This window comes from Mytilus californianus, unplaced genomic scaffold (assembly GCF_021869535.1).
Source record: "Mytilus californianus isolate M0D057914Y unplaced genomic scaffold, xbMytCali1.0.p SCAF_14, whole genome shotgun sequence".
NCBI classification, from domain to species: Eukaryota; Metazoa; Mollusca; class Bivalvia; order Mytilida; family Mytilidae; genus Mytilus; species Mytilus californianus.
The window spans coordinates 4984116-5106011 of NW_026262626.1; the positions used below are offsets into that span (position 1 = coordinate 4984116).

Below are 121896 nucleotides of genomic sequence, written 5' to 3' on the forward strand. Positions count from 1 at the left end.
AACACTTTTTTCTAGTTTGACCTTGTCTTGCTTTACATGTTCTGTTTCGCCATGATTAATTCTGTTCTAGACCTAGTATCGGTTCTGTAAACTATAAGCAGTAGTGCCATTGACCCAGTCGTTGTAAATAAACTCATCATAGACACCAATATTGAAATTTTGTACGCAAGACGAGCGTTTTGTCTAAGAATGACTCACCAGTGACGCTCAGATCAAAAAGGTTAAAAACGCAAAACAAAGTACGAAGTTGAAGAGCATTAAGGACCCAAAATTCCTCACAGTTTTGCCAAATGCAGCTACGGTAATCTATTCTTGGGGTAGAAATCTTTAGAATTCGAAAAATTCAAAAGTTTTGAAACACTTTATTTATAATTATGACCGTATAAATGATTATTCGTGTCAAAACAAAAGTGCTGACTACTGGGCTGGTGTTACCCTCTAGGATTAAAAAAAAAAAAAACACCAGCAGTGGCATTGACCAAGTGGTACGTACTTTTTAATGATTTACTATATATTATCACAGTGCCGACCCCTCTGTTAAATTGCGAATATTGTTTAACACTTTTTTCTAGTTTGATCTTGTTTGGCTTTACATGTTCTGTTTCGCCATGATTAATTCTGTTCTAGACCTAGTATCGGTTCTGTAAACTATAAGCAGTAGTGGTATCGACCCAGTTGTTGTAAATAAACTCATCATAGACACCAAGATTGAAATTTTGTACGCAAGACGAGCGTTTTGTCTAAGAAAGACTCACCAGTGACGCTCGGATCAAAAAGGTAAAAACGCCAATCAAAGTACGAAGTTGAAAAGCATTGAGGACCCAAAATTCCTCACAGTTTTGCCAAATACAGCTACAGTAATCTATTCCTGGGGTAGAAATCTTTAGTATTTCGAAAAATTCAAAAGTTTTGAAACAGTAAATTTATAATTATGACCGTATAAATGATTTTTCATGTCAAAACAAAAGTGCTGACTACTGGGCTTGTGATACCCTCTGGGAGAAAAAACTCCACAAGTAGTGGCATTGACCAAGTGGTTGTAAATAACCTCAACCACGTAGTGAGCTATAAAGGATACAAAAGGGATATTCAAACTCATAAGTCGAAAATAAACTGACAATGCCATGGCTAAAAAAAAAACAAAACAACAACAGACAAACAACAGTACACAATACACAACATAGAAAACTAAAGACTGAGTAACACGAACCCCACCAAAAACTCGGGGTGATCTCAGGTGCTCCAGAAGGGTAAGCAGATCCTGCGCCACATATGGCACCCGTCGTATTGCTTATGTTAGTACAAACCCGGTGATAAGTATAATCCGGTAGGTCACATTCGGGGAAAGGGGATGCGATTGTTGTTAAGACAATTAGAACATATCCGTTGTCATCTGTCAAACGGATATTCCATAAAGGTCAACCAAGTCGTGATGGCATTCATAAAATTTACGAAGGGATGATTTCAACTTAACCAATTGGAACTCTTGATTTGATAGCTTCTTTGTGAGCAACAAACCTCTATCAAGGAAATCATGCTAGGAAATACCAGCCCTGGAATATCGTATCAACTGGGAGATATATACTCCGTATGCAGGCGCTGCTATAATGTTGCTACATAAAAATTGAAAGTTCACAATTAGGAGGCTGAAATCATCTCTTTTGTCTTAAAGTTTTATTTTCAACCGTCCCTCGTTGTCAATTTCTAAATGCAAGTCAAGATATGAAACAGACTTAACTGTATACGTTGTATCCTTTATCTCAAGTCCGATGGGACAGATGCGTTTAACAAAGTCATCAAATTTTGAATTATTTAATGAGAGAACATCATCTATATAGCGGAAAGTGAAGTTAAAGGATACTACCAACTTCTTTTCTTTCTCCATAAAAAGTTCCTGTATGAAGTCAGCCTCATATGAACAAAGGAAAAAGTCGACAAGAAGAGGGGCACAGTTGGTTCTCATTGGTGCCAATTGTTTGTTGAAAAACACGTCCTCCAAACATAACAAATATTTTTTCAATCAAGAAATCAAGCATCTTGATAATGTCAGTTTCACAGAATTTTTTCGTTGAATCAGAGTGATTTTTTACCAAATACGATTTATCCCTCCCTAAGACAAGATACTTGTATCTACGTTACATCTATAAAATGCGAAACAGTTCAAAAGAGAAAACAAATTGAATTGCATACATACATACACTTACACTCGTTAGTTTTGCCTTAGTTGGTCATCTGCGTTTTTCTCCTTTATTTTGAATGATATTGATACAATTATTTGTCAGTTTTATATAGTCTGGTGTTGTCATGTATAATGCCAAAGTGGCGTATAAGTAAATAATAACTCGAAGCAAAATAGAAAACACAAAGACTAAAAGATACGACAAAAAGATATACAGCAGTACTCAAAACACTGCCTATCGGAAAATACATTTGAAGTGAAAAAGAAAAAAAAGTGTTTTGAGTACAATTCACCTTGAGCTTATTTCAGTGCAAAAATTGATTTGGTTTCTGGAAAGTTGAAACAGTATTTTCAAAAGCTCCCCATTAAGTCTTATGTAATTCAATGCCCTGAATTCAGAAGTGTTATTATATTCACTGTGAATATAAAAAAGATTAGTAAAAACCTCTTCCTGCTATCTACATGTATTATAATTATAAGCATATATAAATCATCTGAAGTTGTTGTTGCATGGAAAGCTAATGTTAACGCCTAGAAACTTATAAGTTTCCCACATGAATCATTTCAACGTAGCAGAGTAAAGGTAATGCAATCAATTTTTCTACTGACAGATTCATGTCTAGTTGCTTTTTATAATTATTTTACATTATTAATAATGATGTATTGTTTTATACAAGTTTTATTAAAAAAAAAAATTTTTATTGTGATGTTTTGAAATTTTGCATATTATTTGGCAATGCAAAATTAAAAAATATAAAAATATTGATAAATCTATCGATTAATAAATAGATAAATGATCGTAAAAACAAACGAAAAGCACATTTTGAATGTTCTGTCTGAATTCTTTAGCGTGCGTCTTTCCAACGATTTTTCTTTTAATATTGGAATCATTTCACAAATTTATGTTAAACGTAATAAGTATTTAAGTCGCAGTTTATTTCACTAAGTGCAAAAAGAAAAAGAAAGAAAGAAAGTACTGTTTTTATTCGAATCGTTTTTATTATGTTATCTTTACATCTAAAAAAAACATTTTGATAAAAAAAAAAGTAAAACAAAACAAAACAACACTTTTCAAATTTCATGCGTCCGAAATTTATCTTTACCAAACACTAAAAGCCGAATATCTAAAAGTCAAGGCTGAATAAGAACTGAAACAGTCGCTTTTTGACCAACAAAAGAAAAAAAAATTATAGCCAAATCCGTCTAAGCTTCACTTTTATGAAGAAAAAAAAATTTAAGCCCGTTTATTTCTTGTTTTTCAACAAAGTGAAAATATATGGCCATTATCTTATTACTGGATTGCAATAAAGTGCTTTTAATCGATAATCAGAAATACATAGCAATATATTGCCTTCATATTATTCCTGGATTACTATGAAAAAAAAAGTAAAATCGATTTTTAGAAATACTTAGCAATTTTGTATGCAAATACTAATATTTCGACGAGTAGGAGAAGTGTCCCTGTGACAGTATCCGAACCATAGAATAAAAATAAAATATACAAAAGTCGCCATACAGTACTTGCAGTCTTTCAATTAAATATTGAATTCGATCATAAAAACATAAAACCTCCGTAAGAAAAGAAATTTGTTAAATCATCTCTCTTCTTTTATCTTTTTTTCTGAGCAACTAGATAATTGTATACTTCTACACTCGTCTTGTCTCTTTCCAAATATTTTTTACTCGTAGACTAGAAAAGGATCTTTAACCCTACAATGTTGCTTGCTATTTTTAACTTTTCCTTTTTTGTTAAAAAAAAATCAATACATCCAGGACAATATCATGCTTGTAAATTAAAATTGTTTATCAATGTTGGAAACTCGTATATCCCTTTTAAATAAACAAAATCCTGACAAAATAACATGAGAATCAAACAGAGCAAGGTTAAACTTTTCCTTCTATACACACCTCTATTGCCTTTCGAATCCAGGCTCATACACATCGTATCAGTCATCAAATTCGCAACAAAACGGATATGTATAAGTACTGGAAATAAAAAACAAAATATGTTTTACATTACACTACCTCGAACCGTAAACATCAGAAAACCCTTCTCAGAAGCTGATAAACAAACTTATGTCTAAATTTCAACATCAAACTTATCTCTTAAGGTAGCACCCCAGTCTGATAATAAAACCATGAACGGTTGATAATCAAGTAAATTCTCTGTCCTTAAATTATTATTTACAAACTAAGGTTCAAACACTCTGAGGGAAAATTGACCTTTTAATTTGACTATTTCTAAGGTCACTTTTGGTCATATAACTGTTCACGTGTAAGGTCACGTGTAAGGTCTTATACGTCCGGCTGTCAAATGTTTGGGTTTGAAAGTTCCTGATGCAGGTAAATCCAGAAAAGCGCTTTGGACGCACGGAATTAATTAAGAGTTATTTTTGATGATTGACTAGCACTGGGTTAATACCACTGCTTTGTAACTGACATAATTTTTAGCAAACTTTTTTAAAATTCTACGTTGATAATCCAAGAACTTATTTACAAACTAAAAGAGATGCAAAAGATACCAAAGAGACATTCAAACTCATAAGTCGAAAATAAACTGACAACACCATGGCAAAAACAAAAGAAAAAGACCAAAAACACAGTATACAAAACACAGCCAAGAAAACTAAAGACCGATCAAAACGAACCCCACCAAAAACCGGGGCTGATCGCAGGTGCTCCGGAAGGGTAATCAGTTCCTGCTCAACATGTGGCACCCGTCGTTCTAACTAAGGTTGATCATATAGCACTTTACATGTTTAGGTCTTATACATCCGGGGCTTTCCAATGTTAAGGTTTGAGTGTTCCTGATGAAGATAAATCCAGATAAGGACATTCTTAATACGCTTATAATTTGATGACCTGTCTTCAAAAGTACACATAATTAATTGGCTATGATACTAAGTGAATTTAAGTGAAGGTTGAATGTTTTTTTTAATTGGCTCAGGCCTTGCGGTCATAAAAATTTCGAGCACGATAATTGTACTCAGACTCAGAAATACACCAATCAAAATACTGGATTTGATGTTTCGAGCACATAATTTGTACTCAGAATACTGAGTAACGTTTTATGATCGAGGGCCCTGGTGTGAATCAAATTCAAGGGAAATGGGCTCTACTTCGTGGAATACTTATTATATGCCACCTTTTCGGTCTGGTTATTACGACCACTAAAATGACATCTAGCTGATGAATTTTACCGACCGACTTACAAAATCAAATGTAGTTTTGTGTGATTATTTTAAAATGATTTTTAGAATAATTTATCTTTCATTAATAATGGAGTGGAAAGTGCGTAAAAACTTCAAAAGATGTCATATTTACTTTAAAATAAAAAAAAAAATATTCCAAATGTCTGGCATTTCAAACAGAAAACGAATGGAAACAATCTTAGTTAAAGACCCTAATGTACAAAAAAAAAACCGATCACTTGGACAGTAAATTCAATTGATTATCTATCAACAGATAATTATAATTGTAATCTTTTGGTTAAAGATTAACATTAGAGTAGTTTTGTCAAGGATATTGAAAATAATATCAATTTAAAATAGTATTTTGTTTTATTTTAAAATATAATCGTTAGTGAAGTTAATTAAAAAAATTTTAATGAAATGACTTTCAGACAATTTTGGTAAGTCCATCATTTATTTTTCATTATGAAAATTAAATTGAAAAGTTTTTGAAATATCTTCATAGATTTTGCGAAACCAAAAAATTAATCGCAAATATCGTGTTCTAATGATAAAAAAACCCACTGAAAATATATATTACAAAAAAATAACAGACAGATCTCCAAAGCCTTACCGCTCAAACTTAACGTAAAACATACCTTTCTGTTGCCTCCAATGATTATTTCTAAATATTTATATATTGACCATAAATCTTCAGATCAAAAATATTAGATTTGCAAAAGACGCAGGAATAAATTGGAATGTCCGTGTGTATTACAAAATAAGATCTACAAAACAAAACCAGTAAAAACAGCGAATGTTAACTTTGACTGAGAGAAGTTGCGATCTTAGTTAAAAAAAAATAAGTTTCATCACATGGAAATTTATCAAAATATTCGTATTAAACCTAGGTCTGAGACGAATCTTTAACTTCTGGGTATATAAAGTAGTAGTAAGTACACAGAAGAAGTATATCAAAGTAAAGAAATTAAATAATAAATATGTATTTAAAAATTCGAACATAAAGTTTATGTTTTTATTGCAGGTATTTTCGTAGAATTAACAGTATGAACATATTGAGCATTTCGTGACATGAAGAATAACGTATGGGGGTGTTTCTTAACAGGTAAATATAGGAAATAAAACAATATACTGAAGAGACAAACATTAAGAATATAAATGTGCTAATTACATGTGTTTATAAATTAGGCGTCTAGTACTTGCACCGAGAATGGAAAAATTACACAGATGTATTTCACTAAACAGTCTCAATTAGACCGGACGTGTCTGTGTAATTTTTCATCACGCATAACCAAAGGTATAACCATTAACAAGAGTTTTATGGGCCTTTCAACATTTAGCTAGCAAGGCAAGTACACACACAGTCAAGTATTTGCTCCACAAACAAAAAGCGTACTTACAAAATTAACACAAAATTTAAAAAAAACTTATGTAATTATAAATGTTACATTTTCACCATAATATATGTATTAAGCTCTAAATTTAACATAGAAAAGCTTTATTAGTCATTGATTATAAAACGGAAAACATTTAACATATCAACTTGTACAAAAATATGATAACGACTCACATTTATAGAAGCTTTAAAAACAAGACAAAATTTGAAGTTATCACGAATCAAGGTTACATCTTTAACCCCTTACACTAAAATCAACAAAATGTCCATTCAGTTACAAAATAACGACAATATATAATCTGTAAGTTCCAACAAGCTTAGCTGTCCAACAGGCTTACTCAAGATATTTCCTAAACAGTTATTGTATGGTTTGTTTAATATGCATTTACAAACTTATTCTCTGCCATTCCTTTACGACGTTAGAGTATATTTATAATTCCAGCGTAGTCAAATGGACACAATCTCAGTGCGTCCAAACCGCACTGTCGGATGAAAGAAGATCTCAGATCTATTTCTTTACCTCATATACCTTTGGGACAAGAACTTCGAAAAATCTTTATCCGATGGGTTAGCTGGGGTAAAGAAATATAGTCTTTTGGTCTTCCCATCCGGCAGTAAAATCATGCTATAGAAAGGCGTCTGTAAGGTTGTGCGGGATGTATAAATACACATCGGGTCCACATTTGGTAGGATTGTCAACGTAAATTCCGATGCCTCATGCAGAGAAATGCCACGCTCCCTGCACGTTAAAGAACCTTTGAAAGGACTCTTTTAGGGGTCCATAGGCAGCGTGTTATAAGTACAAACTCTTGCCCCTGCCCATAATAGCTTATTTTTAGTGGCTGTCTTTTCCCCCCGGTCTACTCCTTTTGCAGAACCTATATATCATATGTATTGTCAATTTGTTTTCGTCTTGAATATGAATGAAATATTTTCAACTGCATGTAAAGCTAACAACAACAAATAAATTTGGCCCTGCCCATAATAGCTCTTTTTTCGGTGGCGTTCTAATTTTCCTAGATTACCCCTTTGCAGAACTTGTGTACTAGTATCATATTTATTTTCAATATGTTTTCGTCTTGATTATGAATGATATATTTTCAACTACACTTAAAGCTAAAAACAACAAATAAATAAGTGGTAAATTTAGAAAATAAAGAAATACAAATTTCGTAGTAAAATGATTATATAAGTACACGTACCTCTTTCCTGTATTTACATTGTATAAAGAGTAACTAATGGTTTAAATTGCATATGTTTTGCCTTTACGTATTAATTCTTCATTTATTGTGGGTTTTTTTTAATGTAGTTTCAGTATTATCTAGTTTTGTTTTCGCATCAACATCAACTACCAACGATGTCACCACAGCCGAAACACCTACCACCGTGGGAACAACAAGTCCAACCAACGGACAGACCACCACCGCGCAAGAAACAACAAATTTTAGTACAACAGGTATACTTTACTACTATATAACACGAAACATACCAAGGAAAACTTGTATTTGAAAAATTAGTTGTCGGTATAAAAATGTGCTGATGAAAAAATGAACGATAAATTTGATTCAATTATTTTGGATAAAACGGCTTTAAGAAGCCATTACGTCAATGACATCATACAGTTTACATGTTAATATTGAATTTTCATTCAAAATGTTATACATATTTACTTTCTTTTCAGCATCATTAACATCCTTTTTATCATCAACACAATCAACTATTTCGACAACAGTCTATACAGCAGGGGAGACAACCACTGCAAAGGAGACTTCTAATATGACGACTACAGGTCAGTATAAAATAAGGAACAGTGGTATGAATGCGAATTAGGCAGCTATCCAACAGAGTCCAAATAACGTGGATTTAAGCAATTATAGGTCATCATACGTCGTCCAAAAATGAGCAAAACCCATACCGTATAGACAGCTACAAATGGCTCCATATGTCAAAATGTGAATCAATATAAAACAAAAAAACCAACTGCTTGATTATGTTTCGGATTAACACATGATTTTGTTTCGGATAAACACATGCCCATTCGTTTACTATTGAAGGTTAACTATCATTACAACTTTATGTTGTTTGGCATTTGAGATAAACCGAAAGTGACCAACATATTCATCACGTTGTCAGGTCAACAGAGAAGCTCTCCAGCACTAGTTTAATGAATAATTATTTAAGTAACCAATTCATTGGTGACATAAGTATACTTATAGAATATACGTTTTTGCTCAACTGGTATCTCCTTACTTTTTGTTTTCGTTTTGTACATATGGTAGGTAAATATACATCCGTTTCCGTATTGCTTATGTAAATTTCTTGTTTGTTTCCAGATCCATCAACAGTTCTGTTGACAACAGCAACGACAAACACAACAGAGGGACCAACAACTGGTAATTATCTTCTATTTTAAATGGAATTATGTCAATAAATATATGAGTGCCATATATCAAATAAATTTGATCATGTCATCCCAAAAACTAAATTATTTATAGCAGGTACATATACATGTTGACAAATATTACGGAAAATCCCATAGAATGGGAAGTCGACAGTCCAAAACGAAGAGAAATATTTCGTATAATAATTTTTTTTGAAATACTACATCTTATAGTATCCAAATCAAATGTTCTAACATTTAAAGTGGAGAGTTTTAAGAATAATATGTTGAAAGTAAAATGACGAGGTTTCACACAGAGTATTGAGACTGACTGATATTCACCCATTCTTCTTCTCATATACTTTATGATGGTATGATACTAAACCCCTAACGGGAGGTATACTGCTTGATTTTCATATGATGAAGACATAATATTTCAATCAGTTTAATTGATGTGGAGCTGGCAGGTCAGTAACTGCTAGTAGTCCTTTGTTAATTTATGTATCATTGTCATTTTGCTTAGTTTCTTCTGTTATCTATTCTGACATCGGACTCGGACTACAAACTGAATACAATTTATCTTTTCTCGTTCTTTTCCTTATTTTGTATTCTCTCTATTCACAATAATCGTTTCTGATGATATAAAATGATCGACATGTTATTTTATTTTGTGTTTTTATGTTAGCCATGGCGTTGTTAATTTATTTTCGACTTATGTGTTTGAAAGTCCCTTTGGTATCCTTCGCCTCTCTTTTTATGTCTCCATTTCACTTACCGTTATATATCTATAATACAATATTTAAAATATATCATAGATATAATTTTAATTTTTAAGCGTTGATGCTGGGCAACTCAGCATTTATATAGATTAAAGTATGTTAAATATTAACAATGACAACAGTTTTTAATTGTCATATCAGTTTGGGGGTACTCGCTGGTCCAGTGGTCTAAGTAGTTTATCTACTAAAGAGAGAGAAAAAAAGTAGTTCCTCTACTGTATCACTAGCCTTGTGACTGAGGTTGTGAGTTCGAACCCCGCACGTGGCATGTGAATTCGACTTCAATTGACTAGGATTGTACTTTTTTAAAAACTGACCGTCACGTTATAGCCAATAGTGGTGAAAGTGGCGTTAAACACTAATATTTACATATTAGTTTGACCAAGCTTGAATTTCTGAATATGGATCTGTACGGAATAATCCAGCTATAAGTTAGTGGAATATAAAATTTCATCTGATTATTCTTTTACTATTTTTAAAAACTGCCTCTAAAACGGGCTCTTTTCAAATCAAACTATAGTTTCATCGGCACTAAACACATTTATTTAAAAAACCAGTTGTTGGCATGACACGGGTTATGTTCTTCTCATATATGTTATGATGGTATGATACTAAACCCCTAACGGGAAGGATTGTGCCTGATATTCATATGATGAAGACATACTCTTTCAATCAGTTTAAATGAAGTCTGGAGCTGGCATGTCAGTTAACTGCTAGTAGTCTGTTGTTATTTATGTATTATTGTCATTTTGTTTATTTTCTTTGGTTACATCTTCTGACATCAGACTCGGACTTCTCTTGAACTGAATTTTAATGTGCGTATTGTTATGCGTTTACTTTTCTACATTGGCTAGAGGTATAGGGGAGGGTTGAGATCTCATAAACATGTTTAACCCCGCCGCATTTTTGCGCCTGTCCCAAGTCAGGAGCCTCTGGCCTTTGTTAGTATTGTATTATTTTTAATTTAGTTTCTTGTGTACAATTTGGAGTTTAGTATGGCGTTCATTATCACTGAACTAGTATATATATTTGTTTAGGGGCCAGCTGAAGGACGCCTCCGGGTGCGGGAATTTCTCGCTGCATTGAAGACCTGTTGGTGACCTTCTGCTGTTGTCTGTTCTATGGTCGGGTTGTTGTCTCTTTGACACATTCCCCATTTCCATTCTCAATTTTATTTGATGACAATACACTTCATAAATTTCGTGCGCCCGAAGCGTTTTTTGGAGTTACCTTTGTCAGCAAAGCTCAAACCAAAACATCTAATTGCCATGGACGTATAAATACGTAGAAACATTGGGACCGATATGACCAAAAAGGGACCTAAATAACTAAAATCCGATTGAATGTCGCTCCCACGTGAGACTTCGTTGCAGACGTTATAATCAACAGCTATGATAAATTATATGATATACTGATTTTCACTTTTCATTGAGCTGGACAGTTAATTCGGACTCCCAGAAAAACGTAAAAACACAACAGCGAATTAAATAATGTCAATGAAATGAGCTCCATACTTATGTGTATCCGGTTAAAAAGTTTATATACAATCCACTCAAGTTGATAGATTAATATAATCTGTGACTTTTTTTTTACTAATGTTATATTTCTATTGAACATTTTAAATAATTGCTCCGGCGTTTAACGCTGCTTTCAGCACTGTTGGCTATTTTGAGGCGACAATGTTTTATATGTGGAGTAAGCTGGAGTTCCCGGAGAGAACCACAGACCTCCGATAAGAAAACTGACAATCTAAGTCAATTAAGATTGGAGTAGAACTCACAACCTCAGTGTAGACAGGCTAGTGATACAATAGTTAAACTACTTAATCCACTCGGCCACCAAGGCCCCCTTCCATTTAGAACAAAATGAAATGTTAATGTTTCATGCAATTATGCAATAATTTAAAATTCAAATTGAACTTCCAAAAAGACCAAGAACCTTGAAAGTATAATTGTTTTAATACATGTATATCTATTGAAAATTAAATGTTGGTTTCCCCTAACAAAAGAAAATCCCAAAGGTCGGCATCGAGAATTATTTTTTTGTTGTTACGAAAAATCAAACGAGGCACATGCATTTTCGCTCTACAATGATTTTTTTTTAAACCACTGATATGAAATTCTTGAAAAAAAACTTGTTTGACATTATATCATGATCTATAATAGTGTGATATAAGCCAAGGATTCCTATAGTAAGAAATAAGCTATTTCTGACTTTAAAATGATAATGAAAGTTAACATTTTTAAAGAAATTATTACACAATCAAACCATCATTGGTAATTGTCTTAAAAAAGAGTCTTGCTCTGTTTTTTCATCTGTTAAAAAAAAAAGAATTGACCCGGAGGCTAAAAACAGACCCTTCAGAGTTAGGGAAAACCTACAACCTTTTTTGCATGATCTTATGATTTTTTTCTTCATTTATTCACGTTTATATAATTATCATACAATACATATATATTAATTATCAAAAATTGCTGTTTATAGGTTCAACGACGACATCTGACAATTCAACCACAGGTAGGGTCTTATTTCTTTTAAAAGTCGGCATATATAACTGCACCATTCTCTTTAAAACAGGACACCTTTTAAAAATTGAAATGATCAGTTTGAGATTAATTAATTGTTCATCCAAGTTAGAATTGAAATTGAACTTCAAAAAAGACAGAGCACCTTGAAATTAATATTCTTAAATGTCTTTTGCCTTTCAAATGTTTTCTGCATAGTCACATTTATATAAGGATGCATGCATGTCTTAACTAACAAAACTGCTGTTTATTGGTTCAACGACTTCAACTAACAGAACAATCACAGGTATGGTCTTTTTTCTTTTATGTGTAGATCGTAAACATTATTATATAGGACCAAAATGTTAAAACTTTTATCCGAGTGTAGTATTGTACAAATCTGTACGAAATTCTTGCTGACAAGTCATTCTAATCGTCAAACAGACGGTCAGTTTTGGTCGAATATTTGTAAATTGCAAATCTGTACGAAATTCTTGCTGACAAATCATTCTAATCGTCGAACAGACGGTCAGTTTTGGTCGAATATTTGTAAATTGCATGATTACTGTGAAGAAAAAAAAAACCTGTAAATTATAAATAAATTCTAGTTACCTGGATAATTATATTAACTATATTTATCATTTAATCGCAGCGAAAAGGACGAGGATGAGATAGGGGTATCACATATATTTTGAAGGTAGCGGATATGATTATGTGGAATGACCAGAATATTCCAGCAACCACAATGTTTCTCTGAAGATGAATTCGTAAAAGAAATTCATTAAGTAATCATCTATACTCATTGGTAATATCAATAGAATCAGTGTAGACTTAATCTGAAACTGAAAATTATCAGGTCATTATCAAGGTTGACTTCAAATTTGCATTCTTTGAGATCACGTGTTTTGTCTTCATGCACTTCTTTGTACTTTCCTTCCTAAAACCAAACGAGACATTGTGTTTGCTAAACCATTCTTGTAAGTGCGCACAATTATATGTTGGTATTTATAAATCACATTCTTGTCATTTTGTAGCGATTGGATGATAATCAAATGGCTCTAATCATATCGCTGGTTTATATCTTACAACACTAAACACAATAATCATGACATATACTAGTTTTCAACCTACTGTCGGTTTGACAATTAAAATGAGATTTCAGCAAGAATTTAGTGCAGATTTGCATGAAAATTCACCATAAACACATTCTAGCGAAAACAACTGAGCAACATACAACAAATTGGCTATAGCATGCGAAAGAAAACAAGGAAAAGTGGAATGGCATTCTTAAGCCGACCATGCGAGGGCTGTATAGCCAGTCAAGGTCGTTAAAAACTCCCATCATCATCAGGCATTCTTAAATCTAAAAAAAAGCAAAATTATTAACGATATCATACATTGGAAATTTCCATCATTCAGCTCCTCCTTATAATATCAGGAAGTAGCTTTTTTATTTTTTAACGCGTTTGTTTTCATCATTAGGGTAAGATTAAGTTGGACTGTTATAACATATAAATTATAATGCGTATATATGATGTTTTAAGCGATTTAAAAAAAGTAATGGCTTTGTCTATAGGCAGCATTATTTAAGTGAGAGCATTTACATATACACTATTTGTAAATCATTTTGCTATGAGATGGTTCATTATAATATCTTATATCCTGGAAGTTTCAAGCAGCCTGCCTTTCGGATTAAAAAACGATAAGCATGATTCTAATACTGCACAAGGATGCCTTTGATGTTAAAATTTAGTTTTGCACGCAAAAATCTGATTAACATTGACTTACACTGCAAAAAAGCTATGCATTAATAATTAAGTTCCATACCCTTTTTTAATAGTATATATCATCTATCACCTCCAGTCAAAAGATAATGCAAACAATTTTTGTAAAACAAACCAAAAATGTTGAGTAAAATGATTTATATTTTCATGGAAAATCAGATTCATTTGTTTACATTTTGCATCATAAAAAATAACATCTACCAATTGTGTGACAATTATTTCAATAAACAATTAATGTTCAATTATGTGCATCGAATTCTGGAGGTTTTTTTCTCGTTTCTTATTGTTTTTTTGTTTTGTTTCATTACTTGTGTGTTTTATTTGTTTTGTATTTAACCATCTAAAATAGTTGTTTTCAAAAAAGATACTGTTGTTAAAATGATAATAGAGTTTTTCAATACAAGTAAGGCTGAAGGAATGCGATAATATATAGTAAAAAAAAAAAAGAAACTTCTTTTGAATAACTTTTTATTATTATTTGTTTAAAAGAAATAAAATTTACCAACCAATATGAAAAAAAACCCCAGCGAATCCTTCAATTTACTAGATCAAACGTTTGAATTCAACAAAAATATTTTTCTGGTCAAAGATAACAAATTACAAATTTAACAAAAACCTTAAAATGTAATAAAACGACCAGTGGTGATTATGGTTCGCAAACAACATTAAAGATATTTCCGAGTTCTTAACAACATCCTTAAAACAAAATCTAATCTTTAAACAATTAAATTATTGTTACTGACGAATAAAGACTGTCTTGTCTCATATATTTGTCTAAACTCAACACTTTAAGTATGAACAGTGACAATGGATACAACGGAACTGACATTTCATTGATCGTAAATTTAATCATATATATTTACCCTGTATCTATGCTATAAACACATTCATAAATATACCTCCATATACCTGAAAAACTTAAAAACTGTAAAAAAAAAAAAGGAACACAACATTTTTAATTTTCGTACTACAGCTCAGATGTCTACTAATATTTATAACACAACGCCCTCTCAAAAGACGACACCAGAAGGTACAACGGCCTCTCACACAACCGGCACTACAGCTGAAATCACTACTGTCACGGCCGCCACAACCTCAACAGTGACTAGCACCGAAGATACAACTGTCTCACAGACTACTGGAACAACAGCTGAGAAAACGACGGGCATAATCGCAACAACAACCTCGCCAGTGACCAGCACCGAAGGAACAACCGTTTCTCAGACTACTGACACAACAGTATCAAGCACTCAAGGTACAACTGTCTCACTGACTACAGGAACAACAGCTGAGACAACGACAGGCACAATCACAACTTCCACCTCGCCAGTGACCAGCACCGAAGGTACAACCGTATCTCAGACTACCGGCACAACAGTATCAAGCACCGAAAGTACGACTGTCTCACAGACTACTGGAACAACAGCTGAGACAACCACTGGCACAGTCGCAACTACCACCTCGCCAGTGACCAGCACCGACGGTTCTACCGTCTCTCAGAGTACAGTCACAACAGTGCCAAGCATCGAAGGTACAACTGTTTCTCAAACTACTGGCACAACAGCTGAGACAACAACAGGCACAGTTGCAACTACCACCCCGACAGTGCCCAGCACCGAAGGTACAACTGTCCCTCAAACGACTAGCACAACAGGATCAAGCACCGATGGTACAACTGTGTCTCAAACTCCTGGAACAACAGATGAGACAACGACTGGCACAATTGTAACAGCAACCTTGCCAGTGACTAGCACCAAAGCTTCAACCGTATCGCAAACTACTGGTACAACAGTGTCAATCACCGATGGTACAACTGTGTCTCAAACCACCGGTACTACCGCTGAAAGAACAACTGTCACTGTCGCCAAAACTTCACCCGTGACAACAACCGATGGAACAACCGTCTCCCAAACAACCGGCACAACAAATGGGACAACTGTCACAGACGGCACCACTTCACCAGTGAGAAGCACCGAAGGAACAACCGTTTCTCAGACTTCTGACACAACAGTATCAAGCACTCAAGGTACAACTGTCTCACTGACTACAGGAACAACAGCTGAGACAACGACAGGCACAATCACAACTTCCACCTCGCCAGTGACCAGCACCGAAGGTACAACCGTATCTCAGACTACCGGCACAACAGTATCAAGCACCGAAAGTACGACTGTCTCACAGTCTACTGGAACAACAGCTGAGACAACCACTGGCACAGTCGCAACTACCACCTCGCCAGTGACCAGCACCGACGGTTCTACCGTCTCTCAGAGTACAGTCACAATAGTGCCAAGCACCGAAGGTACAACTGTTTCTCAAACTACTGGCAAAACAGCTGAGACAACAACAGGCACAGTTGCAACTACCACCCCGACAGTGCCCAGCACCGAAGGTACAACTGTCCCTCAAACGACTAGCACAACAGGATCAAGCACCGATGGTACAACTGTGTCTCAAACTCCTGGAACAACAGATGAGACAACGACTGGCACAATTGTAACAGCAACCTCGCCAGTGACTAGCACCAAAGCTTCAACCGTATCGCAAACTACTGGTACAACAGTGTCAATCACCGATGGTACAACTGTGTCTCAAACCACCGGTACTACCGCTGAAAGAACAACTGTCACTGTCGCCAAAACTTCACCCGTGACAACAACCGATGGAACAACCGTCTCCCAAACAACCGGCACAACAAATGGGACAACTGTCACAGACGGCACCACTTCACCAGTGAGAAGCACCGACGGAACAACCGTTTCTCAGACTTCTGACACAACAGTATCAAGCACTCAAGGTACAACTGTCTCACTGACTACAGGAACAACAGCTGAGACAACGACAGGCACAATCACAACTTCCACCTCGCCAGTGACCAGCACCGAAGGTACAACCGTATCTCAGACTACCGGCACAACAGTATCAAGCACCGAAAGTACGACTGTCTCACAGACTACTGGAACAACAGCTGAGACAACCACTGGCACAGTCGCAACTACCACCTCGCCAGTGACCAGCACCGACGGTTCTACCGTCTCTCAGAGTACAGTCACAATAGTGCCAAGCACCGAAGGTACAACTGTTTCTCAAACTACTGGCAAAACAGCTGAGACAACAACAGGCACAGTTGCAACTACCACCCCGACAGTGCCCAGCACCGAAGGTACAACTGTCCCTCAAACGACTAGCACAACAGGATCAAGCACCGATGGTACAACTGTGTCTCAAACTCCTGGAACAACAGATGAGACAACGACTGGCACAATTGTAACAGCAACCTCGCCAGTGACTAGCACCAAAGCTTCAACCGTATCGCAAACTACTGGTACAACAGTGTCAATCACCGATGGTACAACTGTGTCTCAAACCACCGGTACTACCGCTGAAAGAACAACTGTCACTGTCGCCAAAACTTCACCCGTGACAACAACCGATGGAACAACCGTCTCCCAAACAACCGGCACAACAAATGGGACAACTGTCACAGACGGCACCACTTCACCAGTGAGAAGCACCGAAGGTACAACCGTCTCTCAAACTACCGGCGCTACCGCTGAGACAACGACTGTCTCTGCCACCACCATTTCACCAGTGACTAGCACCGATGGTACAACCGTCTCTCGAACTACCGACACTACCGCTGAAACAACCACTGTCACTGCCGCCACCATTTCACCAGTGACTAGCACCGAAGGTACAACTGTCTCACAGACTACTGGTACTACAGCTGAGACAACGACTGGCACAATCGCAACTACCACATTACCAGTGACAAGCACCGAAGGTACAACTGTCTCTCAGACTATTGGCACAACAGTATCAAGCACCGAAGATACAACTGTTTTTCAATCTACTGGCACTACAGCTGAGACAACAACAGGCACAGTTGCAACTGCCACCTCGACAGTGCCCAGCACCGAAAGTACAAGTGTCTCTCAAACGACTAGCACAACAGAATCAAGCACCGACAGTACAACTGTGTCTCAACCTACTGGACCAACAGATGAGACAACGACTGGCACAATTGCATCAGCAACCTCACCAGTGACTAGCACCGAAGGTACAACCGTATCGAAAACTTCTGGTACAACAGTGTCAAGTACCGATGGTACAACTGTGTCTCAAACAACCGACACTACCGCTGAAAGAACAACTGTCACTGTCGCCAAAACTTCACCCGTAACAACAACCGGGGGTACAACCGTCTCTCAAACAACCGGCACAACAAATGAGACAACTGTCACGGACGGCACCACTTCACCAGTGAGAAGCACCGAAGGTACAACCGTCTCTCAAACTACCGGCGCTACCGCTGAGACAACGACTGTCTCTGCCGCCACCATTTCACCAGTGACTAGCACCGATCATATAACCGTCTCTCGAACTACCGACCCTACCGCTGAAACAACCACTGTCACTGCCGCCACCACTTCACCAGTGACTAGCACCGAAGATACAACTGTCTCACAGACTACTGGTACTACAGCTGAGACAACGACTGGCACAATCGCAACTACCACATTAACAGTGACAACCACCGACAGTACAACTGTGTCTCAAACTACTGGACCAACAGATGAGACAACGACTGGCACAGTTGCATCAGCAACCTCACCAGTGACTAGCACCGAAGGTACAACCGTATCGAAAACTTCTGGTACAACAGTGTCAAGTACCGATGGTACAACTGTGTCTCGAACAACCGACACTACCGCTGAAAGAACAACTGTCACTGTCGCTAAAACTTCACCCGTAACAACAACCGGGGGTACAAACGTCTCTCAAACAACCGGCACAACAAATGAGACAACTGTCACGGACGGCACCACTTCACCAGTGAGAAGCACCGAAGGTACAACCGTCTCTCAAACTACCGGCGCTACCGCTGAGACAACGACTATCTCTGCCACCATAATTTCACCAGTGACTAGCATCGAAGGTACAATCGTCTCTCGAACTACCGACACTACCGCTGAAACAACCACTGTCACTGCCGCCACCACTTCACCAGTGACTAGCACCGAAGGTACAACTGTCTCACAGACTACTGGTACTACAGCTGAGACAACGACTGGCACAATCGCAACTACCACATTAACAGTGACAAACACCGAAGGTACAACTGTCTCTCAGACTATTGGCACAACAGTATCAAGCACCGAAGGTACAACTGTTTCTCAATCTACTGGCACTACAGCTGAGACAACAACAGGCACAGTTGCAACTACCACCTCGACAGTGCCCAGCACCGTAGGTACAACTGTCTCTCAAACGACTAGCACAACAGAATCAAGCACCGACAGTACAACTGTGTCTAAAACTACTGGAACAACAGATGAGACAACGACTGGCACAATTACAACAGCAACCTCGCCAGTGACTAGCACCGAAGCTTCAACCGTATCGAAAACTTCTGGTACAACAGTGTCAAGCACCGATGGTACAACTGTGTCTCAAACAACCGACACTACCGCTGAAAGAACAACTTTCACTGTCGCCAAAACTTCACCCGTGACAACAACCGGGGGTACAACCGTCTCTCAAACAACCGGCACAACAAATGAGACAACTGTCACGGACGGCACCACTTCACTAGTGAGAAGCACCGAAGGTACAACCGTCTCTCAAACTACCGGCGCTACCGCTGAGACAACGACTGTCTCTGTCGCCACCATTTCGCCAGTGACCAGCACCGATGATACAACCGTCTCTCGAACTACCGACACTAACACTGAAACAACCACTGTCACTGACGCCACCTCTTCACCAGTGACTAGCACCGAAGGTACAACCGTCCCTCAAACTGCTGGCACTACCATTGAGACAACATCTGTCACGGAAGTAACAGCTTTGCCAGTGACTAGCACCAAAAGTACAACTGTCTCTGAGTCAACAGGCAATACCTCTGAAACAACGACTTCCACTGCCGCCACCACTTCATCAGTAGTCTCTCAAACAACCGGCACAACAAATGAGACAACTGTCACGGACGGCACCACTTCACCAGTGATAAGCACCGAAGGTACAACCGTCTCTCAAACTACCGGCGCTACCGCTGAGACAACGACTGTCCCTGCCACCACCATTTCACCAGTGACTAGCACCGATGGTACAACCGTCTCTCGAACTACCGACACTACCGCTGAAACAACCACTGTCACTGCCGCCACCACTTCACCAGTGACTAGCACCGAAGGTACAACTGTCTCACAGACTACTGGTACTACAGCTGAGACAACGAATGGCACAACCGCAACTACCACATTACCAGTGACAAGCACCGAAGGTACAACTGTCTCTCAGACTATTGGCACAACAGTATCAAGCACCGAAGGTACAACTGTTTTTCAATCTACTGGCACTACAGCTGAGACAACAACAGGCACAGTTGCAACTGCCACCTCGACAGTGCCCAGCACCGAAAGTACAAGTGTCTCTCAAACGACTAGCACAACAGAATCAAGCACCGACAGTACAACTGTGTCTCAAACTACTGGACCAACAGATGAGACAACGACTGGCACAGTTGCATCAGCAACCTCACCAGTGACTAGCACCGAAGGTACAACCGTATCGAAAACTTCTGGTACAACAGTGTCAAGTACCGATGGTACAACTGTGTCTCAAACAACCGACACTACCGCTGAAAGAACAACTGTCACTGTCGCTAAAACTTCACCCGTAACAACAACCGGGGGTACAACCGTCTCTCAAACAACCGGCACAACAAATGAGACAACTGTCACGGACGGCACCACTTCACCAGTGAGAAGCACCGAAGGTACAACCGTCTCTCAAACTACCGGCGCTACCGCTGAGACAACGACTATCTCTGCCACCATAATTTCACCAGTGACTAGCACCGATCATACAACCGTCTCTCGAACTACCGACCCTACCGCTGAAACAACCACTGTCACTGACGCCAACACTTCACCAGTGACTAGCACCGAAGGTACAACCGTCCCTCAAACTGCTGGCACTACCATTGAGACATCATCTGTCACGGAAGTAACAGCTTTGCCAGTGACTAGCACCGAAAGTACAACTGTCTCTGAGTCAACAGGCAGTACCTCTGAAACAACGACTGCCACTGCCACCACCACTTCACCAGTGACTAGCACCGAAGGTACTACTGTCTCACAGACAACTGTCACTACAGCTGAGACAACGCCTGGCACAATCGCAACTACCACATTGTCAGTGACAAGCACCGAAGGTACAACTGTCTCTCAGACTATTGGCAAAACAGTATCAAGCACCGGAGGTACAACTGTTTCTCAATCTACTAGCACTACAGCTGAGACAACAACAGGCACAGTTGCAACTACCACCTCGACAGTGCCCAGCACCAAAGGTACAGCTGTCTCTCAAACGACTAGCACAACAGGATCAAGCACCGACGGTACAACTGTGTCTCAAACAACTGGAACAACAGATGAGACGACGACTGGCAAAATTGCAACAGCAACCTTGCCAGTGACTAGCACCGAAGCTTCAACCGTATCGCAAACTACTGGTACAACAGTGTCAAGTACCGATGGTACAACTGTGTCTCAAACAACCGACACTACCGCTGAAAGAACAACTGTTACTGTCGCCAAAACTTCACCCGTAACAACAACCGGGGGTACAACCGTCTCTCAAACAACCGGCACAACAAATGAGACAACTGTCACGGACGGCACCACTTCACCAGTGAGAAGCACCGAAGGTACAACCGTCTCTCAAACTACCGGCGCTACCGCTGAGACAACGATTGTCTCTGCCGCCACCATTTCACCAGTGACTAGCACCGATCATACAACCGTCTCTCGAACTACCGACCCTACCGCTGAAACAACCACTGTCACTGACGCCAACACTTCACCAGTGACTAGCACCGAAGGTACAACCGTCCCTCAAACTGCTGGCACTACCATTGAGACATCATCTGTCACGGAAGTAACAGCTTTGCCAGTGACTAGCACCGAAAGTACAACTGTCTCTGAGTCAACAGGCAGTACCTCTGAAACAACGACTGCCACTGCCACCACCACTTCACCAGTGACTAGCACCGAAGGTACTACTGTCTCACAGACTACTGGTACTACAGCTGAGACAACGACTGGCACAACCGCAACTACCACATTACCAGTGACAAGCACCGAAGGTACAACTGTCTCTCAGACTATTGGCAAAACAGTATCAAGCACCGGAGGTACAACTGTTTCTCAATCTACTAGCACTACAGCTGAGACAACAACAGGCACAGTTGCAACTACCACCTCGACAGTGCCCAGCACCAAAGGTACAGCTGTCTCTCAAACGACTAGCACAACAGGATCAAGCACCGACGGTACAACTGTGTCTCAAACAACTGGAACAACAGATGAGACGACGACTGGCACAATTGCAACAGCAACCTTGCCATTGACTAGGACCGAAGGTACAACCGTATCGAAAACTTCTGGTACAACAGTGTCAAGTACCGATGGTACAACTGTGTCTCAAACAACCGACACTACCGCTGAAAGAACAACTGTCACTGTCGCCAAAACTTCACCCGTAACAACAACCGGGGGTACAACCGTCTCTCAAACAACCGGCACAACAAATGAGACAACTGTCACGGACGGCACCACTTCACCAGTGAGAAGCACCGAAGGTACAACCGTCTCTCAAACTACCGGCGCTACCGCTGAGACAACGACTGTCTCTGCCGCCACCATTTCACCAGTGACTAGCACCGATCATACAACCGTCTCTCGAACTACCGACCCTACCGCTGAAACAACCACTGTCACTGACGCCAACACTTCACCAGTGACTAGCACCGAAGGTACAACCGTCCCTCAAACTGCTGGCACTACCATTGAGACATCATCTGTCACGGAAGTAACAGCTTTGCCAGTGACTAGCACCGAAAGTACAACTGTCTCTGAGTCAACAGGCAGTACCTCTGAAACAACGACTGCCACTGCCACCACCACTTCACCAGTGACTAGCACCGAAGGTACTACTGTCTCACAGACAACTGTCACTACAGCTGAGACAACGCCTGGCACAATCGCAACTACCACATTGTCAGTGACAAGCACCGAAGGTACAACTGTCTCTCAGACTATTGGCAAAACAGTATCAAGCACCGGAGGTACAACTGTTTCTCAATCTACTAGCACTACAGCTGAGACAACAACAGGCACAGTTGCAACTACCACCTCGACAGTGCCCAGCACCAAAGGTACAGCTGTCTCTCAAACGACTAGCACAACAGGATCAAGCACCGACGGTACAACTGTGTCTCAAACAACTGGAACAACAGATGAGACGACGACTGGCACAATTGCAACAGCAACCTTGCCAGTGACTAGCACCGAAGCTTCAACCGTATCGCAAACTACTGGTACAACAGTGTCAAGCACCGATGGTACAACTGTGTCTCAAACAACTGGCACTACCGCTGAAAGAACAACTGTCACTGTCGCCAAAACTTCACCCTTGACAACAACCGATGGTACAACCGTCTCCCAAACAACCGGCACAACAAATGGGACAACTGTCACGGACGGCACCACTACACCAGTCAGAAGCACCGAAGGTACAACCGTCTCTCAAACTACCGGCGCTACCGCTGAGACAACGACTGTCTCTGCCACCACAATTTCACCAGTGACTAGCACCGATGGTACAACCGTCTCTCGAACTACCGACACTACCGCTGAAACAACCACTGTCACTACCGCCACCACTTCACCAGTGACTAGCACCGAAGGTACAACTGTCTCACAGACTACTGGTACTACAGCTGAGACAACGACTGGCACAATCGCAACTACCACATTACCAGTGACAAACACCGAAGGTACAACTGTCTCTCAGACTATTGGCACAACAGTATCAAGCACCGAAGGTACAACTGTTTCTCAATCTACTGGCACTAAAGCTGACACAACCACAGGCACAGTTGCAACTACCACCTCGACAGTGCCCAGCACCGTAGGTACAATTGTCTCTCAAACGACTAGCACAACAGAATCAAGCACCGACAGAACAACTGAGTCTCAAACTACTGGAACAACAGATGAGACAACGACTGGCACAATTGCAACAGCAACCTCGCCAGTGACTAGCACCGAAGCTTCAACCGTATCGAAAACTACTGGTACAACAGTGTCAAGCACCGATGGTACAACTGTGTCTCAAACAACCGACACTACCGCTGAAAGAACAACTTCCACTGTCGCCAAAACTTCACCCGTGACAACAACCGGGGGAACAACCGTCTCTCAAACAACCGGCACAAGAAATGAGACAACTGTCACGGACAGCACCACTTCACCAGTGAGAAGCACCGAAGGTACAACCGTCTCTCAAACTACCGGCGCTACCGCTGAGACAACGACTGTCTCTGTCGCCACCATTTCGCCAGTGACCAGCACCGATGATACAACCGTCTCTCGAACTACCGACACTACCGCTGAAACAACCACTGTCACTGACACCACCTCTTCACCAGTGACTAACACCGAAGGTACAACCGTCCCTCAAACTGCTGGCACTACCATTGAGACAACATCTGTCACGGAAGTAACAGCTTTGCTAGTGACTAGCACCAAAAGTACAACTGTCTCTGAGTCAACAGGCAATACCTCTGAAACAACGACTTCCACTGCCGTCACCACTTCATCAGTAGTCTATCAAACAACCGGCACAACAAATGAGACAACTGTCACGGACGGCACCACTTCACCAGTGATAAGCACTGAAGGTACAACCGTCTCTCAAACTACCGGCGCTACCGCTGAGACAACGACTGTCTCTGCCACCACCATTTCACCAGTGACTAGCACCGATGGTACAACCGTCTCTCGAACTACCGACACTACCGCTGAAACAACCACTGTCACTGGCGCCACCACTTCACCAGTGACTAGCACCGAAGGTACAACTGTCTCACAGACTACTGGTACTACAGCTGAGACAACGACTGGCACAATCGCAACTACCACATTACCAGTGACAAGCACCGAAGGTACAACTGTCTCTCAGACTATTGGCACAACAGTATCAAGCACCGAAGGTACAACTGTTTCTCAATCTACTGGCACTACAGCTGAGACAACAACAGGCACAGTTGCAACTGCCACCTCGACAGTGCCCAGCACCGAAAGTACAAGTGTCTCTCAAACGACTAGCACAACAGAATCAAGCACCGACAGTACAACTGTGTCTCAAACTACTGGACCAACAGATGAGACAACGACTGGCACAATTGCATCAGCAACCTCACCAGTGACTAGCACCGAAGCTTCAACCGTATCGAAAACTTCTGGTACAACAGTGTCAAGTACCGATGGTACAACTGTGTCTCAAACAACCGACACTACCGCTGAAAGAACAACTGTCACTGTCGCCAAAACTTCACCCTTGACAACAACCGATGGTACAACCGTCTCCCAAACAACCGGCACAACAAATAGGACAACTGTCACGGACGGCACCACTTCACCAGTGAGAAGCACCGAAGGTACAACCGTCTCTCAAACTACCGGCGCTACCGCTGAGACAACGACTGTCTCTGCCACCACAATTTCAGCAGTGACTAGCACCGATGGTACAACCGTCTCTCGAACTACCGACACTACCACTGAAACAACCACTGTCACTGCCGCCACCACTTCACCAGTGACTAGCACCGAAGGTACAACTGTCTCACAGACTACTGGTACTACAGCTGAGACAACGACTGGCACAATCGCAACTACCACATTACCAGTGACAAACACCGAAGGTACAACTGTCTCTCAGACTATTGGCACAACAGTATCAAGCACCGAAGGTACAACTGTTTCTCAATCTACTGGCACTACAGCTGAGACAACAACAGGCACAGTTGCAACTACCTTCTCGACAGTGCCCAGTACCGTAGGTACAACTGTCTCTCAAACGACTAGCACAACAGGATCAAGCACCGACAGAACAACTGTGTCTCAAACTACTGGAACAACAGATGAGACAACGACTGGCACAATTGCAACAGCAACCTCGCCAGTGACTAGCACCGAAGGTCCAACCGTATCGAAAACTACTGGTACAACAGTGTCAAGCACCGATGGTACAACTGTGTCTCAAACAACCGACACTACCGCTGAAAGAACAACTTTCACTGTCGCCAAAACTTCACCCGTGACAACAACCGGGGGAACAACCGTCTCTCAAACAACCGGCAGAACAAATGAGACAACTGTCACGGACGGCACCACTTCACCAGTGAGAAGCACCGAAGGTACAACCTTCTCTCAAACTACCGGCGCTACCGCTGAGACAACGACTTTCTCTGTCGCCACCATTTCGCCAGTGACCAGCACCGATGATACAACCGTCTCTCGAACTACCGACACTACCGCTGAAACAACCACTGTCACTGACGCCACCTCTTCACCAGTGACTAGCACCGAAGGTACAACCGTCCCTCAAACTGCTGGCACTACCATTGAGACAACATCTGTCACGGAAGTAACAGCTTTGCCAGTGACTAGCACCAAAAGTACAACTGTCTCTGAGTCAACAGGCAATACCTCTGAAACAACGACTTCCACTGCCGTCACCACTTCATCAGTAGTCTATCAAACAACCGGCACAACAAATGAGACAACTGTCACGGACGGCACCACTTCACCAGTGATAAGCACTGAAGGTACAACCGTCTCTCAAACTACCGGCGTTACCGCTGAGACAACGACTGTCTCTGCCACCACCATTTCACCAGTGACTAGCACCGATGGTACAACCGTCTCTCGAACTACCGACACTACCGCTGAAAGAACCACTGTCACTGGCGCCACCACTTCACCAGTGAATAGCACCGAAGGTACAACTGTCTCACAGACTACTGGTACTACAGCTGAGACAACGACTGGCACAATCGCAACTACCACATTACCAGTGACAAGCACCGAAGGTACAACTGTCTCTCAGACTATTGGCACAACAGTATCAAGCACCGAAGGTACAACTGTTTCTCAATCTACTGGCACTACAGCTGAGACAACAACAGGCACAGTTGCAACTACCTTCTCGACAGTGCCCAGTACCGTAGGTACAACTGTCTCTCAAACGACTAGCACAACAGGATCAAGCACCGACAGAACAACTGTGTCTCAAACTACTGGAACAACAGATGAGACAACGACTGGCACAATTGCAACAGCAACCTCGCCAGTGACTAGCACCGAAGGTCCAACCGTATCGAAAACTACTGGTACAACAGTGTCAAGCACCGATGGTACAACTGTGTCTCAAACAACCGACACTACCGCTGAAAGAACAACTTTCACTGTCGCCAAAACTTCACCCGTGACAACAACCGGGGGAACAACCGTCTCTCAAACAACCGGCAGAACAAATGAGACAACTGTCACGGACGGCACCACTTCACCAGTGAGAAGCACCGAAGGTACAACCGTCTCTCAAACTACCGGCGCTACCGCTGAGACAACGACTTTCTCTGTCGCCACCATTTCGCCAGTGACCAGCACCGATGATACAACCGTCTCTCGAACTACCGACACTACCGCTGAAACAACCACTGTCACTGACGCCACCTCTTCACCAGTGACTAGCACCGAAGGTACAACCGTCCCTCAAACTGCTGGCACTACCATTGAGACAACATCTGTCACGGAAGTAACAGCTTTGCCAGTGACTAGCACCAAAAGTACAACTGTCTCTGAGTCAACAGGCAATACCTCTGAAACAACGACTTCCACTGCCGTCACCACTTCATCAGTAGTCTATCAAACAACCGGCACAACAAATGAGACAACTGTCACGGACGGCACCACTTCACCAGTGATAAGCACTGAAGGTACAACCGTCTCTCAAACTACCGGCGTTACCGCTGAGACAACGACTGTCTCTGCCACCACCATTTCACCAGTGACTAGCACCGATGGTACATCCGTCTCTCGAACTACCGACACTACCGCTGAAAGAACCACTGTCACTGGCGCCACCACTTCACCAGTGACTAGCACCGAAGGTACAACTGTCTCACAGACTACTGGTACTACAGCTGAGACAACGACTGGCACAATCGCAACTACCACATTACCAGTGACAAGCACCGAAGGTACAACTGTCTCTCAGACTATTGGCACAACAGTATCAAGCACCGAAGGTACAACTGTTTCTCAATCTACTGGCACTACAGCTGAGACAACAACAGGCACAGTTGCAACTGCCACCTCGACAGTGCCCAGCACCGAAAGTACAAGTGTCTCTCAAACGACTAGCACAACAGAATCAAGCACCGACAGCACAACTGTGTCTCAAACTACTGGACCAACAGATGAGACAACGACTGGCACAATTGCATCAGCAACCTCACCAGTGACTAGCACCGAAGCTTCAATCGTATCGAAAACTTCTGGTACAACAGTGTCAAGTACCGATGGTACAACTGTGTCTCAAACAACTGGCACTACCGCTGAAAGAACAACTGTCACTGCCGCCACCACTTCACCAGTGACTAGCACCGGAGGTACAACTGTCTCACAGACTACTGGTACTACAGCTAAGACAACGACTGGCACAATCGCAACTACTACATTACCAGTGACAAGCACCGAAGGTACAACTGTCTCTCAGACTATTGGCACAACAGTATCAAGCACCGAAGGTACAACTGTTTCTCAATCTACTGGCACTACAGCTGAAACAACCACTGTCACTGCCGCCACCACTTCACCAATGATTAGTACCGAAGGTACAACCGTCCCTCAAACTGCCAGCACTACCATTGAGACAACATCTGTCACGGAAGTAACAACTTTGCCAGTGACTAGCACCAAAAGTACAACTGTCTCTGAGTCAACAGGCAATACCTCTGAAACAACGACTGCCATTGCCGCCACCACTTCATCAGTGACTAGCACCGAAGGTACAACTGTCTCACAGACTACTGGCACTAAAGCTGAGACAACGACTGGCACAATCGCAACTACCACATTGCCAGTGACAAGCACCGAAGGTACAACTGTCTCTCAGACTATTGGCACAACAGTATCAAGCACCGAAGGTACAACTGTCTCTCAAACGACTAGCACAACAGGATCAAGCACCGACGGTACAGCTGTCTCTCAAACGACCAGCACAGCAGGATCAAGCACCGATGGTACAAATGTGTCTCAAACTACTGGAACAACAGATGAAACAACGAGTCGCACAATTGCAACAGCAACCTCGCCAGTGACTAGCACCGAAGCTTCAACCGTATCGCAAACTACTGGTACAACAGTGTCAAGCACCGATGGTACAACTGTGTCTCAAACAACTGACACTACAGCTGAGACAACAACAGGCATAGTCGTAACTACCGCATCACCAATGACTAGCACAGTAGATAAAACCGTTTCTCAGACTACTGGCACAACAGTATTAGGCACCGAAGGTACAACTGCCTCACAGACTACTGGAACTAAGGCTGAGACAACAACAGGCACAGTCGGAACAACCGTCTCGTCAGTGACCAGCACCGAAGGTACAACCGTGTCTCAGACTGCTGGCACGACGGTATCAAGCACCGAAGATACAATTGACTCACAGACTACTGGCACTACAGCTGAGACAACAACTGGCACAATGGGAACTACCACCTCGCCAGTGACAATCACCGAAGGTACAACTATCTCTCAGACTACTGTCACAACAGTATCAAGCACCAAAGGTAGAACTGTCTCTCAGACTACTGGAACAACAGCTGAGACAATCACCGGCACAATCGCAACTACCACCTCGCCAGTGACTAGCACAGAAGGTTCAGCCGTGTCTCAGCCTACTGGCATAACCATGTCAAGCACCGAAGGTACAACTGTTTCTCAAACTACTGGCACGCCAGTTGAGACAACGACAGGTACAGTTGCAACTACCACCTCGCCAATGACCAGCACAGAAGATTCAACTGGTACTACTGCTGACAAAACAACTGTCACATCCACCACAACTTTACCAGTGACCGACACAACTGTCATTCCGACAAACGGTACCACGGCTGAAACAACGACTATCGCAACCGTCGCATCTTCTAGCACTAAAGGTACAACCGTCTGTCGTACTAAATGATAGATAAATATGGATACTCATATTTGTTTAATTGCCAAAACAGAATTGAAATTTGTCAAGCTTAGTTGTTCGCTATTTTATATGTTAGACTTAAGTATTGCAATGACTCAAATACTATATATTGTCGTTGATTTAGTAATTCTGATAAAGGCTAAAGGTCATCTCCCTCAGACAACGTTGATTTTAAATGGTTGTTTTCATTAGTCCCTTTTGATTTTGATGCTGTCCAGTGGTTTATATTTTTAGCAGCTCTAAACTTTTTGTCTCAAGCGTACATAATGAAGGTTATTCCAGAGTCACGTGTTGTGTGAACAATAACCATCGTATGCTGTGTTAACTATATCACAGGGTCGGTACCGTTGCTGTTGGACTATCTATACAATACACTCAAAAGATACTGTTTCGGTTTTGGATAATTCAAAGAGAGATACTAGTATATTGTCAGTGAATCTCATGTTTGTTAAACTATTATCGGTGTGCTAACTACCTCAGGCATCTATTTACAGCTTTTTATTTTTAAATTCTCCAATTTTCACTTTCTTTTCGTTTGTTTTTTTTTTTTTTTTGCTTGGTTTGGTTGTTCTGTTTAAAGCTTTTGATTTTTAAACTTTCCAGTGATCCCTGCTTTTTCTTTTCCTATTTTGGATGTTAGATATTAAGACCAAAGGCGTGAAAGACGGATTTGTAATTTGAAACATCTTCTCGTTCGTGAATGATGTTATTGTAGAAGTGGGATGTCCAAATTGGCTGTGAATTCCAAGTTCTTTGTTAGGCAATCTAAATAATGGTTTTTTGCATTTAAATCAATATTGTAATAAGCGTTCGCTACATCGGGCTTCTTCAAAGATTGTTTTTTCTGTCTATGTTATTTCATCTTTAGGTATTGACTTTAGTAAAAAGTGATATGGTATAAGGCGAAAGATACCAAAGGAATATTCTAACTCATAAGTCGAAAACAGCTGACAATGTCATTGCAAAAAATGAAAAACGACGAAAAGACAAACAACAGTACACAAAACACAACAAAGAAAAAAAAAAAGACTGAACTTGTTAGTTGAAAGTTGATAAACTAATATAATTTGTGAAATTTGTACAAACGTAATATTTCCGGTGAACAGTTTGAAAAAAAACCTGATCCGATATATATGTCTGTTTGCTCTCCTGTGAGTTTAAAATCCGAATTGCAATGCTCTCCATATGTTTTTTCAAATTTATCTTTAAGATAGTGATATGTAATTTATTTTTCATGCAAATGTGTAACAGTTGAGAGATTAAATTGAACTAGTAATACAAAGAAAGAGAACTTTGAAGGCACTGGCTACGATTACCCGCAAAAAGTAACAAGAAATAATTATTGTTTTTTCCGAGACTAATTGTTAAAATGTGATTCTGGACAGGAACCCGATGGTAGGGTTATTCTTATACACCATTTGCCGTATACGTATTTTTTACGAATTTGCACTTCAATATGGATTCATGCTTGTTTAAACTAACACGAAAAACTGATTTTTATAGGTTCAACGACGATAGCTGACGGAACAACAGGTAAGGTCTTTTTTGTGTCGATTTTTTAATAACATCAAAATAATTCGCAAAGAATATACACATGAGCATGCATGTACGCACATACTAGAAAGCTTACATTTCCCGATATAACAGAAGTGCAATATCGCTCGAAAATGAAAGGGTCAATTGTATAAGTATAGGTATCAAACTGAGTTAGAATTGGATATCGATTTATATCAACCCGAGTTATTCTATTTCAATTTAATAATAAATTATTAGTCTATTTAAATTAAACTACGAGAGTTGATATCAAGCCATATTCAATTCTCACGGGTTTTTAAACATATTGCTCGTATGGTCAACACTCTCATGTGTTCAATAAAAGAATCCGCAAATCTTTGGCTAGTCTTTTGCGCATACCAGTATAACGTCATATATCCTGTTCCGGCGTCAAAATTAAACATCAGACATTTAAATCTTTTTGTACACTTCAGAATGTAATAAAAATTAACAAAAAGAAGATTTTCAGATGAAATGTGTGAGTGGTTTGTATGTTAATAAAGAATTCACAAATGTCCGTTGTCATGGACGAAATATTCATCATCTTAACCTTTTAAAGGCATCAAAGACCAAACAAATAGCAAATGGAAATGTCGTAATATAGTCTAATGATGCTGGATAAGCCAATCAAATTAATGCATTTTTCGTATCACAATCCGTGCAGTGTGATACTAGTTATATATCTTCATGCAAGAATTATGTTATTTCCACGATTTCAAGGCATACAATTTTCGCGCGGGATAAACCTTGCGCATCGAAACAAAATTAATAAAAACAAATATGTATATATAATGAAATGAAATCAACATACATTAAGAATATATATTTTCATAATGACAATTAAGATTCAGGAACAAGCAACTAAAGCTATTCTTAAATAATCATAATTTCGTCCCTCATTTCAATATTGATGCTTCTTACAAGGTATTCGCGCGCTGGATATATTTTCGGCATTTTACGCATGACAAAAATATAGAAAATAACTCCCTCTAAAAAATATATCCACGTTTACAGTATAAAGTCCACTGGCTTATGTTTGTTATCGTTTTTCAACCGCCCATATTGCTTTGACAGTATTTTGGCCACCTTTTGATGTCATTTTACGATCAATAAAAGGTACTATGGATGGAATTTTATCAAGGAACACAGCCAAAAATACTTCCTTATAAAACTTCTCAATTTTAGACAGGGCATTGTTTAGGCAAACCTTTATTTTCAGAGGGCATTTAACTGTTCAAAACCAGTTAAAACAATAATGAAGCATGCAATTGATGTCTTTTAGAGTCTGAGTCCTTTAATTAAAATTCTGATTACTTTCAATGTTATTGGTTACATTACAATTACTTTGTCAATGTACAATTAAATTAAATTAAAGATTACACAATTTCACAAAGTAACTAATTAAATTAATGATTACATTGGAAAGTAACTCTGATTACATTTGATTACAAAGAATTTCAAAATAATCCATTTGAATGATGTTAATGAATGAAGGTTAAACAAGAATGTGTCCATAGTACACGGATCATTATCGCACTATCATTGTCTATGTTCAGTGGACCGTGAAATTGGGGTAAAAACTCTAATTTTGCATTAGAATTAGAAAGATCATATCATAGGAAACATGTGTACTAAGTTTCAAGTTGATTGGACTTAAACTTCATCAAAAACTACTTTGACCAAAAACCTTTACCTGAAGCGGGACAGACTAGCGGACGAACGAACGGACGCACAGACCGAAAAACACAATGAATCTCTACTATCGTAGGTGGGGCAAAAAATATTAAAAGAACATTTTGTTGGTATCAAACTACATTTATATCCATATTTCGTAATATCTCAACATGCTTAAAGTAAACAAAACTGTTTTAACAAGTTATATATTTATAACATATGAAGAATAAAAATGTTCTTTTAAGACACGTTATATTGACCATAAACACAATTTGAGATTTTTTTTAATTTCAATCAGAACGTATCAGGATTACAAGGTACTTTGAAAGTAATTGATTAGATTAAATAACATGTCATCAGATTTTAGTCTGATTAATGATTACTATGATTACTTGAAAAATTGTAACGTATAACGGCTGATTAATGAGTACATTTACATTACCCCAAGCCTGAACACCACTGATAAGTCTTATGTAGGCGCAACTCTGGAGTCCTGAACATAGAGGTATCTTTGACTCGGCTTGACTTTTTTCCATATACTTTTCTAAACTTAAAACATTCAGCTTCAGTAGTGGTAATCAATATTCAGAAATGATCATTTAATCAATGTCACATTTAATTATGAATATAGCTGAGACAACAACTGTCACCGAAGGTACAACCGTCTCTCAAAATACAAGCACCCCAGCTGAAACTGTCAATGACGCCACAACATCGCCAGTGACTAGCAACAAAGATACAACTGTCTCTGAGTGGACAGGCACTACCACTAAAACAGCAATTGTCACTACCGCAACAACTTCTCAGACGACTAGCAGCGTGGGCACAACTATACCGCAGACAACCAAAACTACCCCTGACACAACATCTGTCACAGCTGCCACAACCTCGTCTGTGACTTATACCGAAGGTACACCCAACACTTCCGCTGAAACAACAACTGTCACTGCCGCCAACAATTCACCGGTGACTAGCAACAAAGGTATAACCGTCTCTCAAACTATCGACACTACCGCTGAAACAACGACTGTCACTACCGCCACAACTTCACCAGTGACTAGCAGCGAAGGCACAAATATTACGCAGACAACTGGAACAACTGCTGACAGAACATCTGTCACAGCTGCCTCAACCTCGCCTGTGACAAATACAGAAAGTACAACCGTCTCTCAGACACCCGACACTACCGCTAAAACAACAACTGTAACTGCCGCCACCACTTCACCAGTGACTAACACCGAAGGTACAATCGTCTCTCAAACTACCAGCACTGCCGCTGAAAAAACGACTGTCATTGTCGCCACAACTTCGCCAGAGACTATCACCAAAAGTACAACTGTCTCTGAGACAACCGGCCCTACCTCTGAAACAACAAATGTCACTGCCGCCACAACTTCACCAGGGAGTAGCAGCGAAGGCACAACTATCTCTCAAACAACCGGTACTACCGCTGACACAACGACTGTCCCTGTCGCCACCACTTCACCAGTGACTAGCACCGAAGGAACAACCGTCTCTCAAACAACCGGAACTACCGCTGAAACAACAACTGTCACTGCTGCCACCATTTCACCAGTGACCAGAACCGAAGGTACAACCGTTTCGCAAACTACCGGCAATACCGCTGTAACAACGACTGTCACTGTCGCCTCAACTTTACCAGTGACTAGCACTGAAGGTACAATCGTCTCTCAAACTACCGGATCTAACACTGAAACAACAACGGTCACTGCCGCCACCACTTCACCAGTGACTAACACCGAAGGTACAATCGTTTCTCAAACTACCAGTACTGCCGCTTCAACAACGACTGTCATTCTCGCCACAACTTCGCCAGAGACTAGTACCAAAGGTACAAATGTCTCTGAGACAACCGGCTCTACTTCTGAAACAACAAATATCACTGCCGCCACAACTTCACCAGAGACTAGTACTAAAGATAAAAATGTCTCTGAGACAACCGGATCTATCTCTGAAACAACGAATATCACTGCCGCCACAAATTCACCAGGGAGTAGCAGCAAAGGCACATCTGTTTCTCAAACAACCGTTACTACCGCTGACACAACGACTGTCCCTGTCGCCACCAATTCTCCAGTGACTAGCACCGAAGGAACAACCGTCTCTCAAACAACCGGCACTACCACTGAAACAACAACTGTCACTGCCGCCACCAATTCACCAGTGACTAGCATCAAAGGTACAACGGTCTCTCAAATTACTGGTACTACCGATGAAACAACGACTGTCACTGTCGCCAAAACGTCACCAGTGACTACCACTGATGGTACAACCATCGCTCAAACAACCGGCTCAACAACTTTGACAACAACTGTCACGGACAACACAACTTCACCAGTGACAAGTACCGAAGGTACAACCGTCTCTCAAACTACCGGCACTTCTGCTGAAACAACGAATGTCACTGCTGCCACCACTTCACCAGTGACCAGCACCGATGGTACAACCGTCTCTAAAACTGCCGACAATACCGCTGTAACAACGACTGTCACTGCCACCACAACTTCACCAGTGACTAGTACTGAAGGTACACTCGTCTCTCAAACTACCGGCATTAACGCTGAAACAACAACTGTCACTGCCGCCACCTCTTCACCAGTGACTAGCACCGAAGGTACAACTGTTTCACAGACAACTGGCACATCAGCTCAGACAACAACAGGCACAGTCGAAGCTACCACCTCGCCAGTGACCAGCACTGACGGTTCAACCGTGTCTCAGAATACAGGCACAACAGTATCAGGCACCGAAGGTACAACTGTCTCACAGACTACTGGCACTATAACTGAGACAACTACTGGCACAGTCGCAACTACCACCTCGCCAGTGACGACCACCAATGATACAACTGTCTCTCAAACTACTGTCAATACAGCTGAGACAACGACTGGCACAGTCGCAACAACCACCTCGCCAGTGGCAAGCACCGACGGTACAACTGTCACTGCCGCCACCTCTTCACCAGTGACTAGGACCGAAGGTACAACTGTCTCACAGACTAGTAGAAAAACACCTGAGACAACGACTGGCACAATCGCAACTATTACATCGCCATTGACCAGCACCGAAGGTTCAACCGTCTCTCAGATTACTAGAACAACAGTGTCAAGCACCGAAGGTACAACTGTTTTACAGACTACTGGCATTTCAGCTCAGACAACAACAGGCACAGTCGAAGCTACCACCTCGCCAGTGACCAGCACCGACGGTTCAACCGTATCTCAGAGTACAGGCACAACAGTATCGGGCACCGAAGGTACAACTGTTTCACAGACTACTGGCACTATAACTGAGACAACTACTGGCACAGTCGCAACTACCACCTCGCCAGTGACAAGCACCAATGGTACAACTGTCTCTCAGACTACTGTCAATACAGCTGAGACAACGACTGGCACAGTCGCAACTACCACCTTGCCAGTGACGAGCATCGAAGGTACAACTGTCTCTCAGACTACTGGCACTACAGCTGAGACAACGACTGGCACAATCACAACTACTACATCACCATTGACCAGCACCGAAGGTTCAACCGTCTCTCAGACTACTAGAACAACAGTGTCAAGCACCGAAGGTACAACTGTTTCACAGACAACTGGTACTTCAGCTCAGACAACAACAGGCACAGTCGAAGCTACCACCTCGCCAGTGACCAGCACCGACGGTTCAATCTTGTCTCAAACTACAGGCACAACAGTATCAGGCACCGAAGGTACAACTGTCTCACAGACTACTGGCACTATAACTGAGACAAGTACTGGCACTATAACTGAGATAACTACTGGCACAGTCGCAACTACCACCTCGCCAGTGACGAGCACCAATGATACAACTGCCTCTCAGACTACTGTCTATACAGCTGAGACAACGACTGGCACAGTCGCAACAACCACCTCGCCAGTGGCAAGCACCGACGGTACAACTGTCACTGCCGCCACCTCTTCACCAGTGACTAGGACCGACGGTACAACTGTCTCACAGACTAGTAGAAAAACACCTGAGACAACGACTGGCACAATCGCAACTATTACATTACCAGTGAGAAGCACCGAAGGTACAACTGTCTCTCAGACTATTGGCACAACAGTATCAAGCACCGAAGGTACAACTGTTTCTCAATCTAGGGGTACTACAGCTGAGACATCAACAGGCACACTTGGAACTACCTCCTCGCAAGTGCCCAGCACCGAAAGTACAACTGTCTCTCAAACGACTAGCACAACAGGATCAAGCACCGACGGTACAACTGTGTCTCAAACTACTGGAACAACAGATGAGACAACGACTGGCACAACTGCAACAGCAACCTCGCCAGTGACTAGCACCGAAACTTCAACCGTATCGCAAACTACTGGTACAAAAGTGTCAAGCACCGATGGTACAACTGTGTCTCAAACAACCGGCACTACCGCGGAAAGAACAACTGTCACTGTCGCCAAAACTTCACCCGTGACAACAACCGATGGTACAACCGTCTCTCAAACAACCGGCACTACAAATGAGACAACTGTCGCGGACGGCACCACTTCACCAGTGAGAAGCACCGAAGGTACAACAGTCTCTCAAACTACCGGCGTTACCGCTGAGTCAACGACTGTCACTGCCGCCACCATTTCACCAGTGACTAGCACCGATGGTACAACCGTCTCTCGAACTACCGACACTACCGCTGAAACAACCACTGTCACTGCCGCCATAACTTCACCAGTGATTAGCACCGAAGGTACAACCGTCCCTCAAACTGCTGGCACTACCATGGAGACAACATCTGTCACCGAAGTAACAACTTTGCCAGTGACTAGCACCAAACGTACAACTGTCTCTGAGCCAACAGGCAATACCTCTGAAACGACTGCCACTGCCGCCACCACTTCATCAGTGACTAGCACCGACGGTACAACTGTCTCACAGACTACTGGCACTACAGCTGAGACAACGACTGGCACAATCGCAACTACCAAATTGCCAGTGACAAGCAACGAAGGTACAACTGTCTCTCAGACTATTGGCACAACAGTATCAAGCACCGAAGGTACAACTGTTTCTCAATCTACGGGCACTACAGCTGAGACATCAACAGGCACACTTGCAACTACCACCTTGCAAGTGACCAGCACCGAAAGAACAAGTGTCTCTCAAACGACTAGCACAACAGGATCAAGCACCGAAGGTACAACTGTGTCTCAAACTACTGGAAGAACAGATGAGACAACGACTGGCACAACTGCAACAGCAACCTCGCCAGTGACTAGCACCCAAGCTTCAACCGTATCGCAAACTACTGGTACAACAGTGTCAGGCACCGATGGTACAACTGTGTCTCAAACAACCGGCACTACCGCTGAAAGTACAACTGTCACTGTCGCCAAAACTTCACCCGTGACAACAACCGATGGTACAACCGTCTCTCAAACAACCAGCACAACAAATGAGACAACTGTCCCGGACGGCACCACTTCGCCAGTGAGAAGCACCGAAGGTACAACCGTCTCTCAAACTACCGGCTCTACCGCTGAGTCAACGACTGTCACTGCCGCCACCATTTCACCAGTGACTAGCACCGATGGTACAACCGTCTCTCGAACTACCGACATTACCGCTGAAACAACCACTGTCACTGCCGCCACAACTTCATCAGTGACTAGCACCGAAGGTACAACCGTCCCTCAAACTGCTGGCACTACCATGGAGACAACATCTATCACCGAAGTAACAACTTTGCCAGTGACTAGCACCAAAAGTACAACTGTCTCTGAGCCAACAGGCAATACCTCTGAAACAACGACTGCCACTGCCGCCACCACTTCATCAGTGACTAGCACCGACGGTACAACTGTCTCACAGACTACTGGCACTACAGCTGAGACAACGACTGGCACAATCGCAACTACCAAATTGCCAGTGACAAGCAACGAAGGTACAACTGTCTCTCAGACTATTGGCACAACAGTATCAAGCACCGAAGGTACAACTGTTTCTCAATCTACGGGCACTACAGCTGAGACATCAACAGGCACACTTGCAACTACCACCTCGCAAGTGCCCAGCACCGAGAGTACAAGTGTCTCTCAAACGACTAGCACAACAGGATCAAGCACCGACGGTACAACTGTGTCTCAAACTACTGGAACAACAGATGAGACAACGACTGGCACAACTGCAACAGCAACCTCGCCAGTGACTAGCACCCAAGCTTCAACCGTATCGCAAACTACTGGTACAACAGTGTCAAACACCGATGGTACAACTGTGTCTCAAACAACCGGCACTACCGCTAAAAGAACAACTGCCACTGTCGCCAAAACTTCACCCGAGACAACAACCGATGGTACAACCGTCTCTCAAACAACCGGCACAACAAATGAGACAACTGTCACGGACGGCATCACTTCACCAGTGAGAAGCACCGATGGTACAATCGTCTCTCGAACTACCGACACTACCGCTGAAACAACCACTGTCACTGCCGCCACCATTTCACCAGTGACTAGCACCGATGGTACAACCGTCTCTCGAACTACTGACACTACCGCTGAAACAACCACTGTCACTGACGCCACCACTTCAACAGTGACTAGCACCGAAGGTACAACCGTCCCTCAAACTGCTCGCATTACCATTGAGACAACATCTGTCACGGAAGTAACAACTTTGCCAGTGACTAGCACCAAAAGTACAACTGTCTCTGAGTCAACAGGCAATACCTCTGAAACAACGACTGCCACTGCCGCCACCACTTCATCAGTGACTAGCACCGAAGGTACAACTGTCTCACAGACTACTGGCACTACAGCTGAGACAACAACTGGCACAATCGCAACTACCACATTGCAAGTGACAAGCACCGAAGGTACAACTGTCTCTCAAACTATTGGCACAACAGTATCAATCACCGACGGTACAGGTGTCTCTCAAACGACTAGTACAACAGGATCAAGCACCGATGGTTCAACTGTGTCTCAAACTACTGGAACAAGAGATGAAACAACGAGTCGCACAATTGCAACAGCAACCTCGCCAGTGACTAACACCGAAGCTTCAACCGTATCGCAAACTACTCTTACAACAGTGTCAAGCACCGATGGTACAACTGTGTCTCAAACAACTGACACTACAGCTGAGACAACAACAGGCATAGTCGTAACTACCGCATCACCAATGACCAGCACAGTAGATAAAACCGTTTCTCAGACTACTGGCACAACAGTATTAGGCACCGAAGGTACAACTGCCTCACAGACTACTGGAACTAAGGCTGAGACAACAACAGGCACAGTCGGAACAACCGTCTCGTCAGTGACCAGCACCGAAGGTACAACCGTGTCTCAGACTACTGGCACAACGGTATCAAGCACCGAAGATACAATTGACTCACAAACTACTGGCACTACAGCTGAGACAACAACTGGCACAATGGGAACTACCACCTCGCCAGTGACAATCACGGAAGGTACAACTATCTCTCAGACTACTGTCACAACAGTATCAAGCACCGAAGGTAGAACTGTCTCTCAGACTACTGGAACAACAGCTGAGACAATCACAGGCACAATCGCAACTAACACCTCGCCAGTGACTAGCACAGAAGGTTCAGCCGTATCTCAGCCTACTGGCATAACCATGTCAAGCACCGAAGGTACAACTGTTTCTCAAACTACTGGCACGCCAGCTGAGACAACGACAGGTACCGTTGCAACTTCCACCTCGCCAATGACCAGCACAGAAGGTTCAACTGGTACTACTGCTGACAAAAGAACTGTCACATCCACCACAACTTTACCAGTGACCGGCACCACAGGTACAACTGTCATTCCGACAAACGGTACCACGGCTGAGACAACGACTATCGCAACCGTCGCATCTTCTAGCACCAAAGGTACAACCGTCTGTCGTACTAAATGATAGATAAATATGGATACTCATATTTGTTTAATTGCCAAAACAGAATTGAAATTTGTCAAGCTTAGTTGTTCGCTATTTTATATGTTAGACTTAAGTATTGCAATGACTCAAATACTATATATTGTCGTTGATAGAGTAATTCTGATAAAGGCTAAAGGTCATCTCCCTCAGACAACGTTGATTTTAAATGGTTGTTTTCATTAGTCCCTTTTGATTTTGATGCTGTCCAGTGGTTTATATTTTTAGCAGCTCTAAACTTTTTGTCTCAAGCGTACATGATGAAGGTTATTCCAGAGTCACGTGTTGTGTGAACAATAATCATCGTATGCTGTGTTAACTATATCACAGGGTCGGTACCGTTGCTGTTGGACTATCTATACAATACACTCAAAAGATACTGTTTCGGTTTTGGATAATTCAAAGAGAGATACTAGTATATTGTCAGTGAATCTCATGTTTGTTAAACTATGTCGGTGTGCTAACTACCTCAGGCATCTATTTACAGCTTTTGATTTTTAAACTTTCCAGTGTTCCCTGCTTTTTCTTTTCCTATTTTGGATGTTAGATATTAAGACCAAAGGCGTGAAACACGGATTTGTAATTTGAAACATCTTCTCGTTCGTGAATGATGTTATTGTAGAAGTGGGATGTCCAAATTGGCTGTGAATTCCAAGTTCTTTGTTAGGCAATCTAAATAATGTTTTTTTTGCATTTAAATCAATATTGTTATAAGCGTTCTCTACATCGGGCTTATTCAAAGATTGGGGTTTTCTGTCTATGTTATTTCATCTTTAGGTATTGACTTTAGTAAAAAGTGATATGGTATAAGGCGAAAGATACCAAAGGAATATTCTGACTCATAAGTCGAAAACAGCTGACAATGTCATTGTAAAAAATGAAAAACGACGAAAAGACAAACAACAGTACACAAAACACAACATAGAAAACTAAAGACTGAACTTGTTAGTTGAAAGTTGATAAACTAATATAATTTGTGAAATTTGTACAAACGTAATATTTCCGGTGAACAATTTGAAAAAAAACCTGATCCGATATATATGTCTGTTTGCTCTCCTGTGAGTTTAAAATCCGAATTGCAATGCTCTCCATATCTTTTTTCAAATTTATCTTTAAGATAGTGATATGTAATTTATTTTTCATGCAAATGTGTAACAGTTAAAAGATTAAATTGAACTAATAATACAAAGAAAGAGAACTTTGAAGGCACTGGCTACGATTACCCGCAAAAAGTAACAAGAAATAATTATTGTTTCTTCCGAGACTTATTGTCAAAATGTGATTCCGGACAGGAACCCGATGGAAGGGTTATTCTTACACACCATTTGCCGTATACGTATTTTTTACAAATTCGCACTTCAATATGGATTCATGCTTGTTTAAACTAACACAAAAAAACTTATTTTATAGGTTCAACGACGATAGCTGACGGAACAACAGGTAAGGTCTTTTTTGTGGCGATTTTTTAATAGCATCAAAATAATTCGCAAAGAATGTACACATGAGTATGCATGTACGCACATATTAGAAAGCTTACATTTCCCGATATAGCAGAAGTGCAATATCGCTCGAAAATGAAAGGTTCCATTGTATAAGTATAGGTATGAAACTGAGTTAGAATTGGACATCGCTTTATATCAACCCGAGTTATTCTATTTCAATTTAATAATAAATTATTAGTCTTATTTAAATTAAATTATGAGAGTTGATATCAAGCCATATTCAATTCTCACGGGTTTTTAAACATATTGCTCGTATGGTCAACACTCTCATGTGTTCAATAAAAAATTCCGCAAATCTTTTGCTAGTCTTTTGCGCATACCAGTATAACGTGATATATCCTGTTCCGGCGTCAAAATTAAAGATCAGACATTTTAAAACTTTTTGTACGCTTCAGAATGTAATAAAAATTAACAAAAAGAAGATTTTCAGATGAAATGTTTGAGTGGTTTGTATGTTAATAAAGAATTCACAAATGTCCGTTGTCATGGACGAAATATTCATCATCTTAACCTTTTAAAGGCATCAATGACCAAACAAATAGCAAATGGAAATGTCGTAATATAGTCTAATGATGCTGGATAAGCCAATCAAATTAATGCATTTTTCGTATCACAATCCGTGCAGTGTGATACGAGTAATATATCTTCATGCACGAAATATGTTATTTCCACGATTTCAAGGCATACACTTTTCGCGCGGGATAAACCTTGCGCATCGAAACAAAATTAATAAAAACAAATATGTATATATAATGAAATGAAATCAACATACATTAGGAAAATATATTTTCATAATGACAATTAAGATTCAGGAACAAGCAACTAAAGCTATTCTTAAATAATCATAATTTCGTCCCTCATTTCAATATTGATGCTTCTTACAAGGTATTCGCGCGCTGGATATATTTTCGGCATTTTACGCATGACAAAAATATAGAAAATAACTCCCTCTAAAAATATATCCACGTTTACAGTATAAAGTCCACTGGCTTATGTTTGTTATCGTTTTTCAACCGCCCATTTTGCTTTGACAGTATTTTGGCCACCTTTTGATGTCATTTTACGATCAATAAAAGGTACTATGGATGGAATTTTATCAAGGAACACAGCCAAAAATACTTCCTTATAAAACTTCTCAATTTTAGACAGGGCATTGTTTAGGCAAACCTTTATTTTCAGAGGGCATTTAACTGTTCAAAACCAGTTAAAACAATAATGAAGCATGCAATTGATGTCTTTTAGAGTCTGAGTCCTTTAATTAAAATTCTGATTACTTTCAATGTTATTGGTTACATTACAATTACTTTGTCAATGTACAATTAAATTAAATTAAAGATTACACAATTTCACAAAGTAACTAATTAAATTAATGATTACATTGGAAAGTAATTCTGATTACATTTGATTACAAAGAATTTCAAAATAATCCATTTGAATGATGTTAATGAATGAAGGTTAAACAAGAATGTGTCCATAGTACACGGATGCCCGACTCGCACTATCATTGTCTATGTTCAGTGGACCGTGAAATTGGGGTAAAAACTCTAATTTTGCATTAGAATTAGAAAGATCATATCATAGGAAACATGTGTACTAAGTTTCAAGTTGATTGGACTTCAACTTCATCAAAAACTACTTTGACCAAAAACTTTAACCTGAAGAGGGACAGACTAGCGGACGAACGAACGGACGTACAGACCGAAAAACACAATGAATCTCTACTATCGTAGGTGGGGCAAAAAATATTAAAAGAACATTTTGTTGGTATCAAACTACATTTATATCCATATTTCGTAATATCTCAACATGCTTAAAGTAAACAAAACTGTTTTAACAAGTTATATATTTATTACATATGAAGAATAAAAATGTTCTTTTAAGACACGTTATATTGACCATAAACACAATTTGAGATTTTTTTTAATTTCAATCAGAACGTATCAGGATTACAAGGTACTTTGAAAGTAATTGATTAGATTAAATAACATGTCATCAGATTTTAGTCTGATTAATGATTACTATGATTACTTGAAAAATTGTAACGTATAACGGCTGATTAATGAGTACATTTACATTACCCCAAGCCTGAACACCACTGATAAGTCTTATGTAGGCGCAACTCTGGAGTCCTGAACATAGAGGTATCTTTGACTCGGCTTGACTTTTTTCCATATACTTTTCTAAACTTAAAACATTCAGCTTCAGTAGTGGTAATCAATATTCAGAAATGATCATTTAATCAATGTCACATTTAATTATGAATATAGCTGAGACAACAACTGTCACCGAAGGTACAACCGTCTCTCAAAATACAAGCACCCCAGCTGAAACTGTCAATGACGCCACAACATCGCCAGTGACTAGCAACAAAGATACAACTGTCTCTGAGTGGACAGGCACTACCACTAAAACAGCAATTGTCACTACCGCAACAACCTCTCAGACGACTAGCAGCGTGGGCACAACTATACCGCAGACAACCAAAACTACCTCTGACACAACATCTGTCACAGCTGCCACAACCTCGTCTGTGACTTATACCGAAGGTACACCCAACACTTCCGCTGAAACAACAACTGTCACTGCCGCCAACAATTCACCGGTGACTAGCAACAAAGGTATAACCGTCTCTCAAACTATCGACACTACCGCTGAAACAACGACTGTCACTACCGCCACAACTTCACCAGTGACTAACAGCGAAGGCACAAATATTACGCAGACAACCGGATCAACTGCTGACACAACATCTGTCACAGCTGCCTCAACCTCGCCTGTGACAAATACAGAAAGTACAACCGTCTCTCAGACACCCGACACTACCGCTAAAACAACAACTGTAACTGCCGCCACCACTTCACCAGTGACAAACACCGAAGGTACAATCGTCTCTCAAACTACCAGCACTGCCGCTGAAAAAACGACTGTCATTGTCGCCACAACTTCGCCAGAGACTATCACCAAAAGTACAACTGTCTCTGAGACAACCGGCCCTACCTCTGAAACAACAAATGTCACTGCCGCCACAACTTCACCAGGGAGTAGCAGCGAAGGCACAACTATCTCTCAAACAACCGGTACTACCGCTGACACAACGACTGTCCCTGTCGCCACCACTTCACCAGTGACTAGCACCGAAGGAACAACCGTCTCTCAAACAACCGGAACTACCGCTGAAACAACAACTGTCACTGCTGCCACCATTTCACCAGTGACCAGAACCGAAGGTACAACCGTTTCGCAAACTACCGACAATACCGCTGTAACAACGACTGTCACTGCCACCACAACTTCACCAGTGACTAGTACTGAAGGTACACTCGTCTCTCAAACTACCGGCATTAACGCTGAAACAACAACTGTCACTGCCGCCACCTCTTCACCAGTAACTAGGACCGAAGGTACAACTGTCTCACAGACTTCTAGAACAACACCTGTTTTACAGACTACTGGCATTTCAGCTCAGACAACGACTGGCACAATCGCAACTACTACATCGCCATTGACCAGCACCGAAGGTTCAACCGTCTCTCAGACTACTAGAACAACAGTGTCAAGCACCGAAGGTAAAACTGTCTCACAGACTACTGGCATTTCAGCTCATACAACAACAGGCACAGTCGAAGCTACCACCTCGCCAGTGACCAGCACCGACGGTTCAACCGTGTCTCAGACTACAGGCACAACAGTATCAGGCACCGAAGGTACAACTGTCTCACAGACTACTGGCACTATAACTGAGACAAATACTGGCACAGTCGCAACTACCACCTCGCCAGTGACGAGCACCAATGGTACAACTGTCTCTCAGACTACTGTCAATACAGCTGAGACAACGACTGGCACAGTCGCAACTACCACCTCGCCAGTGACGAGCACCGAAGTTACAACTGTCTCTCAGACTACTGGCACTACAGCTGAGACAACGACTGACACAGTCGCAACAACCACCTCGCCAGGGACAAGCACCGACGGTACAACTGTCACTGCCGCCACCACTTCACCAGTGACTAGCACCAAAGGTACAACGGTCTTTCAAACTACTGGTACTACCGATGAAACAACGACTGTCACTGTCGCCAAAACGTCACCAGTGACTACCACTGATGGTACAACCATCTCTCAAACAACCAGCTCAACAATTTTGACAACAACTGTCACGGACAACACAACTTCACAAGTGACAAGTACCGAAGGTACAACCGTCTCACAAACTACCGGCACTTCTGCTGAAACAAGGACTGTCACTGCTGCCAGCACTTCACCAGTGACAAGCACCGATGGTACAACCGTCTCTAAAACTACCGACAATACCGCTGTAACAACGACTGTCACTGCCACCACAACTTCACCAGTGACTAGTACTGAAAGTTCACTCGTCTCTCAAAGTACCGACATTAACGCTGAAACAACAACTGTCACTGCCGCCACCTCTTCACCAGTGACTAGGACCGAAGGTACAACTGTCTCACAGACTACTAGAACAACACCTGAGACAACGACTCGCACAATCACAACTCCTACATCGCCATTGACCAGCACCGAAGGTTCAACCGTCTCTCAGACTACTAGAACAACAGTGTCAAGCACCGAAGGTACAACTGTTTCACAGACAACTGGCATTTCAGCTCAGACAACAACAGGCACAGTCGAAGCTACCAACTCGCCAGTGACCAGAACCGACGGTTCAACCGTGTCTCAGACTACAGGCACAACAGTATCAGGCACCGAAGGTACAACTGTCTCACAGACCACTGGCACTATAACTGAGACAACTACTGGCACAGTCGAAACTACCACCTCGCCAGTGACGAGTACCAATGATACAACTGTCCCTCAGACTACTGTCAATACAGCTGAGACAACGACTGGCACAGTCGCAACAACCACCTCGCCAGTGGCAAGCACCGACGGTACAACTGTCACTGCCGCCACCTCTTCACCAGTGACTAGGACCGAAGGTACAACTGTCTCACAGACTAGTAGAAAAACACCTGAGACAACGACTGGCACAATCGCAACTATTACATCGCCATTGACCAGCACCGAAGGTTCAACCGTCTCTCAGACTACTAGAACAACAGTGTCAAGCACCGAAGGTACAACTGTTTTACAGACTACTGGCATTTCAGCTCAGACAACAACAGGCACAGTCGAAGCTACCACCTCGCCAGTGACCAGCACCGACGGTTCAACCGTGTCTCAGACTACAGGCACAACAGTATCGGGCACCGAAGGTACAACTGTCTCACAGACTACTGGCACGATAACTGAGACAACTACTGGCACAGTCGCAACTACCACCTCGCCAGTGACGAGTACCAATGATACAACTGTCCCTCAGACTACTGTCAATACAGCTGAGACAACGACTGGCACAGTCGCAACAACCACCTCGCCAGTGGCAAGCACCGACGGTACAACTGTCACTGCCGCCACCTCTTCACCAGTGACTAGGACCGAAGGTACAACTGTCTCACAGACTAGTAGAAAAACACCTGAGACAAAGACTGGCACAATCGCAACTACTACATCGCCATTGACCAGCACCGAAGGTTCAACCGTCTCTCAGACTACTAGAACAACAGTGTCAAGCACCGAAGGTACAACTGTTTCACAGACTACTGGCATTTCAGCTCAAGCAACAACAGGCACAGTCGAAGCAACCACCTCGCCAGTGACCAGCACCGACGGTTCAACCGTGTCTCAGACTACAGGCACAACAGTATCGGGCACCGAAGGTACAACTGTCTCACAGGCTACTGGCACTATAACTGAGACAACTACTGGCACAGTCGCAACTACCACCTCGCCAGTGAGAAGCACCAATGGTACAACTGTCTCTCAGACTACTGTCAATACAGCTGAGACAACGACTGGCACAGTCGCAACTACCACCTTGCCAGTGACGAGCACCGAAGGTACAACTGTCTCTCAGACTACTGGCACTACAGCTGAGACAACGACTGGCACAGTCGCAACTACCACCTCGCCATTGACCAGCACCGAAGGTTCAACCGTCTCTCAGACTACTAGAACAACAGTGTCAAGCACCGAAGGTACAACTATCTCACAGACTACTGGCATTTCAGCTCAGACAACAACAGGCACAGTCGAAGCTACCACCTCGCCAGTGACCAGCACCGACGGTTCAACCGTGTCTCAGACTACAGGCACAACAGTATCAGGCACCGAAGGTACAACTGTCTCACAGACTCCTGGCACTATAACTGAGACAACTACTGGCACAGTCGCAACTACCACCTCGCCAGTGACGAGCACCAATGGTACAACTGTCTCTCAGACTACTGTCAATACAGCTGAGACAACGACTGGCACAGTCGCAACTACCACCTCGCCAGTGACGAGCACCGAAGGTACAACTGTTTCACAGACTACTAGAACAACACCTGAGACAACGACTGGCACAATCACAACTACTACATCGCCATTGACCAGCACCGAAGATTCAACCGTCTCTCAGACTACTAGAACAACAGTGTCAAGCACCGAAGGTACAACTGTTCCACAGACAACTGGCATTTCAGCTCAGACAACAACAGGCACAGTCGAAGCTACCACCTCGCCAGTGACCAGCACCGACGGTTCAACCGTGTCTCAGACTACAGGCACAACAGTATCAGGCACCGAAGGTACAACTGTCTCTCAGACTACTGTCAATACAGCTGAGACAACGACTGGCACAGTTGCAACAACCACCTCGCCAGTGGCAAGCACCGACGGTACAAGTTTCACTGCCGCCACCTCTTCACCAGTGACTAGGACCGAAGGTACAACTGTCTCACAGACTAGTAGAAAAACACCTGAGACAAAGACTGGCACAATCGCAACTACTACATTGCCATTGACCAGCACCGAAGGTTCAACCGTCTCTCAGACTACTAGAACAACAGTGTCAAGCACCGAAGGTACAACTGTTTCACAGACTACTGGCATTTCAGCTCAAGCAACAACAGGCACAGTCGAAGCTACCACCTCGCCAGTGACCAGCACCGACGGTTCAACCGTGTCTCAGACTGCAGGCACAACAGTATCGGGAACCGAAGGTACAACTGTCTCACAGGCTACTGGCACTATAACTGAGAAAACTACTGGCACAGTCGCAACTACCACCTCGCCAGTAACAAGCACCAACGGTACAACTGTCTTTCAGACTACTGTCAATACAGCTGAGACAACGACTGGCACAGTCGCAACTACCACCTTGCCAGTGACGAGCACCGAAGGTACAACTGTCTCTCAGACTACTGACATTACAGCTGAGACAACGACTGGCACAGTCGCAACTACCATCTCGCCATTGACCAGCACCGAAGGTTCAACCGTCTCTCAGACTACTAGAACAACAGTGTCAAGCACCGAAGGTACAACTGTCTCACAGACTACTGGCATTTCAGCTCAGACAACAACAGGCACAGTCGAAGCTACCACCTCGCCAGTGACCAGCACCGACGGTTCAACCGTGTCTCAGACTACAGGCACAACAGTATCAGGCACCGAAGGTACAACTGTCTCACAGACTACTGGCACTATAACTGAGACAACTACTGGCACAGTCGCAACTACCACCTCGCCAGTGACGAGCACCAATGATACAACTGTCTCTCAGACTACTGTCAATACAGCTGAGACAACGACTGGCACAGTCGCAACAACCACCTCGCCAGTGGCAAGCACCGACGGTACAACTGTCACTGCCGCCACCTCTTCACCAGTGACTAGGACCGAAGGTACAACTGTCTCACAGACTAGTAGAAAAACACCTGAGACAACGACTGGCACAATCGCAACTATTACATCGCCATTGACCAGCACCGAAGGTTCAACCGTCTCTCAGACTACTACAACAACAGTGTCAAGCACCGAAGGTACAACTGTTTTACAGACTACTGGCATTTCAGCTCAGACAACAACAGGCACAGTCGAAGCTACCACCTCGCCAGTGACCAGCACCGACGGTTCAACCGTGTCTCAGACTACAGGCACAACAGTATCGGGCACCGAAGGTACAACTGTCTCACAGACTACTGGCACTATAACTGAGACAACTACTGGCACAGTCGCAACTACCACCTCGCCAGTGACAAGCACCAATGGTACAACTGTCTCTCAGACTACTGTCAATACAGCTGAGACAACGACTGGCACAGTCGCAACTACCACCTTGCCAGTGACGAGCACCGAAGGTACAACTGTCTCTCAGACTACTGGCACTACAGCTGAGACAACGACTGGCACAGTCGCAACTACCACCTCGCCATTGACCAGCACCGAAGGTTCAACCGTCTCTCAGACTACTAGAACAACAGTGTCAAGCACCAAAGGTACAACTGTCTCACAGACTACTGGCATTTCAGCTCAGACAACAACAGGCACAGTCGAAGCTACCACCTCGCCAGTGACCAGCACCGACGGTTCAACCGTGTCTCAGACTACAGGCACAACAGTATCGGGCACCGAAGGTACAACTGTCTCACAGACTACTGGCACTATAACTGAGACAACTACTGGCACAGTCGCAACTACCACCTCGCCAGTGACGAGCACCAATGATACAACTGTCTCTCAGACTACTGTCAATACAGCTGAGACAACGACTGGCACAATCGCAACTACTACATCGCCATTGACCAGCACCGAAGGTACAACTGTTTCACAGACTACTGACATTTCAGCTCAAGCAACAACAGGCACAGTCGAAGCTACCACCTCGCCAGTGACCAGCACCGACGGTTCAACCGTGTCTCAGACTACAGGCACAACAGTATCGGGCACCGAAGGTACAACTGTCTCACAGACTACTGGCACTATAACTGAGACAACTACTGGCACAGTCGCAACTACCACCTCGCCAGTGACGAGCACCAATGATACAACTGTCTCTCAGACTACTGTCAATACAGCTGAGACAACGACTGGCACAGTCGCAACAACCACCTCGCCAGTGGCAAGCACCGACGGTACAACTGTCACTGCCGCCACCTCTTCACCAGTGACTAGGACCGAAGGTACAACCGTCTCTCAGACTACTAGAACAACAGTGTCAAGCACCGAAGGTACAACTGTTTTACAGACTACTGGCATTTCAGCTCAGACAACGACTGGCACAATCGCAACTATTACATCGCCATTGACCAGCACCGAAGGTTCAACCGTCTCTCAGACTACTAGAACAACAGTGTCAAGCACCGAAGGTACAACTGTTTTACAGACTACTGGCATTTCAGCTCAGACAACAACAGGCACAGTCGAAGCTACCACCTCGCCAGTGACCAGCACCGACGGTTCAACCGTGTCTCAGACTACAGGCACAACAGTATCGGGCACCGAAGGTACAACTGTCTCACAGACTACTAGCACTATAACTGAGACAACTACTGGCACAGTCGCAACTACCACCTCGCCAGTGACAAGCAAAAATGGTACAACTGTCTCTCAGACAACTGTCAATACAGTTGAGATAACGACTGGCACAGTCGCAACTACCACCTTGCCAGTGACGAGCACCGAAGGTACAACTGTCTCTCAGACTACTGGCACTACAGCTGAGACAACGACTGGCACAATCGCAACTACTACATCGCCATTGACCAGCACCGAAGGTTCAACCGTCTCTCAGACTACTAGAACAACAGTGTCAAGCACCGAAGGTACAACTGTTTCACAGACTACTGACATTTCAGCTCAAGCAACAACAGGCACAGTCGAAGCTACCACCTCGCCAGTGACCAGCACCGACGGTTCAACCGTGTCTCAGACTACAGGCACAACAGTATCGGGCACCGAAGGAACAACTGTCTCACAGACTACTGGCACTATAACTGAGACAACTCCTGGCACAGTCGCAACTACCACCTCGCCAGTGACAAGCACCAATGGTACAACTGTCTCTCAGACTACTGTCAATACAGCTGAGACAACGACTGGCACAGTCGCAACTACCACCTCGCCAGTGACGAGCACCGAAGGTACAACTGTCTCACAGACTACTAGAACAACACCTGAGACAACGACTGGCACAATCACAACTACTACATCGCCATTGACCAGCACCGAAGGTTCAACCGTCTCTCAGACTACTAGAACAACAGTGTCAAGCACCGAAGTTACAACTGTTTCACAGACTACTGGCATTTCAGCTCAGACAACAACAGGCACAGTCGAAGCTACCACCTCGCCAGTGACCAGCACCGACGGTTCAACCGTGTCTCAGAATACAGGCACAACAGTATCAGGCACCGAAGGTACAACTGTCTCACAGACTACTGGCACTTTAACTCAGACAACTACTGGCACAGTCGCAACTACCACCTCGCCAGTGACGAGCACTAATGATACAACTGTCTCTCAGACTACTGGCAATACAGCTGAGGCAACGACTGGAACAGTCGCAACAACCACCTCGCCAGTGGCAAGCACCGACGGTACAACTGTCACTGCCGCCACCTCTTCACCAGTGACTAGGACCGAAGGTACAACTGTCTCACAGACTAGTAGAAAAACACCTGAGACAACGACTGGCACAATCGCAACTACTACATCGCCATTGACCAGCACCGAAGGTACAACTGTTTCACAGACTACTGACATTTCAGCTCAAGCAACAACAGGCACAGTCGAAGCTACCACCTCGCCAGTGACCAGCACCGACGGTTCAACCGTGTCTCAGACTACAGGCACAACAGTATCGGGCACCGAAGGTACAACTGTCTCACAGACTACTGGCACTATAACTGAGACAACTACTGGCATAGTCGCAACTACCACCTCGCCAGTGACAAGCACCAATGGTACAACTGTCTCTAAGACAACTGTCAATACAGCTGAGATAACGACTGGCACAGTCGCAACTACCACCTTGCCAGTGACGAGCACCGAAGGTACAACTGTCTCTCAGACTACTGGCACTACAGCTGAGACAACGACTGGCACAATCGCAACTACTACATCGCCATTGACCAGCACCGAAGGTTCAACCGTCTCTCAGACTACTAGAACAACAGTGTCAAGCACCGAAGGTACAACTGTTTCACAGACTACTGACATTTCAGCTCAAGCAACAACAGGCACAGTCGAAGCTACCACCTCGCCTGTGACCAGCACCGACGGTTCAACCGTGTCTCAGACTACTGGCACAACAGTATCGGGAACCGAAGGTACAACTGTCTCACAGACTACTGGCACTATAACTGAGACAACTACTGGCACAGTCGCAACTACCACCTCGCCAGTGACGAGCACCAATGATACAACTGTCTCTCAGACTACTGTCAATACAGCTGAGACAACGACTGGCACAGTCGCAACAACCACCTCGCCAGTGGCAAGCACCGACGGTACAACTGTCACTGCCGCCACCTCTTCACCAGTGACTAGGACCGAAGGTACAACTGTCTCACAGACTAGTAGAAAAACACCTGAGAGAACGACTGGCACAATCGCAACTATTACATCGCCATTGACCAGCACCGAAGGTTCAACCGTCTCTCAGACTACTAGAACAACAGTGTCAAGCACCGAAGGTACAACTGTTTTACAGACTACTGGCATTTCAGCTCAGACAACAACAGTCACAGTCGAAGCTACCACCTCGCCAGTGACCAGCACCGACGGTTCAACCGTGTCTCAGACTACAGTCACAACAGTATCGGGCACCGAAGGTACAACTGTCTCACAGACTACTGGCACTATAACTGAGACAACTACTGGCACAGTCGCAACTACCACCTCGCCAGTGACAAGCACCAATGGTACAACTGTCTCTCAGACTACTGTCAATACAGCTGAGACAACGACTGGCACAGTCGCAACTACCACCTTGCCAGTGGCAAGCACCGACGGTACAACTGTCACTGCCGCCACCTCTTCACCAGTGACTAGGACCGAAGGTACAACTGTCTCACAGACTAGTAGAAAAACACCTGAGACAACGACTGGCACAATCGCAACTATTACATCGCCATTGACCAGCACCGAAGGTTCAACCGTCTCTCAGACTACTAGAACAACAGTGTCAAGCACCGAAGGTACAACTGTTTTACAGACGACTGGCATTTCAGCTCAGACAACAACAGGCACAGTCGAAGCTACCACCTCGCCAGTGACCAGCACCGACGGTTCAACCGTGTCTCAGACTACAGGCACAACAGTATCGGGCACCGAAGGTACAACTGTCTCACAGACTACTAGCACTATAACTGAGACAACTACTGGCACAGTCGCAACTACCACCTCGCCAGTGACAAGCACCAATGGTACAACTGTCTCTCAGACAACTGTCAATACAGTTGAGATAACGACTGGCACAGTCGCAACTACCACCTTGCCAGTGACGAGCACCGAAGGTACAACTGTCTCTCAGACTACTGGCACTACAGCTGAGACAACGACTGGCACAATCGCAACTACTACATCGCCATTGACCAGCACCGAAGGTTCAACCGTCTCTCAGACTACTAGAACAACAGTGTCAAGCACCGAAGGTACAACTGTTTCACAGACTACTGACATTTCAGCTCAAGCAACAACAGGCACAGTCGAAGCTACCACCTCGCCAGTGACCAGCACCGACGGTTCAACCGTGTCTCAGACTACAGGCACAACAGTATCGGGAACCGAAGGTACAACTGTCTCACAGACTACTGGCACTATAACTGAGACAACTACTGGCACAGTCGCAACTACCACCTCGCCAGTGACGAGCACCAATGATACAACTGTCTCTCAGACTACTGTCAAAAGAGCTGAGACAACGACTGGCACAGTCGCAACAACCACCTCGCCAGTGGCAAGCACCGACGGTACAACTGTCACTGCCGCCACCTCTTCACCAGTGACTAGGACTGAAGGTACAACTGTCTCACAGACTAGTAGAAAAACACCTGAGACAACGACTGGCACAATCGCAACTATTACATCGCCATTGACCAGCACCGAAGGTTCAACCGTCTCTCAGACTACTAGAACAACAGTGTCAAGCACCGAAGGTACAACTGTTTTACAGACTACTGGCATTTCAGCTCAGACAACAACAGGCACAGTCGAAGCTACCACCTCGCCAGTGACCAGCACCGACGGTTCAACCGTGTCTCAGACTACAGGCACAACAGTATCGGGCACCGAAGGTACAACTGTCTCACAGACTACTGGCACTATAACTGAGACAACTACTGGCACAGTCGCAACTACCACCTCGCCAGTGACAAGCACCAATGGTACAACTGTCTCTCAGACTACTGTCAATACAGCTGAGACAACGACTGGCACAGTCGCAACTACCACCTTGCCAGTGACGAGCACCGAAGGTACAACTGTCTCTCAGACTACTGGCACTACAGCTGAGACAACGACAGGCACAGTCGCAACTACCACCTCGCCATTGACCAGCACCGAAGGTTCAACCGTCTCTCAGACTACTAGAACAACAGTGTCAAGCACCGAAGGTACAACTGTCTCACAGACTACTGGCATTTCATCTCAGACAACAACAGGCACAGTCGAAGCTACCACCTCGCCAGTGACCAGCACCGACGGTTCAACCGTGTCTCAGACTACAGACACAACAGTATCGGGCACCGAAGGTACAACTGTTTCACATTCTACTGGCACTATAACTGAGACAACTACTGGCACAGTTGCAACTACCACCTCGCCAGTGACGAGCACCAATGATACAACTGTCTCTCAGACTACTGTCAATACAGCTGAGACAACGACTGGCACAGTCGCAACAACCACCTCGCCAGTGGCAAGCACCGACGGTACAACTGTCACTGCCGGCACCTCTTCACCAGTGACTAGGACCGAAGGTACAACTGTCTCACAGACTAGTAGAAAAACACCTGAGACAACGACTGGCACAATCGCAACTATTACATCGCCATTGACCAGCACCGAAGGTTCAACCGTCTCTCAGACTACTAGAACAACAGTGTCAAGCACCGAAGGTACAACTGTTTTACAGACTACTGGCATTTCAGCTCAGACAACAACAGGCACAGTCGAAGCTACCACCTCGCCAGTGACCAGCACCGACGGTTCAACCGTGTCTCAGACTACAGGCACAACAGTATCGGGCACCGAAGGTACAACTGTCTCACAGACTACTGGCACTATAACTGAGACAAATACTGGCACAGCCGCAACTACCACCTCGCCAGTGACGAGAACCAATGGTACAATTGTCTCTCAGACTACTGTCAATACAGCTGAGACAACGACTGGCACAGTCGCAACAACTTCGCCAGTGACGAGCACCGAAGGTACAACTGTCTCTCAGACTACTGGCACTACAGCTGAGACAACGACTGGCACAGTCGGAACAACCACCTCGCCAGTGACAAGCACCGACGGTACAACTGTCACTGCCGCCACCACTTCACCAGTGACTAGCATCAAAGGTACAACGGTCTCTCAAACTACTGGTACTACCGATGAAACAACGACTGTCACTGTCGCCAAAACGTCACCAGTGACTACCACTGATGGTACAACCATCTCTCAAACAACCGGCTCAACAACTTTGACAACAATTGTCACGGACAACACAACTTCACCAGTGACTAGGACCGAAGGTACAACTGTCTCACAGACTAGTAGAAAAACACCTGAGACAACGACTGGCACAATCGCAACTATTACATCGCCATTGACCAGCACCGAAGGTTCAACCGTCTCTCAGACTACTAGAACAACAGTGTCAAGCACCGAAGGTACAACTGTTTTACAGACTACTAGCATTTCAGCTCAGACAACAACAGGCACAGTCGAAGCTACCACCTCGCCAGTGACCAGCACCGACGGTTCAACCGTGTCTCAGACTACAGGCACAACAGTATCGGGCACCGAAGGTACAACTGTCTCACAGACTACTGGCACTATAACTGAGAGAACTACTGGCACAGTCGCAACTACCACCTCGCCAGTGACAAGCACCAATGGTACAACTGTCTCTCAGACTACTGTCAATACAGCTGAGACAACGACTGGCACAGTCGCAACAACTTCGCCAGTGACGAGCACCGAAGGTACAACTGTCTCTCAGACTACTGGCACTACAGCTGAGACAACGACTGGCACAGTCGCAACAACCACCTCGCCAGTGACAAGCACCGACGGTACAACTGTCACTGCCGCCACCACTTCACCAGTGACTAGCATCAAAGGTACAACGGTCTCTCAAACTACTGGTACTACCGATGAAACAACGACTGTCACTGTCGCCAAAACGTCACCAGTGACTACCACTGATGGTACAACCATCTCTCAAACAACCGGCTCAACAACTTTGACAACAATTGTCACGGACAACACAACTTCACCAGTGACTAGGACCGAAGGTACAACTGTCTCACAGACTAGTAGAAAAACACCTGAGACAACGACTGGCACAATCGCAACTATTACATCGCCATTGACCAGCACCGAAGGTTCAACCGTCTCTCAGACTACTAGAACAACAGTGTCAAGCACCGAAGGTACAACTGTTTTACAGACTACTAGCATTTCAGCTCAGACAACAACAGGCACAGTCGAAGCTACCACCTCGCCAGTGACCAGCACCGACGGTTCAACCGTGTCTCAGACTACAGGCACAACAGTATCGGGCACCGAAGGTACAACTGTCTCACAGACTACTGGCACTATAACTGAGAGAACTACTGGCACAGTCGCAACTACCACCTCGCCAGTGACAAGCACCAATGGTACAACTGTCTCTCAGACTACTGTCAATACAGCTGAGACAACGACTGGCACAGTCGCAACTACCACCTTGCCAGTGACGAGCACCGAAGGTACAACTGTCTCTCAGACTGCTGGCACTACAGCTGAGACAACGACTGGCACAGTCGCAACTACCACCTCGCCATTGACCAGCACCGAAGGTTCAACCGTCTCTCAGACTACTGGTACTACCGATGAAACAACGACTGTCACTGTCGCCAAAACGTCACCAGTGACTACCACTGATGGTACAACCATCTCTCAAACAACCGGCTCAACAACTTTGACAACAATTGTCACGGACAACACAACTTCACCAGTGACTAGGACCGAAGGTACAACTGTCTCACAGACTAGTAGAAAAACACCTGAGACAACGACTGGCACAATCGCAACTATTACATCGCCATTGACCAGCACCGAAGGTTCAACCGTCTCTCAGACTACTAGAACAACAGTGTCAAGCACCGAAGGTACAACTGTTTTACAGACTACTGGCATTTCAGCTCAGACAACAACAGGCACAGTCGAAGCTACCACCTCGCCAGTGACCAGCACCGACGGTTCAACCGTGTCTAAGACTACAGGCACAACAGTATCGGGCACCGAAGGTACAACTGTCTCACAGACTACTGGCACTATAACTGAGACAACTACTGGCACAGTCGCAACTACCACCTCGCCAGTGACAAGCACCAATGGTACAACTGTCTCTCAGACTACTGTCAAAACAGCTGAGACAACGACTGGCACAGTCGCAACAACTTCGCCAGTGACGAGCACCGAAGGTACAACTGTCTCTCAGACTACTGGCACTACAGCTGAGACAACGACTGGCACAGTCGCAACAACCACCTCGCCAGTGACAAGCACCGACGGTACAACGGTCTCTCAAACTACTGGTACTACCGATGAAACAACGACTGTCACTGTCGCCAAAACGTCACCAGTGACTACCACTGATGGTACAACCATCTCTCAAACAATCGGCTCAACAACTTTGACAACAATTGTCACGGACAACACAACTTCACCAGTGACAAGTACCGAAGGTTCAACCGTCTCTCAAACTACCGGCACTTCTGCTAAAACAACGACTGTCACTGCTGCCACTTCTTCACCAGTGACCAGCACCGATGGTACAACCGTCTCTAAAACTACCGACAATACCGCTGTAACAACGACTGTCACTGCCACCAGAACTTTACCAGTGACTAGTACTGAAGGTACACTCGTCTCTCAAACTACCGGCATTAACGCTGAAACAACAACTGTCACTGCCGCCACCTCTTCACCAGTGACTAGGACCGAAGGTACAACTGTCTCACAGACTACTAGAACAAAACCTGAGACAACGACTGGCACAATCGCTACAACTACATCGCCATTGACCAGCACCGAAGGTTCAACCGTCTCTCAGACTACTAGAACAACATTGTCAAGCACCGAAGGTACAACTGTTTTACAGACTACTGGCATTTCAGCTCCAACAACAGACACAGTCGAAGCTACCACCTCGCCAGTGACAAGCACCGACGGTTCAACCGTGTCTCAGACTACAGGCACAACAGTATCAGGCACCGAAGGTACAACTGTCTCACAGAATACTGGCACTATAACTGAGACAACTACTGGCACAATCGCAACTACCACCTCGCCTGTGACAAGCACCGAAGGTACAACTGTCTCTCAGACTACTGGCACAACAGTAACAAGCACCGATGTTACAACGGTTTCTCAAAGTACTGGAGCTACATCTGAGACAATAACAGGCCCAGTCCCAACTAACACCTCGCCGATGACCGACGATACAACCGTGTCTCAGACTACTGGCACAATAGTATCAAGCACTGAAGGTACAACTGTCTCACAGACTACTAGCATTACAGCTGAGACAAAAACAGGCACAATTGAAACTACAACCTTGCCAGTGACCAGCACCGAAGGTACAACCGTGTCTCAGACTACTGGTACAATAGTATCAAGCTCCGAAAGTACAACTGTATCACAGACTACTGACACTACAGCTGAGACAACGACTGGCACAGTTGCAACTACCATTCGGCCAGTAACCAGCACCGAAGATACAACGGTCTCGCAAACTACTGGCACAACAGTGTCAAGCACCAACGGTACAACTGTTCCTCAATCTACTAGCACTACAGCTGAGACAACAACAGGCACAGTCGCAACTACCATTTCGACATGGACCAGCACCGAAGGCACAACCGTGTCTCAGACTACTGGCACATCAGTTTCAAGCACCGAAGGTTCAACTGTCTCACAGACTACTGGCACTACAGCTGCGACAACGACTGGCACAGTTGCAACTACCACATCGCCAGTGACCAGCACCGAAGCCACAACCGTGTCTCAGACTACTGGCACAACGGTATCAAGCACTGAAGGTACAACTGCTTCACATACTATTGGCATTACAGCTGAGACAACGACTGGCACAATTGCAACTACCACCTCGCCAGTGACAAGCACCGAAGGTACAACTGTCTCTCAGACTACTGGCATAACAGTGTCAAGCACCGAAGGTACAACTATATCTCAATCTACTGACACTACAGCCGGAACAACAACAGGCACAGTTGCAACTACCACCTCGCCAGTGCCCAGCACGGATGGAACAACTGTCTCTCAAACGACAGGCACATCAGGATCTAGCACCGATGATACAACAGTGTCTGAAACTACTGGCACTACAGCTCAGACAACAACAGGCATAGTCGAAATAACAACCTCGCCAGTAGCTAGTACAGCAGGTACAACCGTGTCTCAGACTACTGGCAAAACAGTTACAAGCACCGAAGGTACAACTGTCTCACAGACTACTGGAAATATAGCTCAGACAACAACAGGCACGGCAGCAACAACTGTCTCGCCTGTGACCAGCACCGAAGGTACAATCGTGTCTGAGACTGCTGGTACAATAGTATCAAGCACCGAAGGTACAACTGTCTCACAGACTACTGGCACAACAATTTCAAGCACCGAAGGTACAACTGTCTCACAGACTACTGGCACTATAACTGAGACAACTACTGGCACAGTCGCAACTACCACCTCGCCAGTGACGAGCAACGAAGGTACAAATGTCTCTCAGATTACTGGCACCACAGCTGATACAACGACTGGCACAACAGTATCAAGCACTGAAAGTACAACTGTCTCTCAGACTAATGGCACAACAGTGTCAAGCACCGAAGGTGCAACTATATCTCAGCCTTCTGGCACTACAACCGGGACAACAACAGGCATAGTTGCAACTACCACCTTGCCAGTGCCCAGCACCGATGGTACAACTGTCTCTCAAACTACAGGAACAACAGCTGAGACAACGACTGGCACAATAACAACAACCACATCGCTAGTGACCAGCACCGAAGCTACAACCGTCTCACAAACTCCTCTGACAAGATTTTCAAGCACCGATGGTACAACTGTGTCCCAAACGACTGGCACAACAGGATCTAGCACCGATGGTACAACTGTGTCTCAAACTACTGGCACAACGGTATCAAGCACCGAAGGCACAACTGTCTCACAGACTACTGGCACTACAGCTGAGACAACGACTGGCACAATCGCAACAATCTCCTCGCCAGTGACTAGCACCGAAGGTACAACTGTCTCTCAGACTACTGGCACAACAGTGTCAAGCACCGAAGGTACAACTATATCTCAATCTACTGGCACTACAGCCGGGACAACAACAGGCACAGTTGCAACTACCACCTCGCCAGTGCCCAGCACGGAAGGTACAACTGTCTCTCAAACGACTGGCACAACAGGATCTAGCACCGATGATACAACTGTGTCTCAAACTACTGGCTCTACAGCAGAGACAACAACAGGCATAGTCGAAATAACAACTTCGCCAGTAGCCAGCACTGCAGGTACAACCGTGTCTCAGACTACTGGCAAAACAGTTACAAGCACCGAAGGTACAACTGTCTCACAGACTACTGGAAATATAGCTCAGACAACAACAGGCACGGCAGCAACAACTGTCTCGCCTGTGACCAGCACCGAAGGTACAATCGTGTCTGAGACTGCTGGTACAATAGTATCAAGCACCGAAGGTACAACTGTTTCACAGACTACTGGCACAACAATTTCAAACACCGAAGGTACATCTGTCTCACAGACTACTGGCACTATAACTGAGACAACAACAGGCACAGTTGCAACTACCACCTCACCAGTGCCCAGCACGGAAGGTACAACTGTCTCTCAAACGACCGGCACAACAGGATCTAGCACCGATGATACAACTGTGTCTCAAACTACTGGCTCTACAGCAGAGACAACAACAGGCATAGTCGAAATAACAATTTCGCCAGTAGCCAGCACCGCAGGTACAACTGTTTCACAGACTACTGACATTACAGCTGAGACAACAACTGGCACAGTTGCAACTATAACCTTCCCAGTGACCAGCAGCGAAGGTACAACTGTGTCTCAAACTACTGGTACAATAGTATCAAGCTCCGAAGGTACAACTGTCTCACAGACTACTGGCACTACAGTTGAGACAACGACTGGCACAGTTGCAACTACTTCCTCGTCAGTGACCAGCACCGAAGGTACAACGGTCTCGCAAACTACTGGCACAACAGTATCAAGCACCGAAGGTACAACTATCTCACAGACTACTGGAACAACAGCTGAGACAACCACCGGCACAATCGCAACTACTTCCTCGCTAGTGACCAGCACCGAAGGTTCAACCGTGTCTCAGCCTACTGGCACAACCGTGTCAAGCACTGAAGGTACAACTGTTTCTCATACTACTGGCACGCCATCTGAGACAACAACAGTTGCAACTATCACCTCGCCAATGACCAGAACAGAAGGTTCAACTGGTACTACTGCTGACAAAACAACTGTCACATCCACCACAACTTTACCGGTGACCAGCACCACAGGTAAAACTGTCATTCCAACAAACGGTACCACGGATGAGACAACGTTTATCGCAACCGTCGCATCTTCCAGCACCAAAGGTACAACTGTCTGTCGTACTAAATGATAGATAAATATGGATACTTATAATTGTTTAATTGCCAAAACAGAATTGAAATTTGTCAAGCTTGGTTGTTCGCTATTTTATATGTTAGACTTAAGTATTGCAATGACTCAAATACTATATATTGTCGTTGGTTGAGTTATTCTGATAAAGGTTAAAGGTCATTTCCCTCAGTCAACGTTGATTTTAAATGGTTGTTTTCATTAGTCCCTTTTGATTTGGATGCTGTCCAGTGGTTTATACTTTTTGCAGCTCTAAACTTTTTGTCTCAAGCGTACATGATGAAGATTATTCCAGAGTCACTTGTGTGAACAATAATCATCGCATGCTGTGTTAACTATATCACTGGGTCGGTACCGTTGCTGTTGGACTATCTATACAATACACTTAAAAGATACTGTTTCGGTTTTGGATACTTCAAAGAGAGATATTAGTATATTGTCAGTGAATCTCATGTTTGTTAAACTATGTCGGTGTGCTAACTACCTCAGGCATCTATTTACAGCTTTTGATTTTTACATTCTCCAATTTTCACTTTCTTTTCGTTTGTTTTTCTTTTTTGCTTGGTTTGGTTGTTCTGTTTAAAGCTTTTGATTTTTAAACTTTCCAATGTTCCCTGCTTTTTCTTTTTCTATTTTGGATGTTAGATATTAAGACCAAAGGCGTGAAAGACGGATTTGTAATTTGAAACATCTTCTCGTTCGTGAATGATGTTATTGTAAAAGTGGGATGTCCAAATTGGCTGTGAATTCCAAGTTCTTTGTTAGGCAATCTAAATAATGTTTTTTTGCATTTAAATCAATATTGTAATAAGCGTTTGCTACATCGGGCTTCTTCAAAGATTGTTTTTTTTTCTGTCTATGCTATTTCATCTTTTAGTATTGACGTTAGTCAGATGATATGTTTAAGCCATGTAAAAAGTGAAATGGTATAATCACACTCTGGCAGGTAAAATTACATTTCCTTTATTCCTAGAATGTAATTTATATAAAGCAAATAACAAACCGTATTTACGTATTTTTAGGAGCACGAGATCTATTTAAGTTAATGGATTTTTATGTTTACCTTGTGCTATTTTGTCCGTTATTTAAGACATTAAGGTGTGTTAACTCACAAGGCCTCCTTATTTGAAACGGTTAGGGGGCGTTAGTACAAATCTATCAAAAAGAGTTCATTTGGTTTTCCTTTGACACTTATCATGTTTTGCTAGCTCTGCAATAATCTCGTTTTTATCTTATTTGTTGTTTTACTCTAAAACGTGCATTAACAATTTTAAATGTCGCTAAGTACACGTAGTGAGACGTCTTTGCAGACGTTTATATGATATACTGCATCTCACAGTTCATGGTGCTAGACAGTTCAATTCCAAGAAGAAAGAAAGTTTTCAAAATAACACAGATAATTATCCAAAAAATATCTCTTATCCATAAAATGTGTCTCAAAGATACACACTCAACCCAATGTCATTGCAAAAAATGAAAAACGACGAAAAGACAAACAACAGTACACAAAACACAACACAGAAAACTAAAGACTGAACTTGTTAGTTGAAAGTTGATAAACTAATATAATTTGTGAAATGTTTACAAACGTAATATTTCCGGTGAACAATTTGAAAAAAAAACTGATCCGATATACGTGTCTGTTTGTTCTCCTGTGAGTTTAAAATCCTAATTGCAATGCTCTCCGTATCTTTTATAAAGTTTATCTTTAAGATAGTGATATGTAATCTATTTTTCATGCAAATGTGTAACAGTTGAAAGATTAAATTGAACTAATAATACAAAGAAAGAGAACTTTGAGGGCACTGGCTACGATTACCCGCAAAAAGTAACAAAAAAATAATTATTGTTTCTTCCGAGACTTATTGTCAAAATGTGATTCCGGACAGGAACCCGTTGGAAGGGTTTTTCTTATACACCATTTGCCGTATACGTATTTTTTACAAATTCGCACTTGAATATGGATTCATGCTTGTTTAAACTAACGCAAAAAACTTTTTTTATAGGTTCAACGACGATAGCTGACGGAACAACAGGTAAGGTCTTTTCTGTGTCGATTTTGTAATAGCATCAAAAGAATTCGCATGGAATGTACATATGAGCATGCATGCACGCACATGTTAGAAAGTTTACATTTCCCGATATAACAGAAGTGCAATATCGCTCGAAAATGAAAAGGTCCATTGTATAAGTATAGGTTTCAAACTGAGTGAGAATTGGATATAGCTTGATATCAACCCGAGTTATTCTATTTCAATTTAATAATGAATTATTAGTCTATTTAAATCAAATTACGAGAGTTGATATCAAACCATATTCAATTCTCACGGGTTTTTAAACATATTGCTCGTATGGTCAACACTCTCATGTGTTCAATAAAAAATTCCGCAAATCTTTGGGAAGTCTTTTCGTATACCAGTATGACGTCATATATCCTGTTCCGGCGTCAAAATTAAACATCAGACATTTTAAACTTTTTGTACGCTTCAAAATGTAATAAAAGTTAACAAAAAAAAGAAGATTTTCAGATGAAAAGTGTGATTGGTTTGTATGTTAATAAAGAATTTACATATGTCCGTTGTCATGGACGACATTTTATCGTCTTAATCTTTGAAAAGCATTAAATGACCAAACGAATAGCAAATGGGAATGTCGTAATATAGTCTAATGATGCTGGATAAGCCAATCAAATTAATGCATTTTTCGTATCACACTCCGTGCAGTGTGATACGAGTAATATATCTTCATGCAAGAAATATGTTATTTCCACGATTTCAAGGCATACACTTTCGCGCGGGATAAACCTTGTGCATCGAAATATGATTAATGAAAACAATTTATATATGATGAAATGAAAACAACACATCGTTAAAAATATATAATTACATAATGACAATTCAGATTCAGGAACAAGCAACTAAAGCTATTCTTAAATAGCCATAATTTCGTTCCTCATATCAGTATTGTTTTTGTTTACAAAGTATTCGAGCAGGGGGTATACTTTCGGCATTTTACGCATCACAAAAATATATTCATGTTTACAGTATAAAGTCCATTGGCTTATGTTGGTTTTCGGATTTCAACCGCCCATATTGCTTTGACAGTTTTTGGCCACCTTTTGATGTAATTTCACGATCAATAAAAGACACAATGGATGGAATTTTAACAAGGAACACAGCTAAAAATACTTCCTTTTAAAACTTCTTAATTTTGGACAGGGCATTGTTTAGGCAAACCTTTATTTTCAGAGTGCATTTAACAGTTCAAAACCAGTTAAAACAATAATGAAGCATGCAATTGATGTCTTTTAGAGTCTGGGTCCTTTAATTAAAATATAATTATCGTTTTGTCGAGTATCCCAATCAAACGAATGAATAAGAAGGCAACACGTGAAATGAATAAACAACTTAACTGCAGCCAATTGAAAAGAATACAACAAGGATTTACAGTACTCCTTGTACTCCGAAATGATGATCTAAACTTTATTGCATGATATCAATTTTGCGGAAGGCTACATTTGATGTAAACTTAATTTTACAGGGTAATAGCTTCGTGTAAAAATCAGAGGAAACTTGATTTAAACTAAAAAAAACGGCAATAATCTTGAATTTCAATACCATTATATTAAAAAAATGAAAACAACACGTAATAAATTTGATGCGTCCGAAGCGCTTTTCTGGATTTACCTTCATCAGGAACGCTCAAAGCCGAATATTTGAAAGTCAATTAATAATCTCTGCATTGTATCGTCTAATGACTCATGCCAAAAAAACTTGTACACATAATGTTTGAAAAAAAACCAGTTTTAATACGAACGCCACCAGAGATGGGTCTGATTACTTTCAATGTTATGATTACATTATAATTACTTTGTCAAATGTACGATTATATTAAATTAAAGATTACACCATTTCTCAAAGTAACTTATCAAATTGATGATTACATTGGCAAGTAATTCTGATTACATTTGATTACAAAAAATATCAAAATAACCCATTTTAATGATGTTAATGAATGAAGGTTAAAACAATATTAAATAACATTTTGTTGGTATCAAACTACATGTATATCCATATTTCATAATATCTTAACATGCTTAAAGTGAACAAAACTGTTTTAACAAGTTATATATTTATTACATATAAAGAATAAAAATGTTCTTTTAAGACACGAACACAATTTGAGATTTGTTTTTCATTTAAATTAGAACGTATCAGGATTACAAGGTATTTTGTAGAATAATTGATTAGATTAAATAACATGTCATCAGATTTTTGGCTGATTAATGATTACTATGATTAGTTGAAAAATTGTAACGGATTACGGCTGATTAATGAGTACATTTACATTACCCCAAGCCTGAACACCACTGATAAGTCTTATGTAGGCGCGACTCTGGAGTCTTGAACATAGAGGTATCTTTGACTCGGCTTGACTTTTTTCCATATACTTTTCTAAACTTAAAACATTCAGCTTCAGTAGTGGTAATCAATATTCAGAAATGATCATTTAATCAATGTCACATTTAATTATAAATATAGCTGAGACAACAACTGTCACCATCGCAACAACTTCGACAGAGACAAGCACCGAAGGTAGAAACGTCTCTCAAAATACAGGCACTCCAGCTGAAACGACAACTGTCAATGACGCCACAACATCGCCAGTGACTAGCATCACAGATACAACTGTCTCTGAGTGGACAGGCATTAACACTAAAACATCAATTGTCACTACCCCCACGACATCTCAGGTCACTAGCAGCGTGGGTTCAACTATCCCGCAGACAACCGGAACTACCCCTGACACAACATCTGTCACAGCTGCCACAACCTCGCCTATGACTAATAACGAAGGTACAACCGACACTACCGCTGAAACATCATTTGTCACTGCCGCCACCACTTCACCAGTGACTAGCACCGAAGGTATAACCGTCTCTCAAACTACCGACACTACCGCTAAAACAAAGACTGTCATTGTCGCCACAACTTCGCCAGAGACTAGCACCAAAGGTACAACTGTCTCTGAGACAACCGCCTCTACCTCTAATACAAAAAATGTTACTGCCAGCACAACTTCACAAGGGAGTAGCAGCGAAGGCACAACTGTCTCTCAAACAACCGACACTACCGCTGACACAACGACTGTCACTGCCGCCACCAATTCACCAATGACAATCACCGCAGGTCCAACCATCTCTCAAACTACCGCTGACACAACGACTATCACTGATGCCACAACATCACCAGTGACTAGCACCGAAGGTACAACCGTCTCTAAAACTACCAGCACTACCATTGAAAGAACGACTGCCACTGTCGCCAAAACGTCACCCGTGACTACCACCAATGATACAACCGTCTCTCAAACAAGCGGCACAACAACTGACACAAAAACTGTCACTAACAACATCACTCCACCAGTGACAAGCATCGAAGGTAGAACTGTCTCTCAAACTACCGGAACTACCGCCGAAACAACGACTGTCATTGTCACCACAACGTCGCCAGAGACTAGCACCACAGGTACAACTTTCTCTAAGACAACTGGCACTACTGCTGAAACAACAACTGTCACTGCTGCAACAACTTCGCCAGTGACTAGCACCAAAGGTACAACTGTCTCTGAGACAACCGGCTCTACCTCTGAGACAACGACTATCACTGCAACCACCACTTCGCCAGTGGCTAGCACCGAAGGTACAAACGTCTCTCAAACTACCGGCACTACCACTGAAACAACGACTGTCACTGATGCAACCACTTCACCAGTGACTAGCACCGACGGTACAACTGTCTCTCAAACTACCGACACTATTGTGGAAACAACGACTGTCACTGTCGCCACAATTTCTCCAGTGACTAGCATCGATGGTACAACCGTCTCTCAAACTAACGGCACTACCTCTGACACGACTATCACTGTCGCTTCAACTTCACCAGTGACTACCATCGATGGTACAACCGTCTCTCAAACAGCCGGCACAACAACTGAGACAACAACAGTGAAGGATGAAACAATTTCGCCAATGACTATCACCAAAGGTACAACTGTCTCAAAGACAACTGGCACTACTGCTGAAACAACGACTGTCACTGCCGCAACAACTTCGCCAGTGACTAGCACCAAAGGTACAACTGTCTCTGAGACAACCGGCTCTACTTCTGAAACAACGACTGTCACTGCCACCACCACTTCGCCAGTGGCTACCACCAAAGGTACAAACGTCTCTCAAACTACCGGCATTACCACTGAAACAACGACTGTCACTGATGCAACCACTTCACCAGTGACTAGCACCGAAGGTACAACTATCTCTCAAACTACCGGCACTACCGCCGAAACAACGACTGTTACTGTCGCCACAACTTCACCAGTGACTAGCATCGATAGTACAACCGTCTCTCAAACTAACAGCACTACCTCTGACACGACTATCACTGTCGCATCAACTTCACCAGTGACTTCCACCGATGGTACAACCGTCTCTCAAACAGCCGGCACAACAACTGAGACAACAACAGTCACGGATGAAACAACTTCGCCAATGACTATCACCAAAGGTACAACTGTCTCAAAGACAACTGGCACTACTGCTGAAACAACGACTGTCACTGCCGCAACAACTTCGCCAGTGACTAGCACCAAAGGTACAACTGTCTCTGAGACAACCGGTTCTACTTCTGAAACATCGACTGTCACTGCCACCACCACTTCGCCAGTGGCTAGCACCGAAGTTACAAACGTCTCTCAAACTACCGGCACTACCACTGAAACAACGACTGTCACTGATGCAACCACTTCACCAGTGACTAGCACCGAAGGTACAACTGCCTCTCAAACTTCCGGCACTACCGCCGAAACAACGACTGTCAATGTCGCCACAACTTCACCAGTGACTAGCATCGATAGTACAACCGTCTCTCAAACTAACAGCACTACCTCTGACAAGACTATCACTGTCGCTTCAATTTCACCAGTGACTACTACCGATGGTACAACCGTCTCTCAAACAGCCGACACAACAACTGAGACAACAACAGTGACGGATGAAACAACTTCGCCAATGACTAGCACCAATGGTACAACTGTCTCTAAGACAACTGGCACTACTGCTGAAACAACGACTGTCACTGCCGCAAAAACTTCGCCAGTGACTAGCACCAAAGGTACAACTGTCTCTGAGACAACCGGCTCTACTTCTGAAACAACGACTGTCACTGCCGCAACAACTTCGCCAGTGACTAGCACCGAAGGTATAACCGTCTCTCAAACTAACGGCACTACCACTGACACGACTATCATTGTCGTTTCAACATCACTAGTGACTACCACCGATGGTACAACCGTCTCTCAAACAGCCGACACAACAACTGAGACAACAACAGTAACGGATGAAACAACTTCGCCAATGACTAGCACCAATGGTACAACTGTCTCTAAGACAACTGGCACTACTGCTGAAACAACGACTGTCACTGCCGCAAAAACTTCGCCAGTGACTAGCACCAAAGGTACAACTGTCTCTGAGACAACCGGCTCTACTTCTGAAACAACGACTGTCACTGCCACCACCACTTCGCCAGTGGCTAGAACCGAAGTTACAAACGTCTCTCAAACTACCGGCGCTACCACTGAAACAACGACTGTCACTGATGCAACCACTTCACCAGTGACTAGCACCGAAGGTACAACTGCCTCTCAAACTTCCGGCACTACCGCCGAAACAACGACTGTCACTGTCGCCAAAACTTCGCCAGTGACTAACATCGATGGTACAACCGTCTCTCAAACTAACGGCACTACCTCTGACACGACTATCACTGTCGCTTCAACTTCACCAGTGACTACCACCGATGGAACAACCGTCTCTCAAACAGCCGGCACAACAACTGAGACAACAACGGTCACGGATGAAACAACTTCGCCAATGACTATCACCAAAGGTACAACTGTCTCAAAGACAACTGGCACTACAGCCGAAACAACGACTGTCACTGTCGCAACAACTTCGCCAGTGATTTCCAACGATGGTTCAACCGTTTCTCAAACAGCCGGCACAACAACTGAGACAACAACAGTCACGGATGAAAAAACTTCGCCAGTGACTATCACCAAAGGTACAACTGTCTCAAAGACAACTGGCACTACTGCTGAAACAACGACTGTCACTGCCGCAACAACTTCGCCAGTGACTAGCACCGAAGGTATAACCGTCTCTCAAACTAACGGCACTACCGCTGACACGACTGTCATTCTCGCTTCGACTTCACCAGTGACTACCACCGATGGTACAACCGTCTCTCAAACAGCCGACACAACAACTGAGACAACAACAGTCATGGATGAAACAACTTCGCCAATGACTAGCACCAATGGTACAACTGTCTCTAAGACAACTGGCGCCACTGCTGAAACAACGACTGTAACTGCGGCAAAAACTTCGCTAGTGACTAGCACCAAAGGTACACTTGTCTCTGAGACAACCGGCTCTACTTCTGAAACAACGACTGTCACTGCCACCACCACTTCGCCAGTGGCTAGCACCGAAGTTACAAACGTCTCTCAAACTATCGGCACTACAGCCGAAACAACGACTGTCACTGTCGCAACAATTTCGCCAGTGACTACCACCGATGGTTCAACCGTCTCTCAAACAGCCGGCACAACAACTGAGACAACAACGGTCACGGATGAAAAAACGTCGCCAGTGACTATCACCAAAGGTACAACTGTCTCAAAGACAACTGACACTACTGCTGAAACAACGACTGTCACTGCCGCAACAACTTCGCCAGTGACTAGCACCGGGGGTATAACCGTCTCTCAAACTAACGGCACTACCGCTGACACGACTGTCACTGTCGCCTCAACTTCACCAGTGACTACCACCGATGGTACAACCGTCTCTCAAACAGCCGACAATACAACTGAGACAACAACAGTCACGGATGAAACAACTTCGCCAATGACTAGCACCAATGGTACAACTGTCTCTAAGACAACTGGCACTATTGCTGAAACAACGACTGTCACTGCCGCAACAACTTCGCCAGTGACTAGCACCGGGGGTATAACCGTCTCTCAAACTAACGGCACTACCGCTGACACGACTGTCACTGTCGCCTCAACTTCACCAGTGACTACCACCGATGGTACAACCGTCTCTCAAACAGCCGACAATACAACTGAGACAACAACAGTCACGGATGAAACAACTTCGCCAATGACTAGCACCAATGGTACAACTGTCTCTAAGACAACTGGCACTACTGCTGAAACAACGACTGTCACTGCCGCAAAAACTTCGCCAGTGACTAGCACTAACGGTACAACTGTCTCTGAGACAACCGGCTCTACTTCTGAAACAACGACTGTCACTGCCACCACCACTTCGCCATTGGCTAGCACCGAAGTTACAAACGTCTCTCAAACTACCGCCACTACCACTGAAACAACGACTGTCACTGATGCAACCTTTTCACCAGTGACTAGCACCGAAGGTACAACTGCCTCTCAAACTACCGGCACTACAGCCGAAACAACGACTGTCACTGCCGCAAAAACTTCGCCAGTGTCTAGCACTAACGGTACAACTGTCTCTGAGACAACCGGCTCTACCTCTGAAACAACGACTGTCACTGCCACCACCACTTCACCAGAAGCTAGCACTGAAGGTACAAACGTCTCTCAAACTACCGGCACTAACACTGAAACAACGACTGCCACTGATGCAACCACTTCACTAGTGACTAGCACCGAAGGTACAACTGTCTCTCAAACTAACGTCACTACCACCGAAACAACGACTGTCACTGTCGGAACAACTTCACCAGTTACTGCCACCGATCGTACAACCGTCTCTCAAATTTCCGGCACTACCGCTGAACCAATGACTGTCACTGATACCACCACTTTACCAGTGACTAGCACCGAAGGTACAACCGTCTCTCTAACTACCGGCACAACAACTGAGACAACAACTTACACAGACGCCACAACTGTCTCTGAGTCAACAGGCTATACCTCTGAAACGACTGTCACTGCCGCAAAAACTTCGCCAGTGACTAGCACTAACGTTACAACTGTCTCTGAGACAACCGACTCTACCTCTGAAACAACGACTGTCACTGCCACCACCACTTCGCCAGTGGCTAGAACCGAAGTTACAAACGTCTCTCAAACTACCGGCGCTACCACTGAAACAACGACTGTCACTGATGCAACCACTTCACCAGTGACTAGCACCGAAGGTACAACTGCCTCTCAAACTTCCGGCACTACCGCCGAAACAACGACTGTCACTGTCGCCAAAACTTCGCCAGTGACTAACATCGATGGTACAACCGTCTCTCAAACTAACGGCACTACCTCTGACACGACTATCACTGTCGCTTCAACTTCACCAGTGACTACCACCGATGGTACAACCGTCTCTCAAACAGCCGGCACAACAACTGAGACAACAACGGTCACGGATGAAACAACTTCGCCAATGACTATCACCAAAGGTACAACTGTCTCAAAGACAACTGGCACTACAGCCGAAACAACGACTGTCACTGTCGCAACAACTTCGCCAGTGATTTCCAACGATGGTTCAACCGTTTCTCAAACAGCCGGCACAACAACTGAGACAACAACAGTCACGGATGAAAAAACTTCGCCAGTGACTATCACCAAAGGTACAACTGTCTCAAAGACAACTGGCACTACTGCTGAAACAACGACTGTCACTGCCGCAACAACTTCGCCAGTGACTAGCACCGAAGGTATAACCGTCTCTCAAACTAACGGCACTACCGCTGACACGACTGTCATTCTCGCTTCGACTTCACCAGTGACTACCACCGATGGTACAACCGTCTCTCAAACAGCCGACACAACAACTGAGAAAACAACAGTCATGGATGAAACAACTTCGCCAATGACTAGCACCAATGGTACAACTGTCTCTAAGACAACTGGCGCCACTGCTGAAACAACGACTGTAACTGCGGCAAAAACTTCGCTAGTGACTAGCACCAAAGGTACACTTGTCTCTGAGACAACCGGCTCTACTTCTGAAACAACGACTGTCACTGCCACCACCACTTCGCCAGTGGCTAGCACCGAAGTTACAAACGTCTCTCAAACTATCGGCACTACAGCCGAAACAACGACTGTCACTGTCGCAACAATTTCGCCAGTGACTACCACCGATGGTTCAACCGTCTCTCAAACAGCCGGCACAACAACTGAGACAACAACGGTCACGGATGAAAAAACTTCGCCAGTGACTATCACCAAAGGTACAACTGTCTCAAAGACAACTGACACTACTGCTGAAACAACGACTGTCACTGCCGCAACAACTTCGCCAGTGACTAGCACCGGGGGTATAACCGTCTCTCAAACTAACGGCACTACCGCTGACACGACTGTCACTGTCGCCTCAACTTCACCAGTGACTACCACCGATGGTACAACCGTCTCTCAAACAGCCGACAATACAACTGAGACAACAACAGTCACGGATGAAACAACTTCGCCAATGACTAGCACCAATGGTACAACTGTCTCTAAGACAACTGGCACTACTGCTGAAACAACGACTGTCACTGCCGCAACAACTTCGCCAGTGACTAGCACCGGGGGTATAACCGTCTCTCAAACTAACGGCACTACCGCTGACACGACTGTCACTGTCGCCTCAACTTCACCAGTGACTACCACCGATGGTACAACCGTCTCTCAAACAGCCGACAATACAACTGAGACAACAACAGTCACGGATGAAACAACTTCGCCAATGACTAGCACCAATGGTACAACTGTCTCTAAGACAACTGGCACTACTGCTGAAACAACGACTGTCACTGCCGCAAAAACTTCGCCAGTGACTAGCACTAACGGTACAACTGTCTCTGAGACAACCGGCTCTACTTCTGAAACAACGACTGTCACTGCCACCACCACTTCGCCATTGGCTAGCACCGAAGTTACAAACGTCTCTCAAACTACCGCCACTACCACTGATACAACGACTGTCACTGATGCAACCTTTTCACCAGTGACTAGTACCGAAGGTACAACTGCCTCTCAAACTATCGGCACTACAGCCGAAACAACGACTGTCACTGCTGCAGAAACTTCGCCAGTGTCTAGCACTAACGGTACAACTGTCTCTGAGACAACCGGCTCTACCTCTGAAACAACGACTGTCACTGCCACCACCACTTCACCAGAAGCTAGCACTGAAGGTACAAACATCTCTCAAACTACCGGTACTAACACTGAAACAACGACCGCCACTGATGCAACCACTTCACTAGTGACTAGCACCGAAGGTACAACTGTCTCTCAAACTAACGTCACTACCACCGAAACAACGACTGTCACTGTCGGAACAACTTCACCAGTTACTGCCACCGATCGTACAACCGTCTCTCAAATTTCCGGCACTACCGCTGAACCAATGACTGTCACTGATACCACCACTTTACCAGTGACTAGCACCGAAGGTACAACCGTCTCTCTAACTACCGGCACAACAACTGAGACAACAACTTACACAGACGCCACAACTGTCTCTGAGTCAACAGGCTATACCTCTGAAACGACTGTCACTGCCGCAAAAACTTCGCCAGTGACTAGCACTAACGTTACAACTGTCTCTGAGACAACCGACTCTACCTCTGAAACAACGACTGTCACTGCCACCACCACCTCACCAGTAGCTAGCACCGAAGGTACAAACGTCTCTCAAACTTCCGGCACTACCGCTGAACCAATGACTGTCACTGATGCCACCACTTCACCAGTGACCAGCACCGAAGGTACAACCGTCACTCTAACTACCGGCACAACAACTGAGACAACAACTGTCACGGACGCCACAACTGTCTCTGAGTCAACAGGCAATACCTCTAAAACAACGACTGCCTCTGCCGCCATAACTTCACTAGTGACTAGCACCGAAGGTACAACCGTTTCTCAAACTACCGGCACTACAGCCGAAACAACGACTGTCACTGTCGCAACAATTTCGCCAGTGACTACCACTGATGGTTCAACCGTCTCTCAAACAGCCGGCACAACATCTGAGACAACAACGGTCACGGATGAAAAAACTTCGCCAGTGACTATCACCAAAGGTACAACTGTCTCAAAGACAACTGACACTACTGCTGAAACAACGACTGTCACTGCCGCAACAACTTCGCCAGTGACTAGCACCGAAGGTATAACCGTCTCTCAAACTAACGGCACTACCGCTGACACGACTGTCACTGTCGCCTCAACTTCACCAGTGACTACCACCGATGGTACAACCGTCTCTCAAACAGCCGACAATACAACTGAGACAACAACAGTCACGGATGAAACAACTTCGCCAATGACTAGCACCAATGGTACAACTGTCCCTAAGACAACTGGCACTACTGCTGAAACAACGACTGTCACTGCCGCAAAAACTTCGCCAGTATCTAGCACTAACGGTACAACTGTCTCTGAGACAACCGGCTCTACTTCTGAAACAACGACCGTCACTGCCACCACCACTTTGCCAGTGGCTAGCACCGAAGTTACAAACGTCTCTCAAACTACCGGCACTACCACTGAAACAACGACTGTCACTGATGCAACCTTTTCACCAGTGACTAGCACCGAAGGTACAACTGCCTCTCAAACTACCGGCACTACAGCTGAAACAACGACTGTCACTGCCGAAAAAACTTCGCCAGTGACTAGTACTAACGGTACAACTGTCTCTGAGACAACCGGCTCTACCTCTGAAACAACAACTGTCACTGCCACCATCACCTCACCAGTAGCTAGCACCAAAGGTATAACCGTCTCTCAAACTTCCGGCACTACCGCTGAATCAATGACTGTCACTGATGCCACCACTTCACCAGTGACTAGCACCGAAGGTACAACCGTCACTCTAACTACCGGCACAACAACTGAGACAACAACTGTCACGGACGCCACAACTGTCTCTGAGTCAACAGGCAATACCTCTGAAACAACGACTGCCACTGCCGCCATAATTTCACTAGTGACTAGCACCGAAGGTACAACCGTTTCGCAAACTGCCGGTACTACCGCTGAAACAACGACAGTCATTGTCGCGACAACTTCACCCGTAACTACCACCGATGGTACAATCGTCTCTCAAGCAACCGGCACAACAACTGAGACAATAACTGTCACGGACACCACAACTGTCTCTGAGTCAGCAGGCATTACCTCTGAAACAGCATCTGTCACTGCCGCCATTACCACACCAGTGACTAGCACCGAAGGTACAACCGTCTCTCAAACTGACAGCACTACAACTGAAACAACGACTGTCACTGCCGCCACAACTTCACCAGTGACTAGCAATGTAGGCACAACTGTCTCACAGACAACCGGCACTATCGCTGACACAACATCTTTACCAGCTGCCACAACCTCACCAGTTACAAGCACAGAAGGTACAACCGTCTCTCAAACTACCGGCATTACCGCTCAAACAACGACTGTCACTGCCGCCACAACTTCACCAGTGACTATCACCAAATGGAAAACGGTCTCTGAGTCAATAGGCTCTACCTCTGAGTCAATAGGCACTGTCTCTGAAAAAACAAATGTCACTGCCACCACAAATTCACCAGTAACTAGCAGCGTAGGCACAACTGTCTCGCAGACAACCGGCACTATCGCTGACACAACTTCTGTCACAGGTACCACAACCTCATCAATGACTATCACCGAAGGTACAACCATCTCTCAAAATACTAGAGCTACAGCTGAGATATCAACAAGTACAGTCGCAACTACCACCTCGCCAGTGACCAGCAATGAAGGTACAACCGTGTCTCAGACTACTGGCACTACAGTATTAAACACCGAAGGTACAACGATCTCACAGACTAATGGCACTACAGCTGATCCAACAACAGGCACAATCAGAACTAACACCTCGCCAGTGACCATCACCGAAGGAACTGTTGTCTCTCAGACCTCTGGCACAACAGTGTCAAGCACCGATGGTTCAACTGTTTCTCAGACTACTGGCACTTCAGGTGAGACAACAACAGACACAATCGCAACTTCCACCTCGCAAATGACCAGCACCAAAGGTACAGCCGTCTGTCAGACTAAATGATATATAAATATGGATACGTATATTTGTTTAAATGCTAAAACATAATTGAAATTTATCAGGCGTAGATATCTATTTTTATATTTTAGACTGAAGTATTGTAATGATTCATTTAATGAATAATATCGTAGATTCGTTAAATTGAGTAATTCTGTTAAAGGTGTACTCCTTCAGGCATAGTTTATCTGAAATAGTTCTGGCTGTTCTCATTAGTTCCTTTTGATTTTGAAGTTGTCCAGCGGTTCTTATCTTTTTGTCTCAAGTGTACATGATGAATGTTATTCCAGAGGCACGTGTTGTGTGCACGATAATCATTGAATACTGTATATAGATATAAGAAGATGTGGTATGAATGCCAATGAGACAACTCTCCATCCAAGTCACAATATGTAAAAGTAAACCATTATAGGTCCTTCAACACGGAGCCTTGGCTCATACCGAACAGCAAGCTATAAAGGGCCCAAAAAATGACTAGAATAAAAACAATCAAACAGGAAAACCAACGGTCTAATCTATATAAAAAACGAGAAACACTTATGAACCGTGTTTCCTATATCACTGGGACGGTACCGTTGCTGTTGAACTATCTGTACAATACACTGATACTGCTTCGGTATTGAACTGATTCGAAATACTAATATTTTGTCAGTGAATCTCCAGTTTGTTAAGCTATATATATCGGTGAGTTAAGGCTTAAATGGTTACATCTACCTCAGGCATAATTGAACTCAGACGGTTTAGATGGTCTATTTATAGCTTCTGTATTTTAAGCTTCCAATTTTCTATTCTTTTTGTTTATTTTTCTTTTTATTTTGACTTTCCAAACTGTTGGATGTTAGATGTTAATACAAAAGGAGTGAAGGATGGATTTGTTATTTTAAAACATCTGCTCGTCCGTGAATAATGTTAGTGTATAATAGTGATGTCGAGATTTTTTGTGAGTTCCAAGTTCTTTGATCAGGCAATCAATTTTAATCAATATTTTTTGAGGCTCTGTTTTCCGAATCAACAGCAGCAATTTGTATGTATTAAAAATATAATGAGCATTCACAACTTCGGACTTCTTGAAAGATCAGATCATACTTTTTTACCTTTGGAATTTTGTTTTTCTGTCTATGTCATTTTATCTTTCGGTATTGACTTTTAGTCACATGTTATGTTCAAACAACATACAACGGGCATGGTATGACTACACTTTAGCAAGTAAAACCAAATTTTCTTTATTCCTGGAATGCAATTTATATAAAGCAAATAACAAACCATATGTACATGAGGTCTGTTTAAGTTAATGGATTTTTATGTTTGTTTTTTATTAGTTAGTCTGTCAGAGACGTTAATGGTGCGATAGCAAAAATCTATCAAAATGATTTCTTGAAGTCCTGCGACTCTTTTCACAAAAAATCTTACGATTAAAATTGATCGTAAGTTATACTGAAATGTGTATGACTTACGACTAATTTTACTCTTTAATGTTTTTGTGAAAAGAGCCGCAGTTTTTTTCTTTTAACACCTAATCATGTTTTGCTAACTCCACATAAATCCTGTCGAACAAATCTTTTTCAAATTTAATATTTGAATTTTTTAAACTGTCAAACGGGCTTTCACAAATTTAACTCTAGTTAAACTTAATATTGATTCCGCTATATTATATTTAATGTTGCTCCGTAGTGCGAATTCACTGCAGACGTTCATATGATATACTGCTTCTCACAGTTCATTCGTCGAACATTTTGGGGAAAAAAACCTGATCCAATACATATGTGTTTATTCTCTTCTGTGAGTTTAAAATTCGAATTTCAATACTCTCTGATCATTAAGAACAAGTTGGTATTTCTTATATAAGCATGAAATACATTTATGTTCCGTGCGACTGTCAGTATGTAACAGTTTAAAGTCTAAATTCATCTACAAAGACCAAAAACTTTGAAAGTGTGATTTTTATACATCATTTGCCGTATAAGTATTTTCTAGAAATCGCACTTATATATTGATTCATGTTTGTTTAAAATAACACACAAACCTGTTTTTTATAGGTTCAACGACAACATATGACGGAACAACAACAGGTAGGGTCTTTCTTTATAATATAAACATTGTGTCGATTTTTGAGGACCATAAAAATAAATTGCATTGAATACACATGTTCGCACATGTTAGAGAACTTACATTTCTCGGTATATCAGAATAGTAATATTGCACGAACCCGAAATTGTCAATGTACAAATATTGATGAATTAAATCTCTCGTTAATCCTCACTGTACCTTATCACATACATACTAAAATGCGCTTAACAGAGGAGATTTTTAAAATATGTTTTGCAAAAGAAAGAGCGTCCAGCATTTCATAAACGAGGGTATTTTTGTAAAATAAATTGCAAATCTTTTGAACAGAGATGTTTGATATGAAATCATAAGACGAGCCTTCGCAGTTCACACTCTTACTAGTACATCTGCTGTTAACTTGGAAACTGCGTGGGTTCTTTCCCTGATTTCAATGGAGAGAAAAAACTGTCCGTTCGGGGTAATCTTTGCGCATCAAAACATAATTAGTGTAAATGGTTTTTACGATGAAACAATACATTATAAAGAATATACATTTACATAGTGACACTTCTGATTCGTAGTTCAAAATGATGATATCAAATCGATAGCATGATTCACATATTGCGTAAGGTTAAAATCTAATTCATTAATTTGCACTGTGATGCAATAGCATAACATAGAAAACACTGTTAAAATCTGCTGGAAAGGGCTTGAATAATCAAATCGACACAGCATACAGCACAAACAAACCTAATAAAAAGACAAAAAAAACAAAAAAAAACAAAAAAACAAAAAGACGCAAAGTACCGATCTAAGAGTTCTCACAATTACCGAAAGCTAGTTCAAAGCAAATAACAACTGATAAATCATTTTTTCCAAGATTAAAATATCGATCAGTGCACTTCCAACAGATTAAGTGTGAAGACTTCATAAACAGTCTGAGAAATTCATTACCTAATGCAATGCTGAAATATAGGTATCGACAGAATGTTTATTTTAAGAAACACAACATGCGTTTTTTAGGTTCAACGAAGATAAGTACAGTTGACGGAACAACAACAGGTAGGGTGTTGTTCTTTTATGTAAAAATTGTGTACTTTTTGTATGGCATCAATATTATTCATATTAAATATACATGTGCATCCCAGTTAGAGAGCTCAACAGTAGGGCAAAGTCATTCAAAAATAGTCTCCTGGTGTTCTTGCAAATATATAGGTTTTCTCTTCGATGCAATGGTCAACGTAAACATTTGATACATGAAATCTTTGCATTTTCTTTTTTCTCTTCGTTTTCTTATTACATCACGATTTTAAATCAGTCAAACAAATATTTCTGTACAAAGATGACCAAAATATGAGCCAAAATAAAGCATAAAGGTTATTCTACCGCAAGTAATCATAGCCTCAGCCAGATTTGGGACACTCTTTTTAGAAGTTATGGTGTTCAGTGCTCTTTAATTTTAACATCGTAATTAACTTGGTTTTCTAACTTTTTGATTCTGGTAAAATTTATGAGTTTTATGTAACCGAAACACTTGTCTTGCGTACTAAATTATTGGCCTGGTATCATTGATGATTTTTGTTCACATATTTTTCTAAAGTTAACTCTATTAGTTTGTGAAGTTACATCGATTATTAAATGAATTGTCTGCCATTCAAAAGATGTTACAAATAATTATTTATCTATTTATATTATACATTTCAAATACAATATACACGCACACATCAATATCATTCTATATACACATTCACGATATATACAAAACATAAATATCATTCTGTGTATCTGGTATCCACACAAGAATATATATATACACATATATTTTTATATAAAAAAAAAATTGGACCTTTCTCGTTCTACAGCCGAAGGTATAACAGTTTCACAGACTACTGACACAACAGCTGACAAAACGACAGTCGCAGTCGCAACTACCACCTCACCAGTTACCAGCACCGCAGGTACAACAGTCTCTCAGACTACTGGCACAACTGTATCAAGCACCGAAGGTACACCTATCTCACAGACTACTGGAACTACAACTGAGAATACGACAAGCACCATTGCAACTAACACCTCGCCAGTGACCAGCACCGAAGGTACAACCGTATCTCAGACAACAGGCACAACAGTGTCAAGCACAGAAGGTACAACTGTTTCTCAAACTTCTGGCACTACAGTTGAGACAACAGGCACAGTCGCAACTACCACCTTACCAGTGACCAGAACAGAAGGTACAACCGCCTCGCAGAATACTGGCACCACTTTATCAAGTACCAAAGGAACAACTGTCTCACAGACTACTGAAACTGCAGCTGAGACAACGACAGGCACAATCGCAACAACCACTTCGCCGGTAACAAGCACAGAGGGAACAACCGTCACTCAGACACCTGGCACATTAGTGTCAAGCACCGGATATACAACTGTTTCTCAAACTTCTGGCACTACAGCTGAGAAAACAACCAGCACAGTCGCAACTACCAACTCACCAGTTACCAGCACCGCAGTTAAAACCGTCTCTCAGACTAATGGCACCACTGTATCAAGCACCGAAGGTACACCTATCTCACAGACTACTGGACTAGTGTTGCCAGCTGAGAATACGGCAAGCACCATTGCAACTAACACCTCGCCAGTGACCAGCACCGAAGGTACAACCGTCTCTCAGACTACTGGCACAACAGTGTCAAGCACAGAAGGTACAACTGTTTCTCAAACTTCTGGCACTACAGCTGAGATAACAGGCACAGTCGCAACTACCATCTCGCCAATAACCAGCACAGAAGGTACAACCGCATCGCAGAATACTGGCAACACTTTATCAAGAACCAAAGGAACAACTGTCTCACAGACTTCTGAAACTGCAGCTGAGACAACGACAGGCAAAATCGCAACAACCACTTCGCCGGTAACCAGCACAGAGGGAACAACCGTCACTCAGACTCCTGGCACGATAGTGTCAAGCACCGGAGGTACAACTGTTTCTCAAACTTCTAGCACTACAGCTGAGACAACAACAGGCACAGTCGCAACTACCACCTCGCCAGTAACCAGCAACGCAGGTACAACCGTCTCTCAGACTACTGGCACCACTGTATCAAGCACCGAAAGTACACCTGTCTCACAGACTATTGGATTTACAGCTGAGACTACGACAAGCACCATTGCAACTACCACCTCGCCAGTGACCAGCACAGAAGATACAACCGCTTCGCAGAATACTGGCACAACTTTATCAAGTACCGATGGTACAACTGTCTCACAGACTACTGGAACTACAGCTGCGATAACGACAGGCACAATCGCAACAACCACTTCGCCGGAAACCAGCATAGAAGGTACAACCATCACTCAAACACCTGGCACAACAGTGTCAAGTACCGAAGGTACAACTGTTTTTCAAACTTCTGGCACTACAGCTACAGGCACAGTCGCAACTTCCACCTCGCCAGTGACCAGCACAGAAGGTACAACAGTGTCTCAGACTACTGGCACTACTGTATCAAGCAACAAAGGTACAACTGTATTACCGACTACTGTAACTACAGCTGAGACTACAACAGGTACAATCGCAACTAGCAACTCGCCAGTGACGAGCACGGAAGTTACAACCATCTCTCAGACTACTGGCAAAACAGATGAGACATCAACAAGCACAATTGCAACTACCACCTCGCCAGTGACCAGTACAGAAGGTACAACCGTGACTCAGAGTACTGGCACCACTTTATCAAGTACTGAAGGTGCAACTGTCTCACAGACTATTGGAACTACAGCTGAGACAACAACAGGCACAATCGCAACTACCACCTCACCAGTGACCAGCACCGAAGGTACAACCGTCTCTCAGACTACTGAAATAACAGTGTCTAGCACCAAAAGTCCAACTGTTTCTCAAACTATTGGAACTACAGCTGAGACAACAACAGGCACAATCGCAACTACCACCTCACCAGTGACCAGCGCCGAAGGTGCAACCGTCTCTCAGACTACTGAAACAACAGTGTCTAGCACCGAAAGTACAACTGTTTCTCAAACTACTGGCACTAAAGATGAGACAACAACAGGCACAATTGCAACTACCATCTCGCCAGTGACCAGTACAGAAGGTAGAACTGTCCCTCAGACTATTGGCACAACAGTGTCAAGCACCAAAGGTACAACTTTCTCACAGACTACTGGAACTACAGCTGAGAAAACCACAGACACAATCGGAACTACCACCTCGCCAGTGACCAGCACCGAAGGTACAACTATATCTCAGACTACTGACACAACAGTGTTAAGCACCGAAGTTACAACTGTCTCACAGACTACTGGAACTACAGCTGAGACAACAACAGGGACAGCCGAAACTACCAACTCGACAGTGACCAGCACAGAAGGTACAACCCTGTCTCAGACTACAGGCACTACAGTATCTAGAACCGAAGGTACAACAGTTTCTGTTTCTCATAATACTGGCACTACAGCTGAGACAACAATAGGCACAGACGCATCTACCCCTTCGCCAGTGACCAGCACAGAAGGTACAACCGTGTCTCCGACTACAAACACTACAGTGTCTAGCACCGAAGATACAAGTGTTTCACAAACTACTGGCACTACAGATGGGACAACAACAGGCACAATTGCAACTACCACCTCGCCAGTGACCAGTACAGAAGGTACAATCGTGACTCAGAGTACTGGCACCACTTTATCAAGTACTGAAGGTGCAACTGTCTCACAGACTATTGGAACTACAGCTGAGACAACAACAGGCACAATCGCAACTACCACCTCACCAGTGACCAGCACCGAAAATACAACCGTCTCTCAAACGACAGACACTACAGTTTCTAGCACCGAAGGTACAACTGTTTCTCAAACTACTGGCACTAAAGATGAGACAACAACAGGCACAATTGCAACTACCACCTCGCAAGTGACCAGTACAGAAGGTACAACTGTCCCTCAGACTCCTGGCACAGCAGTGTCAAGCACCGAAGGTACAACTGTCTCACATACTACTGGAACTACAGCTAAGACAACGACAGACACAAACGCAACTACCACCTCGCCAGTGACCAGCACCGAAGGTACAACTGTCTCTCAGACTACTGACACAACAGTGTCAAGCAACGAAGTTACAACTGTCTCACAGACTACTGGAACTACAGCTGAGACAACAACAGGGACAGCCGAAACTACCACCTCGACAGTGACCAGCACAGAAGGTACAACCCTGTCTCAGACTACTGGCACTACAATATCTAGCAGCGAAGGTACAACTGTCTCACACACTACTGGCACTACAGCTGAGACAACGACAGGCACAATCGCAACTACCATCTCGGCAGTGACCAGCACCGAAGAAACAACTGTCCCCCAGACTACTGCCACAACAGTGTCAAGCACAGGTGGTACAACAGTTTCTCAAACTTCTGGAACTACAGCTGAGACAACAACAGACACAACCGAAACTTCAACCTCCCCATCGACCAACATAGAAGGTACAACCGTGTCTCAGACTACTGCCACCACTGTACCAAGCACCGAAGATACAACTGTCTCACAGACGATTGGAACTACAGCTGAGACAACAACAGGCACAATCGCAACTACCACCTCACCAGTGTCAAGCACCGAAGGTACAACTGATTCTAAAACGACTGGCGCTACAGCTGAGACAACAACAGGGACAGTTGCAACTACTACCTCGCCAGTTACCAGCACAGAAGATACAACCGCGTCTCAAAATACTAGTGCTACAATATCTAGCACCGAAGATACAACTGTCTCAGAGACTACTGGAACTACAGCTGAGACACCTACAGGGACAGTTGCAACTACTACCTCGCAAGTGACCAGCACAGAAGGTACAACCGTGTCTAAGACTACAGGCACTACAGTATCTAGCACCGAAGGTACAACTGTCTCACAGACAACTAGCACCACAGTTCAGAAAACAACAGGCACAGCCGCAACTACCACCTCGCCAGTGACCATCACAGAAGGTGAAACCGTGTCTCAGACTACTGGAACTACAACTGAGACAACGACAAGCACAATCGCAACAACCACCTCACCAGTGACCAGCACCGAAGGTTCAACTGTTTCTCAAACTACTGGCACTACAGATGAGACAGCAACAGGTACAGCCGAAACTTCCACGTCCCCATTGACCAACAAAGAAGGTACAACCGTGTCTCAGACAACTAGGACCACTTTATCAAGTACCGAAGGTGCAACTGTCTCACAAACTAATGGTACTACAGCTGAGACAACGACAGGCACAATCGTAACTACCACCTCACCAGTGTCAAGCACCGAAGGTACAACTGATTCTCAAACGACTGGCGCTACAGCTGAGACAACAAGAGGGACAGTTGCAACTACTACCTCGCCAGTTACCAGCACAGAAGATACAACCGCGTCTCAAAATATTGGCACTACAGTATCTAGCACCGAAGATACAACTGTCTCAGAGACTACTGGAACTACAGCTGATACATCGACAGGGACAGTTGTAACAACCACCTCGCCAGTGACCAGCATCGAAGATACAACCGTCTCTCAGAGTACTGTAACAACAGTGTCAAGCACCGAAGATACAACTGTTTCTCAAACTACTGGCACTACAGCTAAGACAACAGGAACAGTTGCAACTACTACCTCGCCAGTGACCAGCACAGAAGGTACAGCCGTGTCTCAGACTACAGGCACTACAGTATCTAACACCGAAGGTACAACTGTCTCAAAAACAACTGGCACTACAGCTCAGACAACAACAGGCACAACCCTAACTACCACCTCGCCAGTGACCAGCACAGAAGGTACAGCCGTGTCTCAGACTACTGGAACAACAACTGAGACAACGACAAGCACAATCGCAACTACCACCTCACCAGTAAATAGCATGGAAGGTACAACTGTCTCTCAGTATACTAGAACAACAGTGTCAAGCACCGAAGGTACATCTCTTTCTCAATCTATTGGCACTACAGCTCAGACAACAGGCACAGCCGCAACTACCAACTCGCCAGTGACCAGCACAGAAGGTACAACCGTGTCTCAGACTACAGGAACTACAATATCTAGCACCGAAAGTACAACTGTTTCTCAAACTACTGGCACTACAGATGTGACAGCATCAGGCACAATTGCAATAACCACCTCACCAGAGACCAGCACAGAAGGTACAAACGTGTCACAGACTACTGGCACTACAATATCTAGCACAGGAGGTAAAACTGTTTCTCAAACTACTGGAACTACAGCTGAGACAACCACAGACACAGCCGAAACTTCCACCTCCCCATTGACCAACACAGAAAGTACAGCCGACTCTCAGACTACTGGCACAACAGTGTCAAACACAAAAGGTAAAACTGTTTCTCAAACTACTGGAACTACAGCTGAGACAACCACAGACATAGCCGAAACTTCCACCTCCCCATTGACCAACACAGAAGGTACAACCGTGTCTCAGACTACAGGAACTACAATATCTAGTACCGAAGGTACAACTGTTTCTCAAACTACTGGCACTACAGATGAGACAGCACCAGGCACAATCGCAACTACCATCTCACCAGTGACCAGCACCGAAGGAACAACCAACTCTCAGACTACTGGCATAACAGTGTCAAGCACAGGAGGTAAAACTGTTTCTCAAACTACTGGAACTACAGCTGAGACAACCACAGACACAGCCGAAACTTCCACCTCCCCATTGACCAACACAGAAAGTACAGCCGACTCTCAGACTATTGCCACCACTGTATCAAGCATCGAAGATACAACTGTCTCAGAGACGAATGGAACTACAGCTGAGACAACAACAGACACAGTTGCAACTACCACCTCACCAGTGACCAGCACTGAAGGTACAACTGTCTCTCAGACAACTGGTATAGCAGTGTCAAGCACCGAAGGTACAACTGTTTCTCAAACGACTGGCACTACAGCTGAGACAACGACAGGGACAGTTGCAACTACTACCTCGCCAGTTACCAGCATAGAAGATACAACCGTGTCTCAGACTACTGGCACAAAAGTATCTAGCACCGAAGGTACAACTGTCTCACAGACTACTGGAACTTCAACTGAGACAACCACAAGCACAATCGCAACAACCACCTCGCCAGTGACCAGCACTGAAGGTACATCCGTTTCTCAGACTACTGGCACTACAGTTTCTACCTCCGAAGGTACAACTGTTTACCAAACTACTGGCACTAAAGATGAGAGAGCATCAGGCACAATTGCAATAACCACCTCACCAGTGACCAGCACAGAAGGTACAACCGTGTTTCAGACTACAGGCACCACTTTATCCAGTACCGAAAGTGCAACTGTCTCACAGACTATTGGAACAACAACTGAGACAACCACAAGCACAATCGCAACAACCACCTCGCCAGTGACCAGCACTGAAGGTACAACCTTCTCTCAGACTACTGGAACAACAGTATCAAGCACCGCAGACACAACTGTTTCTCAAACTACTGGCACTACAGCTGAGACAACGACGGGGACAGTTGCAACTACAACTTCGCCAGTTACCAGCACCGGAGGTACAACCGTCACTCAGACTACTGGAACAACAGTGTCAAGCACCAAAGATACAACTGTTTCTCAAACTACTGGCACTACAGCTGAGACAACAACAGGGATAGTTATAACTTCTACCTCGGCAGTGACCAGCACAGAAGGTACAACCGTGTCTCAGACTACAGGCACTACAGTTTCTAGCACCGAAGGTACAACTGTTTCTCAAAGTACTGGCACTACAGATGAGACAGGAACAGACACAATTGCAACTACCACCTCGCCAGTGACCAGCACAGAAGGTACAACCGTGTCGCAGACTACTGGCACCACTTTATCAAGTACTGAAGGTGCAACTGTCTCACAAACTATTATAACTACAGCTGAAACAACAACAGACACAATCGCAACTTCAACCTCGCCAGTGACCAGCACCGAAGGTACAACCGTCTCTCAGACTACTGGAACATTAGTGTCAAGCACCGATGATACAACTGTTTCTCAAACTACTGGCACTACTGCTGAGACAACAACAGGGACATTTGTAACTAGTACCTTGCCAGTGACAAGCACAGAAAGTACAACAGTATCACAAACTGCTGGCACTACAGCTGAAACAACGACAGGAACAGTTGCAACTACCACCTCGTCAGTGAAAAGCACCGAAGGTACAACCGACTCTCATACTACAAGTATTATAGCTCAGACAACGACTATCACATCCGCAACAAACGCGCTAGTAACCACCACTGAAGGTACAAGAAAGACAAAAGGTATCAAAGGAACATCAAAACTAAAAGTCGAAAATACTGCAAACGCCATGGCAAATAAAAAAAGAAAAAAGACATTCAAAAGTATACAAAACACTACATAAAAAACTAAAGACAGAACAACCCAAACCCTACCAAAAACCGTGAGTAGTCCTAGGTGCTCTTGAAGGGTAAGCAGATCCTGCTTCTTATCAGGCACCCATCGTGTTGCTCATGTTAGTATAAACCCGGTTAATGTACAACCGTGTTTCAGGCTCAACATGCCGTCTGGAAAATCTTTTTCATATTTGATTGGTTCTTTGTCTCTTTAAACTCTCAAACAGGTTTTCTTTCAAATTTAATTCTAGTTAAACTTAGTTTCGATTAAATGTTGCTCTGAAATTAGACGTCTTTGCAGATGTGTATGTGAGATACAACTTCTAAGCGTTCATAGTACTGGTTATTCTGACTTCAAAAAGAAAGCACGTTATCAAAGGACACATCTGCGAATTTACACAAAAACATTATTAGATAATAGTCATTAAAAAAACCTTTCAATAAAATATGTCTTGTTTTTTAATTGATAAACACTCGACCCATTTGCTTGTAAGTTGTAAGTTGACGAAATACTAGTAATATAATGCCATATGAATATTTTCATTGCACATTTTTAAAAATGCCTCTATATCTGTGTCTGTATTTGACATTTGAGTTTGAAAATCCGAATGTCAATCCTGTCTGTTCATTTAAAACAAGTTGATCTTTAAGATATTGTTATGAAGTTCATGTAAATGTAAATGCGATACAGAGACGGGGAACTTATACTCATTTGCAGTATAAGTATTTTCTACAAAGTCGGACTTATATATGGATACATGTTTGTTTTAACTTACACAAAAACTGTTTTATAGGTTCAATCACGACAGATGACGGCACAACAACAGGTAGAGTATATTTTTTATATACAAATTGTGTCAATTTTTGTATGTCATAAAAGGGGTCGCATTTAATGTACATACGAGCTCAAGTTAGAGAGCTTATATTTCTCGGTATAACAGAATAGCATTATTCATATTAAACATATCTGTGCAAATCTTTTGCATAAAAATGTTTGATATGCTATCTTATAATGGAAGTTTTAATTAGCCTTCGTGGTTCATATGGTTACTAGTACATCTGCTGTAAACGTGGATACTGTGAAAGTTATTACCACGATTTTAATGGAGAAAAAAAACTATATGGGCGGGGTAAACTTTGCGCATCGAAACATAATTAGTGTAAACGACATTTACGATGAAATGAAAATAATACATCAAAAAGAAAACTACATTTACATAGTGACATGTCTGATTCAGAAACAGGCAAAAAGTGTTTGTATTAATCTGTCTCCTTAAACATGTTAAAGAACCATAAATTCTGCAACCATCTGAGCCCTAAAAATTAGTTTAGTAAACCCCATTAACAATAATAAGACAAGGGTTTATCGTTCGCATCGTAGTTCAAAATGATATATTGCGTAAGGTTAATTTCAAACGCACTAATATGGCAAAGTGGTGAAAAAGCATAACATAAGAAAAACTGTTATAATCTGCTGGAAAAGGCTTGAATCATCAAATCGACACGACACGAAGCACAAAACAAAAGACAATTAAAAAGACAAAAAAGACAATAGACGCAAATTACCGACCTAAGAGTCCTTGCAGATATTGACAGCTAGTTGAAAGCCAACAACATCTGATAAATAAATCATGTTTTCCGAGGTTAAAACATCCATTAGAGCACATCCAACAGATTTAGTGTGAAGACTTCATAAACAGTCTGAAATATTCATTACCTAATGCTAAAATATATGTATCAGGTAGGATGTTTGTTTAAGGAAACAAAAACATGTGTTTTATAGGTAACACGAATATTACTACAGTTGACGGTACAACAGGTAGGGTCTTTTATGTAGAAATTATGTACTTTTTGAAAGGCACCAATATTATTCATATTGAATGTACGACATTCATAAGATTTAAGTAGACGAAACACTCTGCTTGCATACTAAATTATAAGCCTGGTATCATTGATCAGTTTTGTTCATATATTTTTCCTAAATTCAACACTTTTAGCTTTAGAAGCGACAACGATTTTTCAAATGAATTGTCTGTCATTTGAAATATTTTACATTTTATTATTTATATATGTATATATTAAGTTTAAACTATAATATACACACAAAATAATTATATATACACATGCGCGATATATACACATGCGCGATATATAACACATGCGCGATATATAACAAAAAAATATTATTCTTTTTATCTGGTATCCACACAAGAATATATAAATACACATATATTTCTGTATTAAAAACAGCACCTTTCTCGTTTTATAGCTAAAGGTATAACGGTTTCACAGACTACTGGCACTACATCCGAGACAATAACAGGAACAGTCGCAACTACCACCTCGCCGGTAACCATCACCAAAAGTACAACCATCTCTGAGACTACTGGCAACACTGTATCAAGCACCGAAGGTACAACTGTCTCACATACTACTAGCACTACAGCTGAGACGACGACAGGCACAATCGCAACTACCACCTCGCCAGTGACCAGCACAAAAGGTACAACCGTGTCTCAGACCGCTGGCACCACTGAATCAAGCACCGAAGGTACAACTGTCTCACAGACAACTGGCACTACAGTCGATACAACAACAGGCACAGTCGCAACTACTACATCCTCAATAACCAGCACAGAAGGTACAACCGTGTCTCAGACTACTGGCACTACAGTATCAAGCACCGAAGGTATCACTGTCTCACAGACTACTGGAACTACAGCTGAGACAACGACAGGCGCAATCGCAACTAACACCTCGCCATTCGTGACCAGCACAAAAGGTACAACCGTGTCTCAGACTACTGGCATTACAGTATCAAGCATCGAAGGAACAACTGTCTCACAAACTACTGGAATAACAGCTGAGACACCGACAGGCACAATCGCAACTGACACCTCGCCAGTGACTACTGGCAGTCCAGTATCAAGCACCAAAGGTACAACTGTTTCTCAAACTACTGGCACTACAGCTGAGACAACACCAGTCACAATCGTTACAACAACCTCGCAAGTAACAAGAACCGACGGTACAACCGTGCCTCAAACTTCTGGCACTACAGTTTCAAGCACCGAAGGTACAACTATCTCACAGACTACTGGAACTACAGCTGAGACAACTACAAGCACACTCGCAACTACCACCTTGCCAGTGACCAGAACAAAAGGTACAATCATGTCACAGACTACTGGCACTACAGTATCAAGCACCGAAATTAACACTGTCTCGCAGATAACGGGAAATACAGCTGAGACAACAACAGACACAATCGCAACTACCACCTCGCCAGTAACAAGCACCGAAGATACAACCGTGTCTCAAACTTCTGGCACTACAGTTTCAAGCACCGAAGGTACAACTGTTTCTCAAACTACTGGCACTACAGCTGAAACAACGACAGAAAAAGATGCAACTACCATCTCGTCAATGACCAGCAGAGAAAGTAAAAACGTGTCACAAACTTCTGGCACTACAGTTTCAAGCACCGAAGGTACCACTGTCTTACAGATTACTGGAACTACAGTTGATACAACAACAGGCACAATCGCAACTACAACCTCGCCAATGACAAGCACCGAAGGTACAACCGTGTCTCAAACTTCTGGCACTTCACTATCAAGCACCGTAGGTACCACTGCCTCACAGACTACTGGAACTACAGCTGAGACAACAACAGGCACAATCGCAAATACCACCTCGCCAGTGACAAACACCGAAGGTACAACCGTGTCTCAAACTTCTGGCACTTCAGTATCTAGCACCGAAGGTACCACTGGCTCTCAGACTAGTGGATCTACAGGTGAGACAACGACAGGCACAATCGCAACCACCACCTCGCCTGTGACAAGCACCGAAGGTACAACCGTGTCTCAAACTTCTGGCACTTCATTATCAAGCACCGTAGGTACCACTGTCTCACAGACTACTGGCACTACAGTCGAAACAAAAACAGGTACAATTGAAACTACAACGTCGCCTGTGACAAGCACCGAAGGTACAGCCGTGTCTCAAACTTCTGGCACTTCACTATCAAGCACCGAAGGTACAACCGTGTCTCAGACTAGTGCACCTACAGCTAAGACAACAACAGGCACAATTGAAACTACGAACTCGCCAGTAACAAGCACCGAAGGTACAACCGTGTCTCAAACTTCTCGGACTACAGTTTCAAGCACCGAAGGTAACACTGTCTCACAGACTACTGGAACTACAGCTGAGACAACAACAGGCACAATTGAAACTACAACCTCGCCAGTGACAAACACCGATGTTACAGCCGTGTTTCAAACTTCTGGCACTTCACTATCAAGCACCGAAGGTACCACTGGCTCACAGACTAGTGCACCTACAGCTGAGACAACGACAGGCACAATCTCAACTACCACCTCGCCAGTGATAAGCACCAAAGGTACAACCGTGTCTCAAACTTCTGGCACTACTGTTTCAAACATCGAAGGTACAACTGTCTCACAGACTACTGGCACTACAGTCGATACAAAAACAGGCACAATTGAAACTACAACCTCGCCAGTGACCAGCACCGAAGGTACCACTGTCTCACACACTACTGGAACTACAGCTGAGACAACAACAGGCACAATCGCAACTACCACCTCGCCAGTGATAAGCACCGAAGGTACAACCCTGTCTAAAACTTCTGGCACTACTGTTTCAAACACCGAAGGTACAACCGTTTCTCAGACTAATGGCACAACAGTGTCAAGCACCGAAGGTACAACTGTTCCTCAAACTACTGGCACTACAACTGAAACAACAAAAGGCACAATTGAAACTACGACCTCCCGAGTTACAAGCACCGAAGGTACAACCGTGTCTCAAACTTCTGGCACTACAGTATCAAGCACCGAAGGTACCACTGTCTCACAGACTACTGGAACTACAGCTGAGACAACAACAGGCACAATCGCAACTACCATCTCGCCAGTGACAAGCACTGAAGGTACAACCGTGTCTCAAACTTCTGGCACTACAGTTTCGAGCACCGAAGGTACAACCGTTTCTCAGACTACTGGTACAACAGCGTCAAGCACCGAAGGTACAACTGTTCCTCAAACTACTGGCACTACAGCTGAAACAACAAAAGGCACAATTGAAACTAACACCTCGCGAGTTACAAGCACCGAAGGTACAACCGTGTCTCAAACTTCTGGCACTACAGTATCAAGCACCGAAGGTACCACTGTCTCACAGACTACTGGAACTACAGCTGAGACAACAACAGGCACAATCGCAACTACAACCTCGCCAGTGATAAGCACCGAAGGTACAACCGTTTCTCAGACTAATGGCACAACAGTGTCAAGCACCGAAGGTACAACTGTTCCTCAAATTACTGGCACTACAGCTAAGACAACAACAGGCACAATTGAAACTACGACCTCGCCAGTTACAAGCACCGAAGGTACAACCGTGTCTCAAACTTTTGGCATAACAGTATCAAGCACCGAAGGTACCACTGTCTCACAGACTACTGGAACTACAGCTGAGACAACAACAGGCACAATCGCAACTATTACCTCGCCAGTGATAAGCAACGAAGGTACAACCGTGTCTCAAACTTCTGGAACTACTGTTTCAAACACCGAAGGTACAACCGTTTCTCAGACTACTGGCACAACAGTGTCAAGCACTGAAGGTACAACTGTTCCTCAAACTACTGGCACTACAGCTGAGACAACAACAAGAACAATTGAAACTACGACCTCGCCAGTTACAAGCACCGAAGGTACAACCGTGTCTCAAACTTCTGGCACTACAGTATTAAGCACCGAAGGTACCACTGTCTCACAGACTACTGGCACAACAGTGTCAAGCACCGAAGGTACAACTGTTCCTCAAACTACTGGCACTACAGCTGAGACACTAACAGGCACAATTGAAACTACGACCTCGCCAGTAACAAGCACCGAAGGTACGACCGTGTCTCAAACTTCTGGCACTACAGTATTAAGCACCGAAGGTACCACTGTCTCACAGACTACTGGCACAACAGTGTCAAGCACCGAAGGTACAACTGTTCCTCAAACTACTGGATCTACAGCTAAGACAACAGCAGGCACAATTGAAACAACGACCTCGCCAGTTACAATCACCGAAGGTACAACCGTGTCTCAGACTACTGGCACAACAGTGTCAAGCACCGAAGGTACAACCGTGTCTCAGACTACTGGCACAACAGTGTCAAGCACCGAAGGTACAACTGTTCCTCAAACTACTGGCACTACAGTATCAAGCACCGAAGGTACAACCGTCTCTCAGACTACTGGCACAACAGTGTCAACCACCGAAGGTACAACTGTTCCTCAAACAACTGGCACTACAGCTGAGACAACAACAGGCACAATTGAAACTACGACCTCGCCAGTTACAAGCACCGAAGGTACAACCGTGTCTCAAACTTCTGGCACTACAGTATCAAGCACCGAAGGAACCACTGTCTCACAGACTACTGGAACTACAGCTAAGACAACAACAGGCACAATTGAAACTACGACCTCGCCAGTTACAAGCACCGAAGGTACAACCGTGTCTCTAACTTCTGGCACTACAGTATCAAGCACCGAAGGTACCACTTTCTCACAGACTACTGGAACTACAGCTGAGACAACGACAGGCACAATCGCAACTACCATCTCGCCAGTGACAAGCACTGAAGGTACAACCGTGTCTCAGACTACTGGCACTAAAGTATCAAGTATCGAAGGTACCACTGTCTCAAAGACTACTGGAACTACAGCTGAGACAACGACAGGCACAATCGCAACTACCATCTCGCCAGTGACAAGCACCGAAGGTACAACCGTGTCTCAGACTACTGTCACAACAGTGTCAAGCACCGAAGGTACAACTGTTCCTCAAACTACTGGCACTACAGTATCAAGCACTGAAGGTACAACCGTCTCTCAGACTATGGGCACAACAGTGTCAAGCACCGAAGGTACAACTGTTCCTCAAACTGCTGGCACTACAGCTGAGACAACAACAGGCACAACTGAAACTACGACCTCGCCAGTTACAAGCACCGAAGGTACAACCGTGTCTCAAACTTCTGGCACTACAGTATCAAGCACCGAAGGAACCACTGTCTCACAGACTACTGGAACTACAGCCGAGACAACGACAGGCACAATCGCAACTACCATCTCGCCAGTGACAAGCACTGAAGGTACAACCGTGTCTCAAACTACTGGCACTAAAGTATCAAGTACCGAAGGTACCACTGTCTCAAAGACTACTGGAACTATAGCTGAGACAACGACAGGCACAATCGCAACTACCATCTCGCCAGTGACAAGCACCGAAGGTACAACCGTGTCTCAGACTACTGGCACAACAGTGTCAAGCACCGAAGGTACAACTGTTCCTCAAACTACTGGCACTACAGTATCAAGCACCGAAGGTACAACCGTCTCTCAGACTACGGGCACAACAGTGTCAAGCACCGAAGGTACAACTGTTCCTCAAACTGCTGGCACTACAGCTGAGACAACAACAGGCACAACTGAAACTACGACATCGCCAGTTACAAGCACCGAAGGTACAACCGTGTCTCAAACTTCTGGCACTACAGTATCAAGCACCGAAGGAACCACTGTCTCACAGACTACTGGAACTACAGCCGAGACAACGACAGGCACAATCGCAACTACCATCTCGCCAGTGACAAGCACTGACGGTACAACCGTGTCTCAGACTACTGGCACTAAAGTATCAAGTACCGTAGGTACCACTGTCTCAAAGACTACTGGAACTACAGCTGAGACAACGACAGGCACAATTGCAACTACCATCTCGCCAGTGACAAGCACCGAAGGTACAACCGTGTCTCAGACTACTGGCACAACAGTGTCAAGCACCGAAGGTACAACTGTTCCTCAAACTACTGGCACTACAGTATCAAGCACCGAAGGTACAACCGTCTCTCAGACTACTGGCACAACAGTGTCAACCACCGAAGGTACAACTGTTCCCCAAACAACTGGCACTACAGCTGAGACAACAACAGGCACAATTGAAACTACGACCTCGCCAGTTACAAGCACCGAAGGTACAACCGTGTCTCAAACTTCTGGCACTACAGTATCAAGCACCGAAGGTACCACTTTCTCACAGACTACTGGAACTACAGCTGAGACAACAACAGGCACAATTGAAACTACGACCTCGCCAGTTACAAGCACCGAAGGTACAACCGTGTCTCAAACTTCTGGCACTACAGTATCAAGCACCGAAGGTACCACTTTCTCACAGACTACTGGAACTACAGCTGAGACAACGACAGGCACAATCGCAACTACCATCTCGCCACTGACAAGCACTGAAGGTACAACCGTGTCTCAGACTACTGGCACTAAAGTATCAAGTACCGAAGGAACTAATGTCTCACAGACTACTGGAACTACAGCCCAGACAACGACAGGCACAATCGCAACTACCATCTCGCCAGTGACAAGCACTGAAGGTACAACCGTGTCTCAAACTTCTGGCACTACAGTATCAAGCACCGAAGGTACCACTGTCTCACAGACTACTGGAACTTCAGCTGACACAACGACAGGCACAACCGCTACTACCACCTCGCCAGTGATAAGCACCGAAGGTACAACCGTGTCTCAAACTTCTGGCACTACTGTTTCAAGCACCGAAGGTACAACCGTTTCTCAGACTACTGGCACAACAGTGTCAAGCACCGAAGGTACAACTGTTCCTCAAACTACTGGCACTACAGCTGAGACAACAACAGGCACAATTGAAACTACGACCTCGCCAGTTACAAGCACCGAAGGTTCAACCGTGTCTCAAACTTCTGGCACTACAGTATTAAGCACCGAAAGTACCACTGTCTCACAGACTACTGGCACAACAGTGTCAAGCACCGAAGGTACAACTGTTCCTCAAACTACTGGCACTACAGCTGAGACAACAACAGGCACAATTGAAACTACGACCTCGCCAGTTACAAGCACCGAAGGTACAACCGTGTCTCAAACTTCTGGCATAACAGTATCAAGCACCGAAGGTACCACTGTCTCACAGACTACTGGAACTACAGCTGAGACAACAACAGGCACAACCGCTACTACCACCTCGCCAGTGATAAGCACCGACGGTACAACCGTGTCTCAAACTTCTGGCACTACTGTTTCAAGCACCGAACGTACAACCGTTTCTCAGACTACTGGCACAACAGTGTCAAGCACCGAAGGTACAACTGTTCCTCAAACTACTGGAACAACAGTGTCAAGCACCGAAGGTACAACTGTTCCTCAAACTACTGGCACTACAGCTGAGACAACAACAGGCACAATTGAAACTACGACCTCGCCAGTTACAAGCACCGAAGGTACAACCGTGTCTCAAACTTCTGGCATAACAGTATCAAGCACCGAAGGTACCACTGTCTCACAGACTACTGGAACTACAGCTGAGACAACAACAGGCACAACCGCTACTACCACCTCGCCAGTGAAAAGCACCGACGGTACAACCGTGTCTCAAACTTCTGGCACTACTGTTTCAAGCACCGAAGGTACAACCGTTTCTAAGACTTCTGGCACAACAGTGTCAAGCACCGAAGGTACAACTGTTCCTCAAACTACTGGAACAACAGTGTCAAGCACCGAAGGTACAACTGTTCCTCAAACTACTGGCACTACAGCTGAGACAACAACAGGCACAATTGAAACTACCACCTCGCCAGTGATAAGCACCGAAGGTACAACCGTGTCTAAAACTTCTGGCACTACTGTTTCAAGCACCGAAGGTACAACCGTTTCTCAGACTACTGGCACAACAGTGTCAAGCACCGCAGGTACAACTGTTCCTCAAACTACTGGCACTACAGCTGAGACAACAACAGGTACAATTGAAACTACGACCTCGCCAGTTACAAGCACCGAAGGTTCAACCGTGTCTCAAACTTCTGGCACTACAGTATTAAGCACCGAAGGTACCACTGTCTCACAGACTACTGGCAGAACAGTGTCAAGCACCGAAGGTACAACTGTTCCTCAAACTACAGGCACTACAGCTGAGACACCAACAGGCACAATTGAAACTACGACCTCGCCAGTTACAAGCACCGAAGGTACAACCGTGTCTCAAACTTCTGGCATAACAGTATCAAGCACCGAAGGTACCACTGTCTCACAGACTACTGGAACTACAGCCGAGACAACGACAGGCACAATCGCAACTACCATCTCGCCAGTGACAAGCACTGACGGTACAACAGTGTCTCAGACTACTGGCACTAAAGTATCAAGTACCGTAGGTACCACTGTCTCAAAGACTACTGGAACTACAGCTGAGACAACGACAGGCACAATTGCAACTACCATCTCGCCAGTGACAAGCACCGAAGGTACAACCGTGTCTCAGACTACTGGCACAACAGTGTCAAGCACCGAAGGTACAACTGTTCCTCAAACTACTGGCACTACAGTATCAAGCACCGAAGGTACAACCGTCTCTCAGACTACTGGCACAACAGTGTCAACCACCGAAGCTACAACTGTTCCCCAAACAACTGGCACTACAGCTGAGACAACAACAGGCACAATTGAAACTACGACCTCGCCAGTTACAAGCACCGAAGGTACAACCGTGTCTCAAACTTCTGGCACTACAGTATCAAGCACCGAAGGTACCACTTTCTCACAGACTACTGGAACTACAGCTGAGACAACAACAGGCACAATTGAAACTACGACCTCGCCAGTTACAAGCACCGAAGGTACAACCGTGTCTCAAACTTCTGGCACTACAGTATCAAGCACCGAAGGTACCACTTTCTCACAGACTACTGGAACTACAGCTGAGACAACGACAGGCACAATCGCAACTACCATCTCGCCGCTGACAAGCACTGAAGGTACAACCGTGTCTCAGACTACTGGCACTAAAGTATCAAGTACCGAAGGAACTAATGTCTCACAGACTACTGGAACTACAGCCGAGACAACGACAGGCACAATCGCAACTACCATCTCGCCAGTGACAAGCACTGAAGGTACAACCGTGTCTCAAACTTCTGGCACTACAGTATCAAGCACCGAAGGTACCACTGTCTCACAGACTACTGGAACTTCAGCTGACACAACGACAGGCACAACCGCTACTACCACCTCGCCAGTGATAAGCACCGAAGGTACAACCGTGTCTCAAACTTCTGGCACTACTGTTTCAAGCACCGAAGGTACAACCGTTTCTCAGACTACTGGCACAACAGTGTCAAGCACCGAAGGTACAACTGTTCCTCAAACTACTGGCACTACAGCTGAGACAACAACAGGTACAATTGAAACTACGACCTCGCCAGTTACAAGCACCGAAGGTTCAACCGTGTCTCAAACTTCTGGCACTACAGTATTAAGCACCGAAGGTACCACTGTCTCACAGACTACTGGCAGAACAGTGTCAAGCACCGAAGGTACAACTGTTCCTCAAACTACAGGCACTACAGCTGAGACACCAACAGGCACAATTGAAACTACGACCTCGCCAGTTACAAGCACCGAAGGTACAACCGTGTCTCAAACTTCTGGCATAATAGTATCAAGCACCGAAGGTACCACTGTCTCACAGACTACTGGAACTACAGCTGAGACAAAAACAGGCACAACCGCTACTACCACCTCGCCAGTGATAAGCACCGACGGTACAACCGTGTCTCAAACTTCTGGCACTACTGTTTCAAGCACCGAAGGTACAACCGTTTCTCAGACTACTGGCACAACAGTGTCAAGCACCGAAGGTACAACTGTTCCTCAAACTACTGGCACTACAGCTGAGACACCAACAGGCACAATTGAAACTACGACCTCGCCAGTTACAAGCACCGAAGGTACAACCGTGTCTCAGACTACTGGCACAACAGTGTCAAGCACCGAAGGTACAACCGTGTCTCAGACTACTGGCACAATAGTGTCAAGCACCGAAGGTACAACTGTTCCTCAAACTACTGGCACTACAGCTGAGACAACAACAGGCACAATTGAAACTACCACCTCGCCAGTGATAAGCACCGAAGGTACAACCGTGTCTCAAACTTCTGGCACTACTGTTTCAAGCACCGAAGGTGCAACCGTTTCTCAGACTACTGGCACAACAGTGTCAAGCACCGAAGGTACAACTGTTCCTCAAACTACTGGAACTACAGCTGAGACAACAACAGGCACAACCGCTACTACCACCTCGCCAGTGATAAGCACCGACGGTACAACCGTGTCTCAAACTTCTGGCACTACTGTTTCAAGCACCAAAGGTACAACCGTTTCTCAGACAACTGGCACAACAGTGTCAAGCACCGAAGGTACAACTGTTCCTCAAACTACAGGAACAACAGTGTCAAGCGCCGAAGGTACAACTGTTCCTCAAACTACTGGCACTACAGCTGAGACAACAACAGGCACAATTGAAACTACGACCTCGCCAGTTACAAGCACCGAAGGTACAACCGTGTCTCAAACTTCTGGCATAACAGTATCAAGCACCGAAGGTACCACTGTCTCACAGACTACTGGAACTACAGCTGAGACAACAACAGGCACAACCGCTACTACCACCTCGCCAGTGATAAGCACCGACGGTACAACCGTGTCTCAAACTTCTGGCACTACTGTTTCAAGCACCGAAGGTACAACCGTTTCTCAGACTACTGGCACAACAGTGTCAAGCACCGAAGGTACAACCGTGTCTCAGACTACTGGCACAATAGTGTCAAGCACCGAAGGTACAACTGTTCCTCAAACTACTGGCACTACAGCTGAGACAACAACAGGCACAATTGAAACTACCACCTCGCCAGTGATAAGCACCGAAGGTACAACCGTGTCTCAAACTTCTGGCACTACTGTTTCAAGCACCGAAGGTGCAACCGTTTCTCAGACTACTGGCACAACAGTGTCAAGCACCGAAGGTACAACTGTTCCTCAAACTACTGGAACTACAGCTGAGACAACAACAGGCACAACCGCTACTACCACCTCGCCAGTGATAAGCACCGACGGTACAACCGTCGGTGCTAAAACTTCTGGCACTACTGTTTCAAGCACCAAAGGTACAACCGTTTCTCAGACAACTGGCACAACAGTGTCAAGCACCGAAGGTACAACTGTTCCTCAAACTACAGGAACAACAGTGTCAAGCACCGAAGGTACAACTGTTCCTCAAACTACTGGCACTACAGCTGAGACAACAACAGGCACAATTGAAACTACGACCTCGCCAGTTACAAGCACCGAAGGTACAACCGTGTCTCAAACTTCTGGCATAACAGTATCAAGCACCGAAGGTACCACTGTCTCACAGACTACTGGAACTACAGCTGAGACAACAACAGGCACAACCGCTACTACCACCTCGCCAGTGATAAGCACCGACGGTACAACCGTGTCTCAAACTTCTGGCACTACTGTTTCAAGCACCGAAGGTACAACCGTTTCTCAGACTACTGGCACAACAGTGTCAAGCACCGAAGGTACAACTGTTCCTCAAACTACTGGAACAACAGTGTCAAGCACCGAAGGTACAACTGTTCCTCAAACTACTGGCTCTACAGCTGAGACAACAACAGGCACAATTGAAACTACCACCTCGCCAGTGATAAGCACCGAAGGTACAACCGTGTCTCAAACTTCTGGCACTACTGTTTCAAGCACCGAAGGTACAACCGTTTCTCAGACTACTGGCACAACAGTGTCAAGCACCGAAGGTACAACTGTTCCTCAAACTACTGGCACTACAGCTGAGACAACAACAGGTACAATTGAAACTACGACCTCGCCAGTTACAAGAACCGAAGGTTCAACCGTGTCTCAAACTTCTGGCACTACAGTATTTAGCACCGAAGGTACCACTGTCTCACAGACTACTGGCACAACAGTGTCAAGCACCGAAGGTACAACTGTTCCTCAAACTACAGGCACTACAGCTGAGACACCAACAGGCACAATTGAAACTACGACCTCACCAGTTACAAGCACCGAAGGTACAACCGTGTCTCAAACTTCTGGCATAACAGTATCAAGCACCGAAGGTACCACTGTCTCACAGACTACTGGAACTACAGCTGAGACAAGAACAGGCACAACCGCTACTACCACCTCGCCAGTGATAAGCACCGACGGTACAACCGTGTCTCAAACTTCTGGCACTACTGTTTCAAGCACCGAAGGTACAACCGTTTCTCAGACTACTGGCACAACAGTGTCAAGCACCGAAGGTACAACTGTTCCTCAAACTACTGGCACTACAGCTGAGACACCAACAGGCACAATTGAAACTACGACCTCGCCAGTTACAAGCACCGAAGGTACAACCGTGTCTCAGACTACTGGCACAACAGTGTCAAGCACCGAAGGTACAACCGTGTCTCAGACTACTGGCACAACAGTGTCAAGCACCGAAGGTACAACTGTTCCTCAAACTACTGGCACTACAGTATCAAGCACCGAAGGTACAACCGTCTCTCAGACTACTGGCACAACAGTGTCAACCACCGAAGGTACAACTGTTCCTCAAACAACTGGCACTACAGCTGAGACAACAACAGGCACAATTAAAACTACGACCTCGCCAGTTACAAGCACCGAAGGTACAACCGTGTCTCAAACTTCTGGCACTACAGTATCAAGCACCGAAGGAACCACTGTCTCACAGACTACTGGAACTACAGCTGAGACAACAACAGGCACAATTGAAACTACGACCTCGCCAGTTACAAGCACCGAAGGTACAACCGTGTCTCAAACTTCTGGCACTACAGTATCAAGCACCGAAGGTACCACTTTCTCACAGACTACTGGAACTACAGCTGAGACAACGACAGGCACAATCGCAACTACCATCTCGCCAGTGACAAGCACTAAAGGTACAACCGTGTCTCAGACTACTGGCACTAAAGTATCAAGTACCGAAGGTACCACTGCCTCAAAGACTACTGGAACTACAGCTGAGACAACGACAGGCACAATCGCAAGTACCATCTCGCCAGTGACTAGCACCGAAGATACAACCGTGTCTCAAACTACTGGCACTACAGTATCAAGCACCGAAGGTACAACCGTCTCTCAGACTACGGGCACAACAGTGTCAAGCACCGAAGGTACAACTGTCCCTCAAACTACTGGCACTACAGCTGAGACAACAACAGGCACAACTGAAACTACGACCTCGCCAGTTGCAAGCACCGAAGGTACAACCGTGTCTCAAACGTCTGGCACTACAGTATCAAGCACCGAAGGAACCACTGTCTCACAGACTACTGGAACTACAGCCGAGACAACGACAGGCACAATCGCAACTACCATCTCGCCAGTGACAAGCACTGAAGGTACAACCGTGTCTCAGACTTCTGGCACTACAGTGTCAAGCACCGAAGGTACCACTGTCTCACAGACTACTGGAACTTCAGCTGACACAACGACAGGCACAACCGCTACTACCACCTCGCCAGTGATAAGCACCGAAGGTACAACCGTGTCTCAAACTTCTGGCACTACTGTTTCAAGCACCGAAGGTACAACCGTTTCTCAGACTACTGGCACAACAGTGTCAAGCACCGAAGGTACAACTGTTCCTCAAACTACTGGCACTACAGCTGAGACAACAACAAGCACAATTGAAACTACGACCTCGCCAGTTACAATCACCGAAGGTTCAACCGTGTCTCAAACTTCTGGCACTACAGTATTAAGCACCGAAGGTACCACTGTCTCACAGACTACTGGCACAACAGTGTCAAGCACCGAAGGTACAACTGTTCCTCAAACTACTGGCACTACAGCTGAGACACCAACAGGCACAATTGAAACTACGATCTCGCCAGTTACAAGAACTGAAGGTACAACCGTGTCTCAAACTTCTGGCATAACAGTATTAAGCACCGAAGGTACCACTGTCTCACAGACTACTGGAACTACAGCTGAGACAACAACAGGCACAACCGTTACTACCACCTCGCCAGTGATAAGCACCGACGGTACAACCGTGTCTCAAACTTCTGGCACTACTGTTTCAAGCACCGAAGGTACAACCGTTTCTCAGACTACTGGCACAACAGTGTCAAGCACCGAAGGTACAACTGTTCCTCAAACTACTGGAACAACAGTGTCAAGCACCGAAGTTACAACTGTTCCTCAAACTACTGGCACTACAGCTGAGACAACAACAGGCACAATTGAAACTACGACCTCGCCAGTTACAAGCACTGAAGGTACAACCGTGTCTCAAACTTCTGGCATAACAGTATCAAGCACCGAAGGTACCACTGTCTCACAGACTAATGAAACTACAGCTGAGACAACAACAGGCACAATCGCAACTACCACCTCGCCAGTGATAAGCACCGAAGGTACAACCGTGTCTCAAACTTCTGGCACTACAGTTTCAAGCACCGAAGGTACAACCGTCTCTCAGACTACTGGCACAACAGTGTCAAGCACCGAAGGTACAACTGTTCCTCAAACTACTGGCACTACAGCTGAGACAACAACAGGCACAATTGAAACTACGACCTCGCCAGTTACAAGCACCGAAGGTACAACCGTTTCTCAAACTTCTGGCACTACAGTATCAAGCACCGAAGGTACCATTGTCTCACAGACTACTGGAACTACAGCTGAGACAACAACAGGCACAATCGCAACTACCTACTCGCCAGTGATAAGCACCGAAGGTACAACCGTGTCTCAAACTTCTGGCACTACTGTTTCAAGCACCGAAGGTACAACCGTTTCTCAGATTAATGGCACAACAGTGTCAAGCACCGAAGGTACAACTGTTCCTCAAACTACTGACACTACAGCTGAAACAACAAAAGGCACAATTGAAACTACGACCTCGCGAGTTACAAGCACCAAAGGTACAACCGTGTCTCAAACTTCTGGCACTACAGTATCAAGCACCGAAGGTACCACTGTCTCACAGACTACTGGAACTACAGCTGAGACAACAACAGGCACAATCGCAACTACCACCTCGCCAGTGATAAGCACTGAAGGTACAACCGTGTCTCAAAATTCTGGCACTACAGTTTCAAGCACCGAAGGTACAACCGTCTCTCAGACTACTGGCACAACAGTGTCAAGGACCGAAGGTAGAACTGTTCCTCAGACAACTGGCACAACAGTGTCAAGCACCGAAGGTACAACTGTTCCTCAAACTACTGGCACTACAGCTAAGACAACAACAGGCACAATTGAAACTACGACCTCGCCAGTTACAAGCACCGAAGGTACAACCGTGTCTCAAACTTCTCGGACTACAGTTTCAAGCACCGAAGGTACCACTGTCTCACAGACTACTGGAACTACAGCTGAGACAACAACAGGCACAATCGCAACTACCACCTCGCCAGTGACAAACACCGAAGGTACAACCGTGTCTCAAACTTCTGGCACTTCAGTATCTAGCACCGAAGATACCACTGGTTTTCAGACTAGTGGACCTACAGCTGAGACAACGATTGGCACAATCGCAACTACCATCTCGCCATTGACAAACACCGAAGGTACAACCGTGTCTCAAACTTCTCGGACTACAATTTCAAGCACCGAAGGTACAACTGTCTCACAGACTACTGGCACTACAGTCGATACAAAAACAGGCACAATTGAAACTACAACATCGCCAGTGACAAACACCGAAGGTACAGCCGTGTCTCAAACTTCTGGCACTTCACTATCAAGCACCGAAGGTACCACTGGCTCACAGACTAGTGCACCTACAGCTGAGACAACGACAGGCACAATCTCAACTACCACCTCGCCAGTGACAAGCACCGAAGGTACAACTGTGTCTCAAACTTCTCGGACTACAGTTTCAAGCACCGAAGGTACAACTGTCTCACAGACTACTAGCACTACAGTCGATACAAAAACAGGCACAATTGAAACTACAACCTTGCCAGTGACCAGCACAGAAGGTACAACCGTGTCTCAAACCTCTGGCACTTCACTATCAAGCACCGAAGGTACCACTGTCTCACAGACTACTGGAACTACAGCTGAGACAACAAAAGGCACAATCGCAACTACCACCTCGTCTGTGACAAGCACCCAAGGTACAATCGTGTCTCAAACTTCTGGCACTTCACTATCAGGCACCGAAGGTACCACTGTCTCACAGACTACTGGAACTACAGCTGACACAACCACAGTCACAATCGCAACTACCATCTCGCCATTGACAAACGCCGAAGGTTCAACCGTGTCTCAAACTTCTCGGACTACAGTTTCAAGCACTGAAGGTACAACTGTCTCACAGACTACTGGCACTACAGTCGATACAAAAACAGGAACAATTGAAACTACAACCTCGCCAGTGACAAACACCGAAGGTACAGCCGTGTCTCAAACTTCTGGCACTTCACTATCAAGCACCGAAGGTACCACTGTCTCACATACTACCGGAACTACAGCTGAGACAACAAAAGGCACAATCGCAACTACCACCTCGCCTGTGTCAAGCCCCGAAGGTCCAACCGTGTCTCAAACTTCTGGCAATGCAGTATCAAGCACCGAAGGTACCACTGTCTCACAGACTACTGGAACTACAGCTGACACAACCACAGTCACAATCGCAACTACCATCTCGCCAGTGACCAGCACCGAAGGTACAACCGTGTCTCAAACGTCTGGCAATGCAGTATCAAGCACCGACGGTACCACTGTCTCACAGACTACTGGAACTACAGCTGAGACAACAACAGGCACAATTGAAACTACCACCTCGCCTGTGACAAGCACCGAAGGTCCAACCGTGTCTCAAACTTCTGGCAATGCAGTATCAAGCACCGAAGGTACCACTGTCTCACAGACTACTGGAACTACAGCTGAGACAACCACAGTCACAATCGCAACTACCATTTCGCCAGTGACCAGCACCGAAGGTACAACCGTGTCTCAAACGTCTGGCAATGCAGTATCAAGCACCGACGGTACCACTGTCTCACAGACTACTGGAACTACAGCTGAGACAACAACTGGCACAATTGAAACTACCACCTCGCCTGTGACAAGCACCGAAGGTCCAACCGTGTCTCAAACTTCTGGCAATGCAGTATCAAGCACCGAAGGTACCACTGTCTCACAGACTACTGGAACTACAGCTGAGACAACCACAGTCACAATCGCAACTACCATCTCGCCAGTGACCAGCACCGAAGGTACAACCGTGTCTCAAACTTCTGGAACTGTACTATCAAGCACCGAAGGTACCACTGTCTCACGGACTACTGGAACTACAGCTGAGACAACAACAGGCACAATCGCAACTACCACCTCGCCTGTGACAATCACCGAAGGTACAACAGTGTCTCAAACCTCTGGCACTACACTTGCAAGCCTGGAAGGTACAACTGTCTCACAGACTACTGGCACTACAGTCGATACAACAACAGGCATAGTCGCAACGTCAACCTCCCCAGTAACCAGCACCGAAGGTACAACCGTGTCTCAGACTACTGACACTACAGTATCAAGCACCGAAGGTACCACTGTCTCACAGACTACTGGAACTACAGCTGAGAAAACGACAGGCACAATCGCAAATGACACCTCGCCAGTGACTACTGGCACTGCAGTATCAAGCACCGAAGGTACAACCGTCTCTCACACTACTGGCACAACAATGTCAAGCACCGGAGGTACAACTGTTTCTCAAACTACTGGCACTACAGCTGAAATAACGACAGGAAAAGTTGCAACTACCACCTCGTCAATGACCAGCACCGCAGGTACAACCGTGTCTGATACTACAAGTCTTTCAGCTGAGACGACTATCACATCTGAAACAAACTTAGTAGTGACCACCACTGAAGGTACAAGAAAGGCAAAAGATATCATTGGAACATCAAAACTCGAAAATTCTGAAAACGCCATGGGAAAAAAAAACAAAAAAATTCCAAAAGACATAGAAAAGTTTACATAACACAACATAAAAAATTTAAGACTGAGCAACACGAACCTTACCAAAACCAGGGTTATTTCAGGTGCTCCGGGAGGATAAGCAAATCCTGCTCTATATAAACTCTACAACTTTCTCTAATTTTTTTTTGGGGGGGGGGGGGGGGGGGTTTCTAATTTGGCTTTTGAAAATTGTGGTCTCGATCGTACCTGAAGAAGGTTATTCCTGAATGACATGTTGTTCGTACGGTAATAACTTAGAAGCAACAGTAGTTATCTGGTGTTTAAATCGTGTACATCTATTAGTACTCCTAATATACATAATCAAAATTTAAAAATAAAACATGAGGAAATGGCATGAACTCCTAACGAAGTGAGTCTGGGTGCGTCGAAAGGGTAAAAGTCTCTTGAAATGCATGCATAGCCGGTCTTGTGAATTCAAACATAATCAAAATTTCATACAAGTGAATAGGGCAAAATCAGTAATAATACGTTTTTATGTTATGCAAATGAAAAAAATGATTTTTACATATGAAATAAATATTGTTTGGTGCGTAATTTGCTGGACAACAACATAATTGTCTTGAAGAGCGAATGAAGCATCCACAACCTTGGGCTTCTTGAAATATCAGTTCATTCTTTTTTATCTTTGGGATTTTCGTTTTAATTTATCAATTAATATATAGTTAAGGCATTGAAGGTGCGTTAGTTTAAACCTATAAAAAATATTTCCCGAAATTATTTTTTTCTATTGACCAGTCAACTCATCAAAGTTCCGTCCAACAAATCCTTTTGTGTATTTTGTTTTGGTTTTTGAAAAGTAAAAATCGACTATTTAAAATTTAACTCTAGTTTAAATTAACCTTGTCCAACCGTGAAACTTCTATGTAGAGGTTTATGTTCATTCAAAATTACTTCATCTTTAAGTTATGAAATGAGATAAGTTAATTTTGAATGGAACAGTTGGCAGTTCAAGTTGAACGTCTACAAGGACCAAGATCTGTGAAGGTATTATTCTTATATATATCATCTGTCGTATAATTAAGTGTTTTCTGCATTATCGCACTTATTTGGTCCTTAATGCTCTTCAACTTCATAATTTAATTGGCCTTTTCAACTTGTTTGCTTTGAGCGTCACTGATGAGTCCTTTAAACACAAAACGCGCGTCTAGCGTTCACAAGTTTAATCATGGTATCAATGATGAGTTTATAATATAAATACATGTCCGTTTTTACTTACGAATAAATCTGCTTTTTATAGGTTCAGTAGAAACTACCACCTCGCTAATGACCAGCACGGAAGGTACAGCCGTCTCTCATATTACTGGTACTACAACTGAGACAACGACAGGTACGAGCGCAATTACCACCTCGCCAGTGACCAGCATAGAAGGTACAACCGTCTCTCAAACAACTGGTACAACAGTGTCAAGCACCGAAGGATCAGCTCATTCTTTTTAATCAATGGAATTTTCGTTTTTCTCTTTAGATCATTTAATCTTTTCGTATTTGCTTTAATAAAATGAATGAACTAACCAATCAATCAATCAATCAATCAATCAATCAATTTCTCAATTAATCGTTAGATAAGCCAATGAAGTTGCGTTAGTTCAAACCTATCAAAAATATTTCTCAAAACTATATTTTTTTCTATTAATGTGTAAACTCATCAAAGATCCACTCGAAAAACTCTTTGCGTATTTTGTTCTGGTTTTTCAAAACTAAATATTACAAATCAAACTGGAGTTTAACTTAACCTCGCTCAAATGAGATAAGTTAATTCTGCATGCATTATCGCATTAATATCAATACATATTTGTTTTAATTTACAAAAATCTGCTTTTTTATAGGCTCAGTCGCAAGTACCACGCCGCCAGTGACCAGCACCGAAGGTACAACCGTGTCTCAGACTACTAGCACAACAGTGTCAAGCACCGAAGGTACAACCGTGTCTCAGACTACTGGCACAGTGTCAAGCACCGAAGGTACAACTGTTCCTCAAACTACTGGCACTACAGTATCAAGCACCGAAGGTACAACCGTCTCTCAGACTACTGGCACAACAGTGTCAACCACCGAAGGTACAACTGTTCCTCAAACTACTGGCACTTCAGCTGAGACAACAACAGGCACAATTGAAACTACGACCTCGCCAGTTATAAACACCGAAGGTACAACCGTGTCTCAAACTTCTGGCACTACAGTATCAAGCACCGAAGGAACCACTGTCTCACAGACTACTGGAACTACAGCTGAGACAACAACAGGCACAACTGAAACTACGACCTCGCCAGTTACAAGCACCGAAGGTACAACCGTGTCTCAAACTTCTGGCACTACAGTATCAAGCACCGAAGGAACCACTGTCTCACAGACTACTGGAACTACAGCTGAGACAACGACAGGCACAATCGCAACAACAATCTCGCCAGTGACAAGCACTGAAGGTACAACCGTGTCTCAGACTTCTGGCACTACAGTATCAAGCACCGAAGGTACCACTGTCTCACAAACTACTGGAACTACAGCTGAGACAACGACAGGCACAATCGCAACTACCATCTCGCCAGTGACAAGCACCGAAGGTACAACCGTGTCTCAGACTACTGGCACAACAGTGTCAAGCACCGAAGGTACAACTGTGTCTCAGACTTCTGGCACTACAGTATCAAGCACCGAAGGTACCACTGTCTCACAGAGAACTGGAACTACAGCTGAGATAACGACAGGCACAATCGCAACTACCATCTCGCCAGTGACAAGCACCGAAGGTACAACCGTGTCTCAGACTACTGGCACAACAGTGTCAAGCACCGAAGGTACAACCGTGTCTCAGACTACTGGCACAACAGTGTCAAGCACCAAAGGTACAACTGTTCCTCAAACTACTGGCACTACAGTATCAAGCACCGAACGTACAACCGTGTCTCAAACTTCTGGCACTACAGTATCAAGCACCGAACGAACCACTGTCTCACAGAATACTGGAACTACAGCTGAGACAACAACAGGCACAATTGAAACTACGACCTCGCCAGTTACAAGCACCGAAGGTACAACCGTGTCTCAAACTTCTGGCACTACAGTATCAAGCACCGAAGGTACCACTGTCTCACAGACTACTGGAATTACAGCTGAGACAACGACAGGCACAATCGCAACTACCATCTCGCCAGTGACAAGCACCGAAGGTACAACCGTGTCTCAGACTTCTGGCACTACAGTATCAAGCACCGAAGGTACCACTGTCTCACAGACTACTGGAATTACAGCTGAGACAACGACAGGCACAATCGCAACTACCATCTCGCCAGTGACAAGCACCGAAGGTACAACCGTGTCTCAGACTACTGGCACAACAGTGTCAAGCACCGAAGGTACAACCGTGTCTCAGACTACTGGCACAACAGTGTCAAGCACCGAAGGTACAACTGTTCCTCAAACTACTGGCACTATAGTATCAAGCACCGAAGGTACAACCGTCTCTCAGACTACTGGCACAACAGTGTCAACCACCGAAGGTACAACTGTTCCTCAAACTACTGGCACTACAGCTGAGACAACAACAGGCACAATCGCAACTACCATCTCGCCAGTGACAAACACCGAAGGTACAACCGTGTCTCAACCTACTGGCACTAAAGTATCAAGTACCGAAGGTACCACTGTCTCACAGACTACTGGAACTACAGCTGAGACAACGACAGGCACAATCGCAACTACCATCTCGCCAGTGACAAGCACCGAAGGTACAACCGTGTCTCAGACTACTGGCACAACAGTGTCAAGCACCGAAGGTACAACTGTTCCTCAAACTACTGGCACTACAGTATCAAGCACCGAAGGTACAACCGTCTCTCAGACTACTGGCACAACAGTGTCAAGCACCGAAGGTACAACTGTTCCTCAAACTACTGGCACTACAGCTGAGACAACAACAGGCACAACTGAAACTACGACCTCGCCAGTTACAAGCACCGAAGGTACAACCGTTTCTCAAACTTCTGGCACTACAGTATCAAGCACCGAAGGAACCACTGTCTCACAGACTACTGGAACTACAGCTGAGACAACGACAGGCACAATCGCAACTACAATCTCGCCAGTGACAAGCACTGAAGGTACAACCGTGTCTCAGACTTCTGGCACTACAGTATCAAGCAACAAAGGTACCACTGTCTCACAAACTACTGGAACTACAGCTGAGACAACGACAGGCACAATCGCAACTACCATCTCGCCAGTGACAAGCACCGAAGGTACAACCGTGTCTCAGACTACTGGCACAACAGTGTCAAGCACCGAAGGTACAACCGTGTCTCAGACTACTGGCACAACAGTGTCAAGCACCGAAGGTACAACTGTTCCTCAAACTACTGGCACTACAGTATCAAGCACCGAAGGTACAACCGTGTCTCAAACTTCTGGCACTACAGTATCAAGCACCGAAGGAACCACTGTCTCACAGACTACTGGAACTACAGCTGAGACAACAACAGGCACAATTGAAACTACGACCTCGCCAGTTACAAGCACCGAAGGTACAACCGTGTCTCAAACTTCTGGCACTACAGTATCAAGCACCGAAGGAACCACTGTCTCACAGAATACTGGAACTACAGCTGAGACAACAACAGGCACAATTGAAACTACGACCTCGCCAGTTACAAGCACCGAAGGTACAACCGTGTCTCAAACTTCTGGCACAGTATCAAGCACCGAAGGTACCACTGTCTCACAGACTACTGGAACTACAGCTGAGACAACGACAGGCACAATCGCAACTACCATCTCGCCAGTGACAAGCACCGAAGGTACAACCGTGTCTCAGACTACTGGCACAACAGTGTCAAGCACCGAAGGTACAACCGTGTCTCAGACTACTGGCACAACAGTGTCAAGCACCGAAGGTACAACTGTTCCTCAAACTACTGGCACTACAGTATCAAGCACCGAAGGTACAACCGTCTCTCAGACTACTGGCACAACAGTGTCAAGCACCGAAGGTACAACCGTGTCTCAGACTACTGGCACAACAGTGTCAAGCACCGAAGGTACAACTGTTCCTCAAACTACTGGCACTATAGTATCAAGCACCGAAGGTACAACCGTCTCTCAGACTACTGGCACAACAGTGTCAACCACCGAAGGTACAACTGTTCCTCAAACTACTGGCACTACAGCTGAGACAACAACAGGCACAATCGCAACTACCATCTCGCCAGTGACAAATACCGAAGGTTCAACCGTGTCTCAAACTACTGGCACTAAAGTATCAAGTACCGAAGGTACCACTGTCTCACAGACTACTGGAACTACAGCTGAGACAACGACAGGCACAATCGCAACTACCATCTCGCCAGTGACAAGCACCGAAGGTACAACCGTGTCTCAGACTACTGGCACAACAGTGTCAAGCACCGAAGGTACAACTGTTCCTCAAACTACTGGCACTACAGTATCAAGCACCGAAGGTACAACCGTCTCTCAGACTACTGGCACAACAGTGTCAAGCACCGAAGGTACAACTGTTCCTCAAACTACTGGCACTACAGCTGAGACAACAACAGGCACAACTGAAACTACGACCTCGCCAGTTACAAGCACCGAAGGTACAACCGTTTCTCAAACTTCTGGCACTACAGTATCAAGCACCGAAGGAACCACTGTCTCACAGACTACTGGAACTACAGCTGAGACAACGACAGGCACAATCGCAACTACAATCTCGCCAGTGACAAGCACTGAAGGTACAACCGTGTCTCAGACTTCTGGCACTACAGTATCAAGCAACAAAGGTACCACTGTCTCACAAACTACTGGAACTACAGCTGAGACAACGACAGGCACAATCGCAACTACCATCTCGCCAGTGACAAGCACCGAAGGTACAACCGTGTCTCAGACTACTGGCACAACAGTGTCAAGCACCGAAGGTACAACCGTGTCTCAGACTACTGGCACAACAGTGTCAAGCACCGAAGGTACAACTGTTCCTCAAACTACTGGCACTACAGTATCAAGCACCGAAGGTACAACCGTGTCTCAAACTTCTGGCACTACAGTATCAAGCACCGAAGGAACCACTGTCTCACAGACTACTGGAACTACAGCTGAGACAACAACAGGCACAATTGAAACTACGACCTCGCCAGTTACAAGCACCGAAGGTACAACCGTGTCTCAAACTTCTGGCACTACAGTATCAAGCACCGAAGGAACCACTGTCTCACAGAATACTGGAACTACAGCTGAGACAACAACAGGCACAATTGAAACTACGACCTCGCCAGTTACAAGCACCGAAGGTACAACCGTGTCTCAAACTTCTGGCACAGTATCAAGCACCGAAGGTACCACTGTCTCACAGACTACTGGAACTTTAGCTGAGACAACAACAGGCACAATTGAAACTACGACCTCGCCAGTTACAAGCACCGAAGGTACAACCGTGTCTCAAACTTCTGGCACTACAGTATCAAGCACCGAAGGTACCACTGTCTCACAGACTACTGGAACTACAGCTGAGACAACGACAGGCACAATCGCAACTACCATCTCGCCAGTGACAAGCACCGAAGGTACAACCGTGTCTCAGACTACTGGCACAACAGTGTCAAGCACCGAAGGTACAACCGTGTCTCAGACTACTGGCACAACAGTGTCAAGCACCGAAGGTACAACTGTTCCTCAAACTACTGGCACTACAGTATCAAGCACCGAAGGTACAACCGTCTCTCAGACTACTGGCACAACAGTGTCAACCACCGAAGGTACAACTGTTCCTCAAACTACTGGCACTACAGCTGAGACAACAACAGGCACAATTGAAACTACGACCTCGCCAGTTACAAACACCGAAGGTACAACCGTGTCTCAAACTTCTGGCACTACAGTATCAAGCACCGAAGGAACCACTGTCTCACAGACTACTGGAACTACAGCTGAGACAACAACAGGCACAATTGAAACTACGACCTCGCCAGTTACAAGCACCGAAGGTACAACCGTGTCTCAAACTTCTGGCACTACAGTATCAAGCACCGAAGGTACCACTGTCTCACAGACTACTGGAACTACAGCTGAAACAACGACAGGCACAATCGCAACTACCATCTCGCCAGTGACAAGCACCGAAGGTACAACCGTGTCTCAGACTACTGGCACAACAGTGTCAAGCACCGAAGGTACAACTGTTCCTCAAACTACTGGCACTACAGTATCAAGCACCGAAGGTACAACCGTCTCTCAGACTACTGGCACAACAGTGTCAAGCACCGAAGGTACAACTGTTCCTCAAACTACTGGCACTACAGTTGACACAACAACAGGCACAACTGAAACTACGACCTCGCCAGTTACAAGCACCGAAGGTAAAACCGTGTCTCAAACTTCTGGCACTACAGTATCAAGCACCGAAGGAACCACTGTCTCACAGACTACTGGAACTACAGCTGAGACAACGACAGGCACAATCGCAACTACCATCTCGCCAGTGACAAGCACTGAAGGTACAACCGTGTCTCAGACTTCTGGCACTACAGTAACAAGCACCGAAGGTACCACTGTCTCACAAACTACTGGAACTACAGCTGAGACAACGACAGGCACAATCGCAACTACCATCTCGCCAGTGACAAGCACCGAAGGTACAACCGTGTCTCAGACTACTGGCACAACAGTGTCAAGCACCGAAGGTACAACTGTTCCTCAAACTACTGGCACTACAATATCAAGCACCGAAGGTACAACCGTGTCTCAAACTTCTGGCACTACAGTATCAAGCACCGAAGGAACCACTGTCTCACAGACTACTGGAACTACAGCTGAGACAACGACAGGCACAATCGCAACTACCATCTCGCCAGTGACAAGGACTGAAGGTACAACCGTGTCTCAGACTTCTGGCACTACAGTATCAAGCACCGAAGGTATCACTGTCTCACAAACTACTGGAACTACAGCTGAGACAACGACAGGCACAATCGCAACTACCATCTCGCCAGTGACAAGCACCGAAGGTACAACCGTGTCTCAGACTACTGGCACAACAGTGACAAGCACCGAAGGTACAACTGTTCCTCAAACTACTGGCACTACAGTATCAAGCACCGAAGGTACAACCGTCTCTCAGACTACTGGCACAACAGTGTCAAGCACCGAAGGTACAACTGTTCCTCAAACTACTGGCACTACAGCTGAGACAACAACAGGCACAACTGAAACTACGACCTCGCCAGTTACAAGCACCGAAGGTACAACCGTTTCTCAAACTTCTGGCACTACAGTATCAAGCACCGAAGGAACCACTGTCTCACAGACTACTGGAACTACAGCTGAGACAACGACAGGCACAATCGCAACTACAATCTCGCCAGTGACAAGCACTGAAGGTACAACCGTGTCTCAGACTTCTGGCACTACAGTATCAAGCAACAAAGGTACCACTGTCTCACAAACTACTGGAACTACAGCTGAGACAACGACAGGCACAATCGCAACTACCATCTCGCCAGTGACAAGCACCGAAGGTACAACCGTGTCTCAGACTACTGGCACAACAGTGTCAAGCACCGAAGGTACAACCGTGTCTCAGACTACTGGCACAACAGTGTCAAGCACCGAAGGTACAACTGTTCCTCAAACTACTGGCACTACAGTATCAAGCACCGAAGGTACAACCGTGTCTCAAACTTCTGGCACTACAGTATCAAGCACCGAAGGAACCACTGTCTCACAGACTACTGGAACTACAGCTGAGACAACAACAGGCACAATTGAAACTACGACCTCGCCAGTTACAAGCACCGAAGGTACAACCGTGTCTCAAACTTCTGGCACTACAGTATCAAGCACCGAAGGAACCACTGTCTCACAGAATACTGGAACTACAGCTGAGACAACAACAGGCACAATTGAAACTACGACCTCGCCAGTTACAAGCACCGAAGGTACAACCGTGTCTCAAACTTCTGGCACAGTATCAAGCACCGAAGGTACCACTGTCTCACAGACTACTGGAACTACAGCTGAGACAACGACAGGCACAATCGCAACTACCATCTCGCCAGTGACAAGCACCGAAGGTACAACCGTGTCTCAGACTACTGGCACAACAGTGTCAAGCACCGAAGGTACAACCGTGTCTCAGACTACTGGCACAACAGTGTCAAGCACCGAAGGTACAACTGTTCCTCAAACTACTGGCACTACAGTATCAAGCACCGAAGGTACAACCGTCTCTCAGACTACTGGCACAACAGTGTCAACCACCGAAGGTACAACTGTTCCTCAAACTACTGGCACTACAGCTGAGACAACAACAGGCACAATTGAAACTACGACCTCGCCAGTTACAAACACCGAAGGTACAACCGTGTCTCAAACTTCTGGCACTACAGTATCAAGCACCGAAGGAACCACTGTCTCACAGACTACTGGAACTACAGCTGAGACAACAACAGGCACAATTGAAACTACGACCTCGCCAGTTACAAGCACCGAAGGTACAACCGTGTCTCAAACTTCTGGCACTACAGTATCAAGCACCGAAGGTACCACTGTCTCACAGACTACTGGAACTACAGCTGAGACAACGACAGGCACAATCGCAACTACCATCTCGCCAGTGACAAGCACCGAAGGTACAACCGTGTCTCAGACTACTGGCACAACAGTGTCAAGCACCGAAGGTACAACCGTGTCTCAGACTACTGGCACAACAGTGTCAAGCACCGAAGGTACAACTGTTCCTCAAACTACTGGCACTACAGTATCAAGCACCGAAGGTACAACCGTCTCTCAGACTACTGGCACAACAGTGTCAACCACCGAAGGTACAACTGTTCCTCAAACTACTGGCACTACAGCTGAGACAACAACAGGCACAATTGAAACTACGACCTCGCCAGTTACAAACACCGAAGGTACAACCGTGTCTCAAACTTCTGGCACTACAGTATCAAGCACCGAAGGAACCACTGTCTCACAGACTACTGGAACTACAGCTGAGACAACAACAGGCACAATTGAAACTACGACCTCGCCAGTTACAAGCACCGAAGGTACAACCGTGTCTCAAACTTCTGGCACTACAGTATCAAGCACCGAAGGTACCACTGTCTCACAGACTACTGGAACTACAGCTGAAACAACGACAGGCACAATCGCAACTACCATCTCGCCAGTGACAAGCACCGAAGGTACAACCGTGTCTCAGACTACTGGCACAACAGTGTCAAGCACCGAAGGTACAACTGTTCCTCAAACTACTGGCACTACAGTATCAAGCACCGAAGGTACAACCGTCTCTCAGACTACTGGCACAACAGTGTCAAGCACCGAAGGTACAACTGTTCCTCAAACTACTGGCACTACAGTTGACACAACAACAGGCACAACTGAAACTACGACCTCGCCAGTTACAAGCACCGAAGGTACAACCGTGTCTCATACTTCTGGCACTACAGTATCAAGCACCGAAGGAACCACTGTCTCACAGACTACTGGAACTACAGCTGAGACAACGACAGGCACAATCGCAACTACCATCTCGCCAGTGACAAGCACTGAAGGTACAACCGTGTCTCAGACTTCTGGCACTACAGTAACAAGCACCGAAGGTACCACTGTCTCACAAACTACTGGAACTACAGCTGAGACAACGACAGGCACAATCGCAACTACCATCTCGCCAGTGACAAGCACCGAAGGTACAACCGTGTCTCAGACTACTGGCACAACAGTGTCAAGCACCGAAGGTACAACTGTTCCTCAAACTACTGGCACTACAATATCAAGCACCGAAGGTACAACCGTGTCTCAAACTTCTGGCACTACAGTATCAAGCACCGAAGGAACCACTGTCTCACAGACTACTGGAACTACAGCTGAGACAACGACAGGCACAATCGCAACTACCATCTCGCCAGTGACAAGGACTGAAGGTACAACCGTGTCTCAGACTTCTGGCACTACAGTATCAAGCACCGAAGGTATCACTGTCTCACAAACTACTGGAACTACAGCTGAGACAACGACAGGCACAATCGCAACTACCATCTCGCCAGTGACAAGCACCGAAGGTACAACCGTGTCTCAGACTACTGGCACAACAGTGACAAGCACCGAAGGTACAACTGTTCCTCAAACTACTGGCACTACAGTATCAAGCACCGAAGGTACAACCGTCTCTCAGACTACTGACACAACAGTGTCAAGCACCGAAGGTACAACTGTTCCTCAAACTACTGGCACTACAGCTGAGACAACAACAGGCACAACTGAAACTACGACCTCGCCAGTTACAAGCACCGAAGGTACAACCGTTTCTCAAACTTCTGGCACTACAGTATCAAGCACCGAAGGAACCACTGTCTCACAGACTACTGGAACTACAGCTGAGACAACGACAGGCACAATCGCAACTACAATCTCGCCAGTGACAAGCACTGAAGGTACAACCGTGTCTCAGACTTCTGGCACTACAGTATCAAGCAACAAAGGTACCACTGTCTCACAAACTACTGGAACTACAGCTGAGACAACGACAGGCACAATCGCAACTACCATCTCGCCAGTGACAAGCACCGAAGGTAC

At 44.3% G+C, this 121896-nt stretch overlaps 2 protein-coding genes across 2 annotated transcripts; both read left to right on the plus strand.

Annotated features, from left to right (window-relative positions):
- The first annotated feature begins 15191 nt into the window (after nt 1-15191).
- LOC127724873 (serine-rich adhesin for platelets-like) lies at nt 15192-41480 on the plus strand. Its single transcript, XM_052231878.1, has 12 exons — nt 15192-15558; nt 15613-17100; nt 17155-18690; nt 18742-18981; nt 19294-20409; nt 20443-26655; nt 27067-28236; nt 28636-28875; nt 29695-30306; nt 31833-31862; nt 34189-36908; nt 37170-41480. Exons 1-12 carry the CDS (start codon nt 15192-15194, stop codon nt 41478-41480), a joined length of 20043 nt encoding a protein of 6680 aa, XP_052087838.1.
- Nucleotides 41481-45257: 3777 nt separating this feature from the next.
- LOC127724874 (mucin-16-like) lies at nt 45258-121048 on the plus strand (the record flags this gene model as incomplete). The annotated part of the gene is made up of 33 exons (XM_052231879.1): nt 45258-47361; nt 47629-47897; nt 48117-48555; nt 48637-49287; nt 49378-49653; nt 49963-50247; nt 50419-50751; nt 51697-52133; nt 52233-52517; nt 52689-53901; nt 54073-55365; nt 55537-56415; nt 57316-58449; nt 59566-60420; nt 61324-61518; nt 61807-62270; nt 62856-63342; nt 63424-63708; nt 65794-65823; nt 68329-78846; nt 80960-80992; nt 81993-82031; nt 82832-82927; nt 83297-83620; nt 83702-83941; nt 83990-84217; nt 84389-84703; nt 84899-87640; nt 87746-87787; nt 111602-111691; nt 112149-115334; nt 115539-115548; nt 117985-121048. Coding segments are annotated over exons 1-33 (32841 nt in total), but the record flags the coding sequence as incomplete, so codon positions are not given.
- Nucleotides 121049-121896: the final 848 nt, after the last annotated feature.

Bases quoted from the DNA above. Each gene is read 5' to 3' on its own strand.
- LOC127724873 (XM_052231878.1), top strand. From the start codon at position 15,192: ATGTCTACTAATATTTATAACACAACGCCCTCTCAAAAGACGACACCA. The intron at 28,876-29,694 runs GTACAACTGTTT...AGACAACAACAG, and splicing joins AACAGTATCAAGCACCGAAG to GCACAGTCGGAACAACCGTC. The intron at 36,909-37,169 runs GTGACAAGCACC...ACTGTTTCACAG, and splicing joins TCGCAACTACCACCTCGCCA to ACAACTGGTACTTCAGCTCA.